The 144,179-nt window shown below is 45.6% G+C and overlaps 2 protein-coding genes and 1 pseudogene across 2 annotated transcripts in view; 2 read left to right on the forward strand and 1 right to left on the reverse strand.

The window, feature by feature from the left end:
- crip2 (cysteine-rich protein 2) overlaps positions 1 to 17,555 on the reverse strand; it is a 24,358-nt gene extending 6,803 nt beyond the window's left edge. The window contains exons 1-3 of the mRNA XM_056295536.1: positions 17,385 to 17,555; positions 4,762 to 4,856; positions 15 to 72 (exon numbers count right to left, since the gene is read on the reverse strand). Of these exons, the coding sequence (XP_056151511.1) occupies positions 15 to 72; positions 4,762 to 4,856; positions 17,385 to 17,427 (196 nt within the window). The 5' untranslated portion in view covers positions 17,428 to 17,555. The remainder of the gene's footprint in view (positions 1 to 14; positions 73 to 4,761; positions 4,857 to 17,384) is intronic.
- Positions 17,556 to 35,611: 18,056 nt separating this feature from the next.
- On the forward strand, positions 35,612 to 39,032 carry LOC130126056 (uncharacterized; annotated as a pseudogene).
- Positions 39,033 to 47,067: 8,035 nt separating this feature from the next.
- Positions 47,068 to 107,423, forward strand: mta1 (metastasis associated 1). Its single transcript, XM_056295498.1, has 18 exons — positions 47,068 to 47,176; positions 56,154 to 56,221; positions 62,601 to 62,694; positions 86,400 to 86,526; positions 89,029 to 89,092; positions 89,456 to 89,573; positions 91,126 to 91,228; positions 91,712 to 91,811; positions 92,512 to 92,700; positions 94,813 to 94,887; positions 95,158 to 95,216; positions 95,552 to 95,682; positions 99,013 to 99,164; positions 99,798 to 99,987; positions 101,839 to 101,928; positions 102,970 to 103,122; positions 105,985 to 106,135; positions 106,638 to 107,423. The coding sequence occupies exons 1-17, from the start codon at positions 47,149 to 47,151 to the stop codon at positions 106,092 to 106,094; spliced, it is 1,851 nt and encodes a 616-aa protein (XP_056151473.1). The 5' UTR covers positions 47,068 to 47,148; the 3' UTR covers positions 106,095 to 106,135; positions 106,638 to 107,423.
- The last annotated feature ends 36,756 nt before the right edge of the window (positions 107,424 to 144,179 follow it).

Raw genomic sequence — 144,179 nt, forward strand, 5'->3', positions numbered from 1 at the left:
GTAGTGTGCTTCACCTTTTGGTCCAAAGAGGGCAGCATAGCACGGTTTGTGGCAGTATGGTCTTCCATCGTGCTGCAGGGAAGAGAAAGCTAAGTATTAAAATACAGATTAAGACCAAAGAGAATATCAAGACACCTAAGGATCAGAACAGTAATAACCAAAGCTTGGCTAATTTCCCAATGAATGGTGCGACACGTTTAAAAAAAATCTCTCATGGGTTTCTCTTCCATTTTCTCACATTTTATACTCTAGTTTTATGTGGGAGGAAAATACGGCAAGGGAGAGAGAGAGAGAGAGAGAGAGAGAGAGAGAGAGAGAGAGAGAGAGAGAGAAAAAGGGAGTCTGGGGTGCTCATCGTTTCACAGCCCAACCTTGGCTGATGTCAATGTCACAAGTTCCCCCAACGCATCAGGACACTGTAGGTATCCAGGACACGGGGGGTCTGTTGTCAGTATCCACAGTTACGCATCGGCGCAGGTCTGTCTGTCCCCTTGGACATTCACGGCAAAAAAAAAGCAAAGAGAGTGCCCGTTTAAGTCATGGGCGGCCCGCTGCCGTTGCGAGCTGGGAAGGTGGCGGTCATGTAAGAGGCACGTGGTCAGGGGTCAGCTGTCGCATGGTGGCGGGGGGGGGGGGTCAGGGCCGCGGTCCAGAGTATCCACTGGTCCAGAGCCCAATGCCCATAGATGAGAAGAAGCGAGTAGATGGCACCGATAGCATAGGCAAAGCGCCAGTCCCCGGGTGGCCCGGGACTGGCATGGAATGAGGGACAGGCTACCCACAATCCCCTCTTCCACACCTGGCCTCGTAACAGCGCGCCACATGAGCTTCTTTTTCGGCGGACAGCGAGGCAGAAAAGGCCCGTTACCTCACCCTCAATAATACATTAGCCATGGAAGAATCCACTACTGTTAAAGAAGCCCAACATGCACGCACATGCGCACACACACACACACACACACACACACAAAGTCCTTTTACCCATTTAAGGTGACATTTATGGGTTCTGTGAAGATCTGGCTGATACCGCTAGGCTGTGACTAAGCCCTGACGACTTCCTTCAGACAGGACAAACCGACACAGAGGCCTCCATTGTCTGCTAAACTGGCTTGGTGTGGTACCGACTACAGTAAAAGTATCATTGTGGCTCCGTCTCTGGCTTACACCCAGAGGCAGGGAGCACCCTGAAGATGGATTATCCATCCCACTCTCTTCCCAGCCTTTCCATTTCCTGCGCCCCGATGCTCCGAGTCTGCGTTCTCCATCCATCTTTCCCGCTCCGGCCCACCCCCCCCTCTCTTCTTACGCTCCGCGCCCCACAGCGTCCGCCCACTGCCTTGCAAGGCCCGGACCCGGGCCCCGTTTGAGCGAATGTAGCGAGGCGGAACAGCGCTGCGGTGACCTTGTCAGGGTGGACAGAGGACACCGACGACCTTCTCTCTCCGGGAGCTTTGGCCATCTGCCATCCGCCTCGGGGAGCTGTTGTGAGGCCAAATTGGGCTTCTTTTCCCTACGAGAGCCCCCTCCCATTTCATAAAAAAAAAAAAAAAAAATCAGACAGTGCAGCCCTAAGGTCCCTGAACTCTTGCATACCGAGCTGGGGAATAACATCAAAGAACCCCCCCTCAAATCCCTTCACATTCCTTCATTTCTTTCTCCTTCTTCCTTTTTTTAACACTATAACTCCCATGTTCCCGAACCAGCCCAGCTTTATTTCCATGACGTGGACCGGGCATTGAGGGCTTTTGTTTTTTTTTGTTTTTTTCAGCGGCTGCCTTGGGCGGGATTTGGAAGCGGTCCATGGAGAAAGGATGAGAGAGATGGAGGACATGAAGAGAGAGTGAAAGTGTGGGTTTTTATGTCTGTGTTAGAGAGGTAAACAGAGAGGGATGTGTACCATACACACTACTGTAATCACAGAGAGATTAAACAACGGCACAGCGTCCTCTTGGGAGTCTGCAGGGAATATCTGTGTTCAGCTGAAGGCCGCGATTACGTCCTTCCTGTGCGGGGGAAGGAGGGGCTGCTGGTGACAGTAGATTTGCCATGTGTGATGGAGGGAGGAGGGAGGGGGTGCGAAGCGTTAACTCACTCACGGAGCACAGAGAGAGCAGAAATTGAGCCGTTGGCTCGGTCACAAACGGGAGACGAAACGGGAAGAGAAAATAAGCAAAACCCCCCAACGGGCGAACGAGAGACCGATGGCGACGAGCGCTCTCCGTAGAGCCGCGGTCAGAAAAACCGTGCTGAGATGCGACGCTGCAGTCTGATTGCATAACAGAGGAAGAGGGACCTAAGACCAACTCATCCGGTTGGGGTTGGGGGTCGATGATTCCCACCGGGGTCACGCCGTGCTTAGGGATGCAAACAGGAACCCGGCAGAATGCAAAGTGCGAGGACATTTCCGCTCGGAGACCAACAGGCTTCGCGTGTCTTAGTAAGAAATTAAATATACGTCTAAGAATCATGGTATATCAGTGTTTTAAGTACATTAAAAGAATTATAAATGCACAATAATATGTACCCATCTCTACCCATTATATAATAATATTATCATTTATAATAAAATTACATTAAAAAAAACAATGAAAATACAAGGTGTGTAAACATAACTGTTGTCACTTTATTTATTTATTTGTTTATTTTGGAGGGGGGGACTTTTCCTTCTTCCCCTTTCCCCAATTGTCAGTTGTACTTGGCCAATTACCCCACTCTTCCAAGCCATCCCGGTCGCTGCTCCACCCCCTCTGCCGATCCGGGGAGGGCTGCAGACTACCACATGCCTCCTCCGATACGTGTGGAGTCGCCAGCCGCTTCTTTTCACCTGACAGTGAGGAGTTTCACCAGGGGGATGTAGCACGTGGGAGGATCACGCTATTCCCCCCAGTTCCCCCTCCCCCCGGAACAGGCACCCCGACCAACCAGAGGAGGCGCAAGTGCAAGGACCAGAAAACATGCCCACATCCATCTTCCTACCCATAGACATGGCCAATTGTGTCTGTAGGGACACCCGACCAAGCCGGAGGCAACACGGGGATTCGAAACGGCGACCCCCGTGTTGGTAGGCATCGGAATAGACCGCTACACCACCCGGACGCCCCAAATCACACTGCGTTTTTACACCATTATGAAATGTTCGTGTGCGAAGATGATTTTAATTCAGTAACGTATTATTGTATGATACAGTATTCAAATGGTACTATTGTGTGCACTGGTTAATACAGTGGAATATGGCAATCACAAAATTTGTGTTACATAAACGAATACACTGACGGATTTGTGAGATCCTGTGATTAAACGCATCCAGAAACCTGGCGCGTGCGATTGTGTTTTCCACAGAGGACCTACTGTAGAGATGGCCAGTCAATAATAAGTCAATAAATAACCAGGACACACTGGATTCCCCTATTGCACAACAAGAATGTAAGGCACAGAAACAATGACGTCAAGGGTCAAAGGCTTTTGAACCCGTGCCGTTAAGCCCCCCTGTACGAGTTTGAATAACAAAAGAGCAAGAGTCTTAATACGAGAGAACAAACAGCTGAACAAGATGAGCGAAGAGAGATACACAACCCCCACACACAGTTCATTGAGTCCATTTTAAAAAGAACACAACATTATGTCGCTTAGTGGGTGCTCTCCAAGCGCTTCACAGTTCAGTGAGTGCATATTCACAGATAGCTACAGCATTGAGCATGGATGGTCCCGGTGGCAAAATGACTCCCAACCCGGACAGGTTCCCTGCTGTGCCTCACACACTCAACTATACAAGACTAAAGAGGCCATAATGCTTCCCTAGTCCTCTCATCCATAATCCCAAAACTCGTAGTCCTACATATTTAAAACCTATTCCCTATTTTAGGTCCTCTTTTATTGCCCCCCCCCTCCCCTCCCACTACAGCAAGTCTGAACCTCACGGTACAGCTGGGCAATATTTCAATATTAATGTGTATCATCTTTCAATGGTATTGCATCAAGATGAAATGCTGATAGCCATTTTGTATTACACACTTTTGTCGTTCAAAGTAATAATACAGAGTTAAATTTATCACAAAATGAGGTCTGAAATATTTGAGGTAGAATCATGTGAAAATGAGTTTTGGTTTGATATTATACTTATTATATAATACTACTATACTATGACATTATGCTATATTATTACCCATCCATCCATCCATCCATCCATTATCCAAACCGCTTATCCTAGTCTCAGGGTCGCGGGGACGCTGGAGCCTATCCCAGTAGTCATTGGGCAGCAGGCGGGGAGACATACTGGACAGGCCGCCACGCCCTCACAGGGCCCCGGTATGGAAATCTGATTCATACTCCGCAGTTCGATTCTTAAACATGGTATTTTTGCACATATAAGTAGATATCGTGTAAAATTCACCCAGCAGTACCCTAGGAGCTCTGGAGAGAGGGCCTGGCCTCCCTCTGGATGGGCAGGGATGGGCAGCTAGATCCAGAAAGGGCCAGTGTGGGTGCAGCAAGTCTTTGTTCTGACCCAGCAGCTACACACCTGAGTCTACAAATCAAGGTCCTTAGCAAAGACTATTGGTGGACTAATAGAATCAGGTGTGTAACTGCTTGGTTGGAACAAAGACCTGCACCCACACCGGCCTTTCTGGATCATGTTGCCCACCTCTGTGAGGAAAGGATGGGGAGAGCCAAGAAGATTTCTCCTTCTGGGATGGATGGATGGAGTACCACATCAATCTTATTTCAACAGCAAACCCTGTTACTGGTGGGGTGTTTACTGACCTCGGCGTGGCCTCCTGCATTCAGAAGCTTGTTACAGCGGTCACACTTGAGGCACAGCTTGTGCCAGTCCTTACCCAGGGACGATACCTTTTCAGCTGTACACAAAAGACAAAACAACAAGATAGAGAGACCAGAGAGAGAGAGCAAGAGAGAGGGAAGAGATGAGAAAACGTTGTCAGGGCAAATCTCAAATAAAGCGGCATTTAAATGGATTACTCTCAACAATGGTCTTTGTCCCCCCCATTCTATCAGCCTTTGTACGTCCTATAATGTGCCGTTCAATCTTTTAGCTCGGAGGGGGAATTACATCCTGCATGGCCTCAGCGTACAGAATAATCATTAGCCTGTATCTCAGCCCCTGGTCTGCACGCTTGTGGGCCTGGGCAGTGAACGATTGTGCGAGCAAGGAATTCTGGGAAGGCTTGTGTACCACACAGGATGTCTCCATGATGTCATAGCGGAGCAGACAGACAGTGCCGTGAACTCCAGTGCAGCCGGGACAGTGGGGCGCCTACAGCCGACCCAGATCTTTGTGTAATACCCCCCACCCTTCATCTCCACACCCATCTCTCCCCTTCAAATCCCATCCATCTCCGCCGCCAACCCCCGACCCCATTTCCATCCCCTGGACCGACCGCTTCCCCAGACTGGAGAGAGGCCCTAATTATACCCCTTTCCAATTATAAATCCCTCCTGCTTCCACCAATGGCCCCACTGAAGTCGGCTGAAGAAACGGAGGAAACGCCTTCCCTTATCATGGCAGGACACAATCAGCCAGACAACACAAACTGTTTCCTACACCTCCCCTTTCACCCTACCCCAAAACTCTCTTTCTTTCTCTGAGAATTGGCTTTGATATGATCCACTTGCGCTCTACAGAGTTTTAATTCACTTTATCGGTCAGTTTTGTTGGTCGGTTTTCCGCACAAATTTCATAAAGACAATAAAGAAGACAACAATGGCACCGTGAAGAAGAACGGAGAGGTGTGGAGGAGACCGCTTGTTGACAGCACCATAGAAGAAGTGTGCAGACTTGGGCAAAGACTACTGGGGATATTTAGATTGATTCAAAGTGGCTTTTAGTCGGAGTAAAAATAAATACCATAAATCACTGAATTCCTCTCATATCAGAGGATAGCCACAAAAACCTCCAGACACCGTTTTAAGGAAGTGTGTAAGTGGGACCAGCATTGGTGTGTGTGTGTGTGTGTGTGTGTGTGTGTGTGTGTGTGTGTGTGTGTGTGTGTGTGCGCACGTGCATGTTTGTGGTGATAGTGGCGCGCAGTTTAACAGCTCACTAATCTAAAGGGCAGTTGTTATTGTAGGGGTGGGGGTGGGGTGGGGTGGGGTGGTGTTAGAAGGGTGTCTGTGTGTATTATAGGCTTGTGTTGGTATGGGTGGGGGTGGGGTGATGGGGGCGGGGTCTGCGTCTGGCCCAGCTGTTCATCCTCCTGTCTCCCGGCCACCAACTATACTTTTTATCCTTCAAATATCCTCCACCTCTGGAATGGGACCATCAAATCAGCCGCTGACATGACTGGACGAGACACCGACCGGTGTCACTGTACAGATGAACTCGTGTGTACTTGACTGCATAACAAGGAGGCGCCCCTCGAAAATACCTGAAAACTCACACTTCAACAACCGTCAACCCCTCTAAATCTCTGCCCTCACTCACTCGGTTCCTATGGAGGGACAGCAAAACGAATCAGCCAGTAAACAGACGGACGGAGGTTTAGCTTTCTGAAGTCCAGGCAAAAGGGACTTCACATGTGGGCACAAATAAAGCTTCCACTCTGGCTCTCTAATGATGAGCCACAACCTGCTTTCCCCACTTCGTTATGGCGATGCCGTGAGAGTAAACCCAATTGCTGGCGTAAACCAACAAATGGCTCATCACGAGGAAGTGTGTCCAGATGGCCAGGTTAATACTGTAAACACTGTTGAGGAAGTAACAAATCCTGTTTTAGTCAAACTATTTTCTCTAACAACACCAACCTAGCTGGACTAAAGAGCAAAACAAACACACGCACACACACATACACACACACAAAACAGGATTCCTTCAGGTTTGGTTGAACTTCCCTTATAAAAAGACAGCAGTTTGGAAAAGTCTGGTTTCTCACCTGGTTTCCTGCAGATCTACCAACAGATAATTTGTTGTAATTGTGATCACAGCGCACACTTTAAGCTTGTGTGATCTCAGTGTACATCATAACTCTTCCTTTGGCACGTTAATAGCTATGGCGTTGCTGAAAAACAACAACTGACATTTGCTTGATCTCGGCAGTCAGAAGTGTTTTGTCATTTTTGTGATTTAGGACCTGATTTAATCCAGATGTCATTTTTGAATTGCGTCAAAGCCCGTACAGTGCAACAGAGCTTAACAATCGGTCGTACGTCTGTTTCCCGTTTTGCTGATGTCACTCCAAGTAGGACAAATGGACATATTGGAGAGGGCTTGGCTCCACAGAGGAGAGGAGGACAAATGAAGGCAGAACGCCAGTGGTCAGAGGTCAGAACAATAACCATATGACACCTGCACCGCTGTAAGCTGCTTAGCTCTGCTTGGAAGTTTCTGAGATAAGCTCCTCAGACTAACGGCTGGCTCCTCTGTATTGTCAATATGGTTTTATATCACTGAGATATCCTTCCAAACACCTTCTGCTTTCAATGTGGGAAGATGGCGGCACGAACTCACGTTTGCAGCAGCCTCACCCAGTGCCGTCCATGGTGTCTTTGTCCGCATCTGTGTCTTGGTTTGTGTCTTCGTCTGATGGCTGGGAGAGCTGGTGCTGGATAAGCTGGGGGAGCTTGGTCTGCTGCGTCCTGTGGGCCCAGGGACCGTGGCCCTGCCCGGAGCTGTGCCCAAAGACGAAACACCGAGGGCGGTCTGACAGGACGCAGACGTGGGGCAGGCTAAGCTAACTGCTAGCCCATGCAGACCGGCAATTCCTGTAACACTGAGGGCAGTCTGGCGGCGGTGTCGCCTGGCGTTGACTGTGTTTTTGGTGTTGTCGTGTGGAGTGCGGGAAGATGTGTCGAGGGTGTTTGGCTGGGAGAGCTGTTGTTGGATTGGCTGGGGGAGCCTGGTCTGCTGCATCCGGTGGGCCCAAGGACCACAACCCTTCCTGGAGCGGTAATTGAAGAGGAAACACCAAGGGCAGTCTGGCAGGACGCAGAAGTGGGGCAAGCTAAGCTAACTGATAGCCCATACAGACCGGCAGTTCCTACAGTCATCCTGGCTGGCGTTTGCTCTCTTGGACAGTGAAATTTTAGTTTTTTGGGGGTTTTTTTGGGGGGGGGGTATGTTGGATGTATGTGTTTTTGTAGTTTTGGTAGTTTTTTTTTTGTAATTTGAATATACGTGTTCTTGTAGGTTTTGGATGTGTGTTTTTGTCTTTGTGTTGCACTGCTGTGAGCTGGGGAGAACGATATTTCATGTACTACTTGCATACATGAAATGAAACGACAAATAAACGTTCCTGATTCCTGATTCTGCTGCAGTGCTCCTCTCACTCTGTGTTTGGCCACCTGACTTAAGTATAGCATCCTTAGGAAGGCTCCGGTATGGTATGTGATGTGATGTGATGTGATGTGATATCCTTGTGACAAAAAGACATTGTGAAGCGTTACGATGCGAAATAGCATCTCTTTCTGACCATGATGTTAGAAGGATTACATCACGCTCAGTCAAAAATACACCACATGATTTGGATGCGTCTCGCATGTCTTTTTGTTCTCAAAAAACATGGCATAGTCAACTAGTTTCCATTACAAAAGGTTCAGAACTAATATAGCTAACAGCTCCACGCTATGGTAGGGTAAGCAATGACCCTGACAACAGGTAGCACGCAGATGCTACTGCTGTTGTTACAGGACTACAACAACCATATGACCAGTCTGGGGCAAGGAAGTTTTAGCCCCATCCTCTTTACTCGGCAAAACTGTCATACCCTGTCATGAAAAGGGCACATTCATAGAGTCTGATCCCTTCTTCTTGGGACATTGGAGTCATACGGTATTGTGAATGAAAGGTGTGTGTGTGTGAGAGAGAGAGAGAGTGTGTGTGTGTTATGGGGGTGGAGGAATTCACCGGATGAAGATCAGAGGGATATGGGCCTTTGTATGCATGCCAAGGCCTATATGAGATTACCACAGTTCGAGTCGGGGGGTTAACTGATTCGACTCCGCCTGCGATAAATAGAGCACCGTCAGAGAACATCATTCTGGCTTGTAATCACATCAACTGGTTGTTTGCACCATTTCATGAAACACTCCTATTATGGACGAAGGTACTGCAATGGCTATCGAATGATGCTTGAGGGGGCCGAGTATAGACAGACACGTTTCCCTTTGCTGGGAAGGAGAAAAAAAGAATGAAAGCGGGGTTAAACCGCAAACAAACACTGCAGAACTGGATGGGGCATTAGCCAACAGCTTCATTTAATGAGACATGTAGGGAAGGAGGGGGAGACGCTAATGGGCCATTTTCCCAATCTCCTTAATTACAGTTGCTTAATTGTCAACAGCAGCATGGCTGCTAAACACAAACACCACCGCTCACAGTGGACTGGGGGTAGTATGCGGCTGAGATATAAACACAAGCACTGCACAACATTCACACAGCTGAGCTTGCAGCAGGCAGGGTGATAGCAAAGTCCACCAGAGGCTGGGCCAGGCTCCAAAATCTCATATGGGTGCTCTCTTATCACTCAATAATTCGACCGGGGTGACATGAATGGGGGAAATCCGATGCATTCAAAGAGGACGCTGGCGGTTTGGAGTGGTAGCAACAGTAGCTCATCACTGCAACCCTTCTTCACTGTTGACCCGCTGTCGACTACAGGTGATACAGAATCAGCAGGGCCCAGAAAGATTAGAACCAGAGGTCTCTGGCTGCAAGATGGCACTCAGTGCCTTCAGTGATTTGGCACAGTTTCCTCACAGAGGCGGGATACCAGGCGAAAAATAATAATAAGGAAAACCACTTTATTTTATCATTGCAGATTGCAATGAATGTGTTCTCTGCATTTAATTCTATTGTATAGGAGCAGTGGGCAGCTGCAGTGCCCGGGGACCAACTCCAGTTCTTCTTCTTCTTCTTTTTTTTGTGCCCCCCCCCTCTTTTTCTCCCCAATTGTACTTGGCCAATTACCCCACTCTCCCAAGCCATTCCGGTTGCTGCTCCACCCCCTCTGCCGATCCGAGGAGGGCTGCAGACTACCACATGCCTCCTCTGATACATGTGGAGTTGCCAGCCGCTTCTTTTCACCTGACAGTAAGGAGTTTCACCAGGGGGATGTAGCACGTGGGAGGATCATGCTATTCCTCCCAGTCCCCTCCCCCCTGAAAAGGCACCCTGACCGACCAGAGGAGGCGCTAGTGCAGTGACCAGGACACATACCCACATCCGGCTTCCCACCGGCAGACACGGCCATCTGTCTGTAGGGACGCCCGACCAAGTCGGAGGTAACACGGGGATTCAAACCGGCGATCCCCATGATGGTAAGCAACGGAATAGACCGCTATGCTACCTGGACACCCCAACTCCAGTTCTTCTTTCCACTGCCGTGGCCATGCCTTGGACATGCATGTCTTTTTTTGATGGTGGGAGGAAACCGGAGCACCCGGAGGAAATCCACGCAGACACAAGAAGAACATACAGACTCCACACAGAAAGGACCTGGGACGACTGGGGTTCGAAGCCAGGACCTTCTTGCTGTGAGGCAACAGCCCTAACCACTGGGCCACTGTGCCGAAAACAAAATTAAAATTCTTCATCCCCCCCCCCCCCCAAGATAATTATTATAGTGCGCTTTAATCTTTTCCAACTATTTACATTCTTTCTCACAGATGAGGCATACTACATCAAATGGGTCTAATTTAGACATTCGCTAATAGCTGGCCTACATGGTGAAAGGAAGAAAAAAAAGGCCTTCTGGTTCATGACGTAACCTATATGACTGTAAATAGCTCCTCAGTAACAGTTGGCTGGATACGACTCGGTTCAAGCCCTCACTAATATGGACCCATCTGTTCAGCCTATTGTAACCCCCTAAAACAAACACTCACTCACATACACACACACACACACACACACACACACACACACACACACACTTCCCCATCGCCTGCTCCGTTCCGTCCATCAATACCAGCTGAGACTACGCCGACTTCTTCTTTGGTCTCAGTGTGATAACGCCACGTTCCATTAAACACCGAACACCTGAGGGGCCAAAAGTCAGGGCAGGGGCCACACACGGAGAGTGCAGAGACAACACCGAAGGTGCAAACATCCAGCGCAAACCATGTTCCCTCCCGCCTTTAGGGCCTGGAGACAAGGAGGGGAAAAAACAGGCGAGTTGGCATTTCCTCCTCTGCATCCCCTCTCCATTCTGTTCTCTGGAATACAAACACCCTCAAGGACGTTTAGCCGCGGTGGAAGACAATGCTCATTCAGTCCTCTTGGGGAAACACCAGCATTCCACTCCACCCTGTACACTGACGGGGGGGCGGGTTGTGCGGCAGTCTAGTTCAATGATCTCACGCAACTGAAAAGGCTTGTCGTCGTTTTTTTCCCCTACTATGTAATGCTGTTTTGATGTCCTTATGTGCTGCATGTTAAGCATCCCACCAGGTCACATTCCCAGTACGTGCAAACTGGCTTGTCCGTCAATGAAACTTGAACTCATCAGTTTGCATTCATGCAACATAAACTGAAACTCTGAATGGAAACCGGAAGTCAAGTGATGATGAAGACAACGACGATGACGACGATGACTGTATTCATGCACATTGATATACTGGCAGAAGGGATGCGTGATTTTGTGTAAAACGATCATCCTGATTATTTCACTTGATGCTGCGATTGTGATCATTTGTCTTGAGGTGGGAAACCAATTAATCTAACGGCACGTTGGTATCTTATACAGACATCTTGACCAGTTTCAACTGGAACAGACACTCGGTAATAACAAGAAATTGTTTAAATACTGCTGCTGTGCCATCACCGTACGCTTACGAACCGTGGAAACCTTGATAGGTTATGCAACACTGCTCGACAAGGCTGATGAAAGATACTAGCGAGTGTCCGAGGATTTGTGGATGAAGGGTTTTTTGACTCTTTTCCTTCCATCCACTGCCCAATCTGATTGAAATTAAAAACAAATTGACCTCAGGGGTAGGGCGCGCTGAAAACTCTGACCTGATTTTTACAGAGAGAGAGAGAGTGTGTGTGTGTGTGTGTGTGTCTGTGTGTGTGTGTGTGTGTGTGTGCAAGAAGCTCCCTGGTCCAACATCAGCTCAGCAGGTTGGAGACTGATGCCAGAGAAACTACGTGAAGCACGTGTCCGCATCCAACACTCCCTGTGGCTGATGCAACCCTACAGCAAAATCTCGAGCTCTGGAGGTCGTCTGTCGCCTCAGCGGAGGCAAGGTTTCCTCCCCAGTCCTTTCTCCCTCCTACCCCCCCCCCTCTGTGAATAAAGAGGCCAGCCCCGTGAATCCTGGCGGCTGACGCAAATGAGCTGCAGTTAACTCACATCCTGTCTGCTTTGGTCAGAGGCAGCTGCAGGCAAAGCACCGCTTCATAGTCCCTGCCCGAGTGGCTCATCAGCCCCACATCCCATCCACCTCAGGGCTTTCACCCTAACACACACACACACACACACCGGGTGGCTGGGGGTTACTGGTCTTCCGAGAGTCCTTGCCGTCATGACTAGCCTACAAAGCAGTGAGTATGTGTTCTAAGGATGCGAGTGGGTCAATGTCTGAGAATGATGCCCACACTGCTTTGATATGGCCACTGCATGAATCTCACACCATGTGAAGAACACATCCTATGACTATGCAACAGAAGGTAGTATCACACTATACAAAGTGAAGTAAGCAGTTTTTGGGGGTTTTTTTTGTTGCTTTTTGTTTTCCCCACAACATAAAAAAAGTTGTTCACAACCTGCACCGAGGAGCGCTCCCATTGCACGAGTGCAGAAAATTCTCAAGTGTTTTGCAGCGTTTGAAAAAAGCTTGTATGCACTAAAAACAGCAGGCGAGCCGGTCATCCGCCCTGTGGCGTTACATAAGAGGCCGGGCTGTGGCGAGGTGGAGCGAGATGCTCTCACCTGCACGGGTAGCGGCCCGTCTTTCAGCAGCTACTCCAGCGCCACCCCCATTAGAAGGATCACACTTCTGCCACACAAAAAAAAAAAGAAAGAAAAGAAAAGAAGGCAAAGAACAGGGACCCTCATCGCCTGGACTCACAGCGGCCCACTAGTTATGCAATGGCACAAAGTAGGAGGCACCAACTCAAAAAAAGACATTACATAACAGACAAGGTGCATTCAGACGGCGTATGGGGCAGCCAAGTGGAAAACAGGGTTCTCTGGCATCAGCAGACAAAGGGGGGTGGGGGGGTATTTCTGTGGATGTCTGGGGTCAAGGAGGATGAGGGAGGTGTGTGGGAAACGGTGCGCTTCGCCAGGGGTGGGTTGAGAGGAGGACGTACTCTTAAGGTATTCTGCCCCCCCCCCCCATTAAAAGGGCGACCAAGCGTGCGGGTACAGATGGAGCTTTGTGTGAACGGAGATGTCGTTTCTCATTATAATGCGTGAGGCACTTTAACAGTCTACATTCGAATAAAGGAAAAGCCCCCCCCTCCACACACCCTCCATGTCCCCTGCGTTTAAATTCAGGGGACACGAAATTGAGGGCCTGAGGCGAAACCAAGTCACTGAAGAAAAGGAGGAAGAGGTTACCAAAATAATTATGATGCATATGAGGGGAAGAGCGAGCGAGCGAGCGAGCGAGAGAATCTCACAGCAGAACGGCATTAGAGCCCATTAGTTTCTCATTTGTTCACTTAGTCTCACAAAGAGCCAGTGCTGCCGTTTGTCATGCACCAGAGCCAGTGTTGTTGTTGTTGGGTCGCTCAGACAAATGTGGGTTTGAATTTGGAGATTTAGTGAGCCGTGCTGCGCTGGGTTTTTAGCTCGGCTTTGCATGCACTCTCTCTCTCAAATGCCACAACTGTATTCCCCGCGGGGCCCGCGACCAAGTCACATGTCAGTCAGTGTGTCCCCAGTGTGTTCCCAGTGGCCCCCGTATCACCCGAACTTGATGGATGTGAGGCCGCGACGTGAACCCTGGGAACTGAAGTTCAGCTCCCACCTGCTAAATTGAAAAAGTACCATCTCGGCGACCCCTTTACAGATATTTTTAAGCGATCTGGCAAGCCCGAGATGCTATTTAAAACGATGTTTATTTGGGATTTGTGAAAGTTAATCTGTGAAATTTGAAAGAGCGACGTCCATCGTGACGTTCACTGGAGCGGTCAGCAGCCCTTCTGTGCGACTGAAAAGCAGAAAGAACGGCCGCAAATAAGTTAACGACAGCGCGGTACTGCAGTCAACGTCTGCCTTAAGAGGTAATGAAATTAAGCCATCTGCCAAAAGCCGCCCCATAAAGTAACTAACGGAAAATCATAAAACACCCCCCCCCCAAACCAAAGAAGGGTTTCCATTCCAGAAAGTGGCTCAGATGGACAGACGGACAGAAAGACGGATGGACGGACAGACGGACGGACGGATGGACAGACAGATGGACGGACGGACGGAGATAGCTGTCTTACTGGAGCTGATCCTGGCCTACGCCAGCTGCAGGACCTGGGTGCATGGAAGGCTGACCCATTCATTGCTCTATAAAAGCACACCATGCATGACTCTTTAGCCACAAGAAAAAAGGGAGCAGATTTTTAATTGAATTTGGATAAAAGACAAGTAACAATGAAAAGCATGTGCCCAATTCTGAGATTGAAAGCACATTTCCCCCCCTACCACACACCCTCGTTCTATCTCGCATCCTCTCTTACACAAACCCAACATAACGTAAAGCTGCACAACCCATGTTTCTCTTTTTAGTCGGGCTGGGGGGGATACGAAGGTCTGATCTAGCTTTCGCAGTGCGGTCAGGGACCCTGTGATATTCCGGTAGTCTGCTCTTGATCTTCTTATGTCTCATTTTCGCTGCAGCCAGTTACATCAGAACTACTTTTACCGAGCTTTCACTGCATAACCTTCCTACTACCCACGAAAACATCCAACTACGGTGCCATGCATGGTGAACTATGCAAACCAGCTATCAGCTTGCTTTGATGGGGTCTCCTTATCTTTGTCTAATGTCAAAAACATAACATTACTCCAGGGAGAAGCAGGAAATTGCAATTTACCGTGCTACTTCTGTTAAAAAAAAAAATATCCAAGCATGCCGACTCCAACAGCGGAGGAGGAAATTGTTCACAAAAAAAGAAAAAGGTTCCAAGACATCTGGAGCAATTTTGCATTTGCTTAATCCGATACAACTAAAAACACCGTTTGTAAAGTGGGACTCTATAAAACGGTGCATAATGAAGCAAAATGTTGAACCACGGTGAAATAGATCACCATAATAAAACCTTCAAATGTCATGACTTAACATCTCGCCTGAGCGCAGTGTGGAAAAGCGCCATAGAGGCCTTGGGCAGCGACTGAGAGCCACACCAGCAAATACTTTGCAAGAGGTGACAGATACTCGGCCGTTTTACGCAGCGACAGATGCTCTCCATAAAAGGGCTGGACTCTTCCCAGCAACTTGCGACCTCGCCTAAGAAAAGCAAAATCCCAAAACGTTCGGATTTTGACCTACGATTTCAAAAATTGGGAAAAAAATGACAGAAAATAATGTCATCTGATATTCTGTCCACGTCGCCAGCCTTTAACTCTCTCTCGGGTCTGAGAGGCTGAGGAGGGGAAGTGTGTAGGTGACTTTTGGTTTCCTCCAACAGTAGCTCTTGGAAATCCTCGGATGACGTCATCTTGGATGTTTCAGGCCGTGGGCAGTGCAGCCCAAAACAATCCCCCCCTCCCCTGAACACTCCCATGCTTCATCATAGCTCTGACACCAGCAAACTCCTCTGCAATGATTAAACCTTTACAATAAGGCCACTCACACCTTCACTCCCTTCTCTCCCATCCTCCCTATTCGGACGTCTAACTCCAACCCATGCTGGTTTACGGCTCCCCGTAGCTGCCCAGCATCAATCCCACCGCTTCTGCAGTCGAGTCAGCCTCAGGCTCACTCCACCCAAAGCACAGCGCAACACACTACACCCAAACAGTGGTAAAAATAACTTCGCTAGGCAGGACCTCAGTTGTGTTACATAAAAAAAACACAAATGGAAAAATACATCACTGAGGAGTCGTGAATCAACGGCTGACACGCTGCTGCAAATGAAGGCGACAAAGCAAAAGAACGATCAGATGTGTATAACAGTATCTCAGGAAAGCAAATCTTATTTGCCGGCGTATTATTCTGGTCCACAGCCTTGTGGGACCCAAAGGATGAGCAGCAGCTGGGATGCTCACTGCCACTCCTGTTATGTAAGAGGGCTTCCATCCACTCTCATAATTGATTCCGACCCCATGACAGCTCTGTGTGCCGTTAAGTGTGTGGGAAGGCCGAGCACCCATGACCAGATTCTGTTTGCTCTGCTCTGACACCAGAACATAAACACAGGTTATTACTCAGGGTTCAGTTGCCTATTCTCCCTTAGAACACGTCCATTTTACATACATTTCTCCCCGAAGGAGCACGTTGTGTGCAATTTGAGATTCCAAGCATCCAGAATCACTGCCTCCTCTATCTTGTACTCTCTTTTTTAAATGTTATTTAGCTAAGAGTGCACGTGCTACTTTGGCAGAGTGTCACTGTACACCCTTGTTATTATGGACATAACATGTAATTTCGCTGAGTATGACTGCGTGCGAGTCAACGCTCTTTGCCCAAGTGGGTGTTTTGTTTTGCATCTTTGTTGACAAGCATGCTGGTTTCCCAGTTGACGCAGCTCGGTCAGGACACTGTTACTATGCTCCTCTACGAGTGGGCAATTTTGGCATATGGCATTATTGCACTCTTGGCAAGGATGCCCAGCAACCTCCCAAAGCCAACTGCCAGGTTTGGATATTAACCAAACACAACAAAATTACATGGGGCACTATTCAGTGTTAAAAATAAGATAACTCATCAAATAGTCGTATAAAGACGTACACAAGTGCATAAATATCACATTTTCCATCGAAGACATTAAAATTGTATCTGCCCAAATGAAACATAGCAGTGTTTATTTTAGAGCAATTTTCTAGATTCGTTTTCACATTAACTCTTTTGGGGTTTTAATCAAAGTTTGTTTCTGTCAATCATTGACTTGGCAACCTAACCTCAGGAATGCTGAGCACGTCTCTAATGTAAAGAACCCCTGGCAGGGTTTACCATACACGCTCACTGCCAATGGTAGTAGACAGACACATGGTTGAGTTTGATCCATTGCATACTACGCTACAGTGACAGTTAATTATGAATGATCCCACTGAGAGTATCACATTACATATAATCTGTGAAGCTATAGCGCGGTTAGGTTTACAAAACAAAACAGATCACTAGTTATCGCTCGGTCCACCCTGCGGACCCATCGACTAGTCAAGGCGGATCTCCGTCTCCCGAGTTATCATTCTGTAAACAGAGACGGATCACCTCATCACGTGCTAAATAAAAGTAACATCAAAACTGGCATGAAAGCGGCCAACACTTACCAAAATACACCGTCTTGTCACACTTGGGACACTTTGAAGCCATCTTGCGATGTTTTTATTTGTATTTTTTTTTTCGGTCGAGCGAAAGTGGTTTGTTTTGTGTGTGTGTACCGTCCTTCCCCCTGACTCTCCGGAGCAAGTGCCTCGTCTAGCGCGCACAAGCCCTCGAGCCCCGGGCATCTCTTTCAGATCGGCGCTCTCATTTGCATAACCCCGCCTCTCGCTGCAAGACCCTCCCCTCCCCGCATTTTCTCTTTTTTTAAAAATTTGATTTCTCTCTCTGATTGGACAAGAGTGCGGTCAGTCATCCCGGAGAGCAGGGGAAAGGAGGAGCGGTATTTTGGGCAGCCGGCGGTGAATTCTACCCTGGGTCACTTGCGCTTCCACTCTCCGCCTTCCCCTTATTACGCCACACGGGGCAGCAGTGTTTGGTTGTGCCACAATGCGCCCTTTCAGAGTGAGTGACTCGTAGGAATTTGTGAAGGGGGGGGGGGGAGGAAGACGCTGAAACGTGGCTGGTGTCGTATTAGCTTTTTTTTTTTTTACCAGAGCGTTCCTGTTGCCTTATGGCAATTTTTAGTCCCACAGTGTGAGACAGACATAGCTGAGAGGGGTTTTTTGAATTTCTCACAATCAAGCCGCGTGACCTGTCATGATCATTCACCTATAACGAGTAATTAAAATAACGAGCACCATTCATCACCATCATCACGGTTTGTTCAGAGGAAGTCGTGTGACTTTTCTTATCGGTTCTTTCCGTCGGAGCCTGTTTAGCCTGACTGCTGAGGTCACTTCACACATCAGTGCTGTCTGTCTGTCTCCGCCTGTCTTGTCTCCCTGTCTCTTTCTCTCTCGCTGCTTGTCTTGTCTCCCTGTCTCTCTCTCTGCCTGTCTTGTCTCCCTGTCGCCCTCTCTCTCTGCATGCCTGTCTGTCACCTCCCTGTCTCTGCCTGCCAGACTGTCTTGTCTCCTGTCTCTCTCACTGCCCCTCTTGTCTCCCTCTCCCTGCCTGTCGTCTCTCTCTCTCTGCCTGCCTGCCTGCCTGCCTGCCTTGTCTCCGTCTCGCTCTCTCTCTCTGCCTGTCTTGTCTCTCTGTCTCTCCCTCTGCCTGTCGCTCTGCCTGCCTGCCTGTCTGGTCACCCTGTCTCACTACCTGCCTGCCTGTCTTGTCTCCCTGTCTCTCTCTCTGCCTGTCTTGTCTGTCTCTCTCCCTGCCTGCTTTGTCTCTCTCCCTGCCGGTCTTGTCTGCCTGTCTCTCTGTCTGCCTGCCTGTCTGTCTCTCTGCCTGCCTGTCTTGTCTGTCTGCCCGGTGACACAGTGCAGCGCCCCGTCCAGTAACGGACATTGCTCTGCTATTTCCCACAGCTGTGCGACAATCTATACTGATTGTGTGTCTGAAATCAGTTCCAACTTATCGCTGAGCTCACTGTTTTTAGAAGTGTTCAGTGTAACCGTCGACAGAGTTGACCGACTGTGCTCAGAGTCAGAGCAACTTCTTACCCTGATCGTCAACGGTGTGCTGAAGCATTATTGTTTGGATCAAGGAGACACTGAATAGCAGACATACTTTTGACCTTGTCCCACTTCCTTTCTGCTAGATACATTGCCCTAAAGCTGCGGGGCATATCGTCGTCATTCTCTGTTTTTTTCTTCTTCCACTACAATCTTTATTGCTTGTTTTCTGTTAGATACAACAATGGTTGTTGAGCATCTTGTAAATGTCACAGAGTAGCCTGTCTTAAATTCTTTATATATTTTTACATTATCGTTACCGGTGTTGTTTTGTTGGGTCCTGTTTACAGTCCACTTTTCCCCAATTTTCCTGAAATAGTCTCAGATTATGTCAGAGTCTTTCCATTACTTAAATTTCTTATATCTAGCCATTGCCTCAAGGTTGTGGGGTCCAGTTTATACCACATCCTCACAACTGTTTTCGTATTAGCTCCCAGTAATACTTAGCTATCAATGCCCTTGTTGTACAATCCTCTGTGTTAGATTACCTAAGTACAGCGTAAAGCACGGCTCGGGTATTTTAATAAACTAGTCTCTACACTGTCCGTACATGATCCCAGCATGTCTCCATCTTCTGACAGTTCCAGGGTATGTATGGTCTTCATTCGTGTATCCACATAACCTCCAGCACGGTTGCTGAATATCATCATCACTCTTAACGGTTAGCAGAGAGATTGTGTATATCTGCCCCAGCATTGGTGGTGTGCACTCCAAAAGAGGGCATGGGTTCATTACCATTCGCCTCTGGTGGTTTGCTGCGGTTGCAAGTCCATTGCCAGTTCAGCTGCAGTTCAGAACCAGAGCCGCTCAGACGACAGGGGGTTGAATACACTGCTGAGGAAAAACTGTGGGAGAAGGAAGACAGGAGATTGAGATTGACTAGCCACTGCTTTTTTTTTGGTATTCTTCAGCTCAGTAAATGCAGCGCTCATGGCAAGGATTAGGGGCAAAGTGGAGTGTTTACTACTGCTACTACTACTACTACTACAAGTGTTAATAACTTACAACGCACTTTGTGCTGAGCTGTTTGAATACGAAGCTGCAGAAATGTGAAGGTTGATGAAATGGAGTAAAATGCAAAGCTTCCCTGGATGCAAAAAAAAAGTAGAAAGTGGGTACATGAGTGCAAAGTTGTTGCTAGCAGGCTTGCAGCCCGAGCCACTGTGCATGGATGCTGGTGAGAAGGAAACTGAACCAGGGGAACGGAAGTTACTGGAAGTATCCAGGTCACTAGCATCACACAAAATTACTTCTGTCTCATATGATGCCTGGTTTAGACCCACACTTCTCTTTCAGGACAGATCAAACTGCCAGCCCAACAGGGAAAGGCAGGCATAGACAGAAACAAGGTTAATGGGGGGACAGAGGAGATGGTGCTAGTAGTGTTTCAGCATGAACATCATCTCCTCTTGTAAAATTACGATGGAACAGAGACCTTTGTTCAGATAGTCTTACAAAATAACCTAGCATGTGTTCAGAAGTTCCCTATTGATCTATGAGGGCAAACATTTTCAGCATGCAGGGTCCCAGTAACAATTGAACCTCTAACCTGGACAATGTTAGCACTCTGTTGTACAGAATTAGGAAACCAGGCTCGCAGCTGTGAGTGAGCCACCCACGGAAAAAGGATGAACATGAATTTCTGCAGCACACCTGCCCCCAGACGAGCAATTCCCCATCACACATTATATAATCCCCGGGGTCCAGGGCCAAACAGGTGCCAAATTCCTGTGACAACCCCCCCGGCAGCAACAATCTAGCATTTCTGGCTGTAGTTCCTTCCTTCCTTCTTCCTTTTCATCACCCCCACCTCTCACACACATACACTCACACAGTCTGGCTTCACAGATGCAAACGTAGGCATGATCCACGTGAGCCATGTGACATGCTACACAGCGTGTGCTCCGAGGAGCCCATGGAGCAGCCAGACTGAGCCGTGCCCAAGACCACAGCACATTGCTCCTTTCAGCGAGTGGGCACAAGTGTGAGAGAGGCTACAGGATGATTTAGGTCAGAGTGTGGTATTTTGGGCTCTATTTAAGTGTATAGGCACACACAAGAACCGCAAACAACTGTGGACATTTTTTTGGGAAAATTCACGTTCCTGTGTACGGCAGGTGAATGGCCTTATGGTGGGTGTATTCGTGGGTCTGCGCGTGCATGTCGTGTGAGATAAATGGAGAGAAAGTGCGAGGGCGAGAATGAATCATTGAAATGCTCCCCCCGCTGCATACTGTAGCACGGCGTCTGTTTTAGAAACTGTCGGTAATAAATATGCAGGAGTAAATTTGGAAAACCTTGATAGGGACGGAGTCACGATAAGTAGGTATGGTGGGTGACGTGTAATATTGTGTCTAGTGCCCTTATCAGGACTCGAGAGATTGGACTGAGTGTCCAGTGAGAGGCCAGGTATCTGTCCTTATGGATAAGACTGCTTTGTCTGTTCTCGTACTCTTGGTCATGTCATCTGAAGTACAGTGTCTTCTAAAACAGCCCACTGTCTTCTTTGACAGCCAAAACTACCATCTGTTTGTACCAACAGTATGATATACTATGATACAAACGGTCCAAGGATACGTGTGCAGGGGTATTTGGAGAGGCAGGAGTAAGCTAGTCATACAGTCAAGCTAACAGAATAACTATGAAAATGAATGACATCCAATGTTCAGTTATCAAATTTGGAGGTATGTAGTTATGGAGATCTTGTTGCCATATCATCTGACTATCTCCCCTTGTGAAGAACACTTTGGTAACTATTGTGTTTATCATACAGTTATCTTGTTAAGTGATCCCGCTTTTTAAATTCCCCTATTGGTCTACACATGACTTCCAAACAAGTATTACTCACAAATCTTATTACAAACCTTTTTTGGGGCTTTACCAGTCTCCCGAGATTCCACAAAATGCCGTTTTCCATGATATGGATGCATCGTTTCTTTTGGTGGACATCTGAGGAGGTTCCCCACTTTGCTCTTTCCCTGCTCCCCGGTCTGATCTTCAAGTCCTATTGTTGGACATTGTGCATATATCAATCTTTCATTTCATCACTTTGTTTACAGTGAGAAGAAAGGGGGGGGGCACGTGGGATGTGCAGCTTATTTTTCTGAAGGATGTTGAATACCGCATGGGAGCTTCCGTGGAGGGAGGGTGTGGTGGGAGATCCTTGTGGGAGCCTTTTTGTGGTTTTGATGTCTCAATTTCCATCATATCCTATGCTCTGTGATCCTCCCTCCCACATAGTTCCCTACCATCTCTGAGGAAACTTCCCCTCTTCCTCATGAGACAAATTGAAATTAAAGGATCTAGGCTGTAAATAGTGAAAGCCTTGGCCATGTGTCACACTGTATTTATTTGATAATTGTTCACACAAGGATGATGATTAACACTTAAACTATTTATGCAGGGTGATTTGAAGACCGTTGTACCCAGTGTGATTAAATAAGTCCACTGAACTGTTAAAACCAGTTGTAATCTCTGTCGATGTCATTACCCACTTTTGCTGCTTGTTCTGTTTCTGTCTCTGTTAATCCCATACATTGAAAGTCCCTGTTTCGGTGGAGCTAGCTGCTTTGTCCAACCAATCAAGGCTTTTTTTACCCCCCAGCAGCATGTTGTTAAACTGTAACTGATTTGCAATCAATACCTTTGATTAGGGATTCATTACTCTTGAACACTCGGACTTACTCAGCAGGATGTGGCAAGAGGGATTGTGCTGTGTGAGCTTCATTTATATGGCCGTCATCAGCAAACGCTGACAGGGGGTCAAGCCATATCAATCATGTGATTTGGACGTGAAAAGCAGCCCTCAGAGCCAATGATGGCGTTTTCTCACAAACATCAGTTTCACGTGGTTTGCAGTGCGCTGGACACTTCCTGCCAGAGGCATGTTGAGTGTTTGGTTTTAAAATGGGACATCCACCATGTAGAATTAATGACACACTTAAGGATCATTAGAACAAAATTAAAATTATTGTGAATCCTTTTAAGGGTGTAGTAGGTAAAGTCCTTAGTTGACAGAGGAACACTATTTCTGATTGTGTTTTTCTCCATCTCATAGAATAAACAAAGGTCCTCAGGTATTTTATTTTTTTTGTCAAATTGGATTTATCATGTCATGGAAACAAGCTCTTTAAACCAAGTCAGGCGGGTGTGATGAGAACACGTACCAGCAAGACCCTGGAGGGAAGATGTCCTAGCATCTGTTCTTTCACACGTCCACTATCAGACAGGCGCTCCCTGGCTTGAATCTGTCCAGAAACAGTATCAGTTACTGTGACAGGGTCTTTTTCTGTTTGACTCTCCAGGGCCCAGCCAGACTTCATAATAAAGAGGGATCAGCCCTGGAAAATTTCTTTAGCTCACAGAACAAAGTCTGTCTTGTTTCTTCTATATGGCAAGGGACATTTCAGACAAGGCTGCTCTACCCTGCTTGAGTCCAAGTCAAAGTGATTGGACCGATTCAGCGTTTTGGCAGTTTTTGTTCCACTTGACGTAAAGGCTGACCCGCTGCTCTTGCTGAGTTTAGCTCTTGTAGTGTATAATTAGACCCTCTCAACAGGGGAGGTGGTTAGATGGAAAACAAAGCCACCTTGTTATCCCATAGAGGTGCTTACAGGTCCTATCCTGTTGTCAAGTGCTTGTGGGAGCCTTTATGAGAGACGCCCTGAAGTCCCTCTCCTCCTTTTTATTGTTCTCCGTAAAGAGGTGGGATAGGGTGCACTTCTCCTAATACCATCTCTTAGTATGGAGTGCAGTACATCTAATGGTATGGCTGAGGTGAGTATACCCGCACCTCATTTTAGGTACATAATAGATCTGTCCTCTTCTGGGCAACATACCATACTGACCTCGAAGTATTATCCTACTGAGCCATGATCCGTCTGCAGTGGTTAGTAAGTCAACTATATTTGTCTAGCCCTAAATCACAGTTACATTCTCAGAGGGCTCTACATTACTCTTGAGATACAGATAGGTACATTAAGCAGCAATGGATGGCGCCCTCTATCTTTAGACCCTCAATTAGCGTCCTTGATAGTGCGCATAAATCAAGCTCTCGATCAAAGTCACCTTTCGGAACACATCTCGTGCCACGAGAGGGTTCAGAGATGGAGGATGGACACAGCTTAGAGAAAATACAGCATTTTTATTTACAGTATTTACAATGAGTCAGTGTCCTTGCTCACACGGGGGGCCGGTGCTCAGCGTCCTTGGAACTTTCTCTGTTGGCTTTCGCCCCCGTTTTCTCCCTTTCGTCTGCCGTGTTCGCTCATGTCCTTCAGCGTGTCAGTGTCAGTCCCCAACTTCACTGCAGACCCTAAAGAGCAGGTTGTTAGACTCTCACACCTGAGGCTGATCAGTCAGCAAGTCTGCCCCGCTGCGACCTACGCCCCCTCTCTCTCCACTTTCAGCCGAGGCTAAACCCACACCCCACTACCACAATATTAAATATATAAAATGAACCTTAAAGATGAAAAAGGTGTCTGTTTGTTTGTCTTCGAGGGCCAGGAGTATGCAGGTTGTCTACCAAATGTTGCACCGCATCAGCTGATTTCACTGGATAGCAGATGTTACCAATCTCAGGCGGCGGTGTCTGAGCTGGGGCAGCTGATAAGAGCGATAGAAAACCAGACACAGGTCAGTGTGTTAGATGTTCTGGCGTTCTCTATAATTGCTTTTCCTTTTTTTTTTTTTAACTCAACTCATTTTCTTTCCCACAGGTATGGGTAAGTATATTTCTTTTCAATAAAAAAAAATTATCTTTTACAGGTTTTCAATTAAATGCATAATGTAAAAAGAAAAACTATAATTTCCATGGCTAACAATCAGTATTCAATGTTCATTAATCGTTCATTGCCTTTAAGTTTACTTCCAAATTACAGCAAATAACATGATCAAATTTGGGTATTCATCACCATATCATCATGTAACATAACACGCATAATAAATGACAAAATAGGTGCTAAATCAGGAACAATTTGTCATTTCATCTCATGTACCACGTACACAAAAGAAATGAAATTCCGTTTTCTCCAGCAGTGCAACACAAAAGACAAAAACACATATCCAACACCACCAAAAACATACAAAAAGAGAGAACAAAGGAAGAAAAAAAATAACAACACACAAACAGCCAGCAACACAGTCCACCCAGTGCAACACAGTCTGAACACTCCACCATCCAGAGAATGAACGTCAGCCGGTCTGCATGGGCTAGCAGTTAGTTTAGCCTGCCCCAGTTCTGCGTCCTGTCAGACCGCTCTCGGTGTTTTCTCTTCGGGTGCAGCTCCAGGCAGGGCCGTGGTCCTTGGGCCCAGCGGACGCAGCAGACCAGACTCCCTCAGTCGATCCAACGCTAGCTCTCCAGCCAGACACCTTCGACACACCCCTCCCGCACTCCACAAGATGACACAAACGCAGACGAAGACACCGCACAGTCGACGCTAGGCGAGGCTGCCGCCAGACCGGCTCGGTGTTTCCTCTCGGGCAGGGCCGTGGGCTAGCATTTAGCTTAACCTGCCACACTTCCGTGCCCTGTCAGAACCCCCTCGGTGTTTCCTCTTCGGGCACAGCTCCAGGCAGGGCCGTGGTCCCTGGGCCCACAGGATGCATCAGACCGATTCAGCCGATCCAACACCAGCTCTGCCTGCCAATCGACAATCAAAATAAAAACTTCACACGATGACAACATACGGCAAAGACACTGTATAATCAGTACTGGGTGAGGCCGCTGCAAACGTGAGTTTGCGCCGCCACCTTTCCACACCGGAAGCAACTTATGTGAATGGTAAATGCTAAACATACAAGTAGACATACATGACTCCTACCAAGTACTGTTTCCACCCTCCACAACTACAACAACGTCCACCATTTCAAATTGTCCGTATGTAGCACGCTGTACGCCGAGGAGGCATCCATCTTAGGAAAATAACCCACCCTTGGTTAATAGTGTAACGTGCATGGATAAATAGACACTCGCTAGCCCTTTGAACATTAAATACACATTTTACATTCACATTAACTCATTTCGTTCACCAAAATGCATGAGTTGCACTTTCGTGTTACTATAACTTGGAAATAACACTATCTTTTTATGAGTTAGTTTCATCTAGTTTTACATACTCCTTAGCTTGCAACGTCAGGAAATCTACTACTACTACTGCTACTTTCAGCTGCTCCCGTTAGGGGTCGCCACAGCGGATCATCTGTTTCCATTTCTTTCTGTCTTCTGCATCTTCCTCTGTCACACCAGCCACCTGCATGTCTTCCCTCACCACATCCATAAATTTCCTCTTTGGCCTTCCTCTTTTCCTCTTCCCTGGCAGCTCCATATTCAGCATCCTTCTCCCAATATACCCAGCATCTCTCCTCCACACATGTCCAAGCCATCTCAATCTTGCCTCTCTTGCTTTGTCTCCAAACCGTCCAACTTGAGCTGTCCCTCTAATATACTCGTTCCTAATCCTGTCCTTCTTTGTCACTCCCAGTGAAAATCGTAGCATCTTCAACTCTGCCACCTCCAGCTCCGCCTCCTGTCTTTTTGTCTCCAAATCATACAACATAGCTGGTCTCACAACTATCTTGTCAACCATCCCTTGAACTCTTGTTGGTACCCTTCTGTCGCAAATCACTCCTGACACTCTTCTCCACCCACTCCACCCTGCCTGCACTCTCTTCTTCACCTCTCCTCTGCACTCCCCGTTACTTTGGACAGTTGACCCCAAGTATTTAAACTCATATGCCTTCGTCACCTCTACTTCTTGCATCCTCACCATTCCGCTGTCCGCCCTCTCATTCACGCATAGGTATTCCGTCTTGCTCCTACTGACTTTCATTCCTCTTCTCTCCAGTGCATACCTCCACCTCTCCAGCTTCTCCTCAAACTGCACCCTACTCTCACTACAGATCACAATGTCATCCGCGAACATTATCGTCCACGGAGACTTCTGCCCGATCTCGTCCGTCAACCTGTCCATCACCATTGCAAACAAGAAAGTGCTCAGAGCCGATCCTTGATGTAATCCTACCTCAACCTTGAACCCATCTGTCATTCCAACCGCACACCTCACCATTATCATACTTCCCTCATACATATCCTGCACCACTCCTACATACTTCTCGGCAACTCCCGACTTCCTCATACAATACCACACATCCTCTCTCGGCACCCTGTCGTATGCTTTCTCCAAATCTACAAAGACACAGTGTAACTCCTTCTGGCCTTCTCTATACTTCTCCATCAACATTCTCAAAGCAAACATCACATCTGTGGTGCTCTTTCGTGGCATGAACCCATACTGCTGCTCGCTAATCATCACCTCTCCTCTTAACCTAGCTACTCTTTCCCATATCTTCATGCTGTGGCTGATCAACTTTTTACCTCTGTAGTTGTTACAGTTCTGCACATCACCCTTATTCTTGAAAATCGGTACCAGTATGCTTCTTCTCCACTCCTCAGGCATCCTCTCACTTTCCAAGATTGTGTTAAACAATCTAGTTAAAAACCCCACTGCCATCTCTCCTAAACATTGGCAAATCAGTTTTCGCAAAAAAAGGAATGCTTTTACAAAATGGGATACTTTTCTAAAACAGTCCTTACACACTCCTCGGAGTTCCAAGAGTCACCCAATATATATTTCGTTTAATATTTCATGAGATTTTAATAGTTTTACCCACCTGATAGTGTGCTAGAAAACTGGACACAGGTTAGTGTGTTAGATGTTCTAACGTTCTCATTAAGTCAAGTATGTTTTATTTGTCCCCAGAGGGGCGATTGTTAAATTGATTAATAAATAAATAAACAAAATTGTTAAAGAGGTACTAAGCACAAACATGCTTTTTTAAGCTGTAAACTGAATGATATGACTGTACAGTGCTGGCGTTAGTACTGACTTTTCTTGCCAAATTTATAAAAATCGACATTCCATGGGCTGAAAATGGCTCAACAAGCCATCTACTGTTTTAAAACCAGCCATGAACTTTGCAAGGCCAATGCTGACGTTTTTTTGGCCAATGCTGACGTAAGTCGACCGGTTGGGACTGATTACGTCATGAAAAAAACACACCCCAAAACAAAACGTTAACGCCCTCTAACTAGCGATGGGCGACTCAACCCCCGCCCCCAACCCCGCCTTTCATTGAGTCTGAAACCGCGCTCATTTTCATATATATTTATGCTGACCGATCGAGACTCAATTCAGTTTACTCGCTGTAATGTGTGGAATCTCCTACTGTGATGACACCGCGAACGCATCAGTCCAGCTGTCGCGGGATTTGGGGTATGTGACGTTAACAGGAAGTCTTGTTGCTGTGTTCGTGCTGATAACGTTGTCAAGCAGCTTGTGAAAGGCTTCTGAGAGTTCGGATTTTTTTGGTGAGTTGTTCTTATTAGTTAGACAGACGTCAAACTCGCTAGCCTTACATTTTCTACCAATCTTTTGAATTTCCTCTTAATTTACAGTTAGTTATATTATTTCATCATTTTCAAAATTTCAACTGGTGAAGCACTTTTCTGAAGTCCTATGCTCAAATTCTAGGAGTGCCTAATGAAAATCTCACAGACACAGGAGGATCAGACAACTGATGGGGGCTTTTCCCCCCTCCCCAATGTATTCTGTGCGTAACAGTAGTCCGCGGCAGTCATACCAGTTTCCGGTTTATTGCCGTACGCTATCTTCCATGGCATATTGTTCGCGATGCCTACAAGATTTACCACGGATAAATGTCAACGACGTGTAGAGAATTACAAGGGTGAGTAATTAAGACTATATTCTAGCCTATTTTATAGCCTAACTTGATGTCTGTAAACTTATTGTTTTTCTTCGTAGTTTGTAATTACTCATCCTTGTAATTGTGGATGTAACTTGACATGTACAACCTGAAACCTTTCACCCATTTGCTGGTGGTTGCAGGTGAAAAGGCGTCGAAAATTCTGTACGCGTGGTTGACATTTATCCGTGGTAAATCTTGTAGGCGTCACATGTCATTGACGATACGGCAATAAACCGGAAACTCGTATGACTGCCGCTGTCGAAACCGGAAGTCAGCGGAGAACGGTTATGCAGAGTCTACTGTACGCCAATATTTTTTTCCCGAGGGACAGGCAGATCTGGCCAATCCTAGCGCCTGAGGGCGGGAACTTTCCGGATTCATCCCAGGAAAAACATATTCGCCTGCTGTACTTGGCCAAATAACCCACTCTTCCGAGCCGTCCCGGTTGCTGCTCCACCCCCTCTGCCGATCAGGGAGAGGGGCGTGGAGCTGCAGACTACCGCATGCCTCCTCCGATACTTGTGGAGTTGCCAGCCGCTTCTTTTCACCCGACAGTGAGGAGTTTCGCCAGGGGACGTAGCGCGTGGGAGCATCACGCTATTCCCCCCAGTTTCCCTCCCTCCTGAACAGGCGCCCCGGCCGACGAGAGGAGGCGGTAGTGGAACGGTGGACACACACCCATATCCAGCTTCCCACCCGCAGACGCGGATAGTTGTCTGTCGGAGGTAACGCGGAGCTTCGAACCGACGATCCCCATGTTGGTAGGCAACGGAATAAACGCCCAGGACAACTGAGGTATATTGCTAATGGGGGGGGGGGGGGCGAAGTTTTGAGCTGGTCTCCAGTAGCGTTAGAAGGGAATTTAAGATGTGCAGGCTGAGAGTCCTGGAGGTGCGGTCACTCCGCTCTTGCTCTCCGGCGTCGATCCTTCACTCCAAATTGGTTCTTTTAAAACAAGTCCTTACAGTAAAACCATCAAAATCCCTTGTAAGGAGTGACGGTTAAGAGAACAAAGACCAGCTCAGTCATTATCCTTAACAGTGGTAGCATAAAATAAAATCACTTGCCTCTTTAAGAATCCACACTCGCGGTCTCAAAAGGTACTCCACTCTAGGAGGGTCTCAGCTAACGTCTACCACCCGAGTAAGCACATTTGCAGTAGAGAGAACAAAATCACTTAACTTTAATCCCCAGCGCACTGCAGTCCTGGCAGCGCACAATCTCGGTTTTCTCTCTCTGCCATTGGTCGGGAGTTGCTGCAATCCAGCGTCCGGCGTGCCTTCTTCCTCTTCGACTCGCCTTAAAACGGGAGAGCACAATCCCAAGTGGATTCAGTTGTTACCTGCATTTTTGCGTGGAGGCGTTTCGGATTCCTGTGTGGCCGGCCCTTTCAAGGCAGTTCCTTCCTCTCGCTTCACATACTGGCGTTATCTCTGTTTACTAAAGAAAAACCATATCACTGCACCCTCGTATGACATACACACACACAAACAAACAACAACAACGCATCCATAAAGCTAGTTGTTCCATTGGGCGGCTGGTCATTTCATGACTAACATAAAACGTCATTGGGATATTGAGAACAACACTCGTCTGAAGGCCCTCCAGAACAGTCTCCATACACCTCTGGAATGCATATGGGTTGCTAGTGAGGCCAAATGGTATTCGAATACAGTCATATAAACACCAGGGAGTGCTGAAGGCTGTGATGTGTTTTGATCTTTAATCAACAAAGCCCTGGTCTAGGATGGAGAACCAAGTGAATCCTCCCAAACTGTCCAGTAGTCTGTATTCGCGGGAGCGGGTGTCGATCTGAAATTGTCTGGCGATTTAACTCTCAGAAGTCGACACAAAGCCATGAACTACCGTATTTTTTCCAAACACAAGACGACTGGCGAAGAGTATGACGATGTGGATTTCTTAATCTAGCCTCTTTCAAGAAGGTTTTGTATATAATCCTTCACCGCTTTAGAGATTGATTTGGAGGACTTTCGAACTGGAGTTTCGTCTTTGAGATTGATCTTTAGTTGCAAATTTGGAATACAGCCTATTTCTCCATGGTGGGCAATATATGGCCAAAATCCTCCATCACGGTATATGTCATTTTAAATCACGGTAACAGTATATGTCGTAATACAGTAATTGTTCTGTAAATTCAATTAAGAAATAGTTTAAAATAACCATACAGTACTCCATCACATTTTACTATTTTTTTCTTATATTTGGAACTTGCATACAAACAAAAACAACTGCCTCACATGAGACAACACTTGAGTTAGGGGTTATAGTCCTGCTTTGCATGCTTCATTTTTAAGTGGTAGAAGAGGTTATTCATATTTCTACCTCCAGCGATGACCATTGTGCGACAGTTTGTAGAGTATAGTTTTTCTCCCTCATCATGGGTTGGTAGGGATACCAACCTACCCCTGCTCTGTATTTACAATTTCACTCTCCTCCTCCAGGTTTTCTTGTCATGCGCGCGTTTTCTTCTTCTTGAATTTTATGGTGGTTGGCAAACAACGTTATGGTGCATTACTGCCACCAACTGGCACGGTGTGTGCGCTTCTGCCCAAATCACATGAACCAGCTACTGCGGTTGAAATGGTATTGCCAAATCTCTACCTATGGACGCGTTTCTACCATCGCAGGGTATATACCGTCACATCACCCAATCTTAATCTCTATCTTCTTTAGCATAGACATCGGATACCTTATAAAGCATCGTCCTGACAATCTGTTGCTTATGCTCATGGAGATGATCTAAATTGATGGGTGGATGCCATTTCTCTTTAGTGAAGTGGTTTATGGTGGTCAACTTCTCTGATCTCAGTGTTTTTATGGCTCTTACCTATATCGGGAGCAACAGTTTCAGTAACAGGTCTGACTTTGGTTATTTTTGTAACGGGACCTAACACATGTCTTTATGTATGCTCAATAATCCAGGAAAGAAAATCTAAGAAAGTTGAATCGGTTCATCTGGAAACAACGGTTATTGAGAGAAATGTTTCATCACTCATCTAAGTTACCTCTTCAGTCTCAACTGACTGCAGGTATCACCACCCTTATAAACAATACAGTTGCATAATGACTTAAACCAACGATCAGTTTCATATGCAAATAGGTGTGACCATTAATTAGAGTTTCAGTTTCAGGCATGGGCGCAAGTCCACGAATACTGGGATGGCATCCAGCACTTTACCTGTGCCCCCATAGGGATAGTGATTGTGTCAGGAAGGGCATCCGACGCAAAATTTTGCCAAATCAGTATGTGGATTGACAAGACCATACCAGATTGGTTGAGGCTGCATACCAGATTGGTCAAGGCCCGGGTTAACAACAGCTGCCACTGGTGCTGTGCCCTCCCAGGGTTCCAATGGAAACTGTAAAATCCGCTGTGGTGACCCCTGAGAAACAGGGTATAAGCCGAAAGAAGAAGAAGAATATTAACTAGAGTTTCAGTGGCTGTGTACTATTCACAGAGGATTTGGGAATGTTAGCAATCACAGCGTTGTAAGATGGTGACAGATGTACTGTACTCGGTTCAGGGATGGTCGCTCCCTCTTCACATAGATGGCCTCTTTGACTCTCCATCCGCTGGTTTGAATGGGCGAAATGGCAACAGCACATACCACATGGCCACATGGTCGCAATGTTGCCAGTTCGATTTCAGCCATCTACCTTTTTTGCATGTCATACACCTCTCTCTCTCCCTCATTTCCTGTCTGCCTCTCCACTGCCACTGTCTAATATAAAGGTAAAAATAATCAAAAAATGTGTGAATAAGGGGAGTACTGACACTTACATTTTCCACTTTAAGCACTGGGTCCATGTGATTCTGGGATCATCAGTCATCGACCGGCAAGTGGCGCCTATCCTGGATGAGCCCCGAATTTGTTACTGGTTTCAGGCAGGGGTGCCTGAGTTGGGATAATCAATCAATCAATCAAGTTACATTTTTTATAGTGCTTTTCTAGCTGAAACTGATAGAGTGATAGAAAACCGGACACGGGTTGGTGTGTTAGATGTTCTGGCATTTTCTTTAATTGTTTTTCTCTCTTTTTTTAGCTCATTTTCTTTCCCACGGGTAAGTATATTCATTTCAATAAAATAAAATAAATTCTTTTACAGGTTTTGAATTGCATAATGTGTAAAAAAAAAAAAGTATAATTTCCATGGCTGACAACTAGTATCCGTTCAATGCCTTTTAAGTTCTCTAATTTACTTCCAAATTACAGCAAAAAACATTTTCAAATTTGAGTACAGGTAGTCTTCGGCTTACAAACGCCCAATTTACGAACGCCCGTACTTACGAACCGACCTCCATAACGCCGATTACATGTAATCCCGGGTTACGAACGCACGATTTACAAACCCCCGTACTTACGAACTGACCTCCATAAAGCCTATTATTTTAAAAATTCGAGCTACACACAATGGTTCGTACTAACGAACGGACTATTTACGCGATGCTCAAAATACTGCGCGTTTTAGGCAGTTCATCTGCCCGAGGGAGAACAATGCTATGCCGTCGTCACCATTTTAAATCGAATTATGTAATCATTGTGTGCGTTGTGTTTTGATGTAAAAATTTCGTGTGTTTACCCTCGTAATCATAGTTTCAAGGTGTATATCTGATGCAAGTGATGATGGTGTATCGAAGATAATGAAAACGATCACGATTGAAATGAAAGTGCTACTATCGTTTTTTCTCTTACCTGATTGATGAGGCGGGGAGGCGAGCCCTGAACGGGCTGTCCTTTCTGGTCGTGACCCGCTCCTGGGATAGTGGCAGGTGGGGAGTTTGAAATGTAAGAAATGTTTCTTTAAATAATGTTAACTGAACCCTGGTAGGCTCGCTGTAGCGGGTAGCCAGAGAATATTATGTTACACAGTTACTGGCCGCACCAGTAAGCAAATACAGGTTAGCCGGTGAACAGCTCACCTTGACTCAGACACTGCTCCGATTTATCCTGTGTAACGGCAAAGTACACTTCTTGCGAAGGACTTACTCAGCATATCTAGACTGAAGCCAGGAACTTCATTCAGCGACGTAATCCTTAACGGGTGGTCTGTGAATTGTAGAGCAGCTATCCACGCTAGCCTAGATTAGTTGAGGGCGCTTATACAGTTTCCACACTGGAAGAAAGCGAGAATGATTTGAGAGCGATTGGTCGACTGTAGTAATATGAGGGAGTGTGCCCCCAGCATAGTTCGACCTGTCTGCCACTGACAGACATCGTATCATCGTAGCTTGTGTAGCATTAAGCCAAGATGATTCTCATAGTGAACCACAAAAGCTCATTAGAAAAACTATTAATTAATAGTACACACATTTTCTCAATTATACTGTACTGTAGTTAGATTTATTATTATTACTGCATTATTCAAGATGTTTTAGGTAAAATATATACTATATACTAAGACAAACATTTAACTAATTGATGCTAGATGTGAACTGTACGTAACTTCTGACTTACATGCAAATTCGACATAAGAACAGATTAAAAAAAGAACAGACTCAAAAACGGAACTCGTTCGTAACCCGGGGACTACCTGTGGTTTGTTAGATGAGCAGAGTACCTAATGTTCTGCTGATGTGTCACGACGAATAGACTGTTATGGTACACAGTTAGCTTGGGCTAAACCCTGTGTGCAAGTGCTACTGATCAAAGCATTGTGGCACGCCAAGTGCTGGTAAATATTTATGATTTTCTTCTTTTTCCAGGCTCCATGCCATCAGCCACTACCCCCGCCAGAGGGCCAGAACCGAAGATTAAAGAGGCTGCATCCTGCCTGTCCCTGCATCGTACAGGGCATCCATCTCGGGCAGGGACCCTCATCCCATGTGCATAGCTTTCAGGGGTGCTAAATATACTCAAGCATCACTGGCTGACCCCCAGTCATGTTCCCACTGCGTGTCAATGGCAAAAAATATCCTGAAATGCAGGTTGAGAGTGGTGGTGGCCAATCAGGACCCATGCTTGTTAGGAGCCACCTGAAAAGCCACAGCCAGCAACTAGCAGCCACAAGCCACATCAAACTGGGAAGACATGGAGGAAGGAACTCCTCGATGGAGAACCAGGGTGCGAGGACACAGAGGACAACGCTACCTCTGACTTTCTTGATTACGGATGAGATGGAGGAAGAGGAGGATGACTCCACCTTCCCTGTTCAACAATCCAGACCCCCCAGTGCATCCAACGTTATTCCCCTAGTGGACAGCCATTTATACAAGGTCTATGAACAGGCCACATCCAAATTGAGGATACAGTGGCCAGCAACCCAGGACACTGAGGGGGTGCAGAGAGACTTGTATGGTGGTAAGAGGCTCCCACCTGCCAAACCGCCATCAAAACAACTCCTGCCAGCAGTGCCTGCTTGCATGAGGGAAATGAGCCGGTGCGGGTCCAGTCTATTTAAGAATAAACTTCCCACCAAGGGCTACTCCAAGCTGGAGATCCATGGGATGGGGGAGCTGGGGCTGGCTGAACCCCCAATGGTGGAGCCTTCAGTGGCTTATCATCTCCACCCTAACCGCTGCTCTCGCTCAACTTCCTCCAACATTTCTCTGCCTAGCAAAATGGAATGCCTCACCGCCTCCATTTTCCTGAGGATGTACAAATATGTAATACAGTCAGTGGGCTCTCTGAATGCAATTACACTGCTATTTACATACACGCTGGAAATCCTAGAGGAGATGGGTGACAGCTGGACACTGTGTCTCCTAATGCTGCCCTCTGGGATGAAATCGGTGTGGTGAACGAACTCGTCCTGCACTCCTCATGAGGCACGGTACAAGGCTGCAGTCGGGATTTGAGACTGTTAGTCTCAGGTGAGAGGGCACTGTGGCTGAATAGCTCAGGCCCGAGTGATGTGCAGAAGGCCGAGGTGATAGATGCAGCATATACAATCCCACTAAAGGTCTTTTTGGTCCACCTTTGGAAAAGATGAGGGAGACCAGTACCCTCAGGAAACAAGAATGTGAAGCCTTTGACCTCTGCCTGCCTCGGACACACATCCTTCGCCCCCCTCAGGTACCGAGAGCTGGCTTTGCTGCTGCAGCCACAGTACGGGCGGTGTGTGTGTGTGTGTGTGTGTGTGCAAAACCACAGATAGGTAGGTGGCTGACAAACTAACCATCAGCCTCAGTCAGAAAACCAAAAGTCATGGGGCAAATCCTCCTTTGCAGCAGTGGCTGCAAAGGGAAAAGAGGAAGAGACGTCCAACCCAACACTTCCAGCTTCCTCTCCCCCTCCCAAACGAAGCCCCAGAGTTTGTGGTCCAGAGACTAGTGTTTTCCAATTTTCTAGGTGTCCTCTCTGTTTCTCTCCCCTCACGTTCAATGGGAGGAAAATCAGGGGCAACAGGTTACACAGTGTCACCAAGGACTTCCACTCTGTTCAGGAAAAAAAAAAGTTTGCATTTTCGCAGCCAGGCCCATGGCCGAGGGCAAATTGCTTCCCAACACACAAAATAAAAACTAAACAAGGTCATGTCTCCCTAATCCCCTTAGGGGAAGCTCATGCTCCTCCTTAGGGAGATCGTGTCCTCCAGGCTCCAGAGATAACGTCAGTACGGCGCAACCGCAAGGACCCGCAGAACGGTGGCAGGTATGCGCCGTTCACCTATGGGTTTTGTCCACTATTTCTCAGGGGTAAAGACTACAGAGTGCTATGAAACCACCCAGATTCAACGGTGTGTTAGTTTCAGTGACCAGGTTAGTTTCAGTGGCCTAATTCAGCATTAGTCCTAGAGGATGAAATAACATCCCTGTTAAACAAGAAGTGTTCAGAGCCCGAGTGAGGAAGCTCATCAAGATTTTGACTCCTATTACTTCCTATCTCCAAAGAAAGGGAGCTCATCCTTTCGCCCCATTTTAGATCTACGTGTGTTAAATAGACACGTACAAAAGTGTTCAGGAAGTTGACACACAAAGTGCTCTGTCGCTCAATCTGTCCGGGTGATTGTTTTCTAACAGTCACTATCTTGGACGCGTATTTTCACAACCCCATTTATCCTGCACACAGGAAGTTCCTCAGGTTTGCCTATCAGGGTACGGCTTACAAATACCAAGCCATCACATTCGGGCTGTCGTTAGCCTTGAGGGTGTTCAGCAAATGTGTGGAGGCAGCTCTTGTCTCCATTAAGGAACAGAGGCATCAGAATATTCTCATACATATATAACTATCTTGATATGCCGCTATTCCTGGGAAAAGGTGGTCAGGGATACCGCTATGGTAATTAATCAATATAAACTTGGCAAAGAGCCAAGTAGAATCCGCGCAATGTACGGAATATTTGGGTCTCAACATAAAATCCCTCTTTCATTGCATCATGCTGTCGGAGAGGAAATTAGCATCTGTCATACAGTGTCTCTCTCCTGGCTCGGAAAGGTTGTATCGTTCAAACTATGTCTACTTCAAATGATGAGGGATTTTCAACACTGTGCCTATGCCCATGCTGTTGCCTCAGACGCAAGGTGAAAATAATACTGGCGTGCGTGGTGGCTCTCTGGCCATGGAGAGGCCATGGAGGGACACTGGGGTTCTTGCATCAGGCGTCCTGCTGGGGGTGTCCTCCAGGGTAACCATAACAATGGATGCGTCCCTGACAGTTTTGGGCAGAATGCTAAATGGAAAATGGCACTTGGGACCCGAGGCTGGCTCAGGCTCACATGAATGTCTTGGAGCTTTGGTAAGGTTTTTTTTTACACTAAAGCATTTTCTCCGGGGTCGCCATGTCTTGGTAAAAACAGACAACTCCACTGTGGTGGTGTACATCAACCACCAGGGCGGCACTCGCTTGCTACAGTTCCACAAACTAGCTCAGAAAATAATTATGTGGAGCAGCACCAGGCTCCTGTCCCTTCAAGTGACACCTGTGCCAGGCGTTTTGAACAGGGGTGCAGATCTTCTGTCCCGAGAGAACCCCTTGTATGGAGAGTGGACTCCCCACCTGCAGGTGGTGGAGCAAATTTGGCAGAAATATGGCCGGGTAGCCGTAGAGCTCTTCACCTCACAGGAAAAAGCTCAGTGTCCAACGTTTTTCTCCCTGTTGGACATAAATGCACCTTTGGGTGTGGATGCTCTAGCTCACCTATGGCCAAGGGTGCTGCTCTATGCATTCCCCCCTCTCAGCCTGATCTCCTCCACTCTAGCCGGGGTGAGAGAACAGGGCTTGTTGCTAATCCTGATAGGGCCATGGTGGTCATCCAAGCATTGGGTAGCAGAAATAATACAGCCTCTAGCAGGCAAGCTGTGGCCCCTTCCCATACACAGGGATCTTCTGTCCCAGGTGCATGGGGGGAGCTACCATCCTCACCCAGGCCACATAGCGCTGTGGGCTTGGCCCTTGAGAGGTGGAATTTGAACGCTGCAGGCCTGCCTGTACAGGTCATTAACACCATTCAGAGTGCAAGGGCCTCCACCACTCACTCTCTTTACAGCCGTAAATGGCGGGTTTTTGAGGAGTGGTCTGACTAGAGGCATACCATTCCTTATCAGTGTTCAGTGGTGGATCTGCTGTGTTTCCTGCAGGAATTAATAGATAAGGGGAAGGTCTTTTCTCCAATTGAAGTGCACTTAACAGCCATCTCAGCTTGTCATATGGGCTTCGGGGATAAGCCTATTGGGCAGCATCCTTTAGTTTTTCGTTTCATGAAGGGTTCAGGCTGCAGGCTCTTGGTTTCCAGGCTCCTGGTTCCTCTGTGGGACCTGTCGGTTGTGTTTGACGCCCTCTCTCATCACCCATTTGAGCCTATTGAGGTGGTAGGGATGAAGTTTATTTCACTGACAACTATTGGACAGGCTTTGTCCATCCACCCTTCCTGCCTGCAGTTTGCCCCAGGCTCACCAAGGTCTGCCTGTGACCCAGTCCAGCCTGCCTTTGCGCCTAAGGTGGTGGAGTCAGCCTACAAATGTCCCACAGTGAAGCTTTTGGCTTTTCACCCACCTCCATTCTCCTCAGTGGAGGAGCAGAGGCTTAACACATTATGCCTGGCACGGGCTCTGCATTTATGTGTCAGTAGGACAGTGGGGCTCAGGAAAGAGGATCAGCTGTGTGTCATAAGCCACTCCCCATAAAGGCAAGCCATTGTCCCACCAAAGGCTGTCCTACTGGATTATGGGGGCTATATCACTGCCCTATAGCTGTAAGTGTTTGCAGTGCCCTCAGGGTTTGAGGGCTCATTCCATGAGGGGTGTGGCCACTTCATTGGCCCTGTTCAGGGGAGTTTCTATACAGGACATTTTGTGCTGCTGTGAGCGGGCTATGTCTCACACTGCTGTAAGGTTTTACAGGCTGGATGTCTCGAGGCCGTCGTTGGCACAAACAGTGCTAGAGGCAAACGCGCCCGGGTCTACGTGGTAAACACTACCCGGCTCAACATTGCTTATGGCTTCGGGTAACTTATGCCATCCAGGAGTGGTCTATAATTCCCATAGCGAAGCGACATTAGAAAAATTATTTTGGGTTGATTAACGTAATCCCCGGTTCTTTGACAACAGAGTGAGGTGTTTCACCATCACTTCCCTCCTTGCACAGACATGGCAAGAAACCGGTCTTGGAACGATTTGAGAGGGGTTGATAGACTGGTAGTATGAGGGGGCGTGCCCCGAGCACAGTTCAACCTGTCTGTCATTAACAGACGTGGTGTCATTGGAGCTTCCGTAGTTTGTTACACCGAGGCGATTCCCATAGTGAAACACCTCCCTCTGTTATCAAAGAATCAGGGATTACGTTACATAATACAAATTTATGTAACATTACACACCTAATAACTGACAAAATAATTATAAATAAACAGTAAATGCTAAACATTCAAGTAGTAACAGATAACTCATCTACCAAATACTGTTTTTACGCTACACAAGTACAACAGCGTCCTTCATTTCAAATGGCTATGTATGTTGCACATTGTACACAACGGGGGCATCCATCCATCCATTATCCAAACCTCTTATCCTGCTCTCAGGGTCACGGGGATGCTGGAGCCTATCCCAGCAGTCATTGGGCGACAGGTGGGGAGACACCCTGGACAGGCCGCCAGGCCATCACTGGGGCATCCATCTTGGAAAAATAGTGCCTCTCCAGATGGTTAATTAGTTTACATGCTGAACACTAAATACACGTTTGACATTCACGTAAACCCATTTCGCCTACCAAAATACGAGTTGTAGTTTCACGTTACTGTAGTAACTTCGAAATGACGCTTGTATTTTTTTTTTTACACGAGTTAAGACCGTTTCTGACCCTTAACCAAACGAACTGGGAATTTGCTCAAGGTGGGCTGAGCAAGCATATCAACGCCCGAATCGTCCGGCGCAAAGCTGCCAGTTGGAGAGCTACTGTGAGGCTTGTTTGAGGGAACGTTGCCACTTTCCTTACTGTTGGCTACGGCTAATGGTGGCTGTTGCTCCCCGCTCCGTGGACTAGCCTCAGTAACTCCAGGAGCGGTCCCCTCTCCTCCTCCTTCGCTTCGGTCGTTTTGAGTTGGTAATTTGCTTTTGTCAACTTTGAAAAATGTTCATATATCCATTTCGACTTTTGGTTCAGCATACCCTACTGACACTCGCGAGACACCTGCTGACGCAACACGTGACGGAAACGTGCAAAACGGATATGACTTGGATTGGCTAGCCATCCAACATAAAAAAGAAATCTTTTCTAAATGGAATTAAAAATCACAATTTGGTAAATAGCGCACCAACATGAAATAATGCAACAACTATTTTGATTTACTTAGAGGATTTAAACATCTTGATATAATTTGGGCGGGGGGGCATTGAATGTCACTTGGGGGGGGGCTAAGCCTCACTACAGCACCCCCCTGGAGCCGGGCCTGGCGGAAACCCATGCAGACACGGGGAGAACATGCGAACTCCACACAGGACCTGGGACAGCCTGGGGTTCGGACCCAGGACCCTCTTGCTGTGAGGTAACACTGCTGACCACTGTGCCAGCGTGCTGCCAATAGTGATAGGTGATAAGTTCCAGTAGTGCTGCTAGTAGTGATAAGGATGAGGGGCGCCCGGGTAGCGGAGCGGTCTATTCCGTTGCCTACCAACACGAGGATCGCCAGTTAGAACCTCCGCGTTACCTCCGGCTTGGTCGGGCGTCCCTACAGGCACAAGACACAAATGGCCGTGTCTGCGGGTGGGAAGCCGGATGTGAGTGAGAGTAGGGTAATTGGCCAAGTATAATTGGGGAGAAAAATGGGGAAGAATCCAAAAAAAAAAAGTGATAAGGATGATAGGCTTCCCCATCACTACTGGTACTGCACCATCTACAGGATTGATGTTAAATAGCACATGATAAGCTTGAATCTCATAGAAATGAGTATTACTCTGTTTTAGAGGCTGTTTGAAATACAAAATGAAAAATGTAACTAAAAATAGAGGGGTGTCTGTTTTTATGTATTTATATCTATTAATTTTTACTGTTTCTTTTTAGCTCCAATTAATTTCCAGTCCACTACACATACTTGGAAGGAATTGCTAAATTAATGAAATCAGCCAGTGTATCTTCAAACCCTTGATGGACTTTGCCGATGCACACTTTCCTGCCTTGATCTCGTCCCTTACGCGGTGGATTTACTGGACAAAACCACACGAACTACCCTGTCTGTGTTATGGTTATGTGTTTTTGATAATGCAGTTTCCCGTGCATATGTTTTTGATAAGAGTTCAACAGTTCTGTGCAGGTTTTAGTGTTGATGTTTGGCAGAAATGAGACCAAAGACAAATCTCCAGTCTTCGTTGGGCATATGTATTTAATTTAATCCTATTCTATTCTGATCCAATGGCGGAAGTGTATCAGCAGCTCATATGGATTTATCGCTTATTTGAGTAAGCACCTCAGCGTGGCCATAAACACACACAAATTTCATCTCTCCCATGTTGTGTGTACAGCAACCCATGTAAGTTGAGCTCTCTACTATAATAGCCTAAATTCCGCCTAGTGTAGCTCTGCAGTACTTTATTGCCTTGTGTGTGCACGTGCGTGCGTGCGTGTACGATCTGATATCGCCGTGTTGGTGTTTGTCCCTACGACGTCATAATTAATGTTGCTCCAGGGCCATCATTGCAACGGACCAATCACGTCGTTGTGATGTTGTGCCTTTGCGACACGGAGGGAAAAGACTGGGAAAAGAAATATACCAGAGCTAAGCTAACATAACCCCAACCTAACTCTAGCCTTACCCTAACCTGAACCGATGGTTCACCCATACTAGCCCACAACATAATCCCCCCCACCCACCCCGAGTTGCAAAGCCACGACAATACAACAACGTGATTGGTCAGTTGCAATGATGGTCTTGGAGCAACATTAATTGTGACGTCGTATCACCAACACGGTGATACCGAATACAACGTGTGTGTGTGGCCATGTAAGCTGGTAATTGCGCCGAGCCCGAATAGACGTAATAAAAAAAACCTTTCCCAGTCACTGAATCTGCACATCAAACGGCTCGTCAGCTGGCTGCAGCCTGGTGGCGTCAGCCAACAAAATGACAAGCATACTGGACAGACAGAGATTGATATCGAATGTCAAATTTCCTGTTGCCAGTTGCCATTCCGGCGATGCCTTTTTCATGTCCTAACTTAGTGGTTTTCCCCACACGACAAAATCCTCTCACCAACTGCCAGTTTTTACCCTGGAGAGAGGCGTTTGGGGGTTTACCAGCTGTTCCCCCTCTGAACTCGTGGCTCTCTCCTGGCGGTTCCCGGTATTCCTGGCACACCGGAGTCTTGTGGTAGAGGGTGGGCACGGAGCGCGCTGGATTCCCCTGCAAGGTGGGGCAGCTGGACATGCAGTTCCCCGGCTTCTCAGCCAACTGGAAGGGACTTTCGCTTGCCACATATTTCGTAGCCTACATCCACGTCTCACGCCGCTTGGCCCCATTTGCTCCCCAGTCTCGCGCTTCATACACGTGTCGTTCCGCGGAGGTCAACATATGGATAAGCAACGCACGTAGTTTGGGTTATCCCTTGGGATTAGGGTTATGGTTTCTTGGGGAGGCTTTCAAAGTTTGGCGATTTCCAAGCGTCTGCAGCCCAGCAATTCAATTGCAGGCTCCATAGTAACGGAAGCAGAGTACTCCGGTTGAATGGCTGCTCTGTTTCACACAATCCTACTGGATTTAGTTGCCTATCTTTCCGCTGTCGTATCCACATTTCCACATGTGGCATATGTGTGCATGAACCTAGCCTTCATACAGGCTAGAAGACAGACTCAAACACCTTCTCTCTCTCTCTCTCTCTCTCTCTCTCTCTCTCTCTCTCTCTCTCTCTCTCTCTCTCTCTCTCTCTCTCTCTCTCTCTCTCTCTCTCTCTCTCTCTCTCTCTCTCTCTCTCTCTCTCTCTCACACACACACACACACACACACACACACACACACACACACACACACACACACACACACACCGGCGCTCATCTAAATCAAAAATTACACCGTCAGTAAAACAATCACGAGCGCATAACGAGGAAGGTTTGATTAATGCTGCGTCGAAAGTCTGCAGGCAACATTTATGTCTTTGGCATTTCTGCCCTGCGGCTAATCGCTGGGTGTCTGTCTGAGAATTCATAATGAATCAATTACCGAACTGTAATTTCCGCCACTAGGCATTGCTGGCCACTTTTTTCTTTTTTTTCCCTTTTTTTTTTGGGGCGCATGGGCGCCGGTACGGGAGCATTTGAGGACAAGAGGAAAAAAACGCGAAGAGTGACCCCTGCTGGCTGGAATAGGAAATGGTACTTTGAAGTATCGTTTTATAAAGACGTTCTCTTAGAAATGTGCCTTTGGAAGTTACTTGCTGTCTGAGAACCAAAATCCATACAGATATTCTATTGACGTAAGACCAGATGACGGTGGGTTATCAGTATTCAGCTGGATTCTGCATCATATCGGCGCTTTGTATTCGGCTTCGTGACCCAATTTTATTAAAAGCAGGACAATAGTGCCCTCTGCTTTCCGACATCCACTACAGCGCTCTGTAAATGATACCGTGCACAAGGTCTTGTGACTATCAACAGCTATTTTTTTCTCCCCACTCAAATCAACCAGAAAATCCGCAGATAGCAGAGCCTGCACCAGAGACTTCTCATATATGCATCAGATAATCTTTGTTAATGATTATAAATGAGACAATCTTTTTCAATGGCCATAATGATGCTGAGATATTATTAGTTCGGTGGTGATCACAGTGTTTTCTTGATATGCTGTGCCATAATTGCAGCCATTACAAAGATACAGAACAAGCATGAGTATGACTAATTTATTTCACAGTCACTGTGGCTATAGTGCTTGAGTCGGAGCAGGGGGTGAACAGGATGCAGTTTTTTTCCGACAGGGGCTATGATGCTGGTTGAAATAACATTGTCAATACCCTGGCTGTCACTGTCTCTGTGGGAGAAACAGCCAATTTTCAAATTGCATGCATCATCTGGACAACACTGTCACCTGTGTGGTAACATAAGAAGCTGGGCAATGCCATTATTTTTCTACCATTGGTGCAAGCTGCACCTATGCACGGTTGGACAGCAAGGCGTGGGGGGACAGGGTGTTCTAACAATAGTCTCATTATTCCAAAATCTCCTATAGTGTGGCTGGATCCAATCACAACCCCCAGTGAGAGAGATGGAAAACGAGGAAGCACAATCAAACAAATGGAATAGTTTCTGCCTGGAAACAGGCTTAATTGATTTGCTCTGTGTCTTTGTCTTTCCCGTGCACTCATCTGCAAGATGGAACAGTGAATGAGAGAGAGAGAGAGAGAGAAATGCAGACAGGAAGAGGGGGAAAGTGAGACAGGGAGAGACCAAGAGCAAGGAACTGAGAAATACAGAGACAGAGAAAGTGAGTCACAGAGCAAGAGAAATGGAGCAAAACCAAGAAAGAGGGAAAGAGAGCAACATGGGGAAGAGAAGCGATACAGAGAGGGTAAGAGAGAAAGCGAAGAGGATGGGGAAAGAGCGAGAAAGCAAGCACATGAGGGGAGAAAGACGGGGAGACAGAGACAGACAAAAAGAACGAGAGGCCGCCAAAGGTCATCCTTTCAGTGTTGCAACCAAAGCCAATCCATGGACCGAGATTCATTAGGGAGAACACCTGTGCACACTGTATGGTGACCTTCCTGTCTGTCCGCCCATGTGCCTGTCTGTCTGCCTGCAGTAACATCTGGCAATGGAGCAAGTGAATTCAAAAAGAACATCTGCACAGCAGCAAGCAGCCAAATAAACAAACAGTTCTAATGGAAGCACTCACAGTTCCCCAGAAACATGGCTGTGTTGTTGGACACCTACTTTCCCCTAATTAAGACCAAATTATTTGTTGTCGCCGTTTGTTGATGAGCACTGGAATAGGCTTATTTTGGGAAACGTCTCATGCCAGTGACTGTATGAAGTATACCACACGTTTTTACTGACACAGTACGCTATGATATTGCAGAATCTTATTATTTTGAAAGTGAAGTCACAATGCAAGACCAGCGAAAACAAGCGTGATGGCCAGCAGCGCATCTTACGCTGCAGCCATAAGAGATTTGACAGCAATGCTTGGTCGAATGTTTTAATTCTGTAAGGTAACAATATCCAGCAGCTATGTTATGAGTCTGGTTGCTCTATTTTTGCTCATGACAGATGCAGAAATCCTAGCGCACATAATGGAGCAGTGGGCAGCAGTATAGGAAGCGACATTCATCAGGTCAACGGTATTCAGTTAAGGTATCACATGGAATTTCAGTGTACACCATAGTATAGTGCTCGCCGTGCACAAGAAAACGTTGAAATAAAACAACTGCACAATTCACAACTACTGTTTAGTTGATTACATGCTTGCATGCACACACAGTTTCTCTCTCTCTCTCTCTCTCACACACACACACACACACACACACACACACACACACACACACACACACACACACACACACACACACATACACACACACACTCTCTCTCTCTCTTTCTGTCTGTGTTCTGTATGAGAATTGAGCGAGCAAAATACTCAGGCCAATGCTGCAGAGTTTCAACGTTTAGGCTGCACACTTGAGCAGGAGTGCATACTGTAAGCACCCGTGATTGGCTTAGAGCGGTCATGTGACTGCAGACTGTAGTCCCCTGTGTTAGGCCATGGTAATTGAAGCTTCCATATGGTATAGATCAGATGTAGCCTTCACCACAGCATTCCTTCAGCACAGAGGCTCTAAGCCCATATCCACTTTGAAACCCACCTAATCAAACAACCACCTCTGGAAGGATACGGCGACAACCTCGGCTTTAAATAAAAGAAGGCCCTCTTCCGTACAATATATATGTCTCGACATCTTCCACGACAAACTTGGGAGCAAAATAAACATGTCACAGGTCAAATTCTCATTAAGCTCCAAGAGAGTGTGGGTGTTGTTGGTTTTTTTTGGTAGATATTAGAGACTGAACCACAGCATCATGTGATTTAGTCTCCTTGTGGTTACAAATACTCATTCTGTTCTATGACAGAATATATCCAGTGAGATCCCATTTAGTCCCCCCCCCCATAATCACGAGTAGTTTTTCAAAATTGTAATAATGATACCAACCTTGTCATTCTGCTGCAATCTGTGCACCCCAACGTCATCCGGCCCTCAATTTCCAGGCAATTTCTCTCTTATATGTGGAGTTCAATTTCCAGAACTCTACATACAAGCTACAGCTGTAGTGCGACCAGTGATTTACATAACACCACATCAAGCAATGAAACTGCTTTGATGCGAAATGATGACTAACACCAAATGCAACTTATGCACCCTTCCAATTCGACTTTCACTTAGGCTCAGTCATATTTTCTGTCCAGTGCCTCAACCTTTACACGTTTGATGTTAGGATCAATGGAAATGTATTTGGATAAAAAAAAACAAAAAAAAACAGTAAAAATAGACTGATATCAAAAACGTGTGGTCTCGTTTATTGTATTCCTCAAGGGTCTAACTTACGGAAGTTTAACTGGGCAGCAACAGTTGTGTTGAGATGACAAGAATTTGGGATCACCGCGTTGTTTTTGTCTGACTGGGAGGCAGATCGGGCACAGGGGCAGTGATGCTGGCTGAATAATGAACCCCCCCACCCCACCCCACCCCACCCCACCCCCCGCCTCTTTCCCCTCTTCCTGCCCCAGACTCGCCTGCTCGCTGATGCACCGACTTCCAGGGGGAAAGCTATTGTTGAGAACTGCATCCAAAATTTACGCGGGTTACCGGGAGCCGCACAGTTTGCGGAAGGTTGCCGAAACTTAGCCGCGCAAACACACACACACACACACACACACACACACACACACACTCACACACACGCTTCTGCTGCGTGTACTGTCTCTTTAAGATCCCTCGGCTGCTCTGCTTCGTATTGATCAATCCTCCATTTTCCAACACACAGCGGCGGCAGCGGTAACGCGGCTACGGCAGCGAGACGAGACCCCCTCTACCTGGAGGAGCCAGGACCCGGGGCAGTCATGGCAGCGAACATGTACCGGGTTGGAGGTAAGGGGGGGGACCCACGTTTTTTTCCCTTCTTATTCTTTTCCTTGGTACTTTTCTCCGTCCTTTTTTTTTTTTTTTTAACGAGCGTCTCGCCACGGTTTCGTCGCAGGGTTTCACGGCGCGGACTTATCCTTCCTCTTTTATTTTCTAAAGCCAAAGCGAGGGAGAGAGAGCGAGCGAGAGAGAGAGCGAGCGAGCGAGCCTTGTGCTTTCTGAGAGGATGATGATGATGATGGTGACTCTGTGAGGAGGAGGAGGCTGGCGACGAAGAGTAGCGGTTCCCTCGCAGATTCTCTTTATTATTTCGTCGCTGTTTTGTTATTATTTTTGCGACTTAGCCAAAGCGAGCGTACCTCGATGGGGGGGGGGGGGGTTCACTCGTTTCCGCGGGCGATGTGTGTTTGTTTTGTTTTTCTTTCGGAGTGTTTTGCACAACACGGCGAACAGCTTTCCCAAACTTTTGCGTGCGGTGCCGGTCAGCTAGCCGGGGCTGGTACCGGTGCTCCTGGAGAGAGAGACCGGCTGCAGGCTGCGCAGACTACCGAGCGGGGCTGTGCAGATGCTCAAGAGTCTGAGCAGAGAAGGAGCTCCTGGTTGTGGACTACACACACACACACACACACACACACACACACAAAGTTAGGAGATCCTCAGCTGCCAGTTATCTGCCATGGTTAAAGAGAGAACAGAAATATCTGGCAAACATTTTGTAAATGCATTTTTTTTACATCAAGAGGACTTCCATTAGGAAACTATATCTTTACCACCCCAAAACCAAACGGGATAAACACAAAATATAAAGGGCATAAATGGAGGGTCTGTACGCAGAGAAAAAAACGCCGAGAAACCCATAGGCAGAATACATTAGGCCCGCGTCTATAGAGGCAACTGAGAAGGTGTACCCAATTTATATTGCAGATATTAAAAGCGATGACGTATGGTGAAAAACACACAGCCCTGTTTTTGTAATATGAAATCTTCTTTGAATTTATTTCTACAGACATCCACAAGTGTGATCACCTTATCGGGGCTTCTCTGGCCATTTCCCCTCCCAACTAACATCTGCTTATGTTACCCCTGAATCACTTCCCTGTGTTCTCTGTATTAGAAGGTCAATCTAATGCCCCATGAAATATGTGAGTAGTCATGGGATATCTGAAATCAGTCGTTGACTGATTATGGTGGAGCGATGCGATCGACCTGCTCACCTGGGTCCTTCTGAGAGAGGGATGAGTGGAAACTCTGATGCTGCACGACAGTCGGCATCATGCTCAAATTTATTGGTGAAAAATGTCGACTGTTCTATCAAACTACCTTGAAGGTGTTTGCATCCAGTTTGATACACGGTGACCACCTCGAAGACAGTTAAAAGATGAAAGGTGCTGCTATGGGAGTTCTTGCCATGTGCCATTAGTTAGAGAGGGAAAATTTCCTGGTACATGCGCAGTGTTAGCTGTTAGCAGCTGCAATCTACTTTTCACTCGTATAAACAGTTTCACTGATATGCATCAGAACCAATCACCCAAAACATTAAAACCACTGACAGGTGAAGTGAATAACATTGATTATCTCATTACATCCCACAAAAGAGCTACTGTAGCTCAAATTGCTGAAAAAGTTAATGCTGGCTGCATAGCCACAGACCGGTCAGAGTGCCCATGATGACCCCTGTCCACTGCCGAAAGCACCTACAATGGGCACGTGAGTGTCAGAACTGGACCATGCAGCAATGGAAGAAGGTGGCCTAATCACGTTTAATTTATTTTACATCATGTGCATGTGCATCGTTTACCTGAGGAAGAGGTGGCACCAGGATGCACTATGGGAAGAAGACAGGCTGGTGGAGGCAGTGTGATGCTCTTGGCAATGTTCTGCTGGGAAACCTTGGGTCCTGGCATTCATTGTGGCTGTTACTTTGACACGTTCCACCTACCTGAACATTGTTGCAGACTGAGTATACCCCTTCGTGGCAATGGTATTCCCTGATGGGAGTGGCCACTTTCAGCAGGATAATGTGCCACACTGCACACATTGTTCAGGAATGGTTTGAGGAACATGACAAAGAGCTCAAGGTGTTGCCTGGGCCTCCAGATTCCCCAAATCTCAATCCAATCGAGCGTCTGTGGGATATCCTGGAAATACAAGTCCGATCCATTGAGGCCCCACCTTGCAACTTAGAGGACTTCAGCGGTCTTGTGGAGTCCATGCCTCGATGGATCTGCGCTGTTTTGGTGGGATGAGGGGGGTCCTACACAGTATTAGGCAGGTGGTTTTAAGGGTTTGGCTGATCAGTGTATTTTGGCTATAATGTGATAATGTATTTTCTCTGAAATGCTTGGGTAGAGTAGGTCCGTATAGCCACATCACTGTGTGAGATGGACATAGGCAGAGGCACAGAGAAGAGCAGTTGACTTGATTTCAAATTATTTAATATGGAAGGAATGCTATAACTAACCTGAAGACCAAGTAAAACAAGAATGTCTCCTGTGGCTTGCCCTCAGTATCCAATATAATTTATGGGGAACATCCCAAGCCTCTTAGTTAAGTCAAAAGCATGCAGGCGTCCTACCTGACCAAGAATAGGATAAATCCTAAGACTGACTACAGCTCTTTCCCTCCCTCCTCCACCAATCCAGCCTGGCATCAAAACAAAGCAGGGCTCTCCTAAAGATGGCCGATACTTTGCAAGGCAAGACAATGCTGGATCATCATGGAGAAATGATGACTTCCCTTGTGAGTGAAGCATAGACAAAAGCTGGCTCCATAGACCTTGATGCCATTGTTTCACCGTGCAGACAAGCAATTCTTCCGGCTCTCGCAGCGCTTGTTCCTGAGCCTGCTGCTCAACCCCGTGCACAGGAAAAGTGTCTGTGACAGTGTCTGCCATAAGTCTTACCATCGCTCCAGTGGTTTTTTTGCAAAAAAAAAAAAATGCTGCTAGTTGTCAGGTTCAAAGACTGAAGCTGTAAACGAATATTATTTTAACTTGCTACAAGGGAGAGGGATGGAGGGAAGAGGTTGTTGAGGTATTTATTGGCCGGTAGCCAGAAAGAACTTGCGTCATCAGTAGTTTCTGAATATTTAACTGTGGTGCAAAACATGGCTTTGTTAGGGTAACAAGGTGGATAATATTTTTTTTACTGAATATTGGGTGTTTTTGCAAAGAGGCATTTGGAGTAAGGTGGATCTTCTTCATATACATCCCGCTAAAGTGCTGTGGTTTTGACAGATTTGCCGAAAAAATAGAATTTGTCATCTAACTCAAATTTACTTTGTTTGGCTCATGACATATACCTGGTTCCTATACTGCAGACGGGAGAATACAGGACTAGCCCTTTGCTGTCAGGCTGCATAATAAAGTGTCATCTGTCAAATGTGCTTACTGAAGGATCACAGTGACCACTTCTTTTAAGGGATTAACCCACAGACAGACAGACATAACTTTTAACTTCAAGCTCGCCGCACTGTAACGTCTCTGTATTCTGTTGACTTTCAGCTGTCAGGAGGCACCAGAAACAGTTATTAAAGGAAGGTGTTTTGTGTTAAAATAATGCTTGTTCAGTCATACGGGCCATTTGAATAACAGTGTACATACAGATTCTGAAATTAACTTTTTCCTCCACCAGTCAGTGCAGCAGGTAGATGAAAATTTCCACCTGCCACTTCTTAAAACCATGCGGGGAAAAATAGAATTACCCATAGACCCTTTATAAAATCTTTTTCAATGTCAAACGATGGAAATTCTAATCTAAGATGCATCGCTTGTGATCACATCCACGTCCTATCATCATCATCTTCTTCTCCTCTTCCCCTGTTTCTCAGGGGTCGCCACAGTGGATTTTACTGTTTCCATCGGTACCCTGTGAGGGCACAGCACCAATGGTGGTCGTTGTCGACCGATCTGTTATGGTCTTGTCAATCCGCATAATGATTTGGCAAAATTTTACATCGGATGCCCGTCCTGACACGACCACTAACCCTATGGACGGGGGCACAGGTAAAGCGCTGGATGCCATCTCAGTATTCATGGACTTGCGCCCATGCCTGTCGCCAAGCATAGGGATTACATCCACATCAGATATGGCTTGTAAAAAAAAAAAATCTGATTTTTACTAATAATGTTTCATATTAACGAGAAGGGCTTGACCCAAATTAGAATAACCGAAAAGTGACATAAACCTGTTTCAAACACGCCATTACAACAATTATGGGGGGGGGTTTATTTAGTCATTTGTTTTTTGTGCAATGCACTCGGGCAAAATGTTGGGATCCTTTGCGATATGAAAGGCGAGTGTGTCTGTTGTATTGCGTGGCTTGTCTTTCTTATCATATGGAGCGTTGCTCATGAAAGATTCAGTGATTTTTAAAAAAATGAATTTTTTTGCGCATGTGTTTGCAGTACTCGCAGACGTTTTTCATCAAAGCATTTGCCATAGTGTTGCTAGTAGTACTTCCGTTTCTTTCCAGAGCTGTGATGTCACCATTGCGTGCTCACACGGGATCCGTTTGGACACAACAAAAATTCCCCGTATCCCCTCCGCTTGTGGTGATTGCCCCTCTGTGTACTGTTATTTGTTTAATGTCTGCTCTTTTAAATCTAAATGTTTTTGGGAATCATCTCTCGTCTTCCTGGTGTACACAGCCTGCGGCTACTTGACTGAAATCTGAGGACGGGGTGCGTCAATCGGTCCAACACACGGGAATAAATCAACAAGTGAATAATTAATATTGTCAGAGATCATTTAAGCTGTCAACACCACTTTATCACGATATTGCAAAATCGTAGTTAGGTAACATTTGATTCAATTTGCCAAATCTGTGATAATAATGCAATGGATCACACGGTTGCGAATGGATTAATAGATACCTTCTTGCAAAATAATTTTTGATATCATATGAGCGAAATTCTCGCACTGTACAGCCCTTTCCAACTATCGTGTTCAACACCAGAGGGAGTGAAGCCTTATTTGTTAGAATAAAACTAATTACCTACTTGTCACTGGTGGGTGGGATGACTTGACAACTTGACCCACTACAGCCAACTTTTCACCCATATTTGGTGAGTGGCAGGTGTTAATTTCAGACCGTGTGTGTAACTGGTTGTACAAATTCATCTCTTCTCAACAACACCAAATGGAACGAAAGGTGACTTTAAATTCGGGAATGGCTACATCGGAGGTGTGGGACTAGTTCTGGCAGCCAATGTAAAATATTGATCATGCGTCTCTCGATAGTTAGGCAATTCTAAATGAAAGATGTTTCTCTATGGTCTGAGGTAAGAAGTTAGCTGTGAGCCGGCCAAGTCAGCCAAGGCCCATCAGAGGAACTGGAAGACTAGATATGGGCCCCAGATATCACTATCGGCCTGCACCTTAACAGGTGTGTGCTATTTCATCCTGGTTGATCAAGCCTGCGAGAGTGAAAGTGAGCGATATGGAGATGTGAAAAAGAGGTGTGGGATTGATTCAGCAGGGGATTGAATTACCTGCCATTGCCATAGTAACCTCCATCCATACTATACGAATGCTACACTGAGCCACAAATTGCCCCAAGGTTCTTGCTCTCTACAGGAATACCTGTGTGTGTGTGTGTGTCTGTGTGTGTCTGTTTGTGTCTGTGTCTAAATGTTTGTGTATGCACATCCTCCACTAGTGTGGGTGGATGTTCACTCACTGTCTCCATTTCCTGCTTCTCCTTTACTCCACTCTAATATACACTCAGGGGCTATTGGAGCATTGGGGGGGGGGTAAATGTGACTTTCTCTTACTCATCAGTCGCTCCCTTTTTTACAAAGTTATGAATTTGTACCATTTTGTCTTGTACGAATTACTTGACCCGCCCCCGGTCGATGTTGCAGGTAAAATATGTACATTTGACAAAACGGCAAAACATGGCTGGGTTGAAAAAAAAAGCAAATGAGCAATAATACAGACTGTAAGTTTTTCATGTTCAGCGGTAGACTCAGTATCAGTCGACATCATCGTCACAACGCTGCGTAGCAAATAAATTCTGATATCTCCAAGGCCTGCCCGATGGGGCTTTGGAATATACCTTGACCTTTCCGAAACTTTTCAAGTGTGGTCATGGAAAAGCGAAAAGGAAAGGATAAAAGTTGCCTTTTTTTATGGATTCAGATCCATCTCATATCTATGTCTCTCTCCTCCTTGGCGCTGTCTCACTCGCTCGTTCGCTTTTCAGTCATTCCCTCTCTGTCATTCTCATATCTATCTTGCGTTCTTTCTTTTTTTTTCTGATTTCAGTTGTTTGCCAACCAAGCCATTTTCCTCTCACTTATATCGGTGCCAGCCTGCCCGATTGTCTGTCAGATTGTCTCTCGGTTTCTCTCTTTCTGATCCTAACCATTAGTTCACTCATCTGTTCTCATTCTAGTCATTGCCTCTCTCTCTCTCCATTGTCTGTCTGTCTGTCTTAAATGTCTGCCTGTCTGTCTTTGGCCTGGTTTGATTCAACCCAGTGGAGACTTTTTTTGGGCTCAGCAACATGCCTTGATTGGCTCACACAATATTTGACTGCACTGTGATGTCACAGGCGCCGGGGCCCGCTGATTGGCTGAGGTTTGAAATGGGGGATGGGGGGTATAGCGGAGGCTGTGGGCACATGTAGGCTGAGATGGCGGGAGGGCTGGCAGAAATGGAGACTGAGTGGTGCTGCCTAGTGCCTACAGGCGCTCTCTCTCTCACTCTCTCTCTCTTTATCCCTCCGTTGGTCTTGTGCTCTCTTGTTCTCACTTGTAGTCCCTCTCTCGTTTGCTCTCTACCAAGTCTCAGCTTCTCACATGGTGGAAACTCCAGCGCTGAGCGCAACCCACACTCAACTCTCGCACTCGGCTCAGTTAAACTCTTTTCCTCCATAATGGCTTTCTTCTGCACGAGGGGAACAAGAGTGGAACTTCTTGTTCTTCATTAAACGGTGCTCTGTTCTTGTATTAAAGAGCCTGGGACAGGGAAAGGAGAGAGCTAGCAGCAACTAATGTCCTACCTTCACACCAGCTCTGTGTGTGCTGCAAGAAATGAGACAGAGCGCCTCACATGCCCTCGCCAGAAAGCGTGCCGTCACAGCCTGGTGATGATTCACACCATAACCCACACCAAAAACGAATGTTCCTCTTGTGACTCCAGTTTCTTTATTTTGAAATGGTCCACGCAGTTTTTGGCCCACGGTTAATGGATCTGTAAATGTATGCCATTGTTTAATGCCAAAGTTTATTTGTACCGTTTTTCACTTGTTGATCATGGGCCCTGTCACCGTCTTTGAAAGTAGAACAACCTTTTACTCTCAAAGATGGTGATATATATTTATATATTTTTTATCTTCGTTCTCCTTTCTTTTCTTTTTTTTTACATTACTCTCATTTACTCCTTCAGTCTCCAGTCCAGATTTTTCCTGCGGGTCTAGTGAGTCTAAATGGTGACCTTTTAGATACTAGCCCACTTTTGTAACCTCTGACCTTGAGGGCACTGCTGCTTGCTTGTGGTCAAAACATGAGTATGTCAGACATTCCTTTCTATCTCGGTGTGTTTATCACTCAGTTTCACGTAGGTGTATTTAAGATCCAGTGAGGGAATAAAGATGTCACTTAGCAATGGAGTCTGACTTCAAGCCAGTGCAGGCCAAAGTATGAACAGGCAAGTAGACATGCATGTTGTGGCTGTCTCCCTTTTTCCTCTTATCACAGATGTGGAGGATTGAGAACGTGTCCCTTTAGTTGACATATATAGTCCCTGTAGAAATTAGTTTTTACTTTCTTGCCTATGTACTGCCTTGTTGGCGTTCCACCCATAAGAACAAAATTCTGGGATATCATGCTATACTTGATGCAGAGTAGATTATGGGTTTAGGTGAATGGTGTGTTGGTCAACATTACTTTTCTGAGAAAATATTTGTCTGTAAGCTGCCATGCCTTGTGCTTACGAGAATGAGTTATTGTCACAGACAGAGGAGAAGAAGAGAAAAAAGAGGAATTGTGTGTGCGCGTGCACATCTCAAGTCCATGTTTATCCCGTTATGCTGGTGATTTCTTGGAGTTCTTGAGCCTAGTCAGTCAAGTCAGCAGGGGCCCGTGGGATTGTCGGGAAGAGGGGTGTATGAGGGCTTTTGCAGAGAGGGAGGTCTGGGTTGAGGGGAGGGTAGCTGCAGCTCCAGGCAGCCTACCAAGTGTGGGGTATAATCTGACAGCTCTCGGCCAGGACACATGCAAGGCTAAGACCAGGCACCCTACCAAGACTGGGGCCTGTGGGGACACCCTGGTGAGGGCTAAGCCTCCAATGGGCCTGGAACAGTGCCAGCAGCCACACACGCGTGTGTGTGTGTGTGTGTGTGTGTGTGTGTGTGTGTGTGTGCGCGTGTGTGTGTGCATGTGCAGACCAACCTGCAAGTACATAGATATGCAAGCTTTTCAATTCTCACACATGTATACATGTATGTATGAATGAACGAATGGACATGCAAATGTATACATTTACGTACTTAAGGTTGCAAGCACTTGTGTGCATGCACCACACACACACACACACACACACACACACACACACACACACACACACACACACACACGCGCGCGTGCGCACACACACAACGGGGGGGATTAAAATGAAGGGAGCCTTAAAACAAAGAAGTTGGGGGCTGAAAAAACACAAGGTTTGGAAATCCAGATCTTGTTTATAGGTGCGTATGTTGTGTATTTCAAACGTCTTATTCAGGCAGACCTCCCAACTACAGCTGGAACTGCTGCATATGAAATTAAGCTAATCAAATTGAACCCACATTTGGTGGATGTCTTTATTGCACTTTCCTTTTGACTAATTAAGCTGTCATAGTTTGTTCCAAGTGGAAATCGCCCTGAATGGTTGGATGACCTTCGAGAATACTGAATGACATTTTCTTTTCTTTTCTGCTCTCTCTTCTCTCTCGCTCTTTCTCTTTCTTTATCCCTTCCCCCTTCTCTCGTTCTCTGCAGATTATGTTTATTTTGAGAACTCGTCCAGTAACCCACTGCTGATCAGGAGGATAGAGGAGTTGAACAAGGTGAGTGTTACTAAGGCCAAATTAACCGCACTGGTTCTATCCCGGCATTGTTCCCATATTATCAATGCAGACTTTTCATTGCTTCTATCCAGAACTCGCCAAACTGGCAAAGGGTCTGGTGTGTTGGGCTTGATCCGCTGCAATGAAGAGATCACATATGTCTTGTGCAGGAGACATCAAGCCCTAAATTGGACTGTGTTCATATTAAGTAATCACTGTGATATAATCCAGAATGTTTTAGTATCTAATCGCAACACTAATATTATTGGCAAACATTAGGAAGAGTTATAGAAAGTTGAATCAGTCCATCTGGACACAATGTTTGAGAGAGAAACATTTCAGTACTCATCGAAGGTGGCCTCTTCAGTCTCAACTGACTGCAAGTATCCCCACCCTTTATTTTGTAAAAAAAAATTTTTTTGATTTTGTGATACTTTATTGATCCCCATAGGGAAGTTACGCTCTGCCTTTAATCCATCCTAGCTGTGTAGCTAGGAGCAGTGGGCAGCCGCCATGTAGCACCTCGTGACCAACTCCAGTTCATCTTGTCATGCCTCGGGCAAGGGCACAGACAGGAGTACTAACCCTAACATGCATGTCTTTGTGATGGTGTGGAAACCGGGAGCACCCAGAGAAAACCCACTGCAGACACGGGGAGAACATGCAAACTCCACACAGATGACGACTGGGATGACCCCCAAGGTTGGACAACCCTGGGGTTCGAACCCAGGGCCTTCTTACTGTGAAGCGACAGCGCTAACCACTGCGCCACCATGCTGCCCAAACAATACAGTGCATAATGACCAAAAACAGTGATTGGTTTCATATGCAAATAGGCATGACCATTAACTAGAGTTTCAATAGCCATGTGTACTATTCACAGAGGATTTGGGAATAGTTGCAGTCACGGCATTGCAAGATGGCGACAGATGTATTCTTAGGCCCTCCCCACGGTTCAGGGATGGTCATTCCCTCTTCACATTGATGGCCTCTTTGACTCCCCGTCCAAACCAGCGTTTCTCCCTATCAAGGATGTGCACATCCTCATCCATGAAAGAGTGGCCACTGGCCTGTAGATGGGTATAGACTGCCTAGACACATCAGCTCTTCTGTCTTGTGCCATCCTGTTTGCCGGCGTCTATTTTGTTTCCCCAATGTACAATTCATGACAATCATCGCAGCACTTAACAGCGTACACTATATTGCTCTATTTGTGCCGGGGGACCCAATCCTTGGGGTGCATACATTTCTGGTGCAGCGTGTATTGGGGTTTGAAAGCAACTGAGATGTGGCATTTGGAAAATATGCGTCTCAACTGTTCGGACACTCCTGCCACATATGGAATCACCACTGGTTTACGCTTAGGCAGCTGTTGTCCTTCTCCTCTCTTTGATCGGCTGGTGTCCTGTTTGGGCATCTTCCTGGCTTTGACAAATGCCCAGTTAGGATAACCACGCTTAACCAGGGCCTGTTTAATGTGGGATTTCTCCCCCACCCGGCTGCTGTGTCAGTGGGGACGTTGTCAGCTCGGTGGTACAGTGTCCCGATGACTCCTAGTTTGTGCTTTGGTGGATGATGAGAGTCAAACCTTCAGTACTGGTCAGTATGTGTTGGTTTGCAGTAAACATCAACAATCAAATGTCCTCCATCACCAATTGCAAATTCACAGTCTAAGAAGACTAACCTGTCAATTTTCACATCTTCCCTGGTGTACTTGATGTGGTTGTCCACCGAGTTGATGTGGTCGGTGAAATGTGGTACGTCCTGAGATTCAATTTTAACCCAGGTGTCATCCACAAATCTGAACCAATGGCTAGGTGGTGTCCCTGGATAGGACATCAGAGCCCTCTTTTCCACTTCCTCCATATACACGTTGGCCACTACAGGTAAGACTGGGGAACCCATAGCACACCCATGTCTCTGCCTATAGTACTGCCCCCTGTATGTGAAGTACATGGACTGAAGACACAGCTTCAGGAGAGTCTGGCCTAAGAGTACATCTGTCACCATCTTACAATGCTGTGATTGCAGTCATTCCCAAATCCTCTGTGCCTCTGTGAATAGTACAGATGGCCATTGAAACTCTAGTTAATGGTCACGGCAATTTGCAAATGAAGCTTATTGCTTTTTTCGGTCGTTATGCCACTGTATTGTTTATAAGGGTGGAGATGGGATACCTGCAGTCAGTTGAGACTGAAGAGGTCACTTAGCTGGACACACTCAAACGTTGCGTCCAGATAAATTCATTCAACTTTCTGTGATTTTCTTACCTGGATTATTGAGCATGCATAAAGACAGTAGGAATAGTTGTATGTCTGGATGAGATCTGGGTATCAATGTTATAGTCCTGGGAACCATCTGGTAACGCCCTAACTCCTATGTGGCTCGTTCGAAGATGAGATGGAAGATGAGATGGAAAAAAAAATAATAAAAAGACCGTCTCTTTAGACTGCAACAGGTGCCTGCTGCCTGTTCCCTGTCCCCTGTCCCAGGCTGGGCCGGGATAATATGGAGGCTGTTGAGTGTGACTGACAAAACCCTCAGACTCAGCCTTCTGCTCTGCCTGTCACTGCTCCTCTGCTCCTCAGGGATCTCTTTGTCTCTCCTGCACAAGGTTTGAGATACAAGTCTTGAAAATTGTCAGGAAAGTATGAAAAATAACTTTGATGCCATCAAAGTATTCAAAAAGAAGGAAAAAACAGGAGAATAAAACAGCCTCTTTTTTTTTTTTAGAGATAAATCTGAAAATTCATCCACAACACAGCTAGATCCTGAGTCTTCATATATCGCCATTTGTCAAATTTGAAAGAATGAGTTATAAATCAGAGAGATGTCTTAAAATTGAGGGTCAGAAAATAAAGGTATAAAGTTGGAAAATATGTTGGGACCCAGGTACAGTTGGTGTCTAGAGAACTAGATTTGGGTGTACTTTATAAGTCAGCAGATAGAAATAATACATTTACTGACTTGAAATTGAACAATTTAGCCTGTTGATAATTTCCCGCTGCACAGTTGATCCATTTTGCTTTCTTCCTGGACCTGTTGAGACTAAACTGTGATGTGTCCTACTGTGATTGTACTAGACAGGATGATAAAAGTTATTGTTTGGCATTTTTTATTAATCAACAAATTTTTCTAACCCAAGTGTGTTGCAGTATTGGAAAAAGTCAAGAACCCTTGTTTTCATGTTTGCCCGCTAAAGCTGACAATGCCCCATTTCATCTCATCCTGCTGCCCATATTTCATGCCATTTTCTCAGTTTTTGCACTTGAACCTTTTCCATTTATCAGGACTCAGGAACATTTGTCATTTCATTCCATGCACCTGCGCACATGAAATGAACCTTCGACACCCCTCCCCACACGCCACACAACGACACCAAAAATGCACTCAACGCTAGGCAAGGCCGCCGCCATACCACCCTCGGTGTTATCAGAACTGCCGGTCTGCATGGGCTAGCAGTTAGCTCAGCCTGCCCCGCTTCTGCGTCTTGTCAGACCGCCCTCGAGGTTTCCTTTTCGTGTGCAGCTCCAGGCAGGGCTGTGGCCCCTGGGCCCACAGGACACCGTAGACCAAGCTCTCCCAGCCAATCCAGTGCCAGCTCTCCCAGCCATCAAACGAACACACAAACTTGGATGCAGACGTGGACAAAGACACTGCATAGATGGTACTGGGTGAGGCCTGGGTAAACTCGAACTGGGTAAGTTCGAGCTGCCATCTTCCCACAATGGTACTGGGTGAGGCCGCTGCAAATGGGAATTCGCGCCACCATCCTCCCACACAGGAAGCGGAAGACTCTAGGTTCTCATCTTCCTCGCTTGTCTCACTTCTCCGAAGGCCTGTCGACCTATTCAAGTTTTCAGTCATTATTAAATCATGCTCTGCATATACACATGCCAGGCGTATCTCCCCTTCTATGGTGCTCAGACTTGGTACAAACCAGCTGAGGAGGTAGCACTTGTGGTATAAAACAGTTTTTTCAAAGGTTTTGAATCACCGTAAACATGAGAGATCCTTGATCATAGTCATAAATGTGCAAAAAAAATTATTAGGTTAACAGGCCCAGTAGTATGCAAGGTTAGCAACAGCCAGATACACACACACATGAACAGAAAAACCAGTGTTTTTCCTGCCGTTATAAGAATATCGTGCAGTGTTCAATTCAGTTGAACCAGAGATATGGAGAGAAAAAAAGGTGTTAACCATGTTATCTCCGGCTTGGTCGGGCCTGCTCTGGTCAGCCTATTTGGGGGGGAGGGGAAACGGGGGCATAACTTGATCCTCCCACGTGCTACGTCCCTCTGGTGAAACTCCTCACTGTCAGGTGAAAAGAAGCGGCTGGTGACTCCACATGTATCGAAGGAGGCATGTAGTCTGCAGCCCTCCCCGGATCGGCAGAGGGGGTGGAGCAGCGCCCGAGGTGGCTCGGAAGAGTGGGGCAATTGCCCAAGTTCAACTGGGGAGAAAAAAAAAAGGGGGGGGGAGTGTTAATATGCAGCGCTCAACTAAAAAAAAAATCTACTTAATAAAAACGTTTTGCCTGTTAGTCTGTGGATGTGCAGCCTCCTTGGCGGACCCTCGCATGAATGCAACCAAGTCTGATATGAACTTGCACTTTCCAAAAGAAAAGGCTTGCTATGGAACCAAAATGGTTGCAGTCTAGTAGGTGTGCCTTCGCTAATGTTTGGGAAAACCATGGTCAGGTCAGCTCTGGCTTCAGACGGCACACACACATGCACGCACACCCGCATGCATGCGCATATGCACGTGACCAAATGCATAATCCCCTTCAGGCTACCGCCTGGCAGAGATAAAAGCGAAGGGTAAATTCTCTTTAGGTTTCTTTTAATGAATGTGTCATCTCAGAGACCATCTTAAATATTATTTTTCTCATGCCTCTTCGGTATTTTATTTAGCTGCGGAGGATGAGCTTGATGTGTTTCCATATTTGCCCAAGGTTCTCCAGAGATGTTGTGTTCATATGACTTTGCAAAATGTAAACCAAGATGTATGAACCATGCATTGTTGCTGCAGATCGCATTGTCAAGTTTGTAGATATCATTTTTTTTCCTATAAGGATGTTGCATAACACAGTATAATATACTGCCCACATCTCCAGTGACGACGGTGCGTATTTAAGATACATTTACCAAATATAAGGGTGACTTCCATTCTATCCATCGCACGTCTGTCCATCTTGGGAGAGAGAGCCCTCCTCTGTTGCTCTCCCTGAGGTTTCTTCCTATTTTTTCTCCCTGTTAAAGGTTTTTTTTTTCTTTTTTAGGGAATTGATCCTTATCTGATGCGGGGGTCTAAGGACAGGATGTTGTCTTGCTGTAAAGCCCCCTGAGGCACATTTGCAATTTGTGATATTGGGCTGTACAAATAAAATTGTCTCGACTTCTTGACTTCCCTTATATGGCATCGCTCACTCCATTGCTTTTTTTTATTTCCTGTTTTACTGTGTCTGATCCCATTTCATTCTTGTCAAGTGTAGGAATCACCAGGGGGCCCCTGATCAAATATTTTCAGGATGGCTTTGCAAATGAGCCAATGATACTGTGATGAGGATAACCGACACCTTTTTAGGGAATCTCAGTATGATTATACAATTCGTACTGCAGCACAGTGTTAATCATTTATTTTTTTCTTTTGCTGGTCTGCCTCGGATGCTAAAATTGTGGCTCTTCGAGCAAGATCATATTGGTGTCTGTTCATACTTTAAAGTTAAAAACGGTGAATTTATTTTCTAATGAAGTTACCTTTCTTGCTGTTAGACTTTTAGGTAGAGCCCTATTTATAAAAAAAAATCCTTCAGATTGAATGCTTGATATATGACTACTTCTTTGTCTTCCCTAGAAATGTATATTCAGACACTTATCCCCATTGCATTTTGCATTATTGTTGATGAAATTATTGCAACGTCATACTGTACAGGTGTACACATCTCAATTATTTTTTCATTTTATACTAAAGATTTGCCCTGTTTTCCTTCAATTTAGTCTTATATGTATGGATTTACTTGTCATCATGCTGGAAAGCAGGTTTACCTGTATCTTTTCCTCCCCATTAAAAGCCTTGGACTGTCAGACAAACCAAACTACATCATGCTGGTTAGATCAGTGTAATGCCTATCGATTGTGATTGGGAGACCTGGGGCTGGGATTAGGAGGCTCCAGTCTGGCACTTTATGTGCAGCCAAACTTCTAACTAGCCTCACCCATGGGCTTTATGTGTGTGTGTGTGTGTGTGTGTGTGTGTGTGTGTGTGTGTGTGTGTGTGTGTGTGTGTGTGCGCGCGCGCGCGCGCAGGTTGTGCTTGTGCTCTGCGTATGGCGCCACTTGTTGCCATGGTAACGCCGCTTGTCTCTGATTTGCAGACAGCCAATGGGAACGTGGAGGCCAAAGTGGTGTGTTTTTACCGGCGCAGGGACATCTCCAGCACACTCATCGCCCTGGCAGACAAACACGCAAGTGAGTGAATGACGATGAATAGGCCGGCATACATTCTGCATCAAACTCTTGGAACAGAAAAAAAAACAAATTCAGTCCAGCCCTCTTTGAGTTATTTTTCTCTTTTAAAGTTGTTGGAATGCTTTTATATCCGATTGGAAAAGGTCCAATAGCGTAAAACAAACGCCATGTTTGATAGGTATGAACGTCGATATGAAGACGTGTGTGGGTGTTGCACATGCTCGTGCGTCATTCAATTTGTCTGTGCTTGTCGAAGCGAGAGTGTGTTGCCTGCATTTACACAGGGTGCTTTACCCCAGAGCTTGGTGCTGGGATCTGCCATATTGGTAGCTCTGGTGTGGCGTAGACCTCACCATACCGCTGCACCTCAGATGACTCCTTGACTCTGTTTTAATGTTCTGAATGCCAGACCGTTCTTGAGAGAAAGATTGACAGACAGGGATTCGGGGGTTGAAAATTGGTAAGGAGCGGCAAAGAAAAGAAAAAAAAACAGGCAGACGGACCGACAGAATGAGATGGTGAATTAGAAATGGCTTGCGAGAGATGGAGAGCTCAGAAGAATGACTGAGTCACAGGCAGAGAGAGAGAGAGAGAGAGAGAGAGAGAGAGAGAGAGAGAGAGAGAGAGAGAGAGAGAGAGAGAGAGAGAGAGAGAGAGAGAGAGAGAGAGAGAGAGAGAGAGAGAGAGAGAGAGAGAGAGAGAGAGAGAGAGAGAGAGAGAGAGAGAGAGAGAGAGAGAGAGAGACAGACTCTGGACTGCCCTGATCTCCCCAAAAAAGATTTTAAGATGATTCCCTAAGGATGCCACTTTACTATACCTAAATTTAACAGTAGAAGAAATAGTTTAATTTATCGCTAATGCACATACATAATTTGCACATTAAATGATATGGCTGTGTAAGAGTTAAATTTTTGCATTATCACGTTGTCCCTGTCCCTCCTAATTTGCCTATACATTATAAGATGTGCTGTTGGTTTGACATTCATTTTATTTTGATAGTCTTTTTTTTTTCCTCTACAAGTTGATTTTCCCTTGAGTACAAAATATAGTGGAGTTGAGTTGTAATGAATTGAGAAACAGTCCTTTTTAGGGCCTTCGATCCTCTGTGCCTCTGTCTTGGCTGGCATCTTTCTTGCCAAAGTGTCCTTGAGCAATGTTCATACTCTCCACTGCACTGACTCTTGGGTTGCTGGATCATAGCTGACTCTGGGCTCAGATTTCTCCCTTGAGGGGGACGGGAGAAAAGAAAATTTCCATGCAAGAATCAATGTGGCATCACACGGCATGGTAGCCCAGTGGTTAGCACTGTCGCCTCACAGCAAGAGGGTCCTGGATTTGAACCCCTGGCCGTCCCAGGTCCTTTCTGTGTGGAGTTTGCATGTTCTCCCTGTGTCTGTGGGTTTCCTGCGGGTGCTCTGGTTTCCTGCCACCATAAAAAAAAAAAGATATGCATGTTAAGGTTAATACTCCTGTCTGTGCTGTGCCCCTGACCAAGGCAATGGAAAGAAGAACTGGAGTTGGTCCCTGGGCGCTGCAGCTGCCTACTGCTCCTATACAATAGGATGGGTTAAATGCAGAGGACACTTTATTTTGTCATTTTAAGAATACAATGACAAAATAAAGTGGCTTTCTTCTTTCTTTCATAATTTGCTGTGAATTGTGAGATTGTGCACCTAGATTCTACGCTGAGAGCACTCCCCTCTTACTGCACTGCCTTTTTTATCAGTTTTGACTCAGTCTGCAGTCAAAACTGATAAAAACGCAAGCACAGTACCCAGCAGTTCAGCTGGTTGGCACGGTCTGCGCTGTACACAGGGCTCCAAACGCAGTACAGCTTACGGTGAAAGCGTACGATTTGCCACCAGCCACATACTGATAAATTTACAGTGGTTGGTTTGTCTACCTTACCTGCTACTCAATCACTTATCCAGCCATTGTTTTGAGATTCTGCTCTACAAATTTCATTGGTTGCTGAAAATTGTAAAACTGGATGCAGAATTTTGGATTTTCTGGATACTCTAATCTGCAAAGGAAAAGCAGTTTTACTTCACTTAGCAAAATATCACCTCCAGTTTAAGTTCAACGATGCTTTTTCTGCGTCTGGGTACCGTAGCGGTCTATTCCGTTGCCTACCAACATGGGGATCGCCGGTTTGAATCCCCGTGTTACCTCCGGCTTGGTCGGGCATCCCTCTAGACACAATTTGGCTGTGTCTGCGGGTGGGAAGCCAGATGTGGGTGTGTGTTCTGGTCGCTGTACTAGCGCCTCCTCTGGTTGGTCGGTATACCTGTTCAGGGGGGAGGGGGAACTGGGGGGGATAGCGTAATCCTCCCACGCCCTGCATCCCCCCGATGAAACTCCTCACTGTCAGGTGAAAAGAAGCGGCTGGCGACTCCACATGTATCTGAGGAGGCATGTGGTAGTCTGCAGCCCTCCCCGGATCGGCAGAGGGGGTGGAGAAATGACTGGGGCAGCTCGGAAGAGTGGGATAATTGGCCGGTTACAATTGGGGAGAAAAAGGGTGGGGGGCGGGGGCATTTTTAGTCCAATGAAAACAACCTCTAATGAAAACTGCCTCTACTTGATCTGGACCTAAGAGGATTTCAAATCGATGTCAAAAAGTCATTTAACTGAGGCGCGTTTGATTTAGGTCAGTTGACTAGGCGTAACAGCAGTGCTGCCATAGGAATAGTGGAAAAGTCTGCCAATCTGGCATTGCAGGCAAGCAAAGCCACCGCTCGACTTTGTTAGGGTGTGGCGAGCTAAATGTTGGCTCTTTATGTGTATGTGTGTGCGTGCGTGTGTGTGAGCATGTGTCCTGTTGAGTTAGCACATGTGTTTGTAACCGTCACTACATTTGTGTGAATGCATTAGCATGGTTTTCTGTGTGTGTGTGTGTGTGTGTGTTTGTGCGCACGTGCGTGCATGTGCAGCCACAGGGTCACAGTGGGGGAGCCTCGGGCGGTATCTCTGGCAGAGGGGGTGTGTTTGTTCTGTTGGACCACACAGCGTCAGCCTGTAAGGAGTTGGTTACTCTCAAAGAACCACTGTGTTTGTTTTTGAAGACCCTGTGTGTGTGTGTGTGTGTGTGTGTGTGTGTGTGTGTGTGTGTGTGTGTGTGTGTGTGTGTGTTGCCACAGAGTGTTGCGCTCAGTGGGTTTTTTTTCTTTTCTTACACCCCTTTTTCTCCTCAATTGTATCCACCCAATTACCCGACTCTTCCGAGCCGTCCCGGTCGCTGCTCCACCCCCTCTGCCGATCCGGGGAGGGCTACAGACTACCACATGTCTCCTCAGATACACGTGGAGTCGCCAGCCGCTTCTTTTCACCTGACAGTGAGGAGTTTCACCAGGGGGACGTAGCGCGTGGGAGGATCACGCTATTCCCCCCAGTTCCCCCTTCCCCCCTGAACAGGCGCCCCGACCGACCAGAGGAGGCGCTAGTGCAGCGGCCAGGACACATACCCACATCCGGCTTCCCTCCTGCAGACCCGGCCAATTGTGTCTGTAGAGACGCTCGACCAAGCCGGAGGTAACACGGGGATTCGAACCGAAGGTCACTGTGTTGGTAGGCAATGCAGAGCTTGTGCTCAGTGTGTGTTTATGAGGTTTCATCATGGTATGTTCTGTACTTATGCACATTATTGTGTGAATGATGTCAGTTGCACTGGTGCACATAAGGTTAGAAAAAAAACTTTGAACTGCAAATATTTTGTAGCACAAGTGTAAATGATAACAGTAGACAAGAAAAGCTGTGGTTTCACAAATTAATTCAGCCCAGTTTTCTTGAGATAATGTGTATTTTTCCATTATCTCAGGATGATCATCTATGTTTTCTCGAGATAATGCGTTGTGTTCTCTTTTAAGAGTGCTAAACACTGAGTATAAACTGAGTATGACAGTACAGTGAGGAAACGCATCAATGCTGGCCTTAATATTGACATTTCTCAGGGCGTACGGGTAGCGTAGCGGTCTATTCTGTTGCCTACCAACACGGGGCTCGCCGGTTTGAATCCCCGTGTTACCTCCGGCTTGGTCAGGCATCCCTAAAGACACAATTGGCTGTGTCTACGGGTGGGAAGCCTGCTGCACTAGCACCTGCTCTGGTCGGTTGGGGTGCCTGTTCGGGGGGGGGGGACTGGGGGGAGTAGCGTGATCCTCCCATGCGCTTTGTCCCCCTGGCGAAACTCCTCACTGTCAGGTGAAAAGAAGCGGCTGGCGACTCCACATGTATTGGAGGAGACATGTGGTAGTCGGTAGCTGTCCCCGGATTGGCAGAGGGGGTGGAGCAGCGATCGGGATGGCTCGGAAGATTGGGGTAATTGGCCAGCTACAATTAGGGAGAAAAGGGGGGTAAAAATACCCCCCCCCAAAAAAATTAATTTCTTACCTATTTTGGACTACTCCCATTAGGGGTCTCCACAGCAAATCATCCATTTCCATTTCTTCCTGTCCTCTGCATCTTCCTCTGTCACACCGGCCACCTGCATGTCCTCTCTCATCACATCCATAAACCTCCTCTTTGGCCTTCCTCTTTTTCTCTTCCCTGGCAGCTCCATATTCCGCATCCTTCTTCCAATATACCCAGCATCTCTCCTCCACACATGTCCAAACCATCTCAATCTTGCCTCTCTTGCTTTGTCTCCAAACCGTCCAACCTGAACTGTCCCTCTAACATACTTGTTCCTAATCCTGTCCCTCTTCGACACTCCCAATGAAAATCTTAGCATCTTCAACTCTGCCACCTCCAGCGCCGCCTCCTGTCTTTTCATCAGTCCCACTGTCTCCAAACCATATAACGTAGCTGGTCTCACAACCATCTTGTAAACCTTCCCTTTAACTCTTGCTGCTACCCTTCTGTCACAAATCACTCCTGACACTCATCTCCACCCACTCCACCCTGCCTGCACTCTCGTTCTTCACCTCTCTTATGCACTCCCCGTTACTTTGGACAGTTGACCCCAAGTATTTAAAGTCATACGCCTTTGTCACCTCCACTCCTTGCATCCTCACCATTCCACTCTCCTTTAATTTCTTACCAAAAATGATAAAAATTGGCATTTCATGGGTTGAAAATGGCTCAACACGCCATCTACTGTTTTAAATCAACCCTGAGGCTAGCAAGGCCAATGCTGACGTTGAGTCAACCGGTTGGGACTTATCTACGCAATGAAATTTTAAAAAGAAAGAATGTTAACACCCTCTAATCAGAGGTGGCCGACCCACCTCCCCCAGTCCCAGCCTTCAGTGTGAGTCTGTGAAACCGTGCTCATTTTCAAATATATGCTGATGGAGACTCATCATTCACAAGAGTTCTCATTAACCTTCCTCCTTTATTGTATTTTCTACCAACCTTTTGAATTTCTCTCAATTTACAGTTAGTTATAGTTATATTGTATCATCATTTTCAATTTTGCTACAATGGCTTGGACTTGATGGCTGTAGAACCACCACCGGACAACTGGGTTGGTGGGGCTGGACTCGCGCCGTGGCCAGGGGAGCAGTCACCCTGTTGCCAGCCCGTCTCGCGGGGGCCCCTTCCATCTGCAGTGCATCTGCGTCTTCATGCGGTGGTATCCAATGCCGTGCTGGAAGGTGGGCCGGTGGAAGGGACTGGGTACCCTTGTTGTGGATCTCCCCAGCTACTCCTGCCTCATACATCAACCCTCTCAGCCCCTTGCCCACTTTTTAGCTTTTTCAAAATTATGCAGTGGGTGGAGTTAGGCTCAGACCCGGGGGAGAAGTTGTACTTTAAATAACATTTGATTTGTTAGGCATGGGTATGATCAGACTCTGTGGTGGTGCAGCGTCTTAGAAATTCATTGATTAGTATGTAAAATTTTTCTTAAATCAAGGTGTGACACAGGCTGAAATAATTTTATGCCTTTCTATGATGATAATGTCCACATTAGTGTCTGCCATTTAAGAAGGTGGTTGGTCAGGATTTTAACTAATCGGTGGCACCACTCATGTTTGCCTGGTCAGTGGCGCCTGCAGAATTCTAATTCATAGTACTGCAAAAAGGGATTTTGTTCAGACATTTTCATTCTTGTCAAAGGTTTAGGGCATGTTAAATCCACACATCTCGTAACAGTCGTTATTTTGCCTAAATCTCGTCTTCAGTTGATCGACCAGGGGCTTCTCAAAGTCCGGAGCAGCAAGTCAATCCAGACCCAACCCATACCTCGTGTTATGAACACAATACGTTATGAAGTGTAACATTTTCCATTTTGTGTGTTGTTGCTGCTGAGTTCTCACATTAACGTTACACCAGAAAATTTGCTTTGGGGGAAGCTTTTATTTCAAGTTCATGTTTCACTTTATTGTCATATACATGTAAAAAGTACCATGTACCTAGGCATCGGGGTTGCGTAGCGGTCTATTCTGTTGCCTACCAACACGGGGATTGCCGGTTCGAACCCCCATGTTACCTCCGGCTTGGCTGGGTGACCCTACAGACACAGTTGGCCGTGTCTGCGGGTGGGAAGCCAGATGTGGGTATGTGTCCTGGTCACTGCACTAGCGCCTCCTCTGGTCGGTCGGGGCACCTGTTTTGGGGGGAGGGGGAACTGGGGGGAATAGCGTGATCCTCTCGTGCTGTGTCCCCCTGGCGAAACTCCTCACTGTCAGGTGAAAAGAAGCAGCTGGCGACTCCACATGTATCAGAGGAGGCATGTAGTAGTCTGCAGCCCTCCCCGGATCGGCAGAGGGGGTGGAGCAGCGACCAGGATGGCTCAGAAGGGTGGGGTAATTGGCCAAGTACAATTGGGGAGGAAAAGGGGGAACCCCCCCCCAAAAAAAAGTACCTTCAAATGCAATGAAGTGCATATGCCTGGCTCTCTCAGCCCTTAAAACTATATATAAGGAAATAATAAATAATAACAAAAACAAAAAATAAGAAATCAGAAATCCCACAAAATAATAAATCACTGAAGTTATGTAAGGTGCCTGCTGTTCATTATTCTGACTGCCTGGGGGTAAAAACTGTCTCGGAGGCAGCTGGTTTGAGCTCTGATGTCCTGGAAGCTTTGTCCGGAGGGAAGGAGTGAGCACAGACCATGTGCTGGGTGGCTTTTATTGTACTCCAGAGTAATGAAAGGAGTGTAGTTGTCGTCAACTTGAGTAACGCTATCCTCACCTGGTTCACTCTCTTCTCTGCTCCATGATTTTCACAAGCAAATATTATTTTTATGACTGCTGGGATGGGCTCCAGCATCCCCGCGATCCTGAGCAGGATAAGCGGTTTGGATGATGGATGGATGGATGGATATTATTTTTCTGTAATTGTGTGTGTGTGTGTGTGTGTGTGTGTGTGTGTGTGTGTGTGAGAGTGTGTGTGAGAGTGTGTGTGAGAGTGTGTGTGAGAGTGTGTGTGTGTGTGTGCCCTCGTTCAAACGAGAGAGTAGAGTAGAGGAGAGTAACTAGCATGACCATAAATGACTTTAATGAGTAGCCTATCGGGTACGCAGGTTTTTGTTAGGGTTAGAGCCAATCGGAGGCAGAGGAGGGCGGGTCTTCGCAGAATATTCCGTTGCCATCCTAGGCAATGAAAATCTGCTACCGGCACTTCTAATTTGGTAAATTAGCTAATGACGAGAGGTTATCACCAGTCATTCCAGACCTCTGAGTTTGAATAAAAATCAGATGCGGACCTTTGTGTAGTATGTTTGAGAACCCCTGTGATAGACCATATTAGTTTCCCACTGGTATACACTTACGTATTACTGGTTACACATTGTTCATACCTGGTTTCTAGAGGGGTAGTAATGTTTGTTTAGCCTGTTCCTATATGGGCCCCTAGGTTCTGGCTGTGCATTGCCGGCAGGAGTTTGGCCCAGGGGCTCTCAGACATTTGCAATATGTGAAAAATGCATGGCAGGAATGGCTATGCACCGCATGGGTGTGGGCTGTATCCTGTCTGTGTTTCTGCAGCAGGAGCCTTTCACCACCAAGGACATGCTGAGGAGTTGATGGTGGGGGGTGGGGTGTTGTTGGGGACGTCTGAGGAACCATTAATGATGAGACCAAAACGTGCGGTGTGTGTGTGTGTGTGTGTATGTGTGTGTGTGTGTGTAAATTTTCATGGTGAACTTCAGTTCTCAGCTCAGGGGCCTATATAGTGGGATTTGCCAGAGGGGTATTTTTTAATTCAGTTCTGTTATGGATCAGCGGAGAATGGCGGTTGAGTGTGTATATGTCTTTTTCTGCATGCTTGTATATTTGTGTGTCTTTGTGTTTGCCTGCTCTGAGTCACTGATCAAATATTTTCCTTACCGAGACTCATTGCACTCCTTCAGTGGGGCCTCCAACTCTGCCTTTATACTCAGCCTAAGGCCCTCCCCTGTGACCAGCACAGCGTCTTGAATGGCCAGTTTGCTTGACACACTTGGTATTTCACTGCCCTCTTGAATTTGTCATGACTCAAATTGACTTGTCTGTTTTTTAGATGTGGCCCCTAACTCCTATAAACAAAAGACAAAAATGTACAACCAGTTGTCAAGCTGAGGTTTGCGGCCAGCAAAACAATTCTGCAGCGGGCAATACATGATATCCCTTGGTTTCTTATTTCTGGTGTTCCCAAAATATGTCATAAGCCTAGTTTTGTTGCATGTTACTTCTCTTCTGACCATGAAAAGAAGGAATAGTTTGTCATGAGTCAAGGTGGGATGGCGAGGAAATAAATTCCTTAGTTGGGACCCAGGCGGCGAAGGCTTCAAATTAAAGCGTTAGAAGGTATAATCAATACAAAGTGGAGATATCATTCGTTGAAGACATTGCTGCGTCTTGAACATTCTTCCTGAAGCTGGGTTTACACAGCATGCAGAGCGGAGAATGTCTGGATGAAGTTTACACCGAATGTGGAACGGTTGCGGAGTATCTGTATGTCCCCTTATGTGTAACATGGTGAAATGACTAAAGCCTAATTTATGCTCCAAATGTCGGCTAGCAGACAAATGTCTCCCGGCAGACAAAAAGTCTCTCTTGAGTTGTTGCATTTATGCTTGTCGCAATGTCGCTGACTGTCTCCTGGTATCTATGGAAACGTTTCGCGTCACGCGCTGTGTTGTCAACAGTAGCGAGTGTTCTTTTTATGAATGACCGCGCGTAATGTAAACAACGCTCTCAAGCAAAACCATGGCAATGCTCGAACACCTCGTCCCTTCAATCCAACTATCCAATCACAGCTAAGCGACATAATGTGCGCGAGTCTGCGACATAAGAAAATGTGTAGTGTACACGACAGCCCTGGGAGACACAAAAAGTGTCTCTCATGACGTCAAAATTGTCGAGAGACATCTGTCTGCTAGCCGACATTTGGAGTATAAATTGGGCTTTAACATCAGTTTTTACTAAGATAATTCAGTGACACAACTGTTTTCATTTAGAAAGTGATATATTAAAGGAGATGGAACATTAGTCATCTCTATGATTGCTGTTTATCTATGTTGGTGCCCATATATATATAGGTAACAAACAGCCAACAACCAGAAGAAGGCACAAGTATAGACTGCTAGATGGTACAGTGTGGAACCTGAGCCTTTATGGCTCTAAGGTATGATATATAAACTGACTTGTCAGTCCAGCACATCCTACAGATGCTCCATCGGATTGAGACCTGGAGAATTTGGAGGCCAGGGCAACACCTTGAACACTTCATCATGTTCCTCAAACCATTTCCAAACAATATGTGCCATGTGGCAGGATGCGTTATCCTGCTGAAAGTGGCCACTGCCATCAGGGAATACCGTTGTCATGAAGGGGTGTACCTGCTCTGCAACAATGGTTAGGTAGTTGGCATGTGTCAAATTGACGTCCACATGAATGGCCGGACCCAGGGTTTCCCAGCAGAACATTGCCCAGAGCATCACACTCCCTCCACCGGTTGTCATCTTCCCACAGTGCATCCTGGTGCCATCACTTCCCCAGGTAAATGGTGTACGCGGCCATCCACGTGATCTAAAAGAAAACCGGACTCATCAGACCAAGCGACCTTTTTCCATTGCTCCATGGTCCAGTTCTGATGCTCGTGTGCCCATTGTAGGTGCTTTTGACGTTGGACAGTGGTCATCATGGGAACTCTGATCAGTCTTCAGCTGTGCAGCCCCATACGCAGCAGCGTGCGAGGCACTGTGTGTTGTGAAGCATTCCTCCAGTAACCATCATAAAAAAAATTTGTGACTTGTGCCACAGTAGATCTTCTGTTGGTTTGGACCAGATGGAGTAGCCTTCGTTGCCCTCACGCATCGATGAGCCTTGGGTGCCAAACTCTGTCGTCGGTTTGTGGTTTGTCTCTCCTCAGACCACTGTCAGTAAGTACTCCCCACTGCTGACCAGGAGCACCCAGCAAGCTTTGCGGTTTCAGAGATGCTCTGACCCAGTCGTCTAGCCATAACAATTTGGCGCTTGTCAAAGTCGTTCAGGTCTTTACTCCTGCCCATTTCTCGTGCATCCAACACGTTGACTACGAGAACTGATTGTTCGCTTACCATCTAATCCACCCAGACCTTGACATGTGCCCTTGTTTGGAGATGATCAACGTTATTCGGTTCACCTGTAAGTGGTCATAATGTTTTGGCTTATCGTAGTATTTTCTTATAAAGTGCATCTCTGAAATTTGTTTTTTAAAAGCTGCACAGGGAGGAAGTGCAGTAGACACTGAAATAGTACCTAACTCCGCACGGTACATGTGCATATTCCACCGCCAGTGTAAACATGCTAATCTACAAACTTGGGTACCGAATGGGAGCGGATTACGCTCCACGGCCATTCTGTGTGTGGTGTAAACATGGCCTAATGCAAATCTTTTTCAGCTGTAAATTACAAAACTCAACTACAAAACCTAATTGGGTCATTGATAGTACATTTGAAAAGATGTGAGGAATTCAGATGTCAAAACGATGTTAAAATAATTTAAGGGGGAAGGAATCTCCGCTGCTTCTCTCTAGTGTGATATGTTGTTTTTTCTTTGTGCGTTGCACACAGTTTGTAACTAGTCTGCAAACACAACAGCCTTTGTATTTGATGATTAGTCACTTCACACCTCTCATTCATATGTGTGAGTCTGCTCTTTCCACTGTGTGGAGGAAGAGGAATCTTGAACTAGGATCAGTTGCCCTTGATTGCAATGCGTCCAAGTCATAAACATGTAGAGTACTCCGTTCATCCATCCGTCCATCCATTATCCAAACCACTTATCCTGCTCTCAGGGTCACGGGGATGCTGGAGCCTATCCCAGCAGTCATTGGGCGGCAGGCAGGGAGACACCCTGGACAGGCCGCCAGACCATCACAGGGCCCACACACACACACACACACACACACACACACACACACATTCACACTTCACCTGACCTACATGTCTTTGGACTGTGGGAGGAAACTGGAGCACCCAGAGGAAACCCACTTAGACATGGGGAGAACATGCAAACTCCACACAGAGGACGACCCGGGGCGGCCCCCTCAAGGTTGGACCCACCCTGGGGCCCCAACCTCAAGGCCTTCTTTCTGTGAGACAACCGCGCTTACCACTGTGCCACCGTGCCGCCCATCATATTCTTCATCCATCCGTCCATTATCCAAGCCGCTTATCCGAATTTGGGTCGCGGCGATGCTGGAGTCTATCCCAACAATCATTGGGCGGCAGGCGGGGAGACACCCTGGACAGGCTGTCAAGACATCACAGGGCCGACAAACGCATTCAAACCCAGGGACAATTTAGTACAGGCGATTCACCTGACCTATCTGTATTTGGATTGTGGGAGGAAACCGGAGCACCCAGAGGAAACTCACGCAGACACGAGGAGAACATGCAAATTCCACACAGAGGATGACCTGGGATGACCCCCAAGGTTGGACAACCCCGAGGTTCGAACCCAGGACCTTCTTGCTGTGAGGTGACCACACTAACCACTGTGCCACCATACCACCCCGCTTCATAATGTGTAGCTGCAAGTAGTGGTTAATATATTCTTCATATACACTCACTGGCCACTTTATTAGGTACACCTTGCTAGTACCGGGTTGGACCCCCTTTTGCCTTCAGAACTGCCTTAATCCTTCGTGGCATAGATTCAACAAGGTACTGGAAACATTTCTCAGAGAGTTTGGTCCATATTGATATGCTAGCATCACGCAGTTGCTGCAGATTTGTCGGCTGCACATCCATGATGCGAATCTCCCGGTCCACCACATCCCAAAGGTGCTCTATTGGTTTGAGATCTGGTGACTGTGGAGGCCATTTGAGTACAGTGAACTCATTGTCATGTTCAAGAAACCAGTCTGAGATGATTCGAGCTTTATGACATGGCGCGTTATCCTGCTGGAAGTAGCCATCAGAAGATGGGAACACTGTGGTCATAAAGGGATGGACATGGTCAGCAACAATACTCAGGTAGGCTGTGGCGTTGACACGATGCTCAATTGGTACTAAGGGGCCCAAAGTGTGCCAAGAAAATATCCCCCACACCATTACACCACCACCACCAGCCTGAACCGTTGATACAAGGCAGGATGGATCCATGCTTTCATGTTGTTGACGCCAAATTCTGACCCTACCATCCGAATGTCGCAGCAGAAATCGAGACTTATCAGACCAGGCAACGTTTTTCCAATCTTCTATTGTCCAATTTTGGTGAGCCTGTGCGAATTGTAGCCTCAGTTTCCTGTTCTTAGCTGACAGGAGTGGCACCCGGTGAGGTCTTCTGCTGCTGTAGCCCATCTGCCTCAAGGTTCGACGTGTTGTGCGTTCAGAGATGCTCTTCTGCATACCTCGGTTGTAATGAGTGGTTATTTGAGTTACTGTTGCCTTTCTATCAGCTCGAACCAGTCTGGCCATTCTCCTCTGACCTCTGGCATCAACAAGGCATTTTCGCCCACAGAACTGCCGCTCACTGGATATTTTCTCTTTTTCGGACCATTCTCTGTAAACCCTAGAGATGGTTGTGCGTGAAAATCCCAGTAGATCAGCAGTTTCTGAAATACTCAGACCAGCCCGTCTGCCACCAACAACCATGCCACGTTCAAAGTCACTTAAATCCCCTTTCTTCCCCATTCTGATGCTCGGTTTGAACTGCAGCAGATCGTCTTGACCATGTCTACATGCATAAATGCATTGAGTTGCTGCCATGTGATTGGCTGATTAGAAGTTTGCGTTAACGAGCAGTTGGACAGGTGTGCCTAATAAAGTGGCCGGTGAGTGTATATTATAATTCCATTATAATTCTGTTATCCTCTTTCAATGTTGTATTCTGTAATATGTGTACACACAACAACGGATACTCAGTTCATCTCATGAAAAAAAAAGAAAGAAAAAAAAAGTAAACCTTGTCAGTTCTTTTCTGCATAATGACTTCGCTGAGAATCAGTGGTCTGTCTCTGTCCCCGGCTCCTCCACATGGACCGGCACTGTATCAGAGAGGAACTGAGTCAGTTAAGGCAATAATGCTGCGCTGCACTTGTTTCACCTCCTCCAGTAGCCTTGAGCCCCCCCACCCCACCCCGTAAGGCAACTCATTCATCAATAATTGATAATTGGTTGGGACAGGTGAGATGGAGAGGCAATTTGTGAGGATGGTGGTGTGGGTGCAGTGCCAGGAGATTGGCTGTGAGGCTTGGGTGGTGGTGGGGTGGGGGTGGGAGGCTGAGAGGGGAGGGGCAGATTAGTGTTCAGGAGTTGAGTCGCGAAGGACACACAGCCTGGGGCTGGTAGGGAGAGCCATCGCAGTAATCTTATGGTGAGGTGTGTGTTCACATGGTTATATTCCTGTGTGTGTGTGTGTGTGTGTGTGTGTGTGTGTGTGTGTGTGTGTGTGTGTGTGTGTGTGTGTGTGTGTGTGTGTGTGTGTGTGTGTGTGTGTGTGTGTGTGTGTGTGTGTGTGTGTGTGTGTGTGCGTGCGCGCGCGTGTAGGGTTGGGTTGTAACGGAATACAAGTAACAGTGTTTGGTGTCCAGAATACAGAAATGAAGCATCTGTATTCAGCCCACTAAGGCTGCACAATTAATCGTATATTAATCACAATTTTGGTATTGGCTTCCACAATTATTTGATCATGGCCAGGGGCGATTATTCATGCTGGGTTTAGCTTGTTCTGGTGTTAAGAGAGTATTGCTTTGATTTGAAGATTTATACATTTGAATGTTTATAAAATACATTATGGAAGTGAACGCAGCTTTCTGTTTATGTAAAATGCTCAATAAAGCAATTCAGTTCCCCAAAATGGATGAATAATTGCGATAAATGATCATGATCGAATCTGCGACTACATCTAGAGATGCGGGTGTGTGTGTGTGTGTGTGTGTGTGTTTGTTTGTTTGTTTGTTTGTGAGCCCACGTTATGTTGTGAAAGACTGGTATTCAGATTGCAGTTGGTTTATAGATTTCGAGGAGACTACTTTTAGAATAGCCTACTTCCCTCCTAACCACATCGTTGACGTTACAGGTGGGAGTGTGCGTCCACGACCCGTTGGCACGCTCGACCTCATGAAAATTGAAAACCAAATGAAAGGAAAAATGTCTTTTAAAGGGTAAGTTTATGCTGCAGTCTACAGCTCAGCAAGGCTAAAAAAAACACATGGGAGCGCATCCGGGTAGCGTAGAGGTCTATTCCGTTGCCTACCAACACAGGTGTCGCCAGTTCGAATCCCCGTGTTACCTCCGGCTTGGTCAGGCATCCCTACAGACACAATTGGCCGTGTCAGCGGGTGGGAAGCCAGATGTGGGTATGTGTCCTGGTCGCTGCACTAGCGCCTCCTCTGGTTGGCCAGGGCGAATGTCGTGGGAATAGCTTGATCCTCCCATGCGCTACGTCCCCCTGGCGAAACTCCTCACTTTCAGGTGAAAAGAAGCGGCTGGCGACTCCACGTGTATCGGAGGAGGCATGTGGTAGTCTGCAGCCCTCCCCAGATCGGCAGAGGGGGTGGAGCAGCGACCGGGATGGCTCGGAAGAGTGGGGTAATTGGACAGGTATAATTGGGGAGAAAAAGGGGGGGGGGTCCAAAAAACCAAACAAACATTGTAGTTGATGTAGAGTGTGTGTGTGTGTGTGTGTGTGTGTGTGTGTGTGTGTGTATCTGCATGTGCAGGTCCAATGTCTAAATATGCTTCTCTGTCATAGCCTTTTTCTCATTCATGCAACATAGTAGCAGTGAGGTGAGGTCCCATGGTGAAACTTACATGCCCTGGTGCTGACCCTGTCCCTAATTAAAAGTAATGATGCAGTGTTTAAAAGACTATTTTCAAATCAGCATGTGTACATTCCTCCTGCATTTCCTCCTGCACGCACGTCACTGGACCTCGCTGGTAATTGGCAGACGGTCAACACACAGCTGGAGATAATGGCACCAGCGAATCTAAGCAATATGCAACGGTGTGATCTTAATATTCATGATGCAGCACAACTGTTTCACACGTGCCTTCAGAAGATGTATGCTAAATGTAGTGTGAATAATTTACTCTTTCTGCATTGTAACTGATTACACTTGGACAGTGTTTTCAGCATTCAGGCACCGAATACCTCTTCAGAATATCATGCCCAGCTCTGTGTGCGTGTGCGTGTGCGTGTGTGTGTGTGTGTGTGTGTGTGTGTGTGTGCATGAAAACAGAGTTGTATAGATACTAGTTACAGTCCAATAAAAACAGCAGTCAAATCCTGATTGGCCATCTTAGGCTGGAATAAAGTACCTAACTTCAAAAGGTATTTCACATCACCCCCCCCCCCGAATCCTATTCTGCCTTCCAAATCTTTGACTAACCCTAATATTCTCTTATCTTGACTTGAAAAACATCCTTTCCTTAGTCCTTCCTGTTTGCTTCACCCAGGACCTTTTTCTTGCATGAGCATTGTGAGATTGCAGGAATGTTGCCCGTAGCACTGCCGCTTTGACTTTGTTACTTTGGCTTGTTTGTCTCTGCCTCCGTCATAAGCTTATCAGTTGAAACTCCTAGAATATGTGTATATTTAACACATCCAGAGGCATAAATGGGTGAAGACACACATGCACGCACGCACGCACGCACGCATGCACACACAAGGAGTACAAATGATACACACAAATACAGATAAACTATAACGCATGCACATTCAAACAAGCACATAGGCATTGATTTAAATTCAGATTCAGGACATTGCATTTGATTAGGGTTTCTTTTTCTTTTCTTTTTTGTTGTTGATTTTTCCCTTTTTCTCCCCAACTGTACTTGGCCAATTACCCTATTTTTCCGAGCTGTCCCGGTCGCTGCTACCACATGCTTCCTCCAATACATGTGGGGTCGCCAGCCTCTTCTTTTCACCTGACAGTGAGGAGTTTCACCAGGGGGACGTAGCACGTGGGAGGTTCACACTATACCCCCAGTTCCCCTGAACAGGAGCCCCGACCGACCAGAGGAGGCGCTAGTGCAGCGACCAGGACACATACCCACATCCGGCTTCCCACCCGCAGACACGGCCAATTGCATCTGTAGCGACGCCCGAACAAGCTGGAGGTAACATGGGGATTCGAACCAGCGATCCCCATGTTGGTTGGGAACGGAATAGACTGCTGTGCTACCTGGACGGCCCGCATTTAATCGGGTTTTAATTCCTTACCTACAAACAGTAACTGCACACATGAATTGGTTTTTAGAGTGAAAAACTTAAAACATCAGACATCAGTCCTGGATGACATCTCAACATTTCTGTACAACAATGATAACAAATCTACCGACATTGTGCCCCTGCTGGTTGAGCTCTGCCCCAGGTGTGCAGTACCGAATGCTTACTTAAGTGGTTCCCCTTCGAAATGTTCTATTAGTGGATGGGGATGGGGTGAGGTATAGATATTTCTGTTACACCACACTTGCAAGAAGTTAGTTTCACACTGGTTGTCATGTTCTTTAAAAATTTTTAAAAAAAAAGACACCCGCCAGTATGGAAATATGAATAATTTCATCTGTCATTGTCACGTTCAATTCATGTGAACTCCCTACTGTGTGGAATGTAAAGCAGTCTTTATGGGAAACGAGCACGGAATTTAAAACATAACATGTTGTTCTCTGCCATCCGCCGCCATCCGATGAACACAAAAAAATACCAGACAGTGAGTGACATCTGTGCTTTCAGCAGTGCTGCAGCTCTACTGCATGGATTTATTATGAGACTGAATCACATTTCGTGGACAAAATATTAAACAGTCAGAGAGCTACAGACTATTCTTTTGAAAATCTGTAACTCTGTGTTGCAGTAAAACAAACTTTTGGTGCATATCTGTATTCCTTTTCACCGAAAATGAAACATTAATTTTCACATTTGCCTGTTGATGGGGGAATTAGTTAATTAGAGATGCACCGATCGATCGCCTGGTGACCGAATCGGCCAATTTTCAGCTTGATCAGCCATGACGGGTGGCCAGCGGATCAGTCTCAGATATATATCTGATTCTGTGCCAATCAAATTTACATGCATGCGCCACACGATGGTTCACGTTGTGCACTCGATGGCAAAGACGGTGATGTCTCACAGAAACACATACACGTTGAAAACCATCGTTTACTTTGGGAAAGTAAAGCATGTTAGATAAAGTGGGATACACTGCATTCATTTTCAGTTGGATTTTATTTGTACAAAAAAGCTCTTTCCAGGAACCTGGAGCACTTTTTTTTATTTTTGAGATTTGTTTAAGTGAGAGAAGGTCTGGTAACTTGGTGCAGTTTTGGAGAAAATGTGAGTTATTTAATAGTCAATAATTTTATGAACATATACAATTTGAAATTTCCATTAAAGTAAAGCTACAAAAATGTTTGTGTTTACTGTCTTAGAAAAAAAAAATCCAACACGGGGATCGCCGGTTTGAGTCGCCGTGTTACCTCCATCTTGTTCGGGCGTCCCTACAGACACAATTGCCCGTGTCTGTGGGTGGGAACCTGGATGGGATGTGGGTATGCATCCTGGTCGCTGCAGTAGTGCCTCCTCTGGTCGGTCGGGGCACCTGTTTGGGGGGGAGGGGAAACTGGGGGGAATAGCGTGATCCTCCCACGCGCTGCGTCCCCCTAGTGACACTCCTCACTGTCGGCTGAAAAGAAGCAGCTGGTGACACCACATGTATCGGAGGAAGCATATTGTAGTCTGCAGCCCTCCCTGGATCAGTAGAGGGGGTGGAGCAGTGACCGGGATGGCTTGGAAGAGTGGGGTAATTGACTACATACAATTGGGAAGAAAAAGGGGGGGAATCCCCCCAAAAAAGTATCTCTCTGCTACTTTCTTCAGGCAGATATATTTCCCGCAGCATTTAAGACAGCTGTCATTAAACCACTTCTGAAGAAGAGCAATCTTGATGCGACAGCTATTGCCAACTACAGGCCCATCTCCAACTCACCATTCCTCAGCAAAATACTTGAAAAAAGTTTATTCTCAAGTTAGTAATATTTAATATCAAACAACCTTCCAGCCATTTATCAATCAGGTTTTCGATCTCACCATAGCACAGAAACGGCACTTATCAAAGTTGTGAACAATCTGCGTATCAACACAGATTCAAATACATTGTCTGTACTTGTGCTCCTGCATCTCAGTGCTGCCTTTGACTCAGTTGATCATGATAATTTTTTTTTTTTTAATTTTATTTCTGATTTTTCCCTTTTTTCTCCCAATTTAGTGGCCAATCGATCCCTATTTCAATTCAAACACCCACCCTCGCACTGTATGCGTTCGCCAACTGCATCTCTCCGGCCGGCAGTCTCGAAGGAGACCGCCTCGCCACTTTCGTGACAAGGCGACTCCAAGCCGAACCACTGTTTTTCCGACACACACAGAGACGCATTCACGTGACGAACACAAGCCGACTCCGCCCCCCTCCCGAAGACAGCGTTGCCAATGATCGCTGCTTCGTCGAGTCCGGCCATAGTCGGATCTGACGAGACCGGGGCGCGAACCCCAGTCCCCAGTGGGCAACTGCATCGACACAGAGCCGATGCTTAGACCGCTACACCACGATCATGATAATATTTTGCTAGAAAGATTAGAAAAATGGGTTGGCCTTTCTGGCCCGGTTCTCAACTGGTTTAGAACATACCTTCAGGACAGGTAGTTCTTTGTGTCTATTGGAGACTTTTCCTCAGACAAAGTGGGTATAATGTGTGGGGTACCCCAAGGTTTGATTCTTGGACCACTACTATTCAATCTCTATATGCTCCCACTCACACATGTTATACAGAAACACAAAATAAATTACCATAATTATGCAAATGATTCACAACTGTACATATCCCTATCTCCTGATGACCTAGATCCCATACGTTCCCTAATTCAGTGTATTGATGATATTAATCTGTGGATGTCAGAGAACCTTTTACAACTGAACAAAGACAAGACAGAAATACTTATTTTTGGTGCAAAGACTCAGACAGAGAATTGCAGCTCATCTCAGCTCTCTGTCTCTGGAGTGCAGAAGCGAAGCTAGAAATCTTGGTGTAATCATAGACAGTGATCTAAATTTTAAGAGCCACATCAATTATCTCACAAGATCAGCCTTCTACCATCTCAAAAACATTTCAAAACTAGGGCTTTCTAAAATCAGACTGTGAGAAATTAATCCATGCATTTATAACAAGTAGAATAGACTACTGCAGTGGACCATTCACCGGCCTCTAATATACACTCACCGGCCACTTTATTAGACACACCTGTCCAACTGCTCGTTAATGCAAATTTCTAATCAGCCAATCACATGGCAGCAACTCAATGCATTTAGGCATGTAGACATGGTCAAGACGATCTGCTGCAGTTCAAACCGAGCATCAGAATGGGGAAGAGAGGTGATTTAAGTGACTTTGAACGTGGCATGGTTGTTGGTGCCAGACGGGCTGGTCTGAGTATTTCAGAAACTGCTGATCTACTGGGATTTTCACGCACAACCATCTCTAGGGTTTACAGAGAATGGTCCGAAAAAGAGAAAATATCCAGTGAGCGGCAGTTCTGTGGGCGAAAATGCCTTGTTGATTCCAGAGGTCAGAGGAGAATGGCCAGACTGGTTCGAGCTGATAGAAAGGCAACAGTAACTCAAATAACCACTCATTACAACCGAGGTATGCAGAAGAGCATCTCTGAACGCACAACACGTCGAACCTTGAGGCAGATGGGCTACAGCAGCAGAAGACCACACCGGGTGCCACTCCTGTCAGCTAAGAACAGGAAACTGAGGCTACAATTCGCACAGGCTCACCAAAATTGGACAATAGAAGATTGGAAAAACGTTGCCTGGTCTGATGAGTCTCGATTTCTGCTGCGACATTCGGATGGTAGGGTCAGAATTTGGCGTCAACAACATGAAAGCATGGATCCATCCTGCCTTGTATCAACGGTTCAGGCTGGTGGTGGTGGTGTAATGGTGTGGGGGATATTTTCTTGGCACACTTTGGGCCCCTTAGTACCAACTGAGCATCGTGTCAACGCCACAGCCTACCTGAGTATTGTTGCTGACCATGTCCATCCCTTTATGACCACAGTGTTCCCATCTTCTGATGGCTACTTCCAGCAGGATAACGCACCACGTCATAAAGCTCGAATCATCTCAGACTGGTTTCTTGAACATGACAATGAGTTCACTGTACTCAAATGGCCTCCACAGTCACCAGATCTCAATCCAATAGAGCACCTTTGGGATGTTGAGGACCGGGAGATTCGCATCATGGATGTGCAGCCGACAAATCTGCAGCAACTGCGTGATGCTAGCATGTCAATATGGACCAAACTCTCTGAGGAATGTTTCCAGTACCTTGTTGAATCTATGCTACGGAGTATTAAGGCAGTTCTGAAGGCAAAAGGGGGTCCAACCCGGTACTAGCAAGGTGTACCTAATAAAGTGGCCAGTGAGTGTAGATCTCTGCATTTGCTTCCCGTCAAAACTAGAATCGATTTTTAAAATTCTGATAATTGAATATAAAGCGCTAAGTGGCCTTGCACCTCACTATATAAAATACATGTTAATTACTTACAAACCAGCAAGAACTCTCAGGTCCAATGGCAGTGGTCTTTTAACCATCCTTTGTGCTAGGTCTAGAGCAGGGGAAGCTGCATTTTGTTTTTATGCCCGAAGTAGATGGAACACCCTGCCTGAGGATCTGAGAGAGGCCCCCCGCACTGGACACTTTTTAAAGCAGGTTAAAAACCTTACTTTTTAAAACAGCCTACGGCTAAGTTCTCAGTGTGTGTGCGTGTGTGTGTGTGTGAGAGAGAGAGAGAGCGAGAGAGTGTGTTTTGTATATTTTTATATATTCTGCTCCAATTGTTGTTACTTTTAATTAATCAGTGTTTATGGCACGTTTATTTATTTTACTAACTCAGTTTTAGACTTGTCTGTACTTTCATAAAATTTTACTTTACTTTTTTTTTGGGAGGGGGGGGAGATTTTATTGTTTTATTGTGTGAAGCACTTTGTGTTACATTTGCTTGTATGATAAGCGCTGTACAAATAGTCTGATTGATTGATTGCTTGATTGACAGTATTCATGGCAAGTGGGCAGCCTGCTCGCTAATGGCTATGGCAGGACAAACACTGTGTTTGTTTACCTACCTCTGTCCAGACGTGTCCAGAAAAGTATTGCGTGTTACTGCCCACTTATTGGCAGACTGAACCCATCCAACCAACCTTCGAACCCCCAACCGCACCCCCAAAAAAAAGCAAGATTTCTGAGCATTTTTCAAAGATGAGAGAAGGGGTGGCTACACCGATACTGTGGGGTTGGGGGGGGTGATGTTACTATATAACCCTCACCGATACATGCCAAACCATTACTCTTTGGCTGCCCTTACCATAACCGAAGCTGCTCACCTCAAAATCAGCCTTTTCCTGTTATGAGGGAAGTGTTTTTGTCAGGGGAAAGGTTTTCATTTCGCCCTCCACTGGAGTGTATGCCCAAAATTGTTCTCAATATCTGCCTAAGTCAAATGCACACTGCTCATGTTTACCGACACACTTTGCGGTCTTGCACATTTGCAAACTCAGGCAACACTCTGCTCTGCTACCAATCTTCTATTTTCATTTCACATCCTTGGATTTTTTTTTCTTCTGTTAATGATGAACCTATATGATGTTGTTGTTGTTGTTTTTTTTAATCACAAGAGTACTGAGGCAGGCCTATGTGGGGTGTCTTAAGATTGTTAGCGTTGTGCTCACGCTGGACAGGGAGTGTGTGTTCGGTGGGTGCTGAGTGCCGCGTGAGCGAGTGAAGTAGTTATTGATTTTGGCCACACAAATTCCTTGATTGCCTTTGTTCTGCTCCCGGTCTCCCTCTCTCCTTCTCACTCGCACTAATGAAACTCCAAATGAATTGAAGCACGCTCTGACTGCTCTCTCTCGCTCGCTCTCTCCCTCGCTGTTTTGCCTTCTCTCTCACGTGCTCCCTGTTCTCCGTTTCTCTTGTGCTTTCTCACCCTTTGCTACGCTCTGTACTGCTCTCCTACCCATGGTTTCTCTTCCTGTCTGTCGCTATTTCGCCTGCCTCTCTTTTCTGTTTCTCAGTTGCTGTTGCTCCTGCGCTCTCCTCCTCGATTTCTGGATTTCCCTCTCTCCCCTTCTCCTTTCTCTGCCTGTCTTGCTGCCTCTGCGTTTCTCTCTTTGTTTCTGCACTCTACCTCTATCATGCTTTATCAATGCCCCTCTCTCCTTTTACCCATTCTCATCTTGTCTCGCCGTCACCCCGTCTGTCTCCTCATTGTGTCTGTTTTCTGTCATTTTTCTTTCTCTTTCTGTCTCTTTTCTGCTCTCCTACTTCCTTGCAGCTCTGTCTGTCATCTTCTCTCTAGCCCCTGCCCCTTCTCCGCTCAACATATTTTTCTTCAGTAAACAAGGAAGGAAAGTCTGTTGTAGAAATGCTGAATGAATGTCTATGAACATCAGCTCCGTCTGTTGCCAGAGCGTGACTCAGACACCTGAATGATGCTCATGGAATGATGACCGTCCATCCTGCCTCTCCCCAATCCACTGTGGCTTTGTTCTGTTCTGTTCTTTTCTATTCTGTTCTATTCTATTCTGATCTTTTCGATTCTATTCTGTCCTATTCTGTTCAATTCTATTCAGTTGTGTTACATTCTATTCTGATCTATTCTGTTATGTTCTCTTAATTTCTATTCTATTCTATTTTGTTGTGTTCTGTTCAAGTCAATTTTATTTGTAAAACCCAATATCACAAATAACAAATTTGCCTCAGGGGGCTTTACAGCAACACAACATCCTGTACTTAGACCCTCGCAACGGATAAGGAAAAACTCCCCAAAAGAACCCCTTTAACAGGGAGAAAAAATAGGAAGAAACCTCATGGAGAGCAACAGTTCTATTCTACTCTATTCTGTTCTATTCTGTTCTCTCATGTTCTGATCTGTTCTGCTCTCCAGTGCTGTCTTGTTCGTCTGTGTGCACGTGTGTGTGTGTGTGTGTGTGTGTGTGTGTGTGTGTGTGTGTGTGTGTGTGTGCGTGTGTGCGTGCGTGGGAGAGAGAGTGTGTGTGAGACAGAGAACTCACTCCTGCCTTCTGAATTTGCATGGAGGGTTTGTAAGACACTTGAATATTTATTCCTGTGCGTCTCTATCCCCGGGGACATCATTGTTCTGACTCAATGTGTGTGAGTGAGCTTCAGACTGAGTGTGTCTGCACCCCGTATGTTTTTGACGGTCTTTCCCCCGGATCTCTTATTGCTCCTGCTCATCTGATGTGTGTATGTTTGGCCTTTGCCACTTAGGAGAGCTGGAGGAGGAGATGGAGAACACTGAGATGGTGGACCTGCCCGAGAAACAGAAACACCAGCTCAGACACAGAGAGCTCTTCCTCTCCCGCCAGCTGGAGTCCTTACCGGCCACACACATCAGGTACCCTTCCTAACATCGGCCTGATTCAATACATGTAGGGACAAGGAGTTTATTTGTCTTTGTGTTTCTTGTTTGCTCTGTCTTGTTTGCTTGCTTTCCTCTTTCCTGCCTCTTGCTTTCTGTCACTCTGTCCATCTCTTTCTGTCTGTCTGTCTGTCTGTCTGTCAGTGTTGCTCTGTCTTTTTCCCTCTTTCTTGCGTCCTTTTTTTTTTAATCCTCCCCCCTTTCTCTCCCCAATTGTATCCGGCCAATTACCCCACTCTTCTGAGCTGTCCCGGTCACTTCTCCACCCTCTGCTGATCCAGGGAGGGCTGCAGACTACCACGTGCCTCCTCCGATACATGTGGAGTCGCCAGCTGCTTCTTTTCACCTGACAGTGAGGAGTTTCGCCAGGGGGCTGTAGCGCGTGGGAGGATCACGCTATTCCCCCGAGTCCCCCCCCCCAACAGGCACCCTGACCAACCAGAGGAGGCGCTAGTGCAGCGACCAGGACACATACCCTCATCCAGCTTCCCACCCACAGACACGGCCAATTGTGTCTGTAGGGACGCCTGACCAAGCCGGAGGTAACATGGGGATTTGAACCGGTGATCCCTGTGTTGGTAGGCAACGGAATAGACTGCCCCTCTTTCTTGCTTTCTGTTGTTCTGTCTCTTGATCTTCCCGTCTAGCTTTTTCTAGCTGTCTTGCGCTCTCTGTCTTTATAACTTAGTTTTTTTTTGGGGGGGAGGGGGGAGGTTTCTCTTTCTTTTGCCTCTTCTGACTTTCTGCCTGCCTCTCTCTTTCTGGATGAACCTATTGATTGATTGGGGAGTTTTAGTCCCACTTGGGACAGTGCAGTGATAATTACACGTCTTCCTGAAGTTAGAGTATTGGGGCACAGTAATTGATAATAACTCCAGATGCCCACCTCGACCTCGAATGCTATGTTACCAGTAAAAATCTTAATAAATGCTATAATAAATGATCAGTAAATGGTTGTAAAGACCTGACAACAACTAATATTCTACATAGAATTTTTGAGGGATATTTTGGTGACAACCCTGTATAATATTATGTTACTTGACGTTATCTTGCTATAAATACTTGTGTAGATATCAGGTCAGATGACAGACCTGTGTCCCTGGAGCCAGCAGGCATACAGTGTCCTGCCGATGCTTGCCAACACACGGTCTTCTACAATAATATGATCCCCTATGTGGAAAAAATGTGGACATCTTCTCTTTTAAATTGATTTGTAGCACATAATTTAAGCAAGTTTTGGCACTGCTTAAAGAATGGCGTGTATTTTTTGCCTTTAGTTAATAAAACAGTGACACTTTTGAAGACTGGGTCTTGTGATTTTGAGGAGATTATGGAAGATTTAAGATTATGAAACTTCATGATGATTTATTTCCAAATTAGCATTAAGCATTTTGGAAACAAACTCTCACTGCGCCAAACAGGACCAGCTAGACTAATTATTCGGTGAATAATTTGGTAAATAATTTACACAGTGGAAGTTGGTTTCCGTTCTGCTTAGTGAGGATGGGGTGGGGGTGACACAGACAAGTAATACCAGCAAACTGAAATCTGATTGGTCAGTTTAAGTAACAGGGGGCGTTAATCAGAACAAAATCATTCTCACAGGGGCGTCCGGGTGGCGTGGCAGTCTATTCCGTTGCCTACCAACACAGGGATTGCCAGTTCGAATCCCCGTGTTACCTCCGGCTTAGTCAGGCGTCCCTACAGACACAATTGGCCCTGTCTGCGGGTGGGAAGCCGGATGTGGATATGTGTCCTGGTTGCTGTACTAGCGCCTCCTCTGGTCGATCGGGGGGGAGGGAGAACCGAGGGGAATAGCGTGGTCCTCCCACGTGCTACGTACCCCTGGTGAAACTCCTCACTGTCAGGTGAAAAGAAGCGGCTGGCGACTCGATATATATCAGAGGAGGCGTGGTAGTCTGCAGCTCTCCCCAGATCGGCAGAGGGGGTGGAGCATTGACCAGGACGGCTCGGAAGAGTGGGGGGTAATTGGCCAGATACAAATTGGGGAGAAAAAAAAAAGGGGGGGGGGCTCATTCTCACAACTGCAGTCTGAGATGTGGTCTGTTTCACAGTACTTTCCCACGTGATACCTCGAAACTGTCTGACTTGGAAAGGTGTGCAGACCAGGACAGCAGCTCGTAGCTTTTATTTAACTCTAACACTGATAATCCTTACCAGGGGACTCTTAACACATATGCTGTGTGATGTTCATGTTTCACATGTTCTGTCCCTCATGGTCTCCCTGTCATCTTTCCTTCCTTATTTCCCTCTCTCCCTCTTCCACCTTTCCTTCCTTCTTTCCTTCTTCAAACCCCCCTTTCATTCTTTTTTACCCACCTTTCCTTCCCTACATCCTACCATGCTTCCTACCTCCCTCCCACCATTACTTTCTTCCTCCCTTCCTTGTGTGTGTGTGTGTGTGTGTGTGTGTGTGTGTGTGTGTGTGTGTGTGTGTGTGTGATTGGTTGACTCCAGGGGGAAGTGCTGTGTGACGTTGCTGAATGAGACGGAGGCACTGAAGTCCTACTTGGAAAGAGAGGTACGTATGTACACCAGCTCACCATGCCCAGTTACGTAGCTCACTGTAATTTGCTATTGGGTGTCTTAGTTTTGGGAGTGTGTATGTGTGTGTGTGTGTGTGTGTGTGTGTGTGTGTGTGTGTGTGTGTGTGTGTGTGTGTGTCCAATTGAGGCTCATGAGTTTTGAGAGCCTTGCTGCCCAATGAATAATTCAGCGCATTGACCCAGAATGTTCTCTCAACGTACAGTAATGAGGAGGCAAGAGACTAACAGTGGAAAATATACAGACGCTCCTCTCCTCAGTCTCTGTCTCTCTATTTCTTTTCCTGTTCCCTCTCACTCCATCCTCAGTCATTTTCCAATTATCTCTTTTTTCTCCACAGGATGCCTTCTTCTACTCGCTGGTGTACGACCCTCAGCAGAAGACTCTGTTGGCTGATAAGGGAGAGATCCGTGTGGGGAACAAGTACCAGGCTGACATCACAGACCTCCTGAAAGAAGGTACAGCACATTATATTTTCATCTTAAACCCCCTGGAGAGAGAATTCTCTGATTGCATTGTAAACACATAAATTGTAGTCTAGCATGTAAAAAAAAAGTCTTAAAAAGTACCAACAGTTATTGACGTATCTATATGTGCAATCTATGCATCTCTCTCTTTTTGACCAAGGTTGGACATAAATCAGGTGGAGCTGGTACGACAAGATAGTTGACATCAGCAACCTCCAATCACTGATAATTCTGGAGAACGCTGACGTCACCTGTCCCTCCCTAGCAAAGAGTGATCTTGTTTCCAGTCTTATTATTAGTCTCTTCGATCATGGTTGCAATCACTGTTAATCTCAGCATGCCAATTTGGCAAAATAACATTTGAATTCTTTCAACATGCATTGTAACATGCGAGGAGGAGATTAATGGAGTTAAAGCTAAATAGAGCTGGAGTAAAAGTATATCTTTAAGGGGGTTGTCCAGGTAGCATCTATTCCGTTACCTACCAACACGGGGATCACCGGTTCTAATCCCCGTGTTACCTCCGGCTTGGTTGGCCGTCCCTACAGACACAATTGGCCGTGTCTACAGGTGGGAAGCTGTCAGGGCGCCTGTTCAGGGGGGAGTAGCGTGATCCTACCATGCACCACGTTCCTTTGGTGAAACTCCTCACTGTCAGGTGAAAAGAAGTGGCTGGCAACTCCACATGTGTTAGAGGAAGCATGTGGTAGTCTGCAGCCCTCCCCGGATCAGCAGAGGGGGTGGAACAGTGACCGGGATGGCTCGGAAGAGTGGGGTAATTGGCTGGATACAATTGAGAAGAAAAAAGGGGGAAAAATCCCCCCCCCCCAAAAAAACAGGATCTTTGAGCACAAATTGGGTATCTTTGCTGACGTGTGTGTGTGTGTGTGTGTGTGTGTGTGTGTGTGTGTGTGTGTGTGTGTGTGTGTGTGCTAATTTAACAGTAATATTATGGCCCGGTGGTTTGTATTGTGTAACCCACCATTTGATAACCACCTGACCAAAATGAGGTTGTGATTTTGCAGGTGGTACAACCTCTGCTGTAGTGTTAAAAACCTCTGAGTCCTGGTTCTTGGAAACAAGGCTGAGCCATTATGGTTTGCCAGGCTTGGTGTGTTTCTGTTGTCAGTGGCAATTTGAGATTGTTTTGCGTGAGGTAAGGAGGGCAGGGCAGGGCATGGAAATGTCAATCAAACATAATCTGACTATGTCTTTAGGCGTGGTCCTTAATTAGGTTGTGTTGGCATGTTTAATTCAAATTTTTCTGGCTGCTTTATGTCACCCAATTGTAATATCATATAGATCGTCTACGTTTGATAAAAAGTCAAGTCATTTTTTATTTGTGTAGCCCAATATCAAAAATTATAAATGTGCCTCGGGGGGCTTTACAGTAGTACAACATCCTGTCCTTAGACCCTCGCATCGGATAAGGAACGTCACCTGAGTTGATGACTGTGTGTGTGTGTGTGTGCGCGCGTGTGCGTGTGTGTGTGTGTGTGTGTGTGTGTGTGTGCGTGCATGCGTCTTTGTGTTTTCTGTCCAGGTGAGGAAGACGGTAGGGACTTGGCCAAGTTGGAGGAAAGGGTGTGGGACCCCAGCAGTTCCCTGACAGAGAAACAGATCGACCAGTTCCTAGTTGTGGCCCGGTAAGTACAAGACCTTTTCAAAAGACAGAAAAAAATGACAATATTATACACTTAAGTGCTTATAGATTACAAAACCTTTTTACATTGAAGTACTGCAAAGCCTTTGCAACCTTCAGTGACTGGATTTTTACCTTTTTAGAAGCAGGTTTTTTTGTTAAGCATTTTCAGCCAGATTTGTGTTTAATGGCTGGATTTGTATAGTTTGCCTGGCAACTAAAGAGTATTGAAAATTGAATAGAACTGGGACCTTGATGAGTGGTACAGTCAATGGTAAAACTCTTCTTTTTGGTTAATGGCACTGAGGAAAGCTGTTATTAGGTTGAAGCTTGTTTTTTTCCTTGTCTAGATGGCAAAACAAAAGCTTTTCCTATTCCGTTTTGTGTTTCTGAATTGCTCATCTTATGAGTGGATGTCTCACTGTCTGTGTCTGTCTACCTCTGTCTTTCTCTCTCCCTCGCTATTTCTGCCTCCCCTGCCCCTCAGGTCAGTGGGTACGTTCGCCAGAGCCCTGGATTGCAGCAGTTCAGTCCGGCAGCCCAGCCTTCATATGAGTGCTGCTGCAGCATCTAGAGATATCACATTGGTAAAAAAAACAAAAAAACAAGGCAAACATACACGCCTGTGCGCACACACACACACACACACACATGCACAAATGCACGCACACGTGAAAGCTGCCAGGGGTTAAACTAGTATCACACCAGTAGGTGAGGAGTGTGAAAAAAAGCAATGAATGTGTATGAGTGTGTGTTGAATGTCAAGGGCCATGTCTAGTTATCCTTAACAAGCACTCTCGGCCTGCTGTTCTGCTGCAGCAGCCCCATGTGGCCCTATTTTGCCCCAGTCCTGCTTCTCATATATAAAACATCCAGGAGAGGCCTTCAAGCCACACACAGACTCCGAAACCTAGCACAGACATGCAAATAGTTACTCAGAGACGGAAGTTGTTAATTAAACTTCAGTCAGAGCAAGTGAATTGTTATATCTGACCAAAAAAAAAAAGAATAAAAGAAGGCATTTAACCATCGGATGAAACCATTGGTATGCCCATGTTAGAGACTTATAGCACCAGTCTTTGTCCCTGATTGGTTGATCAAGTTTCTTCAACACTTTTGTAGGGCCATAGACAGGTCAATTGAAAAATATACTGCAATATTATAAGAGAGCTTACATCAGGGTGGTGACTCCAAATCGTAAACAGTGTCCCCAGTTTAGCCAAGATCTCTTAAAAACGTCATGATTACAAACCAGTTTATCAAGGGCTTCTTCTGTTTTGTGGTCAGTTCCATGCAATGGACACCCTCCATGCCACAGCCTACGACATAACGCGGGCCATTGCAGCCCTGGTACCCCAGGGCGGGCCCGTCCTGTGCCGAGACGAGATGGAGGAGTGGAGCGCGTCGGAGGCCAACTTCTTCGAGGAGGCGCTGGAGAAATACGGAAAGGACTTCACCGACATCCAGCAGGACTTTGTGAGTCTTGAAATGTCCTTGAAATGTCCAATGACAGGCTCCGTTGTGTAAATCTGAAAAAGAGACTATGTACTTAGTGAATATCCTGTAAGGTGTGCTCTTCTGCTCTGTTAGAATGTGTACATTATAAATTGACAAAAAATGAGAGAGAGGGGGCGTCTGGGTAGCATGGCGGTCTATTCCGTTGCCTACCAACACGGGGATCGCCAGTTCGAATCCCTGTGTTACCTCCGGCTTGGTCAGATGTCCCGACAGACACAATTGGCCGTGTCTGCAGGTGGTAAGCTGGATGTGGGTATGTCCTATGCTGCACTAACGCCGCCTCTGGTCGGTCGGGACGCCTGTTCATGGGGGAGGAGGAACTGGGGGGAATAGCGTGACCCTCCCATGTTCTACATCTCCCTGATGAAATGCCTCACTGTCAGGTGAAAAGAAGCGGCTGGCGACTCCACATGTATCGGATGAGATGTGGTAGTCTGCAGCCCTCCCCGGCTTGGCAGAGAGGGGGAGCAGTGACCGCGATGGCTCAGAGAGCGGGGTGATTGGCCAAGAACAGTTGGGGAGAAAAGGGGGGGGATTTAAAAAAAAAGATGTGAGAGAGTGAGACAGAGGAGGGTAGGATTGGAACACATAACGTTGCTTTTTTATGGAATATACGAACTGACAAACCACTATATATATTTGTGTTGCCCCTACCTCAATCAACCATATCTGTTTCACAGTCTGTGAAATTTGTTTTTTTTTTAGGTTTCCATTCAGACGTTGAGAAACAAGGGCTGTTAATCTGCGTTTGAGCAGTGAAAAGGGGTTTTCAATAGCCATTTATGGCTACTTTTGGGGAGTAACAGGGTTGGAATAAAGACTTGTGCATGTGTGCACAGTTTCAAGTTGATTTGGGATTTATAAAGGGAATGGCACAGGATTTGGCGTCAGCAATATTTCATAAATCTGATTGTTTTTGAACATATGCCGTTTTCTTGTTGCGTGCATATACAACCTTTTAGCGTTGAATTGATGCAACATTTTATACATGCGGTCCCAGATGCGTACCTCAGCCCGCATATTGAAAGTTCATTTCAAGATGTGAAGGTACTTTGTGGATAGTGATTATACACATGTAGCAGACATTTGGAGGGCCTTATCAATCAGGGCCAACCAATTAGTCATTATAAATGACTAATAATATCATTTGTTGTTGTCTTTATTGTCAAGATCCATCATCTTTTGTTTCTTGTGCTAATTTAAACTTGATATGCCACTTGTTGTATGCAAAGACTCCACTAACATAATCTGATAATCACATAATTTTTATCCGCATAGAATTCCATTGACCTTACATTATAAGCATGCTGATTTGAAGACCCCTGTTATTTCCTTAACTGGATTGTTGTAACTTGATATGACAAGAGAACGCTGCCTCTGTGTGTAGCTCTTGGCTGTGCATTCAGCCCTGAGAGGAATGGTGCTGCCGTCAGCAGGGGTTTTATACCAATTAACTGTGCCAGGCTGTCCCCATGTCCCTCACTCTTCCACCTGGTGGCCAGTTGCTGTCAGTGCTGCTTACTCAGCTTCCTCCAAGGCTTCTCTCAGACAACAGAACTAACCGCCGTTATGGGTGGGGCCACTGCTGTCCGCTCTATGTGCCTCTGTCAAACTTCATAGATGTTACCTTATGCCTTTGAATACACCCTTACAGTAGAAATTAATGGAAATTATATTTCTTTCTCAAAACCGAGAGGTTTTTTTTTTTTTTTTTTTTTACTATTTGCCCGAAGAAAGGTGTGTAAGCTAATTCGAGCAATGTGTGGCTTCACATTCATTCATTCATAAAAATTCACACCTGGGAGCCACACCTTTCTACCATTTGCCGCTGAGCGCATGCGCTGAAAAAGTTTTGGGATCAAGTGCCTTGCTCAAAGGCATCTCACCCGTCAAAAGAGCAGCACATGTTGCGAGTTCACTTTCCCAGATGTTTTTTCCTGCCGAACTCAAGATTAAACCACTAACATTTCTTTCATCTGCCTGTAAATTTAAAAAGTCTGTGATCACATCACCTTGCTTTGTAAATGACAGTGTAAGATTGACTCCATTTCTCTCTCTCTCTCCCTTCAGTTGCCCTGGAAGTCTCTGACCAGTATTATCGAGTATTACTACATGTGGAAGACCACAGACAGATATGTACAGCAGGTAAAACCAGGCATTATTCCCATACATGGATTCATGATTAGCAGCCAAACTTGTTTATTCCATGATTTGTTCCTTATAATAATCAATTAAGTCATCTGTGTTGTGTCCTGTCCCTAATGAAGACATTATCATTATTGTTTGTTTCCATTGCCTTATTATGTTGCCCATGTGAGGTTTATCTGTGTCATTAAGGAAAGGTGCTAACTTTTCTAATTACCTCTTTCTCTGTCCCTCCTCTCCCTTGTACTGTTGCCAACCCTCTGCCTTCAGAAACGGTTAAAAGCAGCAGAGGCAGAGAGCAAGTTGAAGCAGGTCTACATCCCTAATTAGTAAGTACTTCGGTGAAAGTGTGTGTATATGTGTGTGTTTGTGTGGTGTAAGGTGGTTGTTTCTCTTACTACAGTGATATTGCGATGATATACAAAACTGGACAGAGCTCAAATTAGAGGCAAGACTAGGTCCCTTTCTATTATTGGAATACGAATCTTTGTTTGACTCAATCTGCATTCAGGAAAGATCTCACGATATTGTCAGTCGTCAACAGTTGGTTGTCCCTCGTAATGTGCTGATGAACATTATCTCTCTCTTCTTAGTGAATGTAGTCTGTGCTAGCAATTCTTATCTGTCCTGTACTGGCCTCTCACTATCTCTGTCTCCTTACCAGCAACAAGCCCAACCCTAATCAGCTGAGCAACAGTGTAAAACCAGCCCTGGTGAATGGAGCGGCAAGCACAGGGGTCCCCAGTCCTCTGGGTCAGACTCCTACCCTAGGTCGAGCCTGTGAGAGCTGCTACAGTAAGTTGCTCATGTAGCTTCCAATTTAAAAAGCAAATCACTCCAACATATTTTTTTTCCATTTTTTCACTTGAATTTAAAATTCATGGGAGTTATTGATGTGTGGAGTATTTCATGGCTTTTTGAAACCACAGAGTGATTAGTTTTGGGCTTTTAAAACCATAAAGTAACATTACATTGTGAAATTTTAAAAACACATATTCACTAGCATGCATGAGAGAAAATAATCATGTTGCATGGGGAAAACAAAAACTTCTACGGATATTTTTCTCTTCCAAAACCAGTGTCACATGCAGAGATGGTGCTGCGTGCAGATACACTGAGGGAACATGCTTAATGACCTGCATGCAGACTCTTCTCCAAATCACACAATTGTAGATAGTTGCTGAGCCATCAGCTATTTCACAGTAGGCATATCCAGGAATAATCAACCAATGGAAGTTTGTTATTATGTAACATGAGTCAAGCTTACCAGTGTTTGTAGGCACCACTCATGTGGGTGCCCAGGAACTTGGCTATCCACGAACCAATGAGATTAAGCAGGTGGTTCAACCTGGTTGGTGAGATGCACTGAAGTGTGAACAATAAAATGTGCTGAATTTGATGTTGGGGATGTGACCATAACCCTCATATCAATGGAGAAACAAAAGGGGAAAAACAAAACTTGTATCAGTAAGATCCCGTGCATGGCTACAAATGGCAATTCATTAATTGATGACTGGGCAGATAGCATCTTAAGGTAGCTTGTTATTTCAGCACTTGAAGAGTTGCTTCATGTTGCATTGGACTTGCTGGTGTTGACAAAGATCCTGTTTAGGTAATGACAATGTCTTCAGATTACTCGTACTCTTGCCACAATGTGGTTGTTTATCTATTCTCATGTGGTGATGTGCGTTTGGTGGAGTTTTGAATGATGCTTCAGTATTGTAAGCCTAAAAGGTGATGCAGTCGTAAATTAGCAATTTGATTGTTTCTCTGCAGTAATTTTTTAGGGCGTCCCTTAAAGAAAAAGAAAAAAGACAAAAAAAGAAAGGGGCGTCCGCGTAGCGTGGCGGTCTATTCCGTTGCTTAGCAACATGGGGATTGGCGGTTCGAATCCCCGTGTTACCTCCGGCTTGGTCGGGCATCCCTACAGACACAATTGGTGGTGTCTGCGGGTGGGAAGCCGGATGTGGGTATGTGTCCTAGTTGCTGCACTAGCGCCTCCTCTGGTTGGTCAGGGTGCCTGTTCAGGGAGAAGAGGGGGGGAATAGCATGATCCTCCCACGTGCAACGTCACCCTGGCGAAACACCTCACTGTCAGGTGAAAAGAAGCGGCTGGTGACTCCACATGTATCGGAGGAGGCATGTGGTAGTCTGCAGCCATCCCCGGATCGGCAGAGGGGGTGGAGTAGTGACCGGGACGGCTCAGAAGAGCGGGGTAATTGGCCGGATACAAGTGGGGAGGAAAAAAAAAGGCGGGGGGGATAGGGTGCCTATGCAAGTGTTGCTACTGAATGTTTTCCAGGTGATGGTAGATGGACAGGGCTTGTACTTTAATTGGTCATGATACATCACTGTGATGGGCAGGGTTGTAAAATCACTGTTTGTACCTATCATTTGTTCTCATGTGTACTGATATTATATTGTAAGTTGCATTTGTGTGTGTGTGGATTATAATGCCGATGCCACAGTAGGCCTTACTAGAGTGTCCTTAAAAATGTTAAAATGTATGGGAAGATTAAAAAAAAAGACAATTTATTCATACTGGAACTTAACATATACAGGTCAGTAATTCTGGATGTGCTATTTAAATGCTTGATAATGCTTTAGCAAGACAACTATGTTCGGTCCTGCTCCACTGCACTGTAATTGACAGAAATATGTCAGCTTACTCAAAAAGACTATGAAACCCATTCCTTATGTTGATTCCATCAAAATTTGAAAATTATCTATCAACAATTTCAAAATTTAATAAATGACGCAAAAATTTGTTAATGCAACCCCTGTAGACAGTTCAAGACTTAGCCATAGATGTGGACATGCTTTTTAAAATGAATAAAAAAGACTTAATATCTACCCTAAGGATTTTATGCAGGTTGAGTTTTCTGTGAAACTCTTTGTTTAAGCCCAGTTTGGCCTCGCAAACATTGATGAAAAATTTTCCCCTTAGTTTGAGTGACTGTTGTTATAACTCTTTTCAACTAGCATCCCTATTATGTGGAGGGTTTTTGTTGCAGATTTTTATGAGGTTTGGCATATTTTTGTACATTTGGTCATCTCAAAAATAAAAAATATTGATAAATAATTATAGAATAATGATATAATTATATAATAATAATATGATAAATAAAATAATAATAATAAAAAAATCTAAACAACATGCATGTTAGGGTTAATATTCCTGTCTGTGCCCATGACTGAAGCGTGGCAAGATGAACTGGAGTTGGTCCCCAGGTGCTGCACGGTGGCTGCCCACTGCTCCGAGCTACACAGCTAGGATGGGTTAAATGCAGAGCATAATTTCCCTAAAGGGATCAATAGAGTATATAAAAAAAAACAAAAATAAAAATCTTGTTGTCAGTATATTGAAGGCGTAATGGTGAACACTGATTACTTCTTAGTGGTCTGACTACACTGAATGGTATCAGAACCAGCAAGCTGAAGGTGCCCCAAATGCACCGTGGGACAACTCTATATGAACAAGTCCCAAGATGCCTCAATATCACACCCACCTTGACCCTTTTCCCCATGCAACCATGCAAAAGCTTCATATGACTGGCAGTGGCAAAAGCGAAATCATGTAATGAAGGTTGACAGCTAGTAAGAACCAATTCATACCTAAAGTTCATGAAAAAAATGGTTGTATATCTGGACAATGGGGCGAGAGACATGACAGAAGAGAGAATTACCTTCATTGAGCAGAGTATTATATGAGCTATTTTGGGGTTGTAATTAATTCACCGATGAATGATTCAAGATTGTGCTTGCACATGTACACCTTGCACGTGTTCAGGATTGTGTGTGTGTGTGTGTGCGTGCGTGCGTGCGCGCGTGTGTGTGTTAGTTTGTCAGTATGGTGATGTTGAATATTGATGAATTGATAGGGGGATTAGCTACTTGTTCTCTATGGCAGCATGCAACCAGATATTTAACTGCAGTCACCCTCATGTTGTTTTTAAGTGTGCGCATGGGAATGTGTTCGTCATTATGTGTATATTTGTATATATTTCATTTACCTGTGTTTTAATGTGGGCATGAGTGATGTTACTTGTTTGTATGTTTGTCTGTAAATGTGCATATGTGTATATGTTAATATACATTTGTGTTTGTGTGTGCGTGTGCATATAGCCAGCAGCTCCTACCAGTGGTATTCGTGGGGTCCTCCAAATATGCAGTGTCGTCTGTGCGCCTCCTGTTGGACCTACTGGAAGAAGTACGGAGGTCTGAAGATGCCCACCAGGTTGGATGGAGAGAGGCCTGGACCCAACCGCAACAATATGGTATACACACTGGCACCCCTATGCAGAATCTCAGGCAATCCTTTACACTGTTAGACTTAACCATCGCCGAAACCTTGCTAGAAATTGCATCAACCAAATTAAAGGTGTATAGTTAACATTATTAAGCAGTCAAACGATGATCAACGCTCGGTCCCAGGTTAAGTATTAGGCTATTAAATCACTTTGTTTTATTCATGTTCCTTGTCTATATAAGCCTGCCTGGGGTATTACAGGAACTGCATTTGCACTTTTGGGGACATTCCAGTCGACTCAATTTTGCCAAGGAAGATCAAAATCAACCTTGAAATAGTAATTAAATCCATTTTAGATGCTGATTGACTCCTCTGGCCTTGAGTCTTACCACTGACCATGCTCCCCTTGTCGCATTCGCTTTGCAGTGATTCAGTTTGCTGCTGTTTTTTCCCCCAGCTAGAATCATGTGATTATTTACCCTTTTGGCTTGCTGTCCCTGTGAAATGCTGTTTTTTTTACCCTTCTCTACTTGTGTTTTCCATGTTTTATAGCACATGTCACTATGCATTGTGTTACTGTGTAAATTGTTGCCACGTCTCTGCTGAGGCAGCTTGCTTTAAGTATGGCATGTTAATCAAGGATCTCTAATTGTATTTCCAGAGTCCCCATGGCCTGCCCCTGCGGCACAGCGGCAGCCCGAAGTTTGCGGTGAAGACGCGGCAGGCTTTCTACTTGCAGACCACGGGACTGACGCGGGCGGCACGGCGTCTCTGCCAGGACATCATCAGGCCACGCTTCCTGGCCCGCCACCCCTACCTCCTTGTCAACACAGCAGCCATCAAGGCAGAGTGTAAGAACAGATCAACCATAGTGCCGCTTATTCTTTTATTAGTTTTCTTTGGATTTAGTGTGGCAAAAGTTAAATGTGTTCGACTTTTATTTTTCACATTTGTCTCAAAATAACCTAGTATAGCATCCATCCATCCATTATCCAAGCCGCTTATCCCAATTGGGGTCGCAGGATGCTGGAGCCTATCCCAGCAGTCATTGGGCAGCAGGCGGGGAGACACCCTGGACAGGCCGCCAGTCTATCACAGGGCCAACACACACACACACACACACACACACACACACACACACACACACACACACATTCACACCTAGGGACAATTTAGTATGGCCGATTCACCTGACCTACAACCCCGGGGTTGTCTAACCTTGGGGGTCATCCCGGGTCGTCCTCTGTGTGGAGTTTGCATGTCCCACGTGTCTGCGTGGGAGCAGCGTGGTATAGCTTAAACCTAACCTACCTATAACCTAGTATAGCAGAAAAAAAAGACTAAAACAAACTATAAACAAGGAGGTTGACAACTATTTATATGCACACTATGATATTGGTTTTATTTTCAGTTATTTTTCAACCAAGCAGAAAGTAGGGGTCAACTGAACAGGGGGAGAGACAGCATAGTCACACTTGCATTACTCTCTGGACCACTGGGGCACTCCAGCTCCTTCGCACCTACCCAAAGGGCCTGTTTAATCCAAGTGTATGCTCAAGATTGCACATTATTTATTGCATAGTATATCCTCAAATTGTTTATAGGCGTCTCATAAACACCTACTCCTGATCAATGCTGTCCCCTCTACTGGATGTCAACGTGGTTTCATCAACAGCTGCTTAACATTATTTAGGCTCCATTTAACATTTGTTAGCATGAATTGTTTTTGTAAGGAGGGTGTGAAATAAGGGGTGGTCTTGCATGTATTTGATTGCACTTTATTGTATGTATTTTTATGTGGCAGCCTTTATATACAAGACAGATTTCCCTAGGGACAAATAAAATAATCTTGAATCTTGAATTACTGAGGTCTCTTGCATAAACAGCACAACCGGGTTGAAAGACCAGAGGGAGTTTTTTTTGTTGTTGGTAGTTTTGCAGTTTCAGTTGAATAAAATACAGACTCAGAGGGTTAATTTGCAGTAGCTGAATTTCCCAAAGGGGCAGCATGGTGGCGCAGTGGTTAGCGCGGTTGCCTCACAGCAAGAAGGTCCTGGGTTCGAACTCCGGGGTTGTCCAGTCTTGGGGGTCGTCCTGGGTCATCCTCGGTGTGGAGTTTGCATGTTCTCCCCGTGTCTGTGTGGGTTTCCTCTAGGTGCTCCGGTTTCCTCCCGCAATCCAAAGACATGTAGGTCAGGGGAATCAACCATACTAAATTGTCCCTAGGTGTGAATGTGTTGGCCCTGTGACGGACTGGTGGCCTGTCCAGGGTGTTTCCCCGCCTGCCGCCCAGTGACTGCTAGGATAGGCTCCAGCATCCCCGCGACCCAAATTCGGATAAGTGGCTTGGATAATGGATGGATGGGTGGAATGTTTTTTTTTTTAGCGTCAACAATTGAGAATTGTGACATTTCTTTTTGAATGTCCGTTGTAGCTGAAAATAGCGTTGACAAAAAGATGCTAAAGCGAACACATAATTTATTAAATGATTTTAACAATTATTCTCCTCAAGTCATTGTGGTTATTTTCCAACATTATTATTGCACATTGTCAATATCTAGCAAAATAATAAGGATTCTCATTTTAGCCTTTTTTGTTCAGGGCAGGGAAGCTTGAACTGAGCAATAAGTGTCTCTCCCTGTCTGTGGTTGCACCATGTATGAAGATTTCATTCACTGCGCTTGTTGATGACGCTTTCACAGGTGCTCTGCGGTTGCCAGATAAGCCTAAAAAGCCTTTGCCTATGAAGCCTGTGGAACGCAAACCCCTGGAGTCAGTGGTTCGATATCTAGGTAAGAAGAAATCAAACCAACCACTGTGTCGCTCACTCAAGTTGCTTAATCTTCTGCAATAGTTTTTCTGTTTAATGGCAGCTTGAGTTTGGTGTTTCTATTCCATGCCGGCACTGATTTACACATACAAGTGCAATTTAAACTCTAAAACAAGGCTGTTTAGATATTTCCGTGGTGTTTTATCCCATCTGGAATATAAAAGCAGATGAAAAGGGTTCATTCACTGTGTAACATTTGCCTTTTGCTTTTCTGAAGGAAATTTTTTTATATACAGATTAAAAAAAAAGGCAGCCATTATGTTAGTGTTTATATTGGTACATTTTTCCTGAATAAAACTGTAAAAGTTGTATTGATACGAAACCATCAACGCATCTTTCTTTTTCCAGTACACTCCTTCAGCTCTTTGAGAAATGATCTGCTGATTGTTATGATGTAATGTCTTGTGCAGATTTTTTTTTCTTTTTTTTGGACCCCCCCCCCCTTTTTTTTTCTCCCCAATTGTATCCGACCAATTACCCAACTCTTCCGATCTGTCCTGGTCGCTGCTCCACCCCCTCTGCCGACCCGGGGAGGGCTGCAGACGACCACGTGCTTCCTCCGATACATGTGGAGTCGCCAGCCGCTTTTTTTCACCTGACAGTGAGGAGTTTCGCCAGGGGGACATAGCGCGTGGGAGGATCACGCTATTCCCCCCAGTTCCCCCTCCCCCCGAACAGGCGCACCGACCGACCAGAGGAGGTGCTAGTGCAGTGACCAGGACACATACCCTCACCTGGTTTCCCACCCGCAGACATTGCCAATTGTGTCTGTAGGGACGCCCGACTAAGCCGGAGGTAACATGGGGATTCGAACCAGCGATCCCCGTGTTGGTAGGCAACAGAATAGACCACCACACCACCCAGATGGCCTTGTGCAGTTTTTAATTGTCCCTTTGCCCTTGTTTGCTCCACTTTTATCTGTTTAACTTTAACCTTCTGCTTTCTTATCCCCTCTGTCTCTCTCTCTCCCCACCCATCACCCTCCCCTTCCTTTGTCTTCCAGAAGCACACCCCCGTCCGGCCAAACTGGAACCCCCTCGCGGAGGGTCTATCTCTACAGCCAGTCTGACACCTATCAAGTCCTCCCCTATTCTCAACAACGGCTCACCCACCATCCTTGGCAAACGCATCTATGAACAGCACAATGGACTTGATGGTAAGTGAGGCATTCATTGGGGGGCGGGAGAGTGGTGCGCTAGTGTGTATTTTTCCATGTTCACACATGGTATGTGCAATTGTGCAGTTTGGTGACAATTAAGTTTGTGCAATGCTATTCCTCACAGAAAAGCTCTAAACCCCTAAATATGAATATGAGTCCACACGGGCGCGCTACTGTCACTACTACAAGTCCCAAACCTTTTGAAAATGTGCAGACACTTAATTTGCACTTGCATTGAACTATCCTATCCCAGTGGGTTAGCGTGATTGTGTAAGAGGAGATGGCAAAGGAGCAGCTACCCAAGGATCATATTCCAGTGACTTCCAGAAGGGTTCATCAGATTTTAATGATGCTCATGAAGTATTTTTTTTTTTAACCAGTCATTTGTTTTCTTTCGATTTCATTTCTACAATCTGACCCACATGGGCTTGAATTTATTAGAATATAATATTAAAGTTGTAGCATGTTTGCTCTGCATTGATTCTTTTTTGTGTGAGAGTATAATTTGAAGGCACATCTGAGTTCACTCATTGGCCTCAGAAAACCAATTGAGAAGCTCTGCCTCAGGGGTTTCTGGGGTTTGTGTAGGGCTGTCTTTTTTCTCTTTCTTCTGTCCTTTCTTCCCTTTTTTGTTCATGTCCCACTTTCCCCCACCTTCATTTTCTTTCTCACCCAAGCCTCGCTTTCCTTCTAGCCAGCGTTCTCTTTGTGCGTGTGAATGTGTGTGTACATCCATCTGACAGAGAGAGGTGGGGAGGTAGAAGGAGACAGAAAGACAGACAGAGAGGGACTGTGAGAGAGACTGAGAAAGAAGAAGGACCGAGAGCAAGGGAAAGTAGGAAAGAGAAAGCGCAAAGGGAGAGAGGAAGCAAGTGAGACGGAGAGAGATTGAAAGGGGATCGGATCGGGCTGCCTGGTTTTGCTGGAGGCTACAGTCTGTGTTGTCATGGTAACGGAGGAAAGGAGGAGGAGGGCTTGGAGCCTGGTAAGTGTATCCTGAGGGAAAGCAGCCCTGCTGGCCTGCTAGCCCACCTCAGAGGCTCGGACCCAGTCTGGGATAACACAACAGGAAGGAGGTTTGGGCCTGAATTGAATCTATTTACTCTGTGATACACCATAGTGATATGGCTTTGTTTTTGCAGCAGATTGCTTGGATTTAACCGTCTCCAAGCCTTATCATGCTCATTAATCCCAGTGCTTCCTGTAGGATTTTTTTTGTGAGTGCAGAGGATGTGGGTAAAAAAAATGTTTTTTTTTAAATCTTCTGCTTCTCTTGATTGTTGTTCTGACTTGACCATTTTAGGGTGACAGGAGTGTATTTAAGGGTTGGGGCTCTGACCTTTTCACTCCTGATTTTATAGTTTAATTCTGGTGCTATGGGTGAGTGTAGCTAATTCTGCTGTTGCTCTCATGTAATTCACCCCACATTAAGAGCATCACCTAAAGACTGAAAATATAAACTGCCATTTTGGTTGTGAAACCCAGCTTCGGTTCATTCCAGGCTTGGTTACACTTGTGGTTGCAGTTTACAAACATGTTTCATTCATAGAATGATAAATGGAAAATTGAGATAAGAGTGAAGGTATTGAAAGAAATTCCCAATAGTATTGATTCTGTAAATCGCCATACTCTTATCGGGTCTGTCATTGTCTTATCAATTAAGAATGGGAGCTGGTTTTTCAAAGCGCAGCTCTACTGAGAGACAAAAGGCTAATGGGGCTGAATTGCAGACATTGGTGAGTCATGCATATTCAATGGCCAGATCTCTCATCTGTCTTACTGTTACAACAGAGTTACGGCTGTGAATTCTAAATACATGTTGCGTCCCATTGATTTGGTATCATATGCTTCAGTGTCACACAGGTCAAGGTGTCACAGCCCATTGTTGTAGTGTTGTGTTTCTGGACTCTGAGATTTGGGTCGATGCCAGCGTAGTATGTACCCCACCAGCTCGAGCTTTACTGCATGCTAATAAACACACAAACACAAACAAGCTAGTTTACACAACACACCTTCTAGCACATTGGGGGAATCTGTCAGTGTGAATTCATCACTATGGAAACTGTCCGGTTGAAGGAGAAGATTTTTGGTCAGTAAGTGTCAGTGCATAATGCTCCGAGGCTGTCCATCCAGCAGTATGAGAATGACCATGTTATGAAGATGATAGGGGGACTATTTCACCATTCAGTGGTTGACCAAATTGCTTTCTGTTACCAAACAGCACTGGATCAATAGAGGAGGAGTATGAAGGGTAGAGAAGAATGGGCAGTTTGTCAGTTTGTGGCCAAAAAAAAAAAGAGAGTAAAATTTCATGAATTTATTCATACACGTGCTGCTAGAAGGTTTAAGTGGACAGTAAAGGGATTTTAATTACATGTTCATGTGAGTTTACTCCAGATGCTCAAGTTCCCCTCCTCATTTCAAGGACATGCAAGTCAGGTGAATTCAAGACTTTAAAGTGCCAATAGTTGTGAATTTGAGTGTGGGTGATTTTGTCTCTCTGCTAACTCTTTAATGGGAAACCTGTCCACGGCATTCTCCTTGCCTTCTGCCCCAAATATGCTCCTAAATGTTTCAGATCCACTGACCCTAAATAGGTTTAAGCGGTTAAAGTAAACGAACTGATGAATTGCGGACCATGACTGATTTGATTTGATTTTGAGACAGTGTTGGCTGTCAAACAAAGGAGTAGTTATCAATGGTGCCACTAGATGGCAGATGATATCTTTTTGTGTAAAACATGAGTTGCAGGGGACTGTCCACAGGAGGCAGATTTTTGCCCATGTGGGCTTATTAGTGTGTATGTATGTGTGTGTTTTGTGAACCAGCCCTGACTAAGACCTCTTGTGCCATCTGTAGGCTCTAAATCCAAAGCCCTGACTCCACAGTGGGACATCATGGCCAAGCGGGTGAGCGAGCCGGGACGGCCCTCAGTGCCCATACAGGACGAGGTACATGAACTGGACTGACCACTCCATAGGAATGTCTTCTATTACAAAACCCCATTGAGGTGAGGCATACTACAGAGGAACCCACCCCGCACATTAAAGATCTGTTTTCTGAGGCTTGTAATCACTGGAAATTTGTTCACTGCAGATGTGTTTTCGGATACTTCAGCACAATATCAATTGTGCAAACAGTTTTAACTGTTTTTTTCATTGTCGTTGTCTGCTCTGTGATGTTAGATAAGTACGGGCCCTGGAGAACATGTAAATATCATGTTTATGAAAAAAGTATAGTCAACGGCCCTTGAATGCAGCCAGAATATCTTTAACAGTTAGTGGGTATTGCAATGTGCAGTATTGTGGTGGTCAGTTACATGGCAGTTTGGGATGTGTGTGGGCCAGTTAATGTGATATATAAGTGCACACTTGTTACTCCATTGTCTTTTCAGCTGTACTGCATGTGATGGGCATGGCATCTCTTGGAATTCCCAGGGAACTACAGTCCCAATTTACTGCACTCATTCTTTTGCTAATCAGTCACTTGCCCTTGTTTTTGTTTGCCAACAGAGGGGTGCATATAATGGATATGTGTTTTCCTATGAAACAAATGGCCAAAGGCAGCTGAAGTAAGCTGAATGGAGAGGAGACTACAGCACTGGCTGCCTGGTATCAGTCAGCATGGGTCTGGCAGTCTGTTGAAGACCAACCGACCGTCTTCGTGAACGGAGTATGGCTGTAGTCAATAACAGGACTAGCCTGACTGTACAGGACTATGTTTATTACTTACATTTCTCGTCATTACTGTCATTGTAATTATTATTGATATTATCGTTTTTGTTTTTGTTTGGGGTTTTTGTTGTTGTTGTTTTTTTATTACCCGCTATAACTTGGAAGCTTATCATTTAAATGTCGATCAAACGATGAAGCTTAAGAAGTTTCGTGAAAAATGCTTACAAAACCCTGTGGGAAAGGGTGGAAGGACTGTAACATAAGCCACTTGCGATCTTTTTTTTCCCAAGCAATTTAAATTACACAAGCAGACAAGCTTTTTTTTCAGTGACATCAGTAACTCTTCTTCTGTTCTTTGATTTGGAATGAATGCTTTATGGGGTTCTCCTTCTATTTTGTGAGCCGGTCCTGCTCTATGGCCAGAGAGGTTTAACTTATTAAGACAGACTTGCTGTTTTTTCTACCTTTTTCACAAGTAATGCATCTATGCTTCAATGATGTAATTAAAAAGATAATTGATTTTCCCCTTTCCTTGTTGTGTTTATGGATGGAGATGAGGATGTGAAAACTTGTCCTAAATCTGCTGCCACATACAAGTTGTGCCATCTGTCCACTTTGGTATTCACTCCCATTCCTTTCATCAGGGGTCAGGCTATATCTTGGTTTAACTTGGCAATTGCCCCCAGACATTTTAAGCTTAGCCCATGACTCTTGGAGTTGGCCCCTAGGTTATCTACAAAATGTATGATGGTTTTGCCAGAAAAGTAAGCCAGCAACACTAACGTCAGCATTTCCTGCCTCTGTGATGTCTCAAGTTAAAACCAGCAAGACAAGGGATCCAACGGTTGATCATGATGATGCCCTTGGCCCATGATGTTCCATAGGGACATTCTGATGTTGATGATGTTCTCCAATCCTAGTCACAATTCTGCTTTTTCTTACACAGTTATGCACACAGGTTTATGTTTAAAATAACCAAATAGGTATTAAGATAGGTCAAGTATTAAGTTAACTTTGACCTGTGAAGTTTGATTTTTTTTTTTTAGCTAATTCAGATGACAGATATCTGCACCATGCTGTGATGTGCTTTCACGTCAACAGTCATTTTGTCAGTAGATCAGCAAGTCTTCTTTTTTTTTTTAATTTGGATATGTGACATCAGAATGAAAATGTCAAATTGCACCACAGGCATTAAAGAGTCCACACGTCGTTGTTTAAGTAATCTAGAGATGGAGATTTTTGGTTGACGTGCAGATATTGATAATTGACCTGAGAAAATCAGACCAGATAACTCTGCAGATAGTTTTTGTGATATTACAGCTACCCAACATAATTCCATATAATCTCTTGAGACCATACGCATGCAGAGTGTTAAAACAGATATACTGGGATTATTTATTAATTTATTTATTTATTGTCAGAAGTGGACTTCTCTTCCTTCAGTTGCTCCTGTTAGGGGTTGCCACAGCAGATCATCCATTCCCATCTCTTCTTGTCCTCTGCATCTCCCTCTGTCACGCCAGCCACCTGCATGTCCTCCCTCACCACATCCATAAACCTCTTTGGCCTTCCTCTTTTGCTTTTGCTTGGCAGCTCCATCTTCAGCATCCTTCTCCCAATATACCTAGAATCTCCGTATTTGTCACTGCCAATGAAAATCTTAGCATCTTCAACTCTGCCACCTCCAGCTCCGCCTCCTGTCTTTTCGTCAGTGCCACTGTCTCCAAACCATATAACATAGCTGGTCTCACAACCATATTGTAATCCTTCCCTTTAACTCTTGATGGTATCCTTTGTCGCAAATCACTCCTGACACTCTTCTCCACCCATTCCACCCTGCCTGCACTCTCTTCTTCACCTCTCTTCCGCACTCCCAGTTACTTTGAACAGTTGACTCCAAGTATTTAAACTCATCCACCTTCGTCACCTCTACTTGCATCCTCACCATTCCACTGTCCTCCCTCTCATTCACACATGTATTCCTTCTTGCTCCTACTGACTTTCATTCCTCTTCTCTCCAGTGCATACCTCCACCTCTCCAGGCTCTCCTCAACCTGCTCACTACAGATCACAGTGTCATCTGCAAACATCATAGTCCACTGAGACTCCTGCCGAATGTCGTCTGTCAACCTGTCCATCACCATTGCAAACAAGAAAGGGCTCAGAGCCGATCCTTAATGTAATCCCACCTCCATCTTGAACCCATCTGTCATTCCAACCACACACCTCACCACTATCACGCTTCCCTCATACGTATCCTGCACCACACCTACATACTTCTCGGCAACTCCCAACTTCCTCATACAATACCACAACTCCTCTGTCGGCACCCTGTCATATGCTTTCTCTAAATCCACAAAGACACTATGTAACTCCTTCTGACGTTCGCTATACTTCTCCAACACTCAAAGCAAACATTGCATCTGTGGTACTCTTTCCTGGCATTAAACCATACTGCTGCTCGCTATTGATCATTTCTCCTCTTAACCTAGCTTCTACAACTCTTTCCCTATACCTTCATGCTGTGGCTGATCAATTTTATACCTCTGTAGTTACTAAAGCTCTGCACGTCACCCTTATGCTTGAAAATCGGTACCAGGATGCTTCTTCTCCACTCCTCTTCAAAATCATGTTTATTGAAAATAACATGTTTATTGGCCATGTAGGTTTGCACATAGATGGAATTTGTCTCCGGTTTCCAAGACTGTGTTAAGCAATCTAGTTAAAACTCCACTGCCATCTCCTAAACATCTCCTTGCCTCCACAGGTATGTCATCTGGACCAAGTGCTTTCCCACTCTTCATTCTCTTCATAGCTGCCCTCACTTCATCCTTGCTAATCCACCACAGTTCCTGATTCTCTATCTCCACATCATCCATCCCTGTTTCTCCATTTTCTTCATTCATCAGCCTCCCAAAGTATTCCCACCCTCTCAACACACTCTCCTTGCTTGTCAGCACATTTCCATCTCTATCCTTGATTGCCCTAACCTGCTGCACATCTTTCCCAGCTCGGTCCCTCTGTCTAGCCAAGTCCTTTCCTCCTTCCTTCGTGTGTAACTTCTCATACAACTCACCATACGCTTTCTCCTTTGCCTTCACCATCTCTCTTTGCCTTACACCGCATCTCCTTGTACTCCTGTCTACTTTCTTCATCTCTCTGACTATCCCACTTCTTCTTTGCCAACCTCTTCCTCAGTATGCTTTCCCTTACTTCCTCATTCCACCACCAAGTTTTCTTGTCTTCCGTCCTCTGTCCAGATGACACACCATTACCTTCCTAGTTGTCTCCCTCACTATTTCTGTAGTAGTTGCCAGCCATCCGGCATCTTGTCACTACAACCCAGTGCCTGTCTTTACTCTTCCCTGAACTCCACACAACAGTCCTACTTCTTCAACCTTTGATATTTGGCTCTGTCTTCACTATCTCCCTCTTCTTGATCTCCAAAGTCATCCTACAGACCACCATCCAATGCTGCCTAGCTACGTTCTCCCCTGTCATCACCTTGCAGTCTCTAATCCCTTTCAGATCACGCATCTTACATAAGATATAGTCCACCTGTGTGCATTTCCCCCCACTCTTATACATCACCCTGTGTTCCTCCCTCTTCTTGAAATGTGTATTTACCACCGCCATTTCCATCCTTTTCGCAAAATCCACCACCATCTGTCCTTCCACATTTCTCTCCTTGACACCATATCTATACCCATCACCTCCATTCCCTTCTCCAACATGCCCATTGAAGTCCGCTCCAATCACCACTCTCTCCTCCTTGGCTACACTCTCCATCTCTTGGTTTGATTTAATTTAATTTGATTTGATTTATTTTGGACATATAAAGAAGAAACAAAAAAAGATAAAAACAAAACGATATTAAATTGAAATGAACAATAAACCTACACAGCAAATTCAATAAACAAATTCTCATAAACACATATTAAATATTACATATTATTTATTCCTACCCCTTCTCCACTACTTGTCAATTAATTCACAATCTCTATCTTATATACAATTTATAAACAATTATCCCAATTCTGTGTACAACCCAAATATCACCCAGTGTCAATAATATAAAATTTAAACGGTTATCACAGCCCTTCCTTATCCCTATACCTCTTAACATAATTTTTTTTGTAAGTCCTTTTGAACTGAATAATGTTTGTACTTTGCTTGAGTTCCACATCCAAACTATTCCACAAATTCACCCCACAGATCGGAATACTCATACTCTTCATAGTTGTACGAACAGTTGTTTTTTTTAAAGTTAAACTCCTCTCAAATTGTAACACCCCTCTCTATCAAAGAACATTTTTTGTATATTACCCGGTAGTAAATTATTTCTTGCTTTCAGCATTATTTGTGCTATGTTAAATTCTGAGATCTATGAACTTCAAGGCATGTGACACGGCATGTTAGTGTGTTCGCGAAATCCTAAAGTGTAAATTATCCTTATGAGCCCTTTTTTTCAGTATGTATGATGGATGTAGGTTGCTTTGTAGGTGTTACCCCCATACCATAGTAATTCAGATATGGCAATACAAGTGAACAATATAGTGTGTACAATGCTTTATGATCCAGAATGTGCCTTGTTTTTGCCAGGACTGCAATGCTCCTTGACAGCTTTGCTCACACATACTTTATATGAGGTTTCCAGCAGATTTTTTGGTCTATTATCACACCTAGAAATTTATTTTCATATACTCTTCCCATATTGACATTGTCTGTCATCATTTATCCTTGAGCGTTTATTTTACAATTTTCAACCAACAATCTTTGTTTTGTTCAAATTTAATGATAATTTGTTTATGTTAAACCACCTTTTTAATTTTATCATTTCTGTTATGATCACCTTCAAAAGCTGCTGTAAATTCTCCCCAGAACAGAAAACATTGGTGTCGTTTGCAAATAGAACAAATTTCAATATTTTTGATACTCTGCATATATCATTTATGTACAGAATAAACAATTTCGGGCCTAATACTGACCCCTGAGGGACTCCACAATTAATATCCATGCATGTTGATTTATGCTCGCCCATCTTCACAAATTGTTGCCTGTTTCTTAAATAGCTTCTCAACCAATTCAGCACAACTCCTCTGATACAATACCTTTCCAATTTATCAAATAATATGTTGTGATCAATGGTATCAAAACCTTGTTTTTAGATCTATAAATGTTCCTACTGCATACATTTGCTGATGCAATTAGCAAATTCTTCAATTCAATTAGCGCCACTGATGTTGATCTGTTTGTTCTGAATCCATATTGGTTGTCAGTCAGCAATTTGCTTCTCAATGAATTTGTTTGATCTGTCAGCAAGGAGTTTTTCCAATATCTGGGAGAATTGGAAACTAAAGAAACAGGCATGTAATTTGTGAAGTTATGTATAGCCCCAGTTTTATATAGTGGTATGACTTTTGCAGTTTTCATTTTACTCAAAAATTTACCAGTTTTAAATGACAAGTTACAGGTGTGCGTTAGTAGTTTTGCAGTACTGTCGATGATTTTTTGACTATTGTCATATCAATTTCATTCCAGTCAGTAGACTTGTTCTTACATTTGCTTACAGTATCCATGATTTCCTTTTCTTCTACTGCTCTTAAGAAAAATTGAACTTGTATTTCTAGCATTTTGGTCATCATCAGTCCCCTCTGGTTGTTTTTGGTCATTGGTTTTTTTTTCTCTTGCCAATCTTGGCCCCACACTTACAAAGAATTTACTAAAACCACTAACCACATCATCCATATTGTTAATGGTCTTACCATTATCGATAAAATACTGAGGGTAACTTGAGTCTCTAGATCCATTTCTAATAATGCTGGTTTTTATTTTATGTCTCTTTAGTTCTGTACTTTGTAAAATCTCTGTTAGATATTTTTTCTTTTTGCAGGCATTTTGTAATCCCTTTGTGATCCATGGACTTCATCGACTTCATCCAACTCACTCCAGAATTCTTCTTTCTCGTCCATCTCACACCCAACTTGCGGGGCATATACGCTGACAACATTCATCATCGCACCTTCAATTTCCAGCTTCATACTCATCACTCTGTCTGACGCTCTTCACCTACAGCACGCTCTTGACATACTCTTCCTTCAGAATTACCCTACCCCATTTCTCCTCCCATTCACACCATGGTAGAAGAGTTTGAACCCCTTCCACCTGGTCTCTTGCACACACACTATACCTACCTTTCTTCTCTCCATCATATCAGCCAGCTCTCTCCCCTAAGCAGTCATAGTGCCAACATTCAAAGTTCTGACTCTCACCTCCATATTCTTACCCTTCCCTCTTCTCCTGCTGCCTCTGGTCATGCCTTCCTCCTCTCCGTCTCCTTTGCCCAGCAGTAGCCTAGTTTCCACCAGTACCCTGTTGGCCAACATTACCTGTGGTGGTTGTTGGTAACCCAGGCCTCGACCGATTCAGTATAGAAATCTAATTTAGGGTTCACATAATTGATTGGCAAAAGTTTAATGGTGGATGCCCTTCCTTACACAACCCTCCCCATTTATCTGGGCTTGGAACCGGCACTAAGAATGCACTGGCTTGTACATCCCCAGTGGCAGAAGTTGACATTTTTCATAATATTGATAGAAAAATGCAATAGAAGTGTGTGGAACATCAATATAGGCTGATAAAACCACACTAATTTATCGAAGGTAATGGTGCAGGCTGTGTTCTCCGTCAGGGTTTCAGTCCACTCATCTCTACAGGCAGGGTCGATAATTGCCAACATAATGATTTTCAGTGATCATCTTGGCCCTAATTTTTGCGAGGACCCAGGGAAAATGCCATCTTGAATGCATTTTAGTATCTCCCACAAATGCCAATTTGAGCTCATATCTGGATGTTTAAAAGGCCTTGGCTCACAACTAATAACATTATCATGCTCTTCAAACCATTCAGTGACCATTTGTGCCTCTGTAAAAGGGTGAATAACTTCTAAAAGACACCACCCCAATTTAGAAAGAATTTATGAAGTTAAGAGTTATTTTCATTGCTAATAGATGATCAATCCCCTTTAAGGAAGCTCTCTCTGCTTGCCTGCTTTCAGCAAGTTCATAGTGTGGATTCGGCAATGCAAATGGGGCGGGGTTTTTGGAGATGGTTGTTTTAATTCTATTTCACAATGATGCGATACCCGAGTTAAAGAATCAGTAGTGTGGTGGGGCATTTTAAGTGGCATTTTCCTTAATTTTGACCATTTTGGGGACACTTCACTGGTCTAACCATTTACAACTGGTTACTGATGGCCTACATTATTGTATATTGTGCTCTTGGTGAAATAATTTTCTCTCATCAAAAACAACACAAATGTGTGTTCTACTGCTCACCTTAGCTCTTATTTTGTTCATTTTAGGACCAAGAACACTGTCAAGTTCAATTTTGTGTCTGACCCTTGCACACATTGCTGTTGGTTTCTGTAATGGCAGAAAAGGGACTTAACTTGAAGTTGTGGCCTAATTGTGTCATATCAGTTAAGCCTCCCGGTAATTCAATCCAATGTCTATTGCAATATAGACAAATGAAAAACAATTACTGCATTTTCTTCTGCAATAACATCAGCTTTATATTATACAAATGAAAATAAATTTTAAATTAACACGGTATGAAAAACATATGACTCCACTTTGAGTTATGTGTCAGTCAAAACTCTTTACCAGGTACCGAAATGATCAAATATTTTAATGTACGAGGGTACCCTCTCTTGAAGTGACAGTGCATAGATGGCATTACGTTAGCTTTTAAAAACATTATGAATGCAAATGGAAAAATACACAAGATTAGATACCAAGTCTCAGAACCTGCCATACCATAGGAGTGCAGTGTTTACCACTGCCTTGAATAGCTCCTTCGAGAAGACGTACCTTTGTGGTGGGTAGTTCACTGGCCTTGGTCCTTAGACGAATCCAGCGACCAAGTGCATGTTCATCTCGCACAGGTGTATGATCTTGCCTATTAATCATGAGTTTTTGGGTGCAGAGTCATGTACAATCCAGACACTGTCCCCAGGGAAAAATATTTTCAGGAGCCCCATTTATGCCATACGTGGCATAAATGGGGCTCAGGTAGGTAGTCCGGTGATTCTGAAAAAGATCAGCCATATATTGGACTTGCTTGCGTCTTCTGGGTGCATAGAGGTCCTTCTGGCTAAGCCCTGGACGTAGGGATGTGTATTTGGGGTGAGCAACTTGTGATCATTAAGACAGCTTGAAAATGTAATAGGACAACCGTTAATGATGGCCTCAGCTTCACAAAAAATGTTATAAATGCACCTAATCAAGCGGTCCCATGCGTCATGGTGAGGGGGAGTGGGGGGGGGGCGTGAACATCCACTTGGAGCATACCGCATTGGAGCAAAACATCTATGGATGTGTTCCTCTCTTGGATGACCTTTTATTTTTTTAGCTCTAGCTCTGCCAAAATGAAATTGGTGCAATTATCAGAATTCAGCTCTAAAACTTGACCTCTTTTTGCAAAGAAGCAGCAACAAGTATTAAAAAGGACTTGGTGTCAAGAGACGGTGACCTCTATGTGAACAGTCCGGATGGCCGTGCAGGTAAAGGATGGCGGCACATCATTTCACAGAAACTCTTCTACACCTGACTTCAACTGGACTAAAATATACTGCTCAAAAAAATAAAGGGAACACCTAAAAACACAATATAGACATCGATGAATGAAATATTTCAGCTGAAAATCTTTATGTATTAGACAGGAATGTGTTTAGAGCAAAATAACCTAAGAATGATCAATGGAAATCAAAATCATTAGCCCATTAAGGTCTGGATTCAGAATCATACTCAAAATCAAAGTGGAAAATGAGAACATAGGCTGATCCAACTTCTGTGGAAATTCTTCAAGACGATTCAAAATGAGGCTCAGTAGTGTGTGTGGCCTCCACGTGCCTGTATGCACTCCCTACAACGTCTGGGCATGCTCCTGATGAGACGACGGATGGTCTGCTGAGGGATCTCCTCCCAGACCTGGATCAGGGCATCGGTCAACTCCTGGACAGTCTGTGGTGCGACATCGCGTTGGCGGATGGTACGAGACATGATGTCCCAGAGGTGCTCGATTGGATTCAGGTCTGGGGAACGTGCAGGCCAGTCCATAGCATCAATGCCCTCGACATACAGGAACTGCTGACACACTCTGGCCACATGAGGACGAGTATTGTCATGCATGAGCAGGAACCCAGGGCCCACTGCACCAGCATATGGTCTGACAATGGGTCTGAGGATCTCATCCCGGTACCTAATGGCAGTCATGGTACCTCTGGCTAGCACGTAGAGGTCTGTGCAGTCCTCCAAGGATATGCCTCCCCAGACCATCACTGACCCACCGCCAAACCGGTCATGCTGGAGGATGTTGCAGGCAGCAGAACGTTCTCCACAGCGTCTCCAGACTCTCTCACGTCTGTCACATGTGTTCAGTGTGAACCTGCTCTCATCTGTGAAGAGCACAGGGCGCCAATGGCGAATCTGCCAACCAAGATGTTCTCTGGCAAAGGTCAATCGGGCTGCACGGTGTTGGGCTGTGAGCACAGGCCCCAATTGTGGACGTCGGGCCCTCATACCATCCTCATGCATTCTGTTTCTCACTGTTTGAGCAGAAACCTGCACATTAGTGGCCTGTTGAAGGTCGTTTTGTAGGGCTCCGGCAGTGCTCCTCCTGTTCCTCCTTGCACAAAGGACCAGATAGCGGTCCTGCTGTGGGGTTGTTGTCCTCCTGCGGCCCCCTCCACGTCTCCTGGTGTACTGGCCTGTCTCCTGGTACCTCCTCCATGCTCTGGACACTGTGCCGGGAAACACATCAAATCTTCTTGCCACAGCACGCATTGATGTGCCATCCTGGATGAGCTGCACTACCTGAGCAACTTCTGTAGGTTGCAGATACCGCCTCATGCCACCTCTAGTGGTGCGGGCACTAGCAAAATGAAAAACTAACCAAAGATCGGCCAGAAAAGATGAGGACAGGCAAATGGTCTGTGGCCACCACCTGCAAATCCATTCCTGTTATAGGGGTTGTCTAGCAAATTGTCTAATTTCCACCTGGTGGAAATTAGACAATTTACCAACAGGTGAAGTGATTCACAAATCAGTGTTGCTTCCTAACTGGACAGGTTGATATCTCAAAAGTGTGATTGACTTGGAGCTACATTGCATTGCTTATGTGTTCCCTTTATTTTTTTGAGCAGTGTAGATGTCAAATGTACAGTGCCATGAGTAAGTATTTGCCCCCTTTCTTCTTTTTTCTCATAGTTGTCACACTGAATGGTTTCAGATCTTCATGCTAAATGTAATGTAAGACAAAAGACGAACCCATATAAACAGAAAATACAGTTTTGAAATGATCATTTCATTTACTGAAGGAATAAAGTTATCTAACACCCATATCATCCATGTGAGAGAAAGAAAACCCCCCCTGAACCCAGTAACTGGTTGTGCCACCTTTACCAGCAACCGCTGCAACCAAACGCTTCCTATAATGGGAGATCAGTCTTTCACATCATTGTGGAGGAACTTTGGCCCACTTTATTTGCAGAATTGGTGTAAGTCAGCGACATTGGAGGGTTTTTGAGCATGAACTGCTTGTTTAAGGTCCTGCCACAGCATCTCGATGGGTTTCAAGTCGAGTTTGGCTAGGCCATTCCAAATCTTTAATTTGTTTCTCTTGAGTCATTCCGATGTGGACTTACTCGTGCGTTTTGGATAATTGTCCTGCTGCATAATCCAATTACGCTTCAAATCACTGACAGACGACTGGATATTCTCCTTCATCATTTTGTGGTGGCGATCAGAATTCATGGTTCCTTCAATAATGGCAAGTCTTCCAGGTCCCGAGGCAGCACAGCATCCCCTCACCGTCACACTACCACCACCACCACGTTTGACTGGTGGACTGGTAATGCCGTGTTTGCTTTACGCCTGACATCACGGGACCCGTGTCCAGCCAGGAAGTCGTCGTAAACGCAGCCTGGGGAGGAGGACGAGGACTTCGGAGGGATGCAGGACCCAGCGGCACATTTGAATCTTTTCTAAGGGGAGGAGACAACGGCGGGAGGGAAACGCTCCTGATGTCCGAGACGAGTAGAGAACGGGGAAAATTCGATGACATTTTTGAGTAACTCTTTAACTTTTTATTTTTTCTTGAGCTGTACGCACCGATGGGAGGTTTTTCGCAGTTTTGCAATATTTAATGCATTTTGCATTTGCAGCGGGACAGTACTGCAACAATCAGGAAAACTTTCGTGAAATGACATATCGTTTCCCCCAGCCCATAGCAGTGCAACATAAAATCAAAAACACATCCAAAAACTACAAGTACACACATATCCAAACTAAAAATTCAAACAAACAAAACAAACAAATAAAAATCACTGTCCGAGGGAACGAACGCCCCCCGGGATCACTGTCGGAACTGCCGATGAAACAGCCCAAGATCTACCCCCTGGCCAGACTACACCCGGGATCCAAGTGGGCTAGTCCAGTTTATACCCCGGGGTATTATTTAGGCACATTTCATGAACTTCTAAACCAGATTATACCCAATTGATTATCCAGATTAATACAACGTATTCCGTTGTGTCACTGATCTCATCTAGCTCCTCCATTGGTCTCTTTGGTTGCTGCTGGGGTTTGTCCGCTATGGCAGGGGTCCCCAACCACCGGGCCACGGACCGACACCGGGTCGCAAAGCACTTGCTACCGGGCCGCAAGGAAACAATATGATATACAATATTCAAACAAAAGCCCGGCTGGACCGTGCGACGCTAGAGGGCTTTTAATTTGAAACGGATACTTGACGTGTGTACAGTGATGTAATTTTTTATCACTCTTCACGTGGCATTCGGCAGACCAATGGTAACTAACTTCATAACGCAGAGACGCGCTCAGTCAACTCGCTGCTAGCAGCTAGCTAGCTAGCTAGCTACCATGAGTACCGGTAAAAACAAACGTCGCTTGAGAGTTTCTTCGGAATTGGTAGGGGAGATAAAACGTCTAATGACGACGATAACGCAGAGACAGCAAAAAAGAAAAAAGTGTGGTGGACACGTATTGGGGACAGAATTCAACCCAGGAACTAAGGGTTAAGTCATGGTTGCCCTGGCAGGTTAACGCAGGGTTAAGTTATGGTTGTCCAGCCAGTTTTCTGGTTATTCTTGCCACCTCCGCTCAGTCGAGCTGTGGGTTTTGTTTGTCTCGCTGATTTACCGTGGATTAAAGAAAGTTGCCTACACGGCTAAAGTGTGAACCTACGGTCTTCTCCGTTACTTCGGCTCTACACTGGTGACCCCGACGTCGGTTTTCGGATAAGTTTTCTGAAACCACACACATTATGGCTACGAACGCCGTTGCAATTAAACTGCCGGAGTTTTGGGAGTCTTCCGCGGCTACATGGTCCACGTACGCAGTAAACTCGCGGCCCTCTAGCAGGAAACGGAAATGCCGGACGGCGAGCCAGAGACCGAGGAGTTCCCTGTCAAAAGTACTATACTTGCGCTCTCGGGGTGTAAGCTGGCGACTGAAAAAGGCCAAAGGCTGCCAAGCCCCCCCCCACCCACTGTTCGTGAACCGCACCAACAGCATAGTCCGATGCATCCGTGGTTATGGAAATAGGCGCTGTAGGTGAAGGATGCGCTAGCAGGGTAGCCTGGGAGAGCGCAGCTTTAGTCTCGGTGGGGGGGCTCATGTGGTGGACACGTATTGGGGACAGAATTCAACCCAGGAACTAAGGGTTAAGTCATGGTTGCCCTGGCAGGTTAACGCAGGGTTAAGTTATGGTTGTCCAGCCAGTTTTCTGGTTATTCTTGCCACCTCCGCTCAGTCGAGCTGTGGGTTTTGTTTGTCTCGCTGATTTACCGTGGATTAAAGAAAGTTGCCTACACGGCTAAAGTGTGAACCTACGGTCTTCTCCGTTACTTCGGCTCTACACTGGTGACCCCGACGTCGGTTTTCGGATAAGTTTTCTGAAACCACACACATTATGGCTACGAACGCCGTTGCAATTAAACTGCCGGAGTTTTGGGAGTCTTCCGCGGCTACAAAAGAAAGAAAAGAAAGCTTCCTTCAACAGGAAATACGACGAGTCATACCTAAAACACGGCTTTATTGCGACCGGTGACTCGCATGCTCCGAGCCCCCTGTGTGTGATATGTCTCGGAGACAAGCTGTCTAACGAGGCGATGAAGCCTCAAAACTGCTTCGGCGCCTTGAGTCCAAGCACCCTGTACTTAAAGCCAAACCCGTGGAGTTCTCTGAGCGAACGCAACGCGGACAAGTGGGACGCAAGCGCGGGGCCACCGCCTGTACACATGCTGCTGCTCTGAGAGCGTCGTGCTTGGTGGCCAGTCGTGTTGCTGAGGCTGAGAAGCCGTTCACTGTCGGCGAGGACTTGGTTCTGCCTGCTGCCAAGGACGTGTGAGTTGCAGTGTTGTTATATGTACGTTGTGTTAATGTGAGGAAAATATGCGCTGTGTGTTTGATATCCAAATGTTACCTTAGATGTTATTGTAGCGAATTCGGGGGACAACGCAACCACAGGAGCTGCCGAGAAGCGAACCCGTATCGCCCGCACCGCAGGAGGCGTCGCTAACCGCTCAACTAAAGGGTCACACCCGCGAGCCAGCGGCCAGCGTGTCTGCTAATCCATGCACGTTACATGATGATACCACTGATTTATAAGCCTATCCTATATTCCGGTCGTTATTAACCCACCCCCGCCGCTCCCCCGGTCCGCCGGAATATTGTCAATATTAAACATGTCCGTGGTGCAAAAAGAGGTTGGGGACCCCTGCTCCATGGTGTCACAGGGGCGGTCAGGAATGGTTGGGTGCTCAGGGTCATGGGGAACAACTGATGATGATGTGGCATTTGTGTAGATATTGAGGTTGCTCGCGTGGTAGGTATTACTTAGGATCTTGTCGGTTTTTACATTGTTTTTAGCTTGACACGTCACGGCCTTTGCTGAGTGACTCAACAACAGTATATGGACCAGTCCAGCGAGGCTCCAGCGTGGATCTCATCCTCTGGATACGTCGACCGTTTTTCAGTTAGACTACGGACCCTGTAATAATCTCTTTGTTGCTTTCATGGCGACGATCATAATTCTCCTTTTGACGAGACTGTGCACTGGCGATGTTGCTGGAGACTGGAACAGAGCAGAGGTCGTTACGAATGGTGTGAAGCGTATGCAGAACGTCAGGGCTGGCTGAGTCTGGAAGTGGTGCTTCATCGCTCTCATCGGCGGACTTCAGGTCGACGGGCAGCTTGGCAGTGCAGCCGTACATCACTTCGAAGGGCGTGCACTTTGTTGAGGCATGGATAGATGTATGATAAGCAAACAAAATGCCTGGAATCCCGATCATCGGCTTGGTCGGCCTTGAGTGTCCTGTTGTGCAAACTACAAAAGACCCACTGGCCAATCGGCTGGGGGGTCGGCCCCTTTAGCCGAGCGATCAGTGCTGTCGCTGCGTAGTGGGGATTTCACCCCGAATCGAATCCCGCAGCGAGCGGAAATTCGCTCGGTTACAGCTGGTATGCGGTGATCTGTCTGGGGACAGTCCATAAGCAAGTCAATAACTTTGTTTACAAATTCACGACCCTTGTCACTGATAAAGGGTGTCCATGTTAAGGGAACTCTGCCACTGACTTGGCGCTCTTGTCCGGGATAGCTGCGGCTTCAGAGCACTTGGAAAAATTGTCAGTTATGGCGACGATGTTTGTTACCACTTGAAGTTTCTTGAAGAGGGCCGATAATGTCAATCCCAACCAGACTCCAGATCTTGGCAGGTACGGGTATGGGATTGAGTGACGGAGCACTTCCGGACATGCCTTCACGTATTCTTGTGCATCATTATTCATGCCTCTCCAGTAATATCGCTGAGATATCTTACTGAAGGTTTTATCTTTGCCAAGTGCCCTCCTGTAGCTGGATTGTCATGACAGGCCTTCAGAATGTTGGGCACGCAGGTTTTGAAAAGAGCCTCCTTATCTCCATGGAAGAGAGTTCACGTCAGTACGAAATAGCTTTGCTGTTTGACGAAACTGAGACTTTACATTCACACGCTTGGCAGGATCCAGGTCATAGATATGCTGAGGATGCTTTCGGACAGAGCTGGTGTAGATCCAAAGGAATTGAATCAAGTGCAACTGGACTTGGTATATATCCGTATATACCAAGTCCAGTTGCACTTGCTTCAATTCTTTTGGATAACAATGACCTGGATGAATGAGAACATTCACAGACAGCTGGTGTAGAAGTTCAAAATCTGGTTTTACAAGGTTATCATCCGTGATAGATTTTTGTTGAAAAAAAATGAATAAAATTGAATAATACACATGTAGGCACTCAGAACTTCACACTTCTCCTTGTCCTTCCTTCCGTCCTTCTGTTTGTTATTCCTACAAAAACACATGTTATCATTGAAATTATTTAATTACACATATAACAGTTACTGGGGCAAATTGTCACATGGCCATTCCTATCTATAGTTATTGAAAATATAAAATTAAAGTTTTCGCTGTAGCGCCACCTAGTGGTGCAGTTCCATGAGTATTGCGGTGCATGATCAAGCGGAGGTGTACTACATACATGTAAACTTTCAAATCTCTATCACCTTCCTAGCTTATTAGCTTTCGGCTAACGAGCAACTGTTTTTAGCCCTTTTAGCTAAGCTAATAAATATTTTAGCTTAAAAACACCAGAAATGACAGCAAAAACATGCTTTTTAACACATTTATGTTCACTAGGAACCTTCTTAATCTTGATACCAATCTGAAGGACATTATGCATTAACGGGGAGGGGGGGTAATAATCTTGACTAGAGGGGTATAGTCTGGCCTAGCCCAAAATATACCCCGCGATATAAAATAGCCTAGGCTGGGCCCCTGGGTATATTTTGGGCTAGGCCAGACTATACCCGGGTATAGTTTGTCGGGGGGTTAATCTGGCCTGCTACACTGGTCTGCATGGGCTAGCAGTTAGCTTAGCCTGCCCTGCTTCCTTTCAGACTGCCTTCGGTGTTTCTTCTTCGGGTGCAGCTCTGGGCAAGGGCCTTGGTCCTTGGGCCTACAGGACGTGGCAGACCAAGCTCTCCCAGCCAATCCAGCACCAGCTTTCCCAGCCAAACATCCTCAACACAACTCCCCACACTCCACACGACAACACCAAAAACACCACAGTCAACGCCAGGCGAGGCTGCCGCTAGACCTGTGTTATCGGAACTGCCGGTCTGCATGGGCTAGCAGTTATCTTAGCCTGCCCTGCTTCTGCGTCCTGTCTGACTGCCCTCGGTGTTACCTCCTCGAGCTCAGCTCCGGGCAGGGCCGTGGTCCTTGGGCTTACAGGACGCAGCAGACCAAGCTCTCCCAGCCGATCCAGCGTCAGCTCTTCCAGCCATCAAACGAAGACAAAACATAAGTCGCAGATGTGGACAAAGACACTGCATAGACTACTGGGTTAGGCCACCACAAACTTGAATTTGCGCCACTATCTTCCCACACCGTTACTGGGTGAGGTCGCTGCAAACGTCAATTCGTGCCACCATAATGCAGTTACGATACTTGAATTATTACTTTGGTTGGCTAGAGAGGGCAGTTGGCAAATGGGAAAGCAGGCATGTATGTAATATGAAAAAGTAGCTGAAGCCTTCATTTCCAAATAATGGGTGTTGTGGACTAATATCAGGCTTACTGTGGAATAGTAATGAAAAATAATGCTAAATAAAAAGATGTATGACATGGAAAAACAAGACAGGTCAGAAAGTCATCCCAAAAGGCTTGGGGTTCAGCTTTTTTGCAGATGTGAGATGAGCACTAATGTTTCTCTTATGCAGCAATTGTTTGCGCCTTGCAACTCTCCCATGAATTCCATTTTTGTCCTGTCTCTTTCTTATTGTTGAATAATGAATGATGACCTTAGCTAAGACTAGAGAGGCTTGTAGTTCTTTAGATGTTGTCCTGGGTTTTTTCAGTGACCTCCTGGATGGGTCATTGCTGTGCCCTTGGAGGAATTTTGGCCGGCTACTCCTGTGAAGGTTCGCCACTGTTCCAAGTTTTCTCCATTTGGAGACAATGACTCTCAGTGTGGTTCGCTAGAGTCCCAGAACCTTAGAAATGGCTTTGTAACCCTTTCCAGACTGACATGTCTGAGCAACTTTTTTTTTTCTCATCTCCTCCGGAATTTTTTTTGATGGCGGCATAGTGTGTTGCTTGTTGAGACCTTGTAGCCTACTTCACATTGATGGTAAGGTTGTATTTAAGTTATGTTTAGATTCATCAGGGCTGGCAAGAATCAAGCATGGGTGTGTCTGCTCTAATTGAATCAATCCATCCATCCATCCATCCATCACCCAAACCACTTATCCTGCTCTGAGTCACGGGGATGCTGGAGCCTATCCCAGCAGTCATTGGCGGCAGGCGGGGGGACACCCTGGACAGGCCACCAGGCCATCACAGGACTAATTGAGTGATCAAATAAATTTGGTTAATTGTTTGACTGAGGAAATAAGGGGACATTTACTTTTTCACACTGGGTCAGTTTGTGTTGGATACTTTTTTTCCTTAAATAAAATTATCCTTGGGGTGTCCTGGTTGCGTAGCGGTCTATTCCATTGCCTGCCAACACGGGGATCACTGAATCGAATCCCCGTGTTACTTCCGGCTTGGTCAGGCGTCCCTACAGACACAATTGGCCGTGTCTGCGGGTGTGGAGCCAGATGTGAGTATATGTCCTGGTCGCTGCACTAGCACCTCCTCTGGTTGGTCGGGGTGCCTGTTCAGAGGGAGGGGGAACTAGGGGGAATAGCGGGATCCTCCCACATGCTACATGCACCTGGCGAAACTCCTTGTGAAAAGAAGCGGCTGATGACTCCACATGTATCGGAGGAGACGTGGTAGTCTGCAGCCCTCCCCGGATCAGCAGAGAGGGTGGAACAGCAACCGAGATGGCTCAGAAGAGTGGGATAATTGGCCAGGTGCAAGTGGAGAGAAAAAGGGGGGAAAAACATTAAAAAAAACTATGGCCACCTAAGTTGTATCTAAGTTTCCCCAAGTGTATCACAGTTATTCAGCTCTCAACATTAGAATCTCTGGGTGATTCGCTTGCTATTGCTGTGTTTGAAAGAGGGTTTCTGACATTTGAATGCCTTTTTCCTGGATAACTGGGTGTTTGGACTCCTAGTATGACTGCAGGACTGAGCCTTCCTCTAACCGAGTGAATACCAACTTAGACAATGAGATTAAGCTATCTGCAGTTCTTCTTAACAAGTTTACCCTTCTGTAGATTACATATTTCCTCTGATTTTTTTCCACACGGAGTAACATATGATCTCCAGCTCAACGTGCCTCCGTCTACTGCTACTACTACTACTACTGCTACTTTTGGCTGCTCCCGTTAGGGGTCGCCACAGCAGATCATCTGTTTCCATTTCTTCCTGTCTTCTGCATCTTCCTCTGTCACACAAGCCACCTGCATATACGTCCTCTTTGGCCTTCCTCTTTTCCTCTTCCCTGGCAGCTCCATATTCAGCATCCTTCTCCCAATATGCCCAGCATCTCTCCTCCACACATGTCCAAGCCATCTCAATCTTGCCTCTCTTGCTTTGTCTCCAAACCGTCCAACTTGAGCGGTCCCTCTAATATAATCATTCCTAATCCTGTCCTTCTTCGTCACTCCCAGTGAAAATCTTAGCATTTTCAACTCTGCCACCTCCAGCTCCGCCTCCTGTCTTTTTGTCAGTGCCACTGTCTCCAAACCGTATAACATAGCTGGTCTCACAACCATCTTGTAAACCTTCCCTTTAACTCTTGCTGGTACCCCTCTGTCGCAAATCACTCCTGACACTCTTCTCCACCCACTCCACCCGGCCTGCACTCTCTTCTTCACCTCTCTCCTGCACTCCCTGTTACTTTGGACAGTTGACCCCAAGTATTTAAACTCATATGCCTTCGTCACATCCACTCCTTGCATCCTGACCATTCCACTTTCCTCCCTCTCATTCATACATAGGTATTCCGTCTTGCTCCTACTGAGCACCCCACTCTCGCTACTGATCACAATGTCATCCGATAACATCATCGTCCACAGAGACTCCTGCCTGATCTTGTCCGTCAACCTGTCCATCACCATTGCAAACAAGAAAGGGCTCAGAGCCGATCCTTGATGTAATCCCACGTCCACCTTGAACCCATCTGTCATTCCAATCGCAAACCTCACCATTGTCACACTTCCCTCATACATATCCTGCACCACTCCTACATACTTCTCTGCAACTACCGACTTCCTCATATAATACCACACCTCCTCTGTCGGCACCCTGTCGTATGCTTTCTCTAAATCTACAAAGACACAATGTTACTCCTGCTGGCCTTCTCTATACTTCTCGATCAACATTCTCAAAGTAAACATCGCATCTGTGGTGCTCTTTCGTGGCATGAAACCATACTGCTGCTCACTAATCGTCACCTCTCCTCTTAACCTAGCTTCTATTACTCTTTCCCATATCTTCATGCTGTGGCTGATCAACTTTATACCTCTGTAGTTGCTACAGTTCTGCACATTGCCCTTATTCTTGAAAATCGGTACCAGTATGCTTCTCCACTCCTCAGGCATCCTCTCACTTTCCAAGATTGTGTTAAACAATCTAGTTAAAAACCCCACTGCCATCTCTCCTAAACATCTCCATGTCTCCACAGGTATGTCATCGGGACCAACTGCCTTTCCACTCTTCATCCTCTTCATAGCTGCCCTCACTTCCTCCTTGTTAATCCACTGCACTTCCTGATTCACTATCCCTACATCATCCAACCTTCTCTCTCTCTCATTTTCTTCATTCATCAGCCCCTCAAGTATTCCTTCCACCTTCTCAGCACACTCTCCTTGCTTGTCAGCACATTTCCATCTCTATCCTTGATCGCCCTAACTTGTTGCACATCCTTTGCAGCGCGGCCCCTCTGTCTAGCCAATCGGTACAAGTCCTTTGCTCCTTCCTTAGTGTCTAACCTGTCATACAACTCACCATACGCCTTTTCCTTTGCCACCTCTCTCTTCACTTTACGATTTGTCTCCTTGTACTCCTGTCTACTTTCTTCATCTCTCTGACTATCCCACTTCTTCTTTGCCAACCTCTTCATCTGTATAATTTGTTGTACTTCCTCATTCCACCACCAGGTCTCCTTGTCTTCCTTTCTCTGTCTTGATGACACACCAAGTACCTTCCTAGCTGTCTCCCTCACTATTTCTGCAGTTGTTGCCCAGCCATCCGGCAACTCTTCACTACTCACTACTACTCTTCACCTGTCTTAACTCCTGCCTGAACTCCACACAAAAGTCTTCCTTCTTCAACTTCCACCATTTGATCTTTGGCTGTTTTTTCACTCGCTTCCTCTTCTTGGTCTCCAAAGTCATCCTACAGACCACCATCCAATGCTGCCTAGCTACGTTCTCCCCTGTCAGCCCCTCAAGTATTCCTTCCACCTTCTCAGCACACTCTCCTTGCTTGTCAGCACATTTCCATCTCTATCCTTGATCGCCCTAACTTGTTGCACATCCTTTGCAGCGCGGCCCCTCTGTCTAGCCAATCGGTACAAGTCCTTTGCTCCTTCCTTAGTGTCTAACCTGTCATACAACTCACCATACGCCTTTTCCTTTGCCACCTCTCTCTTCACTTTACGATTTGTCTCCTTGTACTCCTGTCTACTTTCTTCATCTCTCTGACTATCCCACTTCTTCTTTGCCAACCTCTTCATCTGTATAATTTGTTGTACTTCCTCATTCCGCCACCAGGTCTCCTTGTCTTCCTTTCTCTGTCTTGATGACACACCAAGTACCTTCCTAGCTGTCTCCCTCACTATTTCTGCAGTTGTTGCCCAGCCATCCGGCAACTCTTCACTACTCACTACTACTCTTCACCTGTCTTAACTCCTGCCTGAACTCCACACAAAAGTCTTCCTTCTTCAACTTCCACCATTTGATCTTTGGCTGTTTTTTCACTCGCTTCCTCTTCTTGGTCTCCAAAGTCATCCTACAGACCACCATCCAATGCTGCCTAGCTACGTTCTCCCCTGTCAGCCCCTCAAGTATTCCTTCCACCTTCTCAGCACACTCTCCTTGCTTGTCAGCACATTTCCATCTCTATCCTTGATCGCCCTAACTTGTTGCACATCCTTTGCAGCGCGGCCCCTCTGTCTAGCCAATCGGTACAAGTCCTTTGCTCCTTCCTTAGTGTCTAACCTGTCATACAACTCACCATACGCCTTTTCCTTTGCCACCTCTCTCTTCACTTTACGATTTGTCTCCTTGTACTCCTGTCTACTTTCTTCATCTCTCTGACTATCCCACTTCTTCTTTGCCAACCTCTTCATCTGTATAATTTGTTGTACTTCCTCATTCCACCACCAGGTCTCCTTGTCTTCCTTTCTCTGTCTTGATGACACACCAAGTACCTTCCTAGCTGTCTCCCTCACTATTTCTGCAGTTGTTGCCCAGCCATCCGGCAACTCTTCACTACTCACTACTACTCTTCACCTGTCTTAACTCCTGCCTGAACTCCACACAAAAGTCTTCCTTCTTCAACTTCCACCATTTGATCTTTGGCTGTTTTTTCACTCGCGTCCTCTTCTTGGTCTCCAAAGTCATCCTACAGACCACCATCCAATGCTGCCTAGCTACGTTCTCCCCTGTCACCACCTTGCAGTGCAGTCTCCAATCCATTTTAGATTGCGCCTTCTGCACAAGATATAGTCCACCTGTATGTACTTTCCTCCACTCTTGTACGTCACCCTGTGTTCCTCCCTCTTCTTGAAATTTGTATTCACCACAGCCATTTCCATCCTTTCTCAAAATCCACCACCATCTGTCCTTCCACATTTCTCTCCTTAACACCATACCTACCCATCACCTCCTCATCGCCTCTGTTCCCTTCACCAACATATCCATTGAAGTCCGCTCCAATCACCACTCTCTCCTCCTTGGATACCCTCTCCACCACATCATCCAACTCACTCCAGAATTCTCTTTCTCTTCCATCTCACACCCAACATGCGGGGCATATGTGCTGATAACATTCATCAGTAAACTTTCAATTTCCAGCTTCATATTCATCACTCTGTCTGACACTCTCTTCACCTACAGCACACTCTTGACATACTCTTCCTTCAGAATTACCCCTACCCAATTTCTCCTCTCGTTCGCACCATGGTAGAAGAGTTTGAACCCACCTCCGATACTCCTGGCATTACTCCCCTTCCACCTGGTCTCTTGCACACACAGTATGCCTACCTTTCTTCTTTCCATTATATCAGCCAGCTCTCTCCATTTACCAGTCATAGTGCCAACATTCAAAGCTCCGACTCTCACCTCCACACTCCTACCCTTCCTCCTCTCTCGCTGCCTTTGGACATGCCTTCCCCCTCTCTTTCTCCTTCGCCCAACAGTAGCATAGTTTCCACCGGCACCCTGCTGGTTAACAGTAACGGTGGTGGTCGTTGGTAACCCGGGCCTCGACCGATCCAGTATGGAAATCTTATTTATGATCCACGTATTTGATTTGGCAAAGATTTTACGCCGGATGCCCTCCCTGACGCAACCCTCCCCATTTATCTGGGCTTGGGACCGGCACTAAGAATGCGCTGGCTTGTGCATCCTCAGTGGCTGGGTTCTCACCGTGCCTCCATCTGTCGACTGTAATATTCCTTTTTAATTCTTGTCTTGAAGTTCAACTTCCTTTTGTGAAGCTAATGTCCGGTAGTCCTTGTCGGCTTCAGACTACACACTATACTTCCCTCCTTTCTCTCCATAGACAGGCACAGTAATGTGTCTCTTCCTAGGGATCACTGCCACTTCTTTCTCGTATCCATGAGTAGTGGTCATGGATACATGGTAGCTGCATCACATCAGCTTTTTTTTTTCTAAGCACTGATTCTCTGGACAGCTGTCAGGTGACTTGATGAGAAAATTTGGCCCATAGATCCAGGTTTGGTTCCTCATAAGGGAATTGACATCGTGCCCTCTGGATGTATGATTCATGCAAGTACTGATGTTCCTCCACTGAGACACTTAAGTTTTTAGAATTGCTGACACTCTATTAATTACAAACGTTTGGAATCTCATCTTCTCGTATTCTTGTAATTCTTGAAAGTGTTTTTTCCTGTATGTTGCACTGCTGTGGGCTGGGGGAAACGGCATTTCATTCTTGTTGTCAACGTACTTTAGCATAGCTATGCCAATCTGTCCAAAATGGTGAGTCCTCTAGATGTCTGCTGTAGTTCTCTTGTCTATACATCCTGCCATAGCTGCAGTTGTTAACTCCAAGCAAGACATGGTAATGAGATTGAGTGGGGATACTCACTTCCAGAGGTGTTGTGGAATTTATTTCTGCTGTTCTGCTAGGCATATAACTATGCCATAACTATCTTCACTAGCATAAGCAAAATGATGCAGCTGAGCAAATGTAGGTTCTCCAAAACGTTCTGATTTGAAAAATTGGTTTACCTTGTAATCACTGATAAGTAAATCAGTGATTCAGATTGTTCATCCAGACGACCCACAGCTGAGCAAGATGTTTTGGGACAGTATCATCCAAGCTGTATTTCAACCTGCAAAGCACTTGCAAAAAATGTATGGAGAGAGTGCCTCTTCTGGTGGAAGGTTTCTCTTGGATTACAATCATAAATTCAAAATGGTTGAAGTGGGCACACCACCGAACTCCTTATGCTCTCTCTGAAGGGAGCGAGTCTTAAACCAAGTCCAGGCCCTTCAATTCCTTTGCTCTATCCTCTCCAGGAATGGCTGCGGCTGCCAGCACCAGCATATTGTTACTGATCCACTTTGATAGTGTGACGCAGGGGTGATTTGCTGAGGGTGCAGGGGGGGATGTTGTGCCTGTAGCTTGTAGGGGGCACCGGGAAAATGCAAGTTGAGCATTGAGCAGGGGTCCCATGCACTTAGTTTACAAGTCACAGGGTCATATATGTTATTACCTAATGCGGGAGTAGTCTGGGACCTATATATTGTGGACAGCATTTATACGTAAAGGTTACTCCGATACTTTCTTCTCACCAGCAGTCACCACATAGCCCACCACAAAGACCTATTGACTGAGAATAGAATAAATTCATTATTACATTTAAAATTCAATGGAAATTTGTATTTATTTTCATTATGATGCCAAATACTGCTGGGAAAGGGGCATAACCAAATAGCATTATTTTATTGTTCAACGTTTGTCACATGGTTCTTACGTGCATGAGTGTTTATTCTATCCGGCTGCCTTTGCTTTGAAAGCTGGCTAGCAAGTAAAAAAATACTGTCACTTCTGTAAGCGAGGAGGAGCAGGATGTCTCCCGGATATAATCACAAAAGTGGTGCACAGAAAAGGAAATGAAAGCATGAGAGAGAGAGAAGCTTTCAAAATTGGATTTGTATTTTAGTCGAAGGAGGGCTTGTCATTCAGGAGAAGCTGCTGCCAGCTCTGTTGCTTACACTACTGCTAGTCCAGGGACCAGGTTGTACTTTCAGCCAGTTAGTCAAATAAGTGAGTAATTCAGTTTGCATGAATATTTGATGAATTTGATATTGAACATAGGCGCATGATCAATTCTTGCACACAGGCCCATCTTCACTTACTTCAGCCAGTAGTCTGTGTGATAGTATCTTAGCCTCCTATACGTCTGATGGCTTTCAGATTGTTTATGATGATATGGCCTCTTCCTTGGATATGACAAATTTTAGGCAGGCATCGATGTAGAAGTTGTAAAACATGGTTCACAACTGTACTGGAAAAAACCCTGTGGTCAATGACACTTTTGATGATGTAACTAGCACATCTTGGTGAGGAGGTAGCACCAAATGAATTTACCACCACTCTACCATTGCTTGATGATGTCATCATCTGGCTACCACAGACTCCTAAGCAAGTCAGCATCTTCTGGAGGTACCTTCAGTTGATGGAACATGTTTTACACATCAGCCATCATAACCACAGGCTCTTGGCAGAATCATATAATGACTCCAATCAGGGGTGAGGTGTGGCCCATGAAGAAGTCGCTTATTCAGGCTGGATCCCTGATAAGAGGCACCACAATCAACTACCACCTGGATCTTGTGTTTCTTAGAGTGTACAGTCCCTGGTGAGGAATGTACCAAACCTTTCCAGCAATTGGACTAAGTTTATCACTAGGAACCCTCACTGCATAGCCTTTGGTAATCATATCACTTGTGAAAGTGATGTAATCTTTATGAGATTAAAAGTCCTTTACAAGCTTCCTCTTAAGGTTTAAGGCATGTTACTCTGCTACTACATGGTTGTTAGGCATTTGTAGCAATTTGTTCTTGAAGTGGTGGTTACTAGCAAAAGTTAAAGGGAAGGTTTACAAGATGGTTGTGAGACCAGCTATGTTATATGGTTTGGAGACGGTGGCACTGACGAAAAGACAGAAAGCGGAGCTGGAGGTGGCAAAGTTGAAGATGCTAAGATTTTGATTGGGAGTGACAAAGAAGGACAGGATTAGGAATGAGTATATTAAAGGGACAGCCCACGTTGGACAGTTTGGAGACAAAGCAAGAGAGGCAAGATTGAGATGGCTTGGACATGTGTGGAGGAGAGATGCTGGGTATGTTGGGAGAAGGATGCTGAATATGGAGCTGCCAGGGAAGAGGAAAAGAGGAAGGCCAAAGAGGAGGTTTATGGATGTGTTGAGGGAAGACACGCAGGTGGCTGGTGTGAAAGAGGAAGATGCAGAGGACAAGAAGAGATGGAAATGGATGATCCGATGTGGCGACCCCTAACGGGAGCAGCTGAAAAAGTAGTAGCTGAAAGTAAGAGCCGAAAGTAGTAGTAGTTGCTGTTGTGACAGCGTCTTAGACATTTTAGGTAAAGCCTTAATGCTGTTTGAACCCCACTTCCAGATTTGTGAAACCTTTATTCTATTTGTAAAAATGCAAAAAAGGGAGATTTCAGTGCTTTTTTTTTTTACATCTAGACCACGTTGGACTAGATCCTGATCAAAAACCAGTGTACCTAGGCTGGTCAAATCTGGACAACATAATCCCAGAGAAACCAGAGACTCATTCAAACACAGTTTCAGATTTTTGAAACCTTTGTTCAATTACGAAAATGCAAAAAAGGGACATTTCACTGCTTTTTTTCACACCAAGACCATATCAGACCAGGTCTCTTTCAAAAATCACTATACTTAGACTGGTCAAATCTGGACTAGATTATCCAAGAGAAGCCAGAGGCTCTTTAAGAAACAGTTTCAGATTTGTGAAACCTTTATTCAATTGTGAAAACGTGAAAAATAGCAATGTTACCGATTTATGGTATTACCACAAATGGCCTTTGTTTGTTGTAATTCAATGTAGAAGTCCATGTCTCTCCATTTCATTTCAGATTGCCATGAAGATCTCATCTTTCTCACTTCAAAACAAAAGTAGAAAAGATAGCTTTTGAAATACAATCAAAAAATCTTCATAGATTGGTCAATTTGATAATTTACTCTTCAAATTCTTCTTTCAAACAAAAATGACTGTCACTCTCACCTTTCCTCTAACTGGCCACGGTCAACCTCTCTCACTGCTTCTGCCAATGACATTTTCCTCACATTTAGAAAAAGAAAGCCACTTTATTTAGTGTGGCAGCAGCACATGGCATCCCCAGCAGAGACATTTCACCGGGAGACTGTCCTTTCCAGCTGCCAACACTCAAGCCACGCACCCCTTTCAATATGGCAGACTTCACTCTTGACCAAGTAAGCAGCAGTGGACAAAGCTCGAGCAGGATGTGCTCCAGGACCATCAGGCACCACTTACAAGATCTACAAAAACTGCCCACAGCTACTGAAGAGGCTGTCGAAGCATTTGGCTCTGGTTCTGGACATTCGCTGAGGGCTGCTTTGTTCTTAAAGAACTGAACTCATTAGGATTTGACCAGTTTCGAGAGATCTGCCTGCTAGACATTGAAGGAAAAATATTCTGGTCCATCACTGCTAAAAGACTAACATCTTATCTACTCGCCAATGACATGAGTGTCGAGAAAGGAGTTCTGGGGTACTCAGAATGTCTGGAGCATACATCAGTGATCAGCAAGGTCATCAAGGAAACAAAGAGCAACAACAACACACTTTCAGATGTATTGTTAGATCTCGCCAAGGCCTACCCAAACGCATCTCACCAGCTGATCCAAAATGCATTACAGCACTACCAAGTACCATAAGAAGAGTCAAGCTCGGGGCGTCCGGATAGGATAGCATCTATTCTGTTGCCTGCCAATACAGAGATCGCTCATTTGAATCCCTGTGTTACCTCTGGCTTGGTCGAGCATCCCTACAGACACAATTGACCGTGTCTGCGGGTGGAAAGCCGAATGTGGGTATGTGTCCTGGTCACTGCACTAGCGTCTCCTCTAGTCAGTTGGGGTGCCTGTTCAGGGGTGAGGGGGAACTGGGGGGAATAACGTGATCCTCCCACGCGTTACATTCCCCTGGCAAAACTCCTCGCTGTCATGTGAAAAGAAGTGGCTGGTGACTCCACATGTATCGGAGGAGACGTGGTAGTCTGCAGCCCTCCCTGCCTTGGCAGACGGGGTGGAGCAGAGATCGGGATGGCTTGGAAGAGTGGGGTAATTGGACGAGAACAATTGAGGAGAAAAAGGGTGGAAAAAGTTGTCAAGCTCGTGATGTTACTCGTGAATTCGCTGAAAATGAGGTTCACCATGGGAAATTTCACCACCGAATGGCCGAGGCTTGAGGAGGGCATCATGGCAGGATGCATAATATCAGTGGTCCCGTTTGTGGCTGCCATGAACCGACTACTAAAGACAGAAGGAATGCAATGTAGAGGGCCAAAAGTGCATGGCAGAATCCTGCCTACAGAGCATTCATGGATGATATAACTGTGACGACACCATCAATCCAAGGAACACGGTGGATCCAAAGCTCACTGGAGGAGATGGCTACATGGTCACGGATGCAATTCAACCCAGGAAAATCTAGGAGCCTAAGTATCCTGAAAGGAAAGCTGACAAAAAGCATCTTCACTATTCAAGGGGTTGAGATTCCAGTGATTCAAGAACAAGGAATCTGATGCCTTGGAAAGAATTATGAGAGCACCATGAAGGACAGCGCCAACCTCAAAGACACCATGGCTCAACTAAACATCTGGCTCAAGGTAATTGAAAACAACCAGCTGCTTGGAAGATTTAAGGTGTGGTGCTTCCAATATGGCATCATACCCAGAATGCAATGGCCATTCTTGCTATAGGACTTCCCTATGACTCAAGTGGAAGCAATGGAGAGACTGTATAGCAAATTCTTGCAATGACGGTTGGGTGTCCAGCCAACTTTCTGCTCAGTCAACCTGTACAGCAAGACCTCCAAGCTCCGCTTACCAGTGTCATTGGTGGTGGAAGAATTCAAAGCCACCAAGGCAAGAGCAGTCAGTACACTGCTACTGCCTGAGGATGAGAAAGTCAGACATGCTAACAAGATCATTAAGTGTGGCAGGAAGTGGAAGCCTCAGGAAGCAGGGAGGGAAGCAGAAGCATACTGGAAACATCAGAAAATCGTTAGGGTAGTCTGTCAAGGGTGTCAAGGACTTGGACACTACAATGCCAAGAGATGGAGTAAGGCCAACACCAAAGGCAAGAGAGGACTCGTGGTGCAGAGGGTCTGAGAGGCAGTGGAAAAGACTGCTACCTAAAAGCAGTACGGCTCACCTGCCAGGGACAGTGGACGCAGTGGAACCAGGCACTCGAATGATTTTTGTCCTGGAAGGAACTCTGGGGTACCGACCAGAGCAAGTTAACCTTCCTCCTGTGTGTTGTGCCTGACCTCTTGCCAACTCCAAACAATCTAAAGATCTGGGGCAAAGAAGACATCCCATCCTGCAAGCAGTGTGGAGCAGTCCTTTGTACCGTGAATCACATCTTGACTGGATATCCGAAAGCACTGGGAGAAGGCCGATACAGGTGGAGGCATGACAAGGTCCTTACTGTAGAGGGTCAGAGCCAATAAACACCAGGCATTACCACCCGAAGTTGTCAATTTCCAAAGGGAAGAAGACTTCAAGATGGCGGTGCGTTGGATGCAGCAGCTACTGCGGCTCCCTGTTCAGTGCTATGTTTTCTATATTTATACGTTAGTTTTAAGTTTACTTACACATGTAGGTCATGCCCTTTGCTACAGCCGCCAGGAACTTTTAAACCTCAGAACGGATTACTCACTTCCCTCCACCATCACGGACAATTTCCCCATCGATATTATCCACTCACCGGTCTCGCAGTGGAAATGCTGCCCCCGTCGGCAACGTAAACAGAGGATGGGGAAACGAGGCGGGCTAATGCTAAGCTAAGTAGTGCTCCCTTCAAAGTTTCCCTCCCAGCATCTTCATGGCTAATGTCCGATCGTTAGCTAACAAAATGGATGAGATAAGACTCAGGCTGTCCTCTCAGAAAAGGCTGCAGAACTGCTGTCTACTGATGTTTACAGAGACCTGGCTCAACACCAACATAGCTGACTCGGCAGTCAAGCTAGCGGGCCGCACAGCCTTCCGCGCCGACAGGACAGCGGACTCCAGCAAGATCCGCGGATGAGGTTTGAGTATTTATGTCAATAACTCTTGGTGCAACAATATAAAGATCATTGAACGGAATTGCTCTGCTGATCTCGAGCTCCTTATGATTCAGTGCAGGCCTGTTTACCTGCCCAGAGAGCTAACGGCCATTACCATTGCCGCTGTATACATCCCCCCACATGCTAATGCTAAGGTAGCACTTAAGCCACTACAATGTGCTATCAGCAGACAACAGACCAAACACCCGGACAGTGCCTTTATCATAGGTAGTGATTTTAATCGCGCTAACCTCAGGGTTGTATTGCCCAAATTCCATCAGCATGTCTCCTGCCCTACTAGGGGACAAACACCCTGGACAATCTCTATACAAACATTAAGGACTCATACAAAGCTACTCCCTGCCCCCACCTGGGGCATTCTGACCTCCTGTTCCTGGTCCCAGCCTACAAACCCCTAATAAAACGGGTCAAGCCAGCAGCAAAGACAATCACAGTCTGGCCAGAAGGAGCAGTCTCTGAACTCCAGGACTGTTTTGACAACACAGACTGGAGTATTTTTGCACATTCAGCTACCCATGGCTCCCATATAGACATTAATGAACAGATATCTGCCATACTAGCCTACATTAACTTTTGCACTGAGTGTGTCACAACAAAGAAATCAATCTGCACCTTTCCAAACCAGAAACTCTGGATGACCACTGAGGTCCGGCAGCTGCTGAAAGTCCGGGATGCAGCGTTCAAGTCAGGTAACTGTGAGGCCTACAGCGCAGCCAGATCCAACCTCAAAAAGGGCATCAGAATAGCCAAACATAAATATTCCATATGAATAGAGGACCACTTTCACAACAACTCCGATCCCCGGCGAATGTGGCAAGGCATTCAGTCTATCACAGACTACAAAAGCTCCAATAGTGGATCCACTATCCATGATGCCTTCCTGCCAGATGAGCTAAATAATTTCTATGCCCGCTTTGACAAGGACAATATTGACCCAGCCACAAAAATCCTCAGCCACCCAGAAAACCAGGTGCTCACTCTATCAATCGCAGAGGTCAGACAATCACTGTGCAAAGTGAACACACGGAAGGCTGCCAGACCGGATGGCATACCGGGTCGGGTCCTCCGGGAATGTGCCAACCAGCTGGCTGAGGTCTTCACAACTATATTTAACCTCTCACTGTCCCAACCCATAGTCCCGGCATGCTTTAAGACCACCGCTATCATTCCTGTCTCCAAGAAACCAACATCTACATGTCTGAATGACTACCAACCCATAGCGCTCACCAGTATTGCCATAAAGTGCTTTGAGACACTGGTTCTGGCTCACATCAAAAACATTATCCCCCCACATTCAACCCACATCAGTTCGCCTACCATCCGAAAAGGTCTACTGAGGATGCCATTGCCACTGCCCTGGACTTTGCTCTGACCCACCTTGAACTTAACAACACGTATATCCGGATGCTGCTTATAGATTATAGCTCTGCCTTCAACACTATCATCCCCACTAAACTAACCACCAAACTCCTCTTCCTTGGCCTCAACCCCTCCCTCTGTAACTGGACCCTGGACTTCCTGGCCAACAGACCTCAGTCTGTTAGGTTAGGGGACCACACCTCCTCCACCCTGACCCTCAGCACAGGTACCCCTCAAGGCTGTGTTCTGAGCCCCCTCCTTTTCTCCCCCTTTACCCACGACTGCCTGCCAACCCACCCTTCAAGTTTTATAGTTAAGTTTGCAGATGACACCACAGTCATGGGCCGTATCACCAACAATGACGAGACGGCCTAAAGGGACGAGATTCAGCACCTCACATCATGGTGTACTACCAACAATCTTGTCCTCAATGTGCAGAAGACGAAGGACATATTGTGGACTTCAGGAGGTCTGGAAGCTGCAGCCACTCCCCCATACACATCAATGGGATGGAAGTGGAGCGTGTTTCCCACTTTAAATTCCTTGGAATCCACATCAGCGAGGAACTTTCCTGATCATTAAACACCCAGGCCCTTGTGAAAAAGGCCCAACAACGCCTGCATTTCCTCAGGAGGCTGAGGAGCGCCCATCTATCCCAATTCTCACCAACTTCTACCACTGCACCATAGAGAGCATCCTGACCAGCTGCGTCTCAGTGTGGTACGGCAACTGCACCTCAGTAGACCAGAAAGCTCTGCAGCGGGTCGTCAAGGCGGCCCAGCATATCACCAGTACCCAGCTCCCAGCCATAAAAGACATTTGTCACAAATGCTGCCTTCGAAGGGGTTTCGGCATCAGCAGAGATCCCCCCTCCACGGACTGTTCTCCCCCCTGCGCTCTGGGAGGCGCTACAGGAGCCTCAGAGCCTGCACTACCAGGCTCAAAAACAGCTACTTTCCACAAGCTGTTGCCTACCTGAACCTAGCTACCCACTGAATGTCTAGATATTTTTAAATATTTTGTACTCTTGCTCTTTTTTAACCTATTTTTAGCTTTTGGTCTTCATGTGTGTATATCATATACTGTGTTTGCTGTGTTTGTCTGTGTCTGTCTTGCACTGTTTGGTGAAGCCACAGCCCTCATTTCATTTTCAACATGTGCCTGCACATTGTTTTTAATGACAATACATTGAATTGAATTGAATTGAATTGAATTGAATTGAATTGAATTGAATAAGGCTTGGGAAAGAACAACTGCCAAGAATGTGTGCTCCATTTTGCATCAAGCTTCGGACTGGGAGATGCAAGTGGACCTGAAGAAGAGACTTGTGTTTCCAGTAGAGGTGTCAGTAACCTCACTCTGACCAGACATGGGTCTTCTATCCAGGAGCACAAAAACCATCTTAGTAGCTGAATTCACAGTGCCCTGGGAGGACAGGCTAGCTATCTCACACCAACATAAGAAAGCCAAGTACCAGGATTTGATCGATGAGGCTCTTGTCAAAGGATGGTACACAACCTTATTTCCCATCGAAGTCAGCAGCTGTGGTTTCCCAGAAATATCAGTGCGCTATTTCCTATAGAAGATGGGTTTGGAACCCAAACAACTGAAGCAAGCCACTGGGGAGATAGCAATGGCAGCTGAGACCAGATCAAGATGGTTGTGGTTGATGAGAACCTGCACTTGGAACCCTTCTGCAGGTGAAGGATCATTTTATATTTTTGCTGCCCCACTCACACGAGGTGTATAGGCTTAGGGGTGAAATGCTTATGACCCTGAGATACTTGCTGAAGATGCAGAAGGGTTCATTGCAATGTGAGTGCTCTGACCACCCTGCCACCAAGAAATATCATCAAGAGGAGTAACTTGCCACATCTTAAGTAGCTCTTGCAGTTTCTGCTTGTAGCAAAGCATCTCTGATGTTTATTTCACTTGTCATTGTACAGGTTACAATGAAAAAAAAATTCTGCATTTAACCCATCTTATTGTATAGGAGCAGTGGATAGCTGCAGTGCCCAGGGACTAACTCCAGTTCTTTTTGCTATTGCCTTGGTCAGGGGTACAGGCAGGAGTATTATCCCTAACATGGTTGTATTTTTGATGGTGGGAGGAAACCGGAGCACCCAGAGGAAACCAATGCAGACACAGGGAGAACATACAAACTCCGCACAGAAAGGACCTGTGATGGCCTGGGGTTTCAACCCAGGACCTTCTTCCTGTGAGGCAACAGCACTAACCACTGGGCCATTGGGCACAGGTGGCCCACTTTTGCCAAAGCCTTTACTGTGGCCTGTGTTAGAAGTACCATAATTCAGCCATTAGTGTGCTTGTTCTTCATGTAATCTATATTTGAAGACATTTTTTTGAAAAGCTTTCTGTCAATCCTTTGTCACAATTATCAATATTTGATTGAGAAATTATTTGATTCATCTTGTTTATCTGTCTACTAATATCTGCCATCATTTCAGACCCTGCTCTTCTCCTGCCCAGCAGTTGTACTCATTGTTTTCCTTTCTTTGCCAGTCATTGGACCTCACACCTGCATGCAGACCTGATCCTCAGTTACCCCATTATCCAAAGAGTTTATACTGTAGACCTGCAAGGCAGCCTAGTCTTGTGTGATGAGTGTTCTAGCGCAAAATGGCTGCCATGCATCACCCAGGTGGGTGCTACACATTGGCGGTGGTTGAGGTGAGTTACCCTCTTCAATGTGAAGCGCTTTGGGTGTCTAGAAAATCGCTATATACATGTAATGATGATTATTATTATCATTAGTCATTTGCCACACTTTATCGTGTCTAGTCGTTGCATCGCAGCCCTTTTGTTTTATCTGAATCTGTCTGCACTTGTGATTTTTAACTATGCTTGTTTTTTAGCTTTGCTGGCTTGCCTTAACCCTTTACCTGTTTAAGCTGTTGGTGCTCTGTGTTATGCCTGCTGACAAAATAAACTCTGTTTTTAATGCTCCTGCTTTTTGAGTCTGCTTTTGGGTCAAAAGCAATATTTCTCAGTTTTCCAACCTCTTACTGTCGCTATTGCCAGAAAGTAGCTACTGCTACAACTTTTGGTTGCATCCCTAATATAACTACTGCTATTACTATTGTTTCAAGTACCTAAGTAGCCCTTTAAGTACTACTAAAACCTCCATATGTAAATCTCCGGCTTCTCTGAGATAATCTAGTCTAGATTTGACCAGTTTAAGTATAGTAGTTTTTGATCTGGACCTGGTCCAATGTGTTCTAGATGTGAAAAAAAAAAGCAGTGAAATCTCCCTTGTTTTGCATTTTCACAAATAGAATGAAAGTTTCACAAATCTGAAACTGTTTTAAAGAATCTTTGGCTTCGCTTGGATAATCTAGTCCAGATTTAGCCAGTCTAAGTAGAGTGGTTTTTGAAAGAGACCTGGTCTGATGTGGTCTAGGTGTGAAAAAAGCAGTGAAATCTCCCTTTTTTGTATTTTCATAATAGACTAATCATCATCATCATCATCATCATCATCATCATCAGTTCCATAACCTATGGAGGTCGTAGGGGCACAGCTGATGCCTCAACAAGTCTCTTCCACTGTTCCCTCCGTTATGGTGATTGGGCTTGGTTGAGTCATCATTGTGTTTCAGGAGGGGGAGTACCTGGTGGTCCCTATCTCCTCGCCAGGTATGGATGGCCATTGGTTCACAGAGGAACTCATCTGCCCTTTGACAGGTTTTGTTTTTAGTCCTGCTAGGTGTCCACACACCCTCCTCACAACAACCCAAGGGTTGAAGTGGGGGTGCCGGTTTAGTCGCCGACAACCCGATGGTTGCGGTTTAATGTCGTACCCAGGACCGATAATAGAATAAAGGTTTCACAAATCTGAAACTCTAGTCCATATCTGACCAGTCATGTTCACAAATAGAATAAAGGAACCCCACTTTCAGATTTTCACAAATCTGAAAGTGGGATTCAGATGGTGTTAAGGCTTTACCTAAAATGTCTAAGACACTTTCACAACAGTAAATGTCTAAGACACTTTCACAACAGTAACAGATACAAAAAATGGAGGATCGGTCACGCAGCACTGGAAATTAAGTTTCCCTTAACTTTCCCCGAATTGGAACCCAACTTCAGCATCATGTATTTAGAGTTGATAGAGTATTAGAAACCTGCTAGGCTGTATTTAGTTTTTCTGGCCACCAAATGATGTCACAGTATGTCACTTGGCAGCTGGAAACAACTGTTTCATTGCCGCTCCAGAGATTCAGAAATGATCAGGAACAACTGCAGGTGTTTTTCATTTGCTATCCCTGTCACAGATAGACAGAGATGAGGTTGAATATTATTATTATTATTATTAATTATTAATAATAATGATAATGATAATACATTTTATTTTTGGGCGCCTTTCAGAGCACTCAAGGACACCTTACAGAACACAGTTAAAAAACAAGCAGCACTGTATCAGATAGCATAAAGTCAAAGCCAAGTAATTTTTAAAACTTTAAATTAAAACTGAAATTAGAAATTAAAATTAAATTTAAATTTAATTCATACTTAAATTAAAACTTTAATGCTTTATGTACTTGCAAAATTCCTGACATTTGGCACAATGCGGTATTCTTTAAGCTATAGTGTTACTACCCGCAACTTACTGAACACTAGCCAAATTCTTCATGAAGATTCTTCATGGACCAACTCTAGTTCTTCCTTCCATTGCCTTGGTCAGGGGCACAGACAGAAGTATTAACCCAAACATGCATGTCTTTTTGATGGTGGGAGGAAACCGGTGGAAGGAAACCCATGCAGACATGGGGAGAACATGCAAACTCCACACAGAAAGGACCAGGGACAGCATGGGGTTTGAACCCGGGACCTTCTTGCTGTGAGGCAACAGTGCTAACCACTGGGCCACCATGCCCTAGACTCATACTGAGTCTAGAAATAAATCAAGAATTTCTTTTGAATGTAACAAACTTAGGAACCCTGTAAAAAGAAAATATGCAGTCTCTCCCAGTTCAGGACAGGAAATAGTCATTTCAGAGGTTTACACAGATATTTCAAATCAAAGACGATTTTTGCACTGGAGGATTTAAATTAAATGGCCTCAACCACGTTACATTAACCAACTTATCATTTGGTCGGCAGTATTCGCTCATATAAACTATTGTTCCTTTTAAAATGGAAAATGTTCTTAAGATCAAGTTCTGCATTTTGCTACACCAACTTGAGAACTAGCGCTTCAACTGCAATTAAATATGGGATCTAGTTTTAGTGGTACACGATGTACGGGATCATAATACCTTGTTGTCTTTTAGGCTCATGGTAGTGTTATAATGTTAATGTTCCACGTGTGACTGTCAAAAGCTAGTCCTGACACACACAGCTAGTCCTGACACACACAAACTAACTATAATTAGTGTATGCGGCAGCTCGACTTGTGACACCCGATACCTTTAATGGTATACACCACAACAGACTCCTAAAATATTCATCCTGCTGAAAGGCTAATGGCACTTAACTAAGTGCCAAGGCCAGGACCACAAAACTGTGAAAGAGTTTTTGAGAAAGACACGGAATTTCACAAAAAGTGTGGAAAGTGTACTATGTCTATATATATTATGTAGCTGGAGACTTGTTGTTTCAAGAAGTAATCTTCAATGGCATATTTGTGTGATGATGTTTATGTTATTTCATGCCAAGTTGACTATCACTAGTGGCTTGCCACCATCAGCATATATTATATTGAACATCTTCAACTCAAGTCATGAAATTATTAACTGGAATAAATAGTTTTGAAGGGAACACTGAATAAACATGGATACCTTTACATAACTGATCCACTCTTAAGCTGGGTTCACTTTCATGCAGCTGGTATATTTATGGTAAGGCACATATGGTATTTGTGACACCATGTGTTTAAGACAGGCTCAAGGCCTTAGTCTTGTTATCTACACGTAATGTTGCAAAGCAAGCCAAGTTTATTTATATAGTACCTTTCATACACGAATGCAATTAAAAGTGCTTTACATAAAGGCATCAAAAGACATACAAAACAAGATAAAAAGATTAATGACGAGAAGAACATTAAAAGAATAAGATAAAAAAAATTTAAAAATACATGAAAGATAATGAAAATATAATAAACCGTGTTAGTTATTATTTATTTGTATGTATTTTAAGCTGGGTTTAAATATACTCATGCTTGGGGCAAATCTATTCTCTTCGGGTTCTTTGTTCCAATTGTGAGCTGCATAATGACTGAACGCTGCCTCACCATGTTTGTTTTTTATCCTGGGAACTACCAGTAGAGCATACTTGGATGACCTGACAGGTCTGGAAGCTTCATATTCTAAAAGCAGGTCAGTGATGTATTTCGGCCCTGAACCAGTAAGAGCTTTATAAACAAGAA

Source organism: Lampris incognitus, chromosome 16 (genome assembly GCF_029633865.1).
Source record: "Lampris incognitus isolate fLamInc1 chromosome 16, fLamInc1.hap2, whole genome shotgun sequence".
Taxonomy (NCBI): Eukaryota; Metazoa; Chordata; class Actinopteri; order Lampriformes; family Lampridae; genus Lampris; species Lampris incognitus.

Bases quoted from the DNA above. Each gene is read 5' to 3' on its own strand.
- mta1 (XM_056295498.1), top strand. From the start codon at position 47,149: ATGGCAGCGAACATGTACCGGGTTGGAG. The intron at 89,574-91,125 runs GTACAGCACATT...TTTTCTGTCCAG, and splicing joins CACAGACCTCCTGAAAGAAG to GTGAGGAAGACGGTAGGGAC. The intron at 103,123-105,984 runs GTAAGTGAGGCA...TGCCATCTGTAG, and splicing joins ACAGCACAATGGACTTGATG to GCTCTAAATCCAAAGCCCTG.